Source organism: Anas acuta, chromosome Z, assembly GCF_963932015.1.
Source record: "Anas acuta chromosome Z, bAnaAcu1.1, whole genome shotgun sequence".
Classification (NCBI taxonomy): Eukaryota; Metazoa; Chordata; class Aves; order Anseriformes; family Anatidae; genus Anas; species Anas acuta.
Genome location: NC_089017.1, coordinates 48635525 through 48779703, shown reverse-complemented (window position 1 = coordinate 48779703; position 144179 = coordinate 48635525). Strand labels below are relative to the sequence as shown.

The 144179-nt window shown below is 43.3% G+C and overlaps 2 protein-coding genes across 9 annotated transcripts; one reads left to right on the top strand and one right to left on the bottom strand.

Moving 5' to 3' along the window:
- The first annotated feature begins 21063 nt into the window (after positions 1-21063).
- Positions 21064-26858, top strand: TMEM271 (transmembrane protein 271). The gene has a single exon (XM_068667191.1). The coding sequence runs from the start codon at positions 21318-21320 to the stop codon at positions 22470-22472; it is 1155 nt and encodes a 384-aa protein (XP_068523292.1). The 5' UTR covers positions 21064-21317; the 3' UTR covers positions 22473-26858.
- Positions 26859-66142: 39284 nt separating this feature from the next.
- Positions 66143-140794, bottom strand: PIGG (phosphatidylinositol glycan anchor biosynthesis class G (EMM blood group)). Of its 8 annotated transcripts, XM_068666084.1 has the most exons (14): positions 140541-140794; positions 140255-140460; positions 139510-139719; positions 137910-138098; positions 136119-136260; positions 133405-133617; positions 126513-126730; positions 123528-123809; positions 114180-114637; positions 107001-107192; positions 101661-101970; positions 91868-92031; positions 68585-68701; positions 66143-68326 (listed from the first exon to the last, which is right to left on the bottom strand). In XM_068666084.1, the coding sequence occupies exons 1-14, from the start codon at positions 140698-140700 to the stop codon at positions 68101-68103; spliced, it is 3087 nt and encodes a 1028-aa protein (XP_068522185.1). In that variant the 5' UTR covers positions 140701-140794; the 3' UTR covers positions 66143-68100. The 8 variants fall into 8 exon arrangements, 7 of the variants coding, with proteins under 7 accessions (XP_068522185.1, XP_068522186.1, XP_068522191.1 ...); XM_068666085.1 differs by lacking the exon at positions 68585-68701 and having other exon boundaries at positions 140541-140793; XM_068666086.1 differs by lacking the exons at positions 66143-68326; positions 68585-68701 and adding an exon at positions 86332-89456.
- Positions 140795-144179: the final 3385 nt, after the last annotated feature.

Sequence of the window (144179 nt, the reverse complement as noted above, 5' to 3'; positions counted from 1 at the left end):
GCATGCCTTTCTCTCAAACCCTCGGCCCTTTCTGTTTGAGAACTGTGTGTTTTCCCCTGCACTTTCGTGATTCTGTTGTCCGTAAGGAAACAAAAAGCAACCCAACTGATCCTAGAGTGGCACAAACACAGATGTGGGTGTGACTTGCTAAATGGGATGTACTTCATGCGAAGGCTATGAACAATTCTCTTCTGCCCAAATTGAAAAGAAAAGTGGCAGGATGGCCTCTCATTCATGTCCCAAAGTTTCATGTCCCCCTGCATTTCCTGCAAGAGTCACTCACAATGAAGGTTGTGAAGAGCCAACCTGACTAATTCACAGATTTAACAGCAAAGGTGATGAAAAAATGACTGTAGAACATGGACACAAAAATACACACAGCAGAAACAACACAGTAAACCAAGGTGGCAGTAAATAGCATCACGAATAGCAACACTGGGAGGGCTGCCAGTGAAATACATCCTGATTTCTTTCAGTGGCTCTGACAGTTGTGCTTCATAAAACCACATGAAACCAAATCCTGCAGTCCCTGTTTAGCTTTTGTGGAAGCAAACTTCCCATTGACGTCAAAGACCACGTTACCTCGTAAAGGACTGCAGGGCTGCTTGCAGAGACATCACTCATTACTCTCTGTGACTGCGTGCATGCTGTAGGACTAACGCGTCTTCATTCTCCTCTCATGCTCTGCTGAGGAAATTAAGAGCAGCCTCCACTGATGTAAGACCAACTGCAAAATCAGTGCAGAGGTCAGGCTGCTGCAGTGCACTGCTATGCTAGATTATACAGATACATACAAATAAACACTACTTACCCTGTGAGGTAGGGAGAAATATCTTTAATTTCCAGTTATGGTGCAGGTCTCTCCTCAGATGCATTCAGGCTTCCTGCAGATTCAATAAATGGTTCTGAAGTGTGCAGCAAGCTCTGCCCACATTCCCAGTGCAGCAGCTGCAGGTTGCAGGTTTCTGTCCCCTTTCCTCTGCAAGCTGACAAGGGTGGCTGAATGGGGTGAGTACATATTGCCCAGCTGCCACGGCTTACAGCTAAGATTAAAACAGAAGGACCCACAGGGTGTCTGCAGGAGGCATGCCCTCCTTCCAGCACCCCTACACCAGGGTGAAAACTGCAGCCAGAGAGCAAAAGTAGAAAGCAAGGGGTGAAATACTCTCAGACCAGATGAAAACATGAAGCCTAGTGCTAAATAAAATAACTTGTCAGATTCAATGAATTAGTTGTCAGCAAAATACTGGAAGAGGTCAAGCAGGCAAGAAATTTCAAGCACTGGATCAAGTACTTAAACAAATTAACAAAGACCATATTAAAATGGTCTTAGGTATTCAGTTTGACATGTCAGCAGGGCTAACGCAGTATTTGAGAATAAATTACAATGCAGGCCAAAAACAGAGGCATGGCCAGGGTTAGGTTTAAGCAAAACCTGACTATTATCTTTCCATAATATTTGGCAAGACCGTAACACCCTCATCTGTTTCTTAGCAAGCAAATAGATTTGCATAAACCAAAAAAATAAAATAAAAAATAAAATAAAATAAAATAAAATAAAATAAAATAAAATAAAATAAAATAAAATAAAATAAAATAAAATAAAATAAATAAAATAAAATAAAATAAAATAAAATAAAATAAAATAAAATAAAATAAAATAAAATAAAATGTTATTATTGAATATAAGCAAGATTGACAGAATCTGGCTTGAAACTGGATTCATCAGAGGTAAACCCATTTTACATGATAGTCTGGGATTGATATTGCAGCATTTTTTCTCAGGCCATTCAGAAGATGTTACTAAAATAAACAGGTGAGGATGAATTGATTCTTTTACTTAGATTTACTACTTGCAGCTTGCTCTTACACCATTGACTTCCTCTGATTGACTGCAATTAGCATTCAGAAGTCAGCTGAGTATATCCAGAGGTGTTACATCTTTGGTAATTCAGGCCAGTTTGCCTTCACCGGTCTTGCACCATTATTTCACCATGTTCACCAGACTGTGAGGGCAAGGAAGGAAGCTCAGGCACAGCACCAAACCCTGGAGTCTTGTGCTGCAATCCAAGACCTTAACCCCCAGCTATTCCCTATGAGCTTTGGCTGCTAGCTTTGGCATTTCTGGCAAAAGAATAAGCCAGTGGAATGTGTTGTCAGATGACTCCTGCTCCAAGCTTCATATTATTTGCCTCATCCACATTATGCCATGGGGTATAATATATACATCATAATATACATAGTGCAAATCCATGCAGAGTGATAATTTATAGCTGCTGCATTTGTAACACTGGGTGTATTGTCACTTTCTCTATGAATTATCTTCTGACTCCATTCACAAAATTAAAAACAGAACTGGCTTCTCCTCCCCCATTTTAAAAGAGCCTTTCTGGAGCTGCAGCAGCTGCAGCTTCCCCTGGAAAGGCAGGGTCTGAGGGCTTGGGGTCTGCCAGGGTCTGCATGAGGAAAGCATCCCTTCACACAGCAGCATGGCACAGCTCTTCCCTGCAGGCACTCTGATCTGCAAGGCTGGTCCATGGGCTGTGCTGCAGCCGGTCCTGGTGCTGGCAGTACTCTTGGTTGTGCTGCTGATCCCTCACTGACTGAAATCCCTTCCTTCTGCTTCGGGAGAACTAAAATCCTGCCAGTGACAAGTTTCACCGCAGTATTCAAGCGATGTTCCTTGCTGGCCCTCAAAATGCATTATTCTTTGAATAGCCCTTGCCAATGCCTGATAATAATTGGTCTAACTCTTTTATCTTTGCAGCAGCCTTTCATGTATGGGTAAACATCACCTCCTTGTCTTTCTCCCCTGACTGAGCACATCTGACTGCCCCAGCCCTTCTCTGCAAGGCACGGCTTGTTTGACAACCTCTCTCATTGCCGCAGCTGAAAGACCTCCAGCTTGCTCCCCTCCAAAACCAGGGCCTGAAACCTGTGCTAGGGATCTGCCCAATGGCAGATTTTCTCATGTTACCCTGTGGCACCCCCAGCACAGTTATCTCACAGTGTTCCCCCACTTCTCTTCTGCTCCCACCAGGGAAGATCCCCATGCAGCCTGCATTTCCAACCAGCTCTCCAGATATTTGTATCCTATTTCCTGGGCCTAATCTGGAGAATATCACTACCTGTTTTTCCCTCTTGAAAAAAAAAACAAACAAACAAACAAACAAAAAAAAAACAGTCTGCCTGTCTCCTGCCACAGGATATGGCACATAGTGAAAGGATCACCAAAGACAGTGATGGGGGCCTCGGGAGGGGGGAAGATTACAGGCATTTCCATTTTTTCTAATAGTCTCCAAACCGAAGACCTAACAGTACCTCCATGCCTTCCCCCTCCTCATTTTCTTCACAGTACAGTCTTTCTCCACTTCTCATCACATCCCTGCAGACTTCTTACTTCAGTTCCTAAGACTGCTTGTGGTAGGAGGGTGGGGAGACAAAGTCTGAGACCCAAAATGTCACAGCACATCACTCACGCAGATAGCTCTAAGCAGTTGTGGACACTCTCAGCCTGTCACACAAGCAGCAGCACTGCAGTCCAGGCAAAAAAAAAAAAAAAAAAAAAGAGGACTGATAGGATCAATGAAAAAAAATCTTTTTATTATTTCTCCATATTTGCGCCAGCCTCCAAATGGACAGCATTCCCTCTGCAAGCTGAGCACACTCATCAATCAGAGGGTTTAACTCAGTGACCGCTATCACAGTGCCTGCATGAATGAGCAAAATGAATGAAAAAAAAAAAAAAAAAAAAAAAAGAAGTGAGCTGCACAGAGCTGCTAGTATATCCTCTTTCTGAAAGGGAAACAAAACTGAAAAATGTTCTCGGGGAATGCCTGCTCTGCTCCACCGAGTTGCTTGCCAGCCCCAGCTTTTGAGGAGAGGCAGTTCTGGAGATGAGATATCACCGCTCTGCTCATCGCTGCTACTGCGGCAAGAAGGCTCTTGCAAGCAGAGAGAGCAAGTGTGAGGTTCTGACATTTGTGTGGCTGCGGGATTTCATCTAAGGGAAAATAACGGCACATCTGTAGTGCCTGACAACGCTAAATACTTACAAATGGACACAGTGTGAATCAAACAACGGGGGAAAAGATGTTATCTCATTTATAAATTCCATCTCCATTGTTGGAGCTCGCTGGAGAGGAAACAACATGTAGAACACCAGCTATTGAGTTAAGTACCACAGAGATCTCCCCACCAGAGACTACAGCAAGGGAAGACACACATGCACAGATATTATCCCCATTTATGCCCAGATATTATCCCCTACTCATGGGTAGGCATGATCCGATGACATGATCTCCTACCATTGATTTCCCTGCTTTCTCCCTCAAAATTGCTCCCTCCAACCCAGAAGGCCAGTGGGCACCTGCCAGGTGCAGGACACCAGTGGGGCATGCTGCTCACAGCTCTGCAATCACGCAGACCTTCAGTCCCGCTGAAGCTGTCATCCATGAGCACATCATCATCAGGAAACTGAGACTCAGCATGGTTCATGGCACCAAGCCCTGCTCAGCACGGCTGGGTGGTGAAGAGCAAAGACCACTGCAAGTAAATCTTTCTTCCAGCCCCAGGAAGGGACTCTGTTATATCCCTTTCACTTCTGCCTATGCATGCAACATGAGAGGACATTCATACCTCATGCTCCAATACCAAATGCCATCAAAGGAAATTAAAACAATAAATATGGGATGATGAAATGGCTAATTTCAAGACTTCAATTAGAGTGCATGATGTTCATCTTGAGTCCTCTTTTCTGAAGCCCTTTTTCCTCTCCCCTACTTCAAGTGCACGGTGTCCCTGACAGAGCCACAGGAGAAATTATTTGACTTCTGCAGGCTGCATTGCTAATGAGAAAATTGTTTGTTTTTATTGCAACTTGATGTATATAAATATTCACAGTAGGATAAAACTCTTGAAAAAAAAGTCTCATTTTCAGTGTGTCCTGGGACACAGCAGGGAGCGACAAACAAATTAATTCATAAAAATCTTGACATTTGGAAAACATTTTTACAAGAAATACAAGAAGGCATCTCCAGTAACAATTCCAGCTGGGGAAAAAAATAAAATAAAATTCTAGTCTACACAAGCATTCACGCTTCTCTTCTGAGGGAGTTACGGCACAGAAAAAAATAAAAAAATAAAATAAATAAATAAAAAGAGGAGGTGCAAAGCTCCTTCCCAACATAAAGGGTGGTTCTTGTTCTCAGAATTTTGCACTTTAAGAGGAAAGGTTGGGGAAAGGAAAGAATAGAGAGGAAATGCTTCAATCATCCACCGGTCCTCCTGATATAAGCACGTTCAGAGGTCTGGCAGATGATTTCAGGGAAACTGAATCATGCTTAGGAGTTTCCACTGAAAAAGACACCAAGATGACTGAGGAACTGACAAATCTTATCCAGGAACCAAAGCAGAGTGAAAGGGACAATGGCATAAAGTGGGATAGAAAATAAGCATGTAAATGACAGAGATACGCACTGCTTTAGTTCTGCATAATAGCAAAGACAAGACTGAATACGCTCACACCACAAGGTTTTTAAGGACAGCACTCTGTAACAATCCACCCTGGTATATTTCAATGCACTTCAGATCCAAGCAGTATTTCCTGAGTTAGACTTAGTCCATATTTTCAGTATTTTTCAGAAAGCGGTAATTATGCCATGCACAAGTTAGCAGTTTCCCCCCTGAGGTCTGGATGCACAACCAACATGGTTCTGTTCACAGAGCACTCTGCACCAGTGCAGAGTCCCTAAAAGCCTCAGAGGGATTCTGATGCTCTCTCCCCAGACACAGAAAAGTGGTGGATTTGGCAAACGGAGTGTGCATGAAGTTCAGTTACTCTAAAAATGCACGGCAGCGCACTCAAACAAAAATAGTTCAAACATTTATGTAAGCTGATGGACTGCAAGTGAACTTTTATGTTCTGTCAAGGGAAAGCCCTCTGAGTCACCGCACAAAGTTTAACGCAGTCAGATGCCCAGAAGCAGGTAAGTAAAGCAGCCACGCTGTGCATATGTGCTATAAAACATGCCACCACCAAAATGATCCTATCTGCAGACATCAGCTGTGCTCGGATGCGGTCCCTATAATGTTCCTGCCACCACAGACCAATGTGGAGCTTTCCCAGGAGATGATGGAGCAGCGGTTAGGGGCTGCTTGTCCCAGCTTAGCTTTTCAGCTCTTCAAGTGGGCAGACAGTGCACTGACAACTGCAACAAGCTTCAGACCACAACACCTCCTTCAAAAGTGGAGCCAGGAGTGGTGAAGGAAGGAAGCATCTTTCTTCCCTCCTTATGGAAGCCTACATGTGGTGGGAAGGCAGCAAGGCAGTGGGAATGTAGAGCACCTTGTGGCATCCGGTCCTGCTCTGACATCTCTCAGTCCAGTGTGCAGGTCCTGTGCAGGCCGTGGTGCACGACAGGTCCAAGAGACACGTTCCAGAAATGCTATCCCAGTTGTGCAGTTGTGCCTTCAGCATGCAGCTTGGCAGCCTACCTATGAGATTTGTTGTCTCCGTCCCGCTTGACACCTGAGACACTTTCAACACCGCCTCTGTCTGTGTTCTGTTTCTAAACAAACAAGGTTTGCTGCCCTACAGGAATAACTCAGTAAGTCCCCACAATTTGCAGGGCACAAACATCCCTCCAGTCTTTCTCCCTTGCCTGCTCCCATCTTGCTGAGTGGTGAATCTAACGAAGAAGCAGCCTGCACAATCCCCATTACCTCCAATTTAAATCTAGCAGCAATTTCAGGAGCTTCATTTTTCTGCCCTGAAGCTGTTGGTGATATTTGAAGCCACACAGACCAAGGTAATTAGAGGGCTTTTAACCTTCACTTTCCAATGCTGCACTGAAGGCAAGGTCTTGTGCCCTCCCTCTCAGTCTCCACAGGGTGCTGCATTAAGTACCAAGTGAAGGTTCCTAGGTAACAGTCAAATCCCACAGGCTGAGGGTGTCCGTGGTCAGGATAATTCCCCTTCCATCCCCACTAGGCTCACTGCAGAGAGGAGACTTCTCATTCCTTGAAATTAACAAGCAGAAGTTATATTCAAAGTACAGCAGAGCACCAGCCTCTCAAAAAATCTTGCTAAAGAGACACCCAGCAGGACCAGCTCTGTCTGAACCACCCATAACATCTTTCACCTACTTCATTAGACACTTCCAGTAACATCACTTCCATATCTTCTCAAGCTATCTGTCTATTCTCTGGTTGAGTCTACTGATCACTAGAGAGTTTTACCTACTTCCTATGTAGAGTGATCTTGCTATGACTTAAACCTTTGACTACTAATCTTCCCAGTAGATGTGACAACAGACAGCTCTTCAGTATGGTAGCCTCTGTGACCTAAAATACAAACCCCAGTGCCTCTGAGACATTTCTCTAAGACAGGAGATTCGGCCCATTTCCAAAGGAATTAATATCAGCACATCCTAGGCTACTCAGCATGTCTTTCCAACAGCAGGCTCTGCCACGGGCTGGATCAACATGGACACCAAAGTCCCTCTCCACTGTTGCACAGATTCTTTCAAGTCAGGCATAGGCAAGGTGTGTGCTGGGGCAAGAGCACTTCATTCCCCAAAAATTCAGTGGGCTGTTCATCAGCAGATCTAAATTATCTTCCTTTAAAAACCATGGAAACAATCCTGCCATGCCCCACACAGAAACATGTCCACATGCATAAAGACTCTAATTCTGTCTATTTGTTGATTTTTGAAAAAGTTGCACGAGATAACAACTCTGCTGCTAGCATCACCAAGTGATAGGACTTTCTAACTACCAGCCTTGGCTCTGGCAGAGAAGGTTTCACGTGATCCTGACCAGGAATAATACAGATAGGCCAGCACAAGGTTGTTTGAAAAGCCCACTTTACAAAATCAATATTTAACACATTGGATTTCCTAGTGAGTCTTCAGAGACAAGTGTCTGACATTTGAGTAGTCCTGGGTCAATATTAATTGCACATAGCTTCTCATCTGCATTTATTGCCACGTTTCTGCAATTAAATTATAAAAACTAAATGAAATCTCTAAGCTTCATAGCTAAATCTGCATGCTAAGTTAATTAACACTGTAATGGAAACCATATAAAAACTAAGGCCTGTCTGATCCAAGGCCTATTAAAATCAGTGACAGCTTGATTACAACCTGAAGCAAATTAATACCCATGCAGCCTCAGAAAACTGGAGAGCGATGAACTGTTTCATAGATGTCAGGAAACTGTTTGGTTCAGAGGCCAGCCGAGACACCCCTTTGTGCCTCTGCCAGCACTCCTGGCATCCATCGTGACTGCACTTTCTCTTTTCCACGAGCAGAACACAGGGTAGACCTTGCAATACACACCAGCAGTCTTGTAGTTTCCAGCTGTTATTTAGGGGATTATATGCGAAGAAATATGTACACCAGACCCTAGAGGACCAAGAAAAACCTTCAAACACCAGGCTGAGCTGCAAAGGAGGACAGCAGTTTTCCTTCATCAGAGATACGGGGTGCTGGACACCAGGGGCCCTGCAGTATGCTATGGTATGCCCCTCACAAATAAAGAGCTTTAGTGTCTTTCTCCTATTGCCAAACTGCATTTGTCTTTCAATCAATCTTTTGTTTTATATAACTTCTTAGCGTGCGACACTTTGGAGCACCTTTGAACAGGAACAACAAAAGCAACAACAAAATTAAGGCTAAAAGGAAAACATAGCAGGAAGCAGATTCTTAAAATAATAATAATAAAAAAAAAAAAAAAAAAAAAAAAAAGGCTATGCCTTTAAATTAGCAAAGTGAAGTGTCACTCGCTATGCGTAGTACTCAGAACTTTGTTAAACACAGCACATCATCCCCTAACTAGCTTTCGCAAGGTAAGGAGTAGGTAAGCTGGGCACTGTAACAGTATTGTGATCAGCAGCCTCCCGGTTTTGTTATGCAAAGAGCACTGAAGGTGAACTGTAAGGATCCTGCATTCAGAAGGGAGGAATCCTCCAGGCTGCGAGTTAATTATGCAGACAACTGAACGACAAACGATTGGATTCAAAGGCACAGTACAGAAATGAAAAAGGGGACACCTGGAATACGAATGAGTTTGTAGAACCTGAACCTGCAAATGTGGGCTTGTTAGTTACAAAACCTATTAAAGCCAGCTTCAAAATATGGCAGGAGGAGTGTTGCAAAACTTAATACTGTTAATTGAAGTTAATTATACCTAATTATGGATGTGCCATATTGCAGAGAGTTATCTCGAAACAAGTATGTTTAATAGCTACAAACAGCGTGTATAATATGGAGCAGTATGACGAAGATTTAAAGAAAAAACACATTAAATATGCATGAAAGTGAAAACGGACAGCGTCCCTTTGCTGAAAAGCCACAGCTGCTCCTATCAGTCCTCCAAAAACTCCTGCCTGGGTCTGCACTGAACTCCATTCTGCCCCTACACTCATTCGATGAAGGCATCTGCCACCTTCCTCCTCCCTGCCCTGTGGACGGCACCCTTCACCAGCAGCTGCCCCGGAACCTGTAGTCCCTACAAGCCAACAGAAAATGTCACTGCCAGGGTGATTAAGTGGACAAAGAGGAATAAGGAACGCTACCTGTCTGTCAGCACGTTGGTCCTGGTCTAGGGCACTGAGAGGGATGTGACCGGTGACCTGATGGTCAGGTCCAGATGCTCCACAAAGCCACCAGATAATGAGCTGCATAAGGAAAATGAAGTGTCTGGGCAGAGCTACCTGGGGATGGCAGGGGCCATGAGGAGTGGTGTAACAGAAAAGAAAAAGGGAAAATCAAAACCATGACCCAAAGACACAGTTCCTCAAAATGGTAATGGTGGGATTCTGGTTTAGGGAGTGACTATGTCTAAGAGATAAAGATCACTGAGCCTTCCCAGACATCTGAGAAAGGGTGGAGGCTATTTCAGAGCCCCTTACAGCAGTCTGTATCCATGTAATACCAACATCTTCTATGTTTAAGTGCTTAAAAAACAGTGGGTTTCACGTACTTTGGACCATTCTTTTTCCTCCAAGGCACAGTCACTCTACTCCGTGGACTCCTTACTGTCCATTTTCTCTATCTTTCAGCTTAAGACTGAGTTTTCTCAGCTCCAAGCTGGGTTATCTCCTGCACAAGAAAGCAGAATTATCTGGATGGCATTCCTCAAAGACTAGCTCTGAAACCCATGACTTTGTGTGGGGCTATTCCCACCAGAAAAGACCACTGCCTGCCAAAGGAGTCAGCAAGGATGTCCATCCTGTCAGTTCCCTTACAACACAGCCCTGTGTTGAAAGGCAGCAGGAACAGATTTAGGGAACAAACAGCAATTCAGTCATTCTGGGATATTGTCTAACCAGTTTCTGCTGATCGATATGGGCTTCTCTCCCCATTCTAGTTCAAAGTTTAATATCACCGCCTCAACAAGAATAGACATAAACAACTTGAGTGTCCTTCAAACAATAGGAAATAGCAAATCCATACCTTCTTTATAAGGCTGACAGCATATAGCTACAAAGCTGTTGCTGTAAATGTTGATGTCATGAGCTCTGGCACAAGTGAGACAGTAATAATAACCCTGTATTATTACCTGAAAAGAAGCAAGTCTTTCACTTGTTTTTTAAACTTTTTTGTTTCCCTAAAATAAGCCACAAAAGAAGTTCTGGGACATGGGATACCACTATGAGCAACTGAAGCAAATATATATGTATATATTAGCTTGACAATGGAGCAAGGAATTTAAACAGTCAATAGATAGCTATGAAGGGATCCAGCAAAGAGAAAATAATAAGTTGTATATGTAGTGGGAGGTTCCTCCATGCTTTTGAAGACGAAGGAAAGAAAGAAAAGTCTGAAATGATGACAGTAATGGGAAGACCTGAAAAAAAAAATGTAGACATCAACAGCAGATGAGAAGGATGAGGCATTCTGAGCATCATTTGCAGCTTTCTTGTGAAAATAAATGAATAAATAAATAAATGGAAATAATAAAATCCCTGAGAAAGACATCTCAAATTGAAACAAGAATACGCAGCCATAGCAGAATAAAAATAAGGAAAGGAAAAGAGGCATGTAGCTATACAGAACAGCATAGGTCCTTAGCTTTGGTCAATGCACAAGGCAACAAATATGCATTGAAAGAAGACTCGCGTTAGATGAACAAAACTAGAGCTGAGGTACCATTTGCATGGAGATGAGACGAATGGAAGGAATTTTAAAATGGAGAGGGTTATAACATGGCCAGAAAGAAAGGGGCAGCAAGACTGACAAGCAAAAGAAGGAGAAAGAGGGGCTATATAAATGGTAATGACAAATAAATGGGACTGATGAATGATAAGGGAGAGCCACCTCTAAACCAGGAAAGGGCAGATAAAAACAACAGGGAACTTTCTCCAGCAAACACCACAAAATAACAACAATAAGGAGAAGGAGAAGGAGAGGGAGAAGAAGGAGAAGGAGAAGGAGAAGGAGAAGGAGAAGGAGAAGGAGAAGGAGAAGGAGAAGGAGAAGGAGAAGGAGAAGGAGAAGGAGAAGGAGAAGGAGAAGGAGAAGGAGAAGGAGAAGGAGAAGGAGAAGGAGAAGGAGAAGGAGAAGGAGAAGGAGAAGGAGAAGGAGAAGGAGAAGGAGAAGGAGAAGGAGAAGGAGAAGGAGAAGGAGAAGGAGAAGGAGAAGGAGAAGGAGAAGGAGAAGAGAAGGAGATCCTTAAGACAAGAATGCTGGCAGTCAGCCAGGAGCAAGCCATGATGCAGAGATGAAGATGAAATGAAACACATGGAAGCAGAAGAGCAAGAATGGCAGAAAGCCTCACTCACAGATTTGGTCAAGAATTGGAAAGGAAAATGAGAATTAGCAAGTTGAGCAGAGCTACACTGCACAAAAGGACTCAACAAGAAGTGCTTACTAGTCATGTAATTAAGAAGATAATGAAATAAAACCTTGAGCTGCTGGGAAGTAAGTGAAATATGAGAGTATCCTGCACAGAGACCTAGCCAAGCTTTCAATAAAGAAGGCACTGACTCTGAAGAAAAAGCAGGACCTGCCATAGAAATGAAGACACTGAAGACAAGGAAACTGACACAAAGTGTAACCCAAACTCACAAATCGTCACATACTAAAATTGAGATGTATGGACAGCTCCAACCTAGTGTTACAGGAGGACCAGTGGAAGCAGGCCTACAGGATGGAGACAATCACTGCAAAACAAAAATTTTGAATGTGTTTGAGAAAAAAATAAAAAATAAAATATAATAATAATAATAATAATAATAATAATAATAATAATAATAATAATAATAATAATAATAATAATAATAATAATAATAATAATAATGCTTCTTCCTTCTGAAATACCATAAAAAGGCTGGGGATGTTTTTAAGACCCTTACCAGGCACCAAACAAATTTTTTTGGTTTGGTTGGTTTGGTTTGGTTTGGTTTTTTGTTTGTTTTCTTGTTTGTTTTGGGTTGGGTTGTTTTTTGTTTTGTTTTGTTTTTGGAGGGGGTGATAGAAAGTAATAAGAGAAACATTTTAAAATCAGCAGAGGTAAAACACAGTATAGGGTTGGTGGAGTTTGAACATTTTGGTCTCCTTTGGTGGTATCACTATCCTCCAGGCTGTCTCTCTCCCCAGGCTTCAGTAAAGTACATGAAATTGCATTATGCTGTAAGCTGACTGTTAAGGTGTCAGAAACAGGTACTAGAGTTTAAACTTAAGGAGCTTCCTAAGAGAGAGACAACAGCAGCCTGTACTGAGAAAGCAGCTACCAAACTGAGTGAAGGTAACAGGAGTGCCATGAGCACCAGAGGGCACAAGGACATTGCCAACACAGTTGAGGTTCACAATACCAGAAAGGCAAATGTTGAATTACCTTGAGGACTGGAATAATTTGGGGGGAAAATATCAATACTATGAAGGAAAAAGTCTTCAGTGAAAGGTGTCTCTCAACCAGGAACCCAACAGCTGGAAACAATAGTAGGGGTCAAAGAACAAGGTGTGCTAGGTATGAATATAGCCTCCCATGGGAAGAACCTGGGCAAAAAGTAATCACAAAGTCAAAGATAATTGTGCAAGGGCTCTCCGTTATCAGTGAGGAGGCTCTAATACCATCATCCAAGGCCTTGGTAAGACCATGAAAGATGCACTGTGTTGTCCTAATGCATGCACAACGATGAATTCAAACTGCAGACTACAGAGAGCTTTTACTGTTAAAAAAAAAAAAAAAAAAAGGCTTCTCCAGCCTAGCAGAATGAAAGCTCAGAGGGGGTATGTTTGCTGATGTTTGCTGTCTACAGATACATCTGGAGAGCAATCATCAGAGAAGGAGAAGAGCCATTTAAGTGAAAGACCAATGTTGGCACAGAACAAATGAGAGCAAGCTGGCCATAAAATACATTTAGTGCTGAAACAGTAGGGAGGTTTCCAGCCATCAGAGTAGACAGGCTCAGTGCAGCTTTCCAAAAGGCAGTCAGAGAAGAAAGTGGATGATGTTCATGAGAGATATGATAGGAACATGATGCATGCAGGACAACAGTCTGCATGGGCTAACTTACAAAGTCCTTTTTGTTCCCTTATGCTGTCCACTGTACTAATGATTTCCGACCTTCTTTAACTTTAAAACATTTGCAGTGGTGCTGCAGAACCTTGTACAGTAGATTCAAGCCACCTGGCAAAAGTTTATCTATCATCAGCCCCTTACAAGCAGTCTACAAATATCCCAGGGACTTGAGAAAATTGGTTGCCTTGTCATCATCCTGAAGTATTCCTAACACACAGGCCATGCAAGTTGGGATGCAAAACACAAGATGCCAGGCTGCAACGATGGCTCCTCAAGGGAATGAGGAACACAACTCTAGCAGCAGCTGCAGTAGAGACTACCCCTGGAAGAGCCCTGTGACGCACAGGTGGAGGAGCCAGGATGCTGCACACACGCTGGCGGGGCAGGTGGCTTACACCTGGTCCTGGGTGGCTGAGTGGGAGGCAAAAAGCCAAGAAATGCCAAGGGCAGAGCAACGAACCTGGCCCTCCCTGGGATTTGTGCAGTCAGTTCCCCCCAGCAGCTGCTTCCATGGGTGAAAAGGACAGCGCGCTCCCTGTCGTACCAACTGTGGCTCCTTCATCTCTTCTGGCTTCACTGCCCACAGCTCACCAACCCATGCCTCTAAGTGATTTTGACTGACATGGAGAAGGATGCACTTTGATCAGGATCACTTACAATAACAGCCTAAGGAAAGATCAGAGAAGCAGCACTGCTAGGGACAGAGACCTCTCTGAGGGACAAGGTGTGACAGGAAACTAGGACAGCAGCTTTGTTACCAGGCCAGAGCAGGAGCTACAGCCCACCACAACAAGACCTCCAGGCAGCAGGGGGGTAATTCCCAGGCTGCAGATCTGGGTAGCAGAAATCTCATGCCCTGAAGACAGGTTCAGTGTGGCCTCTGCTTTCAAGGACTAAGCAAGATTACTCCTTGTCCCAACATGCAGCCAAAGGAAGAAGCCCTGGGGCAAGTGAGTTACGTATTCCCACCACAACCTTTCTTTGATACACCTGGCAGGAAAATGAATCCTGTATTTTTGGGATTGGAGGAGATCCCAAAATACACCTTCCCAGTATTACAACTCTGGCCTAAGCAGGGGCCTGCCCTCTCCCCTTCTTTTCCTGTTCTGCAGTTTTGTTCTGCACAAAATTCAAGGTTGCTAAAAAAGCAGCACCAAAAACACAACAAGAGTTGAGCGTGGCACTCACTGAAGGTGACTTTCAGCCCCTGCTTCAAGAGTAGTTTGACCTTGACAAGAAACAGTCATTGAATGAAATATGATTTAGGTGCACAGAAAGCTTTGCAATTCAAAACTAAGGCAACTTCTAAAGATAAATTCTTCCAGGACAAAGTAGCACTGATGTAGGGAGTTTTTAAGATCTCCATGTAAAACGCAGCACCTAAATTTGGATCAGGGAGCGTGAGACTGACCAGACCCCTCATTCAACAGCTGAACAGGGCAAGATGACATCTGACCCATCTTGTCTCACCCAGGGTCCATCTTTCCCCCAGCTGAAAGCAGAGTGGCTCTGTGCCCAGCTTGCTGCAGCGTACACTGCCAAACCATGGGGCACACTGCTGAGCAGCCCTCTTACCAGGGGAGGACACAGCTCCCATTCACCTGAACCTGCAGCAGGGACTGCTGGCCTCTCAGAGCTCTTGGAGGCATTCAGCAACACCTACAACCTTCAGTAGGTGCAAAGGCAGAGGAGCGTGACTGATGCTCAGGTCCTGTGCTCCAGGCCTCACCAGAAACCTAAGAGATGTACCAGCCTTAAGTCTTTGCACAGGGATGATTTCAAGGCTAGGTTACTACCTCAAATAACCAAAAAAAAAACATGCTTTGAAGTAATCAAAGAGCCCACAGAGAAGGATTTTGAGAGTCCTGTTGGCTAAGTAGGTTTTCAGCAATCTTTTTTCATTAACCTAGCAGTTTCCCAGAACACACACAACCAAATGCCATCCAAGCCCCACCATTAGGACAGCAGTTAGGAAAACATCAGGTACATTTTCTGCTATTTGGTTATAATTGAACAACTCCGTGAAACTGGCAATGGAAAGAGGTCCTTAAGTAATTTGACAAATAATGCCAAATAACTGATTTTACAAATGTCACAGCAAACATTAGACTCTCTCCAGAATACCCTGTGCCCCATTTTATAGCCCTGTAAACACAGAATGTTCCTCACGTAATTACCACCTGACTGAAAAGACAAAATCCTTCTGTACAGAAGAACCACCCTTTTTCATTCCAATCCTGGAGCATTCGAACTAAAATGTTAATAAAGGCCATCCACAGGCCTCTGAGCAGGTCTTCTCAGATGCCTCAGCATGGCTTCAGGCACACATTTAAGCCAAGATAGGGGAGCAAAGACAAGAAACAAGCAAGTTCTGAGAAGCCAGTTGAAGTACTCAGATTAGCCAAACGCTGTCAAACACTGCTGATACAGGCTGCATGAACCTTTTTAACATTTTGTCTTCCCTTTGAGAGAAGGCTGGGCAAAAACAGTTGTATGGCAGACACGGTGCAAATACCAATCTTGAATGGAACAACGGGTTGATGACCACTTATCAATTAGCCAGAAGAGTTTGTAACTCAACCTGCAGCCAAATACATGGGGAGTACCCATTGGAAGCAGAGCACAGCCCAGGAAAGGGCAGGGGTGATCCCTTCTGTTCAGCACCAACCAGGCTTTATCCAGGCTCCGTGTCCCACCTGGAGTCCTGGCCACAGAAGAGGTCAACAAACCAGAGGGGCTTGGAGGAGGTCAATGAGGTGGTGGGGCTGGAGCACTGCTCTGCAAAGAAGGGTGGCAGGGCCACAGCTGGAACAACTTGGAGTTGACATGGCTTTAGGGCTCCTAACAGCACCCTGTGGTCTATGGGACATCGAGGAGATGGGGCAGATGTTCACAGAGGTGTGTGTTGGAACATAATGAGTAATCCAGTCTGACCCCAGAGACGACCCTGCTTTGAGCAGGTCAGACTAGACAACTCAAGACCCTTCCAACCTAAACTATATCCCATGGTCCTATTGTGCAAACGACCTTGTCATGTCCATATCCCCAGTTTCTTAAAACCTTGATCCAAAACTGCTACTGTTAGCAGTTGACCAAGCAACCATACATCTCCAGCTTCAAGCATAGGATCTTCTTTCTCTGTTTTAACACCTTACATTCTCTTTCTGATCTCTCTGCTCCCTATTTTAAATGTCACCCATTTCAGTAGCATCTCTAGACCTTGTTGTTTCACCAATGTCCAGACAACAGTCAGCTCTAAGATTTAGAGACCAAGCCTGATTTAGGGTCTTTCCCAAAATGTGTTCCTTAGAGTGTTTTCCATAAATTCTCTTTACAGATGAGTAAGATGATGTAAAAGTATTTTGACAGTGGGAGAACAGCAGGCTCAAGCACTTGGAAGCATGCAGGTGTATCTTGAAAATGGAAAGAAACAAGGACCAGAATGAAACACAACAGGTTCTGGTTTCAGAGTTTCAAATTTTTAATTTATAGTGCATTCCTAATAATTGGGCATAAAGCAATTTTTGTACAAAGATTTCACAGTTCACAATGTCTTCTACAGAACAAAAAAAAAAAAAAAAAAAGAAAAAAAAAAGTGGTAGGCAACAGAATAAGTTACGGGAGGTTACACAGCCATCATGACTGAATAGTCAAAGCTATGACACCCATTTATCAAACTGGCGTTGAAGTAACAACACATACATCTTACCATAAATGCAGTGTGGGAGGAGAAGTAGACAATAAAATAATGCAACGCTTTGCACTTTGGTGGCATGAGCTGAAGATCTCCTTCTATTTTAAAGATATACAGTTTAGCTTCCCAGCCTGGAGAACAAATAATTAATAGCTCTGTCGTCCTTTGTGCCATTGAGTCACCACTAAAAGGTAAGAGGCTGATCTGCACCCAAGAGCAAATATCCAGCTCTGCTCACACTGTGCAAAGCAAGACTGCTTCACCGGTCGTGACAGTGCCCACCTCCCTCACCTCCCCTGGCAGCTAAACAAAATCTGGGCCCAAACTTTCCCACTCCTCTGTGGGGGCAGGATCTGACCACAAATTACCTCTTCTGTAAGACACGGAAAGCTCCATCTGTGGTTGTGAAGTGTCTTTGGCACGTGTGTCCCGGGCTGGTGTCCCACTGCAGTTTACACACATGTTCTGAAATCTACTAAAATAATGATTGAAAACAACTGTGATAATTTTTCATTTGGGCAATTAAGGAGAAGAATGTGACTAACAAAGCCTGAAGACAAAACTGATCCCCAGAGACTCATGTGGTGCCTATGATACGTTATACTCGGCAGCTCTAGCACAGCTCCACCAGATCCTACCTTTGCTGTTCACTGAGGATGACAGCCCGACTCACCAGCAGTGATTGATTTCGGTGGCAGACTAACGTAGCCAAGTGGCTCACTTACCTATCTCTTTGTCTTGTATGACACATCCATACACAAATACTCTTTTTTCCAGCAGTCAGCTGGAAAACCAATCTGGCATACATAAACCAATTATGAGCACAAAGAGTGACATCCTAACCTTGATCTGAAGGGGCAATGGGCTGGGACTGTTCTCAGATGTACCCCCTGGGACCCAGAGAGCTCTGTGGTGACGTAGGCTGGAGGGACAGTCACTTTTTACAGTCATTCCAACAAATTATTCAGTGTAAGATATAGATATGATACAGCATTTTGCAGAATCTCATGTTTATTATTATTAATGTAACAACTATATTACTGTGTTATCAAATATTTTTTTCCAAAGAGTTGGACTTGGACATGCAGGATATGCTAATGACCTTGTTCCGTATGTGTGTGTGTGTGCATGTGTTTAAAAAGTCTCCTCTTACCGAGTATGTGCCACGTTGCAAAGTGCTAAACAACCATATGAAAAATTGTGCTAACTCAGAGTGACACTGAAACCCGGGAGGTTTATGAATAATAAATAACACGTGGGGGAGCATGTTGGTAGTGGAAGTTCTAGCCTTGCATATTGAGCATAGTGCTTGGGAGCCAGAAAGTCCTTCTGGGGAGGAACAGGCAAGGAAAGATTTGAAAAAAGGTCAACAGTAGCAAGTTGCCCCAGAGGAGAAATACAAAGAAGTAGCTGAATTACTAATTACCTTATTAAACTTCTTTGTCGGCCTGGCCTCTCACAACCCACAGCTTTTAGGGATGCTCGCCAAGATCAGTCTGGTAGCAAACACTGGACAGAAAAGTGCCTCTTCCTTAGGAGATGGCTTTCAAGACACGGAAGGCCAAAAAGCTGGAGCACGTGAATGACCATGCTGGAGAAGCCCAGCTGCCCACCTCTGACAGCTGCCGAGACAGGAGGCGGGAGAGAGCCATCAGGTGAGTCTTTGTCGGACGAGGGAACAATCTGACCCCGGTGGAAGGCTTGCTTTCCCTTCCCTACCCATCGCCAACTGAGGGCTGACTAATAAGTTGACGCATAAGGCTGAGATCCGTTCTTAATTTTTGGCCTATTTAGTGTTAAGCGAATGTTCCCACTATTCATAATAGCTAATCCTTTTTTGAACCCCATTAAGCTCTTGACAGTAACAATGAAATGATACAAATCACATATTTCCTTCACATGTAAGTACGTTTATATTGTGTGTCAGGGAGTCAGACACTTTGCCCATTCTACATATAATTAGTTCATTAAGTGTTTACTTCCCACTAGCGAGAGCTCCTTTCCCTCCACACCCACACACACAGTGCGTCTCCCGGGGCCCTCTGAATTGGCAGCTGGATTGAGAGTTTGTGTGCTTTCCAAGGCACTGTTTAGAGTTCAACAGAGACCTCAGGAGACAGGTGCTGTACTTTGTAAGAAGCTGTGTGCCCTCTCCGCATTTACTTTTTCGGAGTCATAGTGACACGGGGCAAGTGCTCTTAAATACGTCTGAAGCCCTGACCTTCCCCTGCAGCCCGGGTGCTCAGCGTGAGCAGCGCCAAATTTCCAGAAACTACAGCAAAATCTTCACATGGTCAAGGGATCATCAGACCCATGTGCTCAGGAGCCAGAGATGGTCTGGGAAGGGGAAAAGCTGAAAATGGTGGCAGGTGCCTGCCGTGGCAAGACAAGGTCGGTCCTTGTCCCACGGGGCAGGACCAGGTAAAGGCACCGCCACGCAGCCAGCCAGCCCCACAGGGAGTGAGAAACCATCCTGTGGGTCCTGAACAGCAGGGAGGAATCAAAATCACCTCGTCCCTGTGTTCCCCAAGGGATGACTCGTCCCATGGACGCACCTGCTGCTTTGGGGCAGTGCCGCTGGGGGGGACGGTGGGGACCGTGCTTCAGAGCATCACCCAGGGCCCCAGCAGGCAGGAGCGTCCCACGGGGAGGAGCAGCAGCTCTCGGCAGCCCGGGGCCGCGGAGGGGAGCGGGCGCTGCCAGCCCCGACGGGCCGGGGGGAGCCCGCAGGTGCCCGGGCTGGGGTCGGCGAGCGCCAGGCCGGGACCCCCGCCCAGCCCCCGCCGCAAACAGGTGCACTGCCCCTGTTGGAAAGGGATGAGAAAACGGCTCAGAGATGGTTTTCTCTCCCTCGCTTGCTCCCCTGAATGCTAATCAGCGGCGCCGGCTAAAAATACCCTGCAAGGCTGGCGTGCGCACGGCAGAAGGGGAAAAAGGGGGGAGCGGGAGGCTGCAGCTTCCCGGAAGGAGCAGAAGGGACAGGCGTGGAAGAGCCCCCCCGAGCCCCCTCCCAGCCCGGCGCAGCTCCGTGCCCGCTCCCGGTCCCCCCGCTGCCCTGCAGAGGCCCCCTCGTCCCCTTCGGGGGGCGATGCCGGGTGCTCCCGGGGGGCTGCTGGCACTCTCCGTGCCCGGGTGGGATCGGGGCCCCCCCGCACACGCACACACACACCCCACACACCCCACACACCATCACCGCCACCGCCACCGGGCGCTTTTCCCAGACGGGGCGCCCCGGGGGTGCCGTGTCGGGGAGCATCCCCCCCCCGGGGGCTGGCGGAGCACAAAGACAAGGGGGCGATGGAGGGGGGGACGAGGGGGACCAGGGGGTTGTCGCCGGGCAGCGCAGCAGCGGAGCCGCCGCCAAGCTGCAGCGCAGTCACACGGAGGCACCGCGGGTCCCCTGCGGGAGCAAGCGACAGAAATAAATAATGAATGGCCGTAACACGAATGTAAACGGGGTTTTTTAAAGGGAAGAGAGGGCGCGAGCACGCAGAGAACAGGAATATTCCCCCCCTCCTCCGTGTAGGGGCGAAAAGCCCCCTCCCGCAGCCCCGTGCCCCAAGCCGTGCGCCCCGGCTGGGATCCGGCCGGAGGCCGCCCCCCGCACGCCCCCTCCCCGTCTCCCCAGCCTCCGGCCGGGGGTCGCAGAGCCCACCGCCCCCCTCCGGCAGCCGCGTCTCCCATCCCTCCCTCCCCTCCCTCCCTCCATCCCTCCCTCCCTCCTTCCCTCCCTCCCTCCCTCCATCCATAATTAATCGCCTCCCCGCAGCCGCCGCGATAAGAGAGGGCGGGCGGGGACGAGGAGGCGGCGGCGGCCGGGAGGCGGAGGGGTTTGGGGGGGGTGGGGGGGGAGCCGTGGGGGGGGGAGCCGTGTGCGCTCGCCGCGCCCGGCTCACTGCGGCCGGCGGCTGCCTGCCGAGCGGAGCGGAGCCGAGCCGAGCCGAGCCGAGCCGCCCCGTCCCGTCCCGTCGGGGGAGCGCCGCCGCCCGCATGGCCGCGCCGCGCCGCGCCGCCGCCGCCGCCGCGGGGCCGGGGGGGGCCGCGGGAGGAGGATGAGGCGGGCGGCGGGGCGGCGGCGGCGGCGGCGGCGCGGAGGATGAAGTGGAGCGTGCGGGGAGCCTGCGCCGCGCTCTCCAGCTGCCTCCTGCTCGCCTGCGCCCTCAGCGCCGCCGCCGTGGGCCTCAAGTGCTTCTCGCTGGGCTCGGAGCTGAAGGGCGAGCCGTTCCGCCTGGGCACCGCCGCCGGTGCTTTCTACTCGGGGCTGCTGCTGGCCGCCGGCCTCTCGCTGCTCGCCGCCGCGCTGCTCTGCTGCCGCCCGCCCGACGAGGCGCCCGCGGCGGCGGCACCGGCCGGCGCCGGACCCCCCGGCGGAGCCCCCGGCGGAGCCCCCGGCGGAGGGGAGGCGGCGTCGGCGGCATCGGCGGCATCGGCGGCGGCATCGGCGGCGGCATCGGCTGCGGCATCGGCACCGGCGTCGGCACCGGCATCGGCACCGGCGGCGGCCGCGCCGTCGGGGCCGGGGGAGAAGGCGTCGCCCGGGGGGCGGCAGAACTTCCTGCTGCTGGGGGTGCTGGTGTTCATGCTGGGCGTGCTGAGCGCCTTCGCCGGCGCCGTCATCGACGGCGACACCGTGTCGCTGGTGGAGAGGAAGTACTCGCACTACTGCCTGCTGCAGCCCGGCGGCGCGGCCCGCCCGCGGAGCGGCCCCGCGGCCCCCGACGGCTCGGCGGCAGCGCTCCGCTGCCAGAAGCTGCGGGACTACCAGCGCGGCTTGGTGCTCTCCACCGTCTTCAACGCGCTGGAGTGCCTGCTGGGCCTGCTCAACCTGCTCCTCGTCAAGAACTACAAGGCCTCGCAGCAGCGCGGGCGGCGGCGGCGGCGGCGGAGAGCGGCCCCGGCGGCGGCGGCGGCGGCGGGCGGGCGGCGGAGGCGAAGACGGGGCGGCGGCGGAGGGCGGCGGGCGCCGCGCCACAGCCAGGGCTCCCTGTTCTCCGGCGGCGAGCCCGAGATCACCCCCGGGGACTGCCCCTTCCAGGCCGTCTCCTACATCAACGTGGGCGTCTTCCACGTCTTCGACGAGGCCGGCGTGGAGGTGCACTGCGGCGGGCACCCGTCCGTCGAGCTGCCCGGCTACTCGCCCATGGATCCCGAGCTGAACGCCTCCTACCCGTACTGCTACCCGCTGCCCAGCGAGCAGCCCCCCGCCTACGAGGAGATCTACCCCGGGGAGCCCTGCGCCCACGGCACCTAGCGCCCAGCCCGGCTCCAAGCCCGGCCGCTCCTCGCTCCGACGGCGGCACGGCACCGGCACCGGCACCGGCACCGGCACCGGCACCGGCAGCGCCGCGGGGCTCAGGGACAGCCGCGGCCCCCCGACGGCACGGCCCCCGACGGCACGGCCCCGCCGCCTCGGGAGCAGCGGGTGCCGCCGTGCCTCTGGCTCTGCGGAAGCTTCTCCTCCTGCCCTCTGCCCTCCCTCCTGCCCCTGCCCTCCGCAGATTTCCCCCCGTGCCCCTCACCCCCTCCCCGCCCTCCCGCACACCGACCCTCCGTCCGACCCTCCGTCCGTCCGTCCGTCCGTCCCCCTCCGACCGCCGGCGGCTGAGTTTTCCAAAGGCTGCGCGAGAAACGCCTAAGGGTTGGTTCCTCCTGCCGCCTCTCCTCCGTAGCCAAGTTTAGTTCCCTTCAAGTGATTCATCAGTCTCCAGCTTTAGCAGTCCAGAGTTACCCATTTATGATAACCAGCCAGTGTAAGGAAAAGGTGTCATGAAGCTTCTTTACCTCTCAAAAGAGCTAAATTTCTAAACAACGCAGAGACATTTGTGTCACGTTTACTAGAGGTGTATTGGGGATCTTTAACGTTTACACTACTCCTCGGGAGAATTGAGTTCTGTTTTAAGATTTAGTGAGTTAAAACATTTGTTGGTCTTGTAAGATGCACATTGAGAAAAACCTGCACTTTGAAAAAGAAACAGGAAAAAAATCAACAACGTTTTTGTACACTAACGTGCCTGCTTTTGTTGATAACTTCTTACTGTAAAAGCTTTCAGAAGTCTATAGTGAAAATGTTTGGTAAATTCACTGCAGTTTAAAATCGATGATTAGTTCCTTTACTAAAACAGCTGAGATGTTGCTAGGATATGGCAGTTAAAAGGAAGTCCAAATGTCATACACATTCCTTTTTGTAAACAGGTTCTGTGTTTTTAATGCAAGGCAGGATTTCTTTTTGTTTTACACAGGTGAAGGTTTAATTCTATTTTGTACAACTACATGGTTTACCTTGTAAAGAATTCCATTTTACCTGTTACAATTCATCAATCTGGTAAGCTTGAATATTAAAGTTTTATTTGAAATATATATATATTGTAAAACAGCCTTAACCGGTGCAGTGGTCACAGTTTTAAAGGGAAAAAGAAGAAAAGAAAAAAAAAAAACATCTTGGAAGTCATCTTCCAAATGTGTTTTCAAAACAGTATTTATACTCCTATTACAAAGTAAGATTTCTTTTTTTTTTTTTTCTTTTTCTTTTTTTCTTTCTTTTTTTTTTTAAGAGGCCACTTTAATTCCTGAAGAGGGGAAAAATTAACGGGATTGTATGCTGTTAACTCTTTCTGAACTTGGAGGTATTAAAAAGGCTTTCTGCAAAGAGAAAAACTGCTAGATCCTCCTTTTGGATTCTGCCGTGGAACGCCAGTATCAGATAGTATAAGAAAGTGCCAATTAAGGGAAGCAGGTATGACATATTTTTTACATCTTTTAAGAAGAGGTGAAAGCTTAATTTCATGTTGCACAAAGAGCCAAAAAGCAACTCTTCAGATTGCATTTGGTTCAGTCGTCCCTCCCCCAGCTACCCTATACTGAAATGAAATATCGCAAAATAACCTTTCAGTTAATCCTGCGTTTCGAGCCTGCTGCATAATGCCAGTGTCTCAGATACCCGGAGAGAGGGAGAGTTAAGGGAATGCAAAGTTTCAATGTATTTCTGTGGTCGATGCAAAATTATTTTAAAATTTTTAGCTGCAGAGAGACTGACGTAATTTACAGCCTTAGAATTGGAGAGGGAAGACTTTAGACTAAAAATAACCAAGTCTCTCTGCACCGTTTTGTTTTCTAAAGTGTTTTGACTTGCACACTTTGTATAATCTAAAATGCAGAATGCCTTAGAAGTCTTAAAATTGCAAACTGTTGTCTGTGAAGCTCACAATTAAAGCTCTCATCTAGGGAAGACAGCTAGAAGCAGCAGTTGCCAAGTTGCCGCGTAGTTCTACATTGCAGAAATTTAAAGCGCAGCTCTTTTTGGCCAGCAGATTTCCTTGTGCATAAGGCCAGCCTGAAACACTTGCCCTAGCTAAGTCTGGTTTTAGTACCGAAGACTGGCTCTGTGCTGGCTCTCTGCAGATGCACCTCTTTAACCCCTTGCAGGGAAGTTACTGGGAAGTCCTGCAGTCTTCACCTACAGTACTGATTTAGGCACAAACCCAAATCCACAGCCTACCGTACTGCTTATGTACCCAAAATATTTTTGCAAAAATGAGTAATTAAAGTGATGAGGCTTGATCCTTAGACCTGTAGGTCTCCACATAGATGAGTTGTGAGACAGCGTAGTACCCTGTTATGGAATCAAATAGGAACTGCCAGAGCGATTGTGAAAGACAGACCAGCTAGGTGCCTAAATACAGAGTCAGAAGTGTAACGATAGTTGTTGGCTTTAAAACAAACAAACAAACAAACAAACAATTTGGCTGCATACATTGTAGTTCATGGAAGTTGTATCTTAGTTTTACTTAAGGAATTGATTTTTGACTTAAAAAGACAGTATTTTACTTAACTATTTTAGGAATTACGAACTAGACAATTCTGAAACTCCAGATGTTCCAAAGATCAGTGCTCAGGGAAATAAATGGAAAGTCAAGAAAGCTACCTATTATACTCAATTGTTTAAATGTAAACAATTTTAAACTATGAATTTTTAAGATTGTTAAATTCATAACTTTTTTTTTTGTGTGCGTGCGTGCGCATGTGTGCGTGTGTATGTGTGTTTTGTGTTTTATTTAAATCTGTTCAGAATGCCATTGAATTAGGATATTTATTTGTGGCTCAGTTTCAGTTCCTGAATTTCTACTTTTCTTCATTTGGGCTTTTATCCCCTGTAATATTTTAGTTTAGTGACGGACAGATTGCCAGAACAATGTCCAAGTTGGACTCCCACAGAAGCCAGTAGGCATCATTTCATTGACTTCAGTGGGTCTGGGCACAAACAATATGTAACACCTACTCTAAATAATCTCTAAAGTAATATTGATCTTCTGGCATGACAGGATGCAGCAGAGGCGCATTATTTCTCAGTTATTTATTATTTGTATGGACAGCGGTATTAAGGGAGGTCACCTATGGTATTATACATATTTAAAAGAAAAAAAAAAAAAAAGAAAAAAATTGGCAGGCAAATTGACCAAACAAGCCATGTTTTCTTAAAAGATGGTATACAAGTGTTTCAGGTATCTGGTGACTAACTTTTCTGATAAAACACTACACGTATTTATTTCTCAGTGAGAAGAAACTTATAAATACAGGATTCAAGATGAAGCTTCACAAGCATGATTGCAGTATTGTGAAGCCATTTTTAGTAAACCTGAATCATCACTCTCTCTTCTGAGCAATAATGTTAGAGTGTATAAACTGTACTGTGCCGAAATTGAAAATAGGCTGGTGTGGGAAGCATTGGAGCGTAGGTTAATTACCTGAGAGGACTCATACCATCCCTCTGTTTTCCATTCCCTGTCACATGATTGTCAAGGCAAATGCAAACCTGATCGATTCATGTCACTGGAGGATGCTAATTACAAGGCTTTTGCCTTAAATAGCAAAACCAGGGAGAACGGAAGAGAGACATCGTGTATGTGCTATCAAATCTCCATTTTGCTTAGCTGAAGTAATGACAAGACTGCTTTTTGCCCCACGGCTTGTAGTTTTAATTTGCTCACAGCTTTACTCACATCTGTTCAAAGGGAGGGAAGAATAGACGCAATACTGCTCTTTTGGTGACAGTGGAGCACTGATTTGGTAGCAGACTGCTCCCAGCTTTCCAGTCCCTTTTACAGGTAATAGCAGCTAGTCAAGGGATGAAACAGTGGAAAATCAAGTCTGCTGTCTTTGATGCGATACGATTTGCCTTCATGTGGAAAAAATGTATTCCCACTAGCCTATTAGCAATTCACATGAATTATTTTCACACTCCAACATCCTTGCTTAAATCTGTTACTTATACTTTGCATTGTAATTGACAGAATATATGTGAATCTAAAAACAGGAAAAAAAAATGATGCTAGAAGGAAATCGTATTCAAATAGTACAGATTTTAGTCAAAAGTTTGATTTCACTGTAGGTCTTCTTTGGTTCACCAAAAAGCGCTATGGTGGCTGGTATAACTTAGATATATTTCAGACATAATGTTTAATCATCAGAAAAGGTTTCTGAATGTTCACATGAGGAGGGCAATCTGTTTCTGCTTTTGGACATAGTACATATGAAAACCTTTTCTTCATTTTGCCATTTAATCCAAGATTGATCCTCAACAAAATGTCAATAATTGATCTTGTAATTTTAGGATCAATAAAATACGTTTTAAAGCACAGCATATCCTATAAGAAAAGCCTAATGCTCTTCATTTAATAATCTCCATTGTCTTAGATTGATGCCTAATAGCACAACTGAAATTAGGGGTTTAATTACCATATTCATTGCAGAACGTGTTTTCCAGGGACTTACGACTTGTATGAGTGGAACCCTGGCTTAAAGTCCCAGGTTTTGCCACAAAGTTGAGTCTGTTTCAGTAAGTTAAATATTTCCTGGTTACAGGATGTTCTAATATTCTAGATAAATTCCCTTGGTAAAAAGATCTAGATCTGCTAATTGTATATGATAGCAGTCTTTAGTGTGCTAAAGTTACCTCTCCTTAATACAGGCTTATATTTTCCATTAAAGTGTGTAAGAGCAAGATTGAATTCCTCATGGTCACTGTCCACTTCTTGAATTTCTTAGTTATATCTTAACGACATGTGACTAGTGCTCAGTATATATTCCAGAGTCAGTAACAGCTGATTTAAGAACAGTTTACCAGATAAAAGGTGGTCTCCAGGAAGCCAACAGGCTGATGCATTGCTGTGGGAAAATCTTCAAATACACGCTGCAACAACTCGGTGTGTGGCGTGTTCTGCCCAAAGGGAGGCACTACCCACAGAAAGTAACTACAGGAGATCTGAGTGCTTAAGTTACAGGCAGGCCTTTATGTTCTCCCTATTACAATACCAGTACCGAAGCTCCTCCCCTACATAGCTTTCTAAGAGTGAAATCCAGGGCAGTCCAGATATCCCACAAAAAAAAAAAATAAATAAATTAATTAATTAATTAATTAATAAATAAAAGCTGCACGCAAATCGCTGTTCCCCAAATTTGGTTCAAATAACAGCCACTCTCTCTGCTGGGCAGCTGTGCTATGTCTTTCCATCCAATGTCTGGGCACCTGGTGAAGTTTTCCTTAAATTTACCAATATGTCACCCTGATGTCATCCTAGAAAACCTGAGAGTGAAGATCAAGTCATTTAAGAAGTCATAAGACTCTCTTAATAAGAGCATATTGTCCTGTACAGAGGAAAACAGAAACAAAAACTGATGTCCTTTTTCATTCTTCCTTCAGACGCAGCTGCCTTTGACTTCAGTGAGTTTATCCTGAGGTAAGGAGTGGAGATGACATTGCAGACTGCTGCTACTCCTTCACTCACTGAATTGTAGAAATCTGGAAGACCTCCACATGCTTTATGGAATGAAAATGCTTTTAGTAACAAATGCATACAAAATGGCTCTGGCTCATCAACAGACCACAGAAAATGCAATATCCTGAGTGAAACTATCCAGTAGATCTATCCTGGTCTATACAATCTAGCTCAAGTTCCTACGGTTTCACTTCTGGATTTCTGGACCTGGCTTGGTTCCATCTAACAGGGACATTAGGAAGTTTGTTTCATGATCTTGGCAAGTGAATCATTTGTTTCAGTACAGTACACAGGGATTAAACACCTCCTAAATACCACAAGCATCCTCACCAGTTGTTCTCCTCTGTGGCCATTGTTAGCAGAGGATAAAGTGAAGTGTGGGAGGAGAGAAAGCTTATTGTGATCCTCTTAATGGGTTCGGAGGACTAAACGTTCCAAAGCATTCATTTGTTTTATATTAAGACACTGGATTAGGGGATGGAAGAATACCTATAATATCTAAAAGGATTATCGCCAGGAATATATTTTTGGAAATCTAATACTTGGGTTTAGAGAAGGTTCTTTCAGAATTTTCTTTTTTCTCCCAGGTTCTACATTCTAAATGAAAGCTGATCTCGCTGAAATACTCAGTGAAATCTCCAGGATTTAAATTATTAAATTTAGGGAAATTGAGTAGAGCTCTCTCCTACAAATTACCAAGTGCCACTAATTCCTATAGAGGTCAGACAAGGCATCTGGCACATGTGTAAACATCCACATTTTGGCTTTCCCTCACAAATGAAAGGGGAAACAGCACAAAGTTGTGCTATGGAAAGAAAAGCTCCAAATGACCATATCCAGTCCCAGGCAACTAGGCAGTCATGGATATCGCACAAGCTATGTACAGTCTTAAAGTATATAAATTACCATGCACTCATGGCTAAAATGAATCCCCTCACAAAAACTTCCAAAGGGTATTGTCAGTGGCAGATCTAAGTAGAGGCCTATTCTTTCCATATCTAGACCAAAAATATCCTAGAAACATGGAAAAGTTCTGCCAGAAGGAGCTCGTGCTTGAAGCAGAAAGCAGAAAGCCACCAAGAAATTTTTCTGCTTTGCTGTGATTTGGAATAGCTGTTTCTTCTTTCTGAATGACCCAGAAGCTACCATCCTATGTGTCACAGTTTAACACTGATAGGCAGCCAAGTACCACACAGGTCATCCAAACTACATTCCCAGGAAAACACAGGAAGCTGAAAAGCGAGGGCTGAAAACTGCTAAATCTGTCCAAAATTTTACAACGTGTAATCGAGACCTGTGTTCATTACAGGAGAAGTACTTCCTGACCTTTTTACAAATACACTGAGATGCTGTGGAGGGTGAAAGCCCTTTTTATGCAACACTGAGCAGTCAAAATCATTAGTAACCAAAAAAAAAAAAAAGACTACTACCAAAATAAGACTGGGAGAACATCATATACCGCGTTCTGATTCTTCTCTTGCTCTAAATCAAAAGGAAAGAAACTCAGATACAGCTCTTTGTGTACCAGTTCCAAAAAAAGGACCCAATCCAGAAAAGGGAAGGATTCACACTGTCAAGGCTATTCTAAAAAGCATCTACTGGAAATGCAACTTGAAGCTGTTGCTAAGAAATATTGTTTGTCACGCTGAACAGAACAGAAGGGTGCTTCTTTCAGCATTTTGGGAGCGGATTGCTGCTCAGTACAGCATTTGGCTGGCAGAGAGCCTTCCTTTTCAGTAAAGTCTTTGGAGAGCTACCGGAAAATACTGAAGGACACCATCATTACCCAACCTTGGGTGGACCATTGCTTAGTGCATTGAGCTTCATGTTCCTCTATACCATGGACTACATACCATCTTGTCTTGCCAGTGGGCGTAAGCAGTTGTCTCTCATGACACCACAGTGAGCACCTTCTGGAGAGGTGCACTGAGCTCCTGAAGCCCCAGAAGTGTACGCACTGTGGCACTGTTGAGAGGAGGTAAGCCAGGACTTGCTGCAGCCCGTAGGAAACACTGTCCCACACTACAGGGTGGGGGAGGCTTGTTGCTGTCGTGATGCCAAGGCTCCCGACCTGCTGCAGTATTGCTCGGTGCACAGAGGTCAGTCTGGGCTGCGTGTGAACTCTGGTCACTTTTGCAAAAGCGAAGTGGCCAAGCCAAGAGGAATGGGGGCTGTCTTCATTTCCCCCTGAACAAATCAAAAGCGGTCAAGTTACAGACCTTCAAGGAAGAGGTGTTAAGTGCTCTCTGGGGTTCACTTTTCAGCCTTCGCTCCCTGCAGTAACGTCTACAAGGGAAGAGCGTGCACACAGATTTAAGATGGCAAAATGCATGCTCACTGTTGCCTCTCTGCTTGGGGGGAGCAACAACTAATGGTGGGCCAGATTATTCCATCAGTTGATGAGGCAATAAATAGAAATGAGTGACAAAATACGAAAAACTTTTGCCCATGCCCTGTGTTTGTCACATTACAAGAGCTACATGACACCCTGGGTTGTTCACTGAAGGCTGTGGCGGTAGCTAGCTGCCCAAGGTCTGCAGGATCTAGAGCTCTAAGAACAAACATTCCTGTTGGAGGATTTCCTCCACAAATTTATCTCAAAAGTCAAAAAGCAACGCTGGCCCTGTTTCAGTAAATGCGTCTCTGCATCCAAGCGTGAAGAGAAAAAACATCAACAGGGCAGAACTGTTCATTCATTCATAGTTCATTACTTTTTCATCAAGGACAGCAAAAAGACAAACATTAGTGTTAGCATCTTGGATGCGGAGAATTGTTTCATTGTAAGAGGTTTTGAAGCTGGCTGATAAAGAAACAGCAGAAGGTATTTACACCACAGGAAAATGGATATCTCACAATTCTGCTGTCAGCAAAGACTAACAATAACAGGAATTTCAACTTGTCTTACATATGCAGCTGGAAATGCTTCAAATCTCCAGATGACTATTCAAAAACTATTTCATATGTGACTAGACTTGCAGTCCAGTACCAACTGTGTGCACAGCTGCATGTTGGTACTTTTTAGTCTTGCGTGTGCACAGCCAGAATAAGTATGCTGGCTGTGGACAGATGGCCACTTCCATTAGCCAAGTCACCGCCACTGGTGAGGCAAGCTAGCTGTTCTGTTTGGCAGGGCAGCAGGGCAGGAGACAGCCCTCACTCAGCCACCACATTTCCACATCTCAGTGTCCACGCAGGTGCTCCCAGCACCATGGAGCCACATGTGGGGGAGTAGAGGGGAGCAGAGTGAGAATCGTGCATTCAGCCAGTTAACCTGAGCGCTGGTGGACCAGCTGAGGGGCAATTTATGGAGATAAAACACATGGAGGGAGCCGGGAACCACATCCCTATCCTGACCAGTGCACAAACCTAGAGAACCTTGGGGGGTGAAGGGGTGGGGGGGAGAGAGGTGACTCTTAACAGTGGAAAAGTGGAAATGTTCACATATTTCCACAAAAATGTCCTGATGGACAGCAGGTTAACCATGAGCCAGCAATGTGCCCTTGAAGGACAATGGGATCCTGGGGTGCATTAGGGAGAGCGTTGCCAGCAGGCCGAGGGAGATGATCCTGCCCCTCTGCTCAGCCCCATTGAGGCCACACCTGGAGTATTGTGTCCAGTTCTGGGCTCCCCAGTACGAGAGGGACATGGAGCTACTGGAGTGAGTCCAGAGGAGGGCTATGAAGATGATAAGAGGCCTGGAGTACCTGTCAGATGAGGACGGGCTGAAAGAGCTGGGCCTGGTTAGCCTGGAAAAGAGAAGACTGAGGGGAGACCTTGTCCATATGTACAAATATCTGAGGGGACAGTGTCAAGAGGATGGGGCTGGTCTCTTTTCAGGAGTTCCCAGCATCAGGCAGAGCGTGACAGTGCACTGAGGCAGGCTGCCCAGAGAGGCTGTGGAGTCTCCTTCTCTGGAGATATTCAAAACCTGCCTGGATGCCATCCTGTGCAATGTGCTCTAGGTGATCCTGCTCGGCAGGGGGGTTGGACTAGATGATTTCCAGGGGTCTTTTCTAACCTCACCCGTTCTGTGATTCTGTGAAAAATGTTTATCTTATCACACAGCACAATGGAAACCCACATGAAATTCCCAGGGAAATGGAGTTCAAGTGGAGAAATCCAACACAAATAGGGTAGAAACTGATCTCTGAAAATTTCGCACCTCTTCTTTCCTTTGGAACAGGCATGTCAATTTGTTCTTTACATTTTCAGCTCCAGCTCTCAGGCAAGAGAGAAGCTGGTAGGAGGCAGACACTGATAAAGGCTCTACTGGCAATGTGTCAGGTAAAGGGAAACCATTTTTACATTTCTGCTCTGACAAGAGAGGACAATATATTCTAGCCTGGAAGCTTAGATGGCAGAAGCAGCAGTGATTAATTGCTCTAATTAGGGCTCCAAATAGGAAAGAGCGAGTTTCCTGAGCTATTGCGTGCTAAATTTCCTCACTTCTATGAATAACTGTATTGCTCAGAGGGGAAAGGAACAAACATTTACCCACTTTAACTTAGAAATACAACCAGAACCTCAACACAAATAACTAATACAAGGAGACAACAGGCTATTTCAGCACCTGGGAGGCAGCACACTAGCCTGGTTCAACTGCTTCCTGAAGGAGCATGATAAATCCTTGCATGAGCAACTGTGCTGAAATTGCGTGTGTGAGTTGCTGGTCTGTCACTACCACGTCTTTGTTTCAGAGAAACACCAATTTCTTCTGGCAGCATCAACACCAACGGGACGCAAACTAAGACATCTCTACAACAGGGCTGTTACCTTGATCCCTTTGCTTACTGCACTGAGGCTTGTTTTTCTCTTCTGCCCACACCTACCATTCATCCAGCACTGAACTTTGTGACACCACTGGGCAAATACCAGGTCCTGGTTTTGAACTCTATGATGAGTACAAATGGAAATAAATCACTGTAGTCAATGTCATTACAGCAAAATCTGTCTCTTTTCACCAGAAAAAGATCAGAGCATGTAAAATGCTGACTATCAGCTTTGCCAAATGCCTTATGGGAAATTCTGAATTCATTTCTTTAAAAAAAAAAAAAAAAAAAAAAAAAAAAGCTTAGCAAAAAAGAAGGGAAAAAAAAAAAAAAGAAAAAACTTTAGTTGGAATATATCCTACGCAGTCCGGGAGTCAGCCAACTTTAGCAACACTCTTCTGTCATATGCAGAAAATGCTTTTGCTTCAGCTGAGTCAAGCTGCCTCTTATTGACAATCAGATGTACTGGCACCGAGCATCTAATCTGGATTGTGGCCATCTACAAGTAGCTAGAAGCACACAAATAATAAGGATTCATCACTGCACACTGATTTATATGAGAAGGGCAGTGAAATGCATATGTCCCATTTTTGGGGTGTTTCTTTGAACTGCTCAGTTGGCTCAGCAAGTTTGAGTTTTAGTAGCAATCAGCAACAGAGGCCATCAGGAGAGGAGGCACTGAGCATAGGTGCACGCCAGCAGTACCTCGTGTGCAGCAAGCACACAACTCCTGCCGCTGCTTGTGCATGTCACAGGAGTCTACAGCACTACATCCCCAGAGAGCAGGTCCTCAGGGCTGCACAGGACCGCAGGCTGGTCCTAGCCATGTTCCTGCTGGTGAGGCAAAGTAGAGCAGAAATGCGCAAAACAAGCTCCACTGCTGATTGTACCCTCTCATTTGTATGCTCAGCACCCTTCCAGTAATGAATCATCAGCCCAAGTTCTGCTCAGCTCATCATGGCTGCAAACACTGCAATAGCACTACAGGGATGGGGGGAGGGGAGGGTGCAGATTCATCCCCAAATCACCGAGTACGGGGGACACTGCATGCTCATGGAGCTGGCAAAATTCCCTAGCTTTTCAGCCTGCTGATGTGCAAAGTGGCATAGCATCCAGACACCCATAGCACAGCTCAGTAAAGGAGAGAAACACCATGGCTAGTTCTCTGCAGTGCAATGTGCATCAGTGGTACAGCAATTTTATTCCTCTTTAGTCAGGGTGATTAAGAGAACAGCAAAATTACCCAGCTATGGATATGTCTCCTTTCATCAGGAAATCTGTTCACTGGAAGACAGAGGAAGTCAATGCTTCCCTTGGGGGAAGGGTTCTCTCCCTTCCAATCACTAGGACAGTCTAGGTGAAAACCACTGAGCTTTGGACAAAATGCTACCAGTTTCATGGGCACCTGGGACCAGACATGAACTCTTTCCCAGTGATCCCATCTCTGGAAGAAGACACACCTGTGCCTGCCAAGAGCAGAGGATACATGTGGAGATAACAGTGCAACACGGTGTTTTTTCAAGACTTTATGTGGAAGGAGTGAGATTTTTTGTTAACAGCTCAGTTTTGGTTACAGATGTTTATGTGTCAGTCCAGCCAAGTGAAACAAAGCACAGTGCTTGAAGAACTGGAGGGAAGCTACCAAATGTCACAGCTGGAGTTGGTGATCTTAGAGGTCTTTTCCAACCTGAATGATTTTATGATTCTATAAATCTCAGGTGCTACCTTTAGCTGAAGATGAACATTTGCAAAGCACACCTCATCATGATGCCTTTTGGAGGAACTGCATCAGGTGAACGTATCCCAGATGCAGAGGGATCTAAAGATGCACTGGTGACTTAGATGATATGGGGAGAAATACCTAAAGACAATTAAAAAGCTGAAATCAAATCTATAAGGTGATTTTTGCACATGGGACCATTTGTGTTCATGGTCAGTGGTTTGCATGTTGTCTTTGAAAGCTGTACCTTCAATTAAATTTGGGATATTTTATAAAGCCAGTCCTGAGACAACTGAGGGCATTTTCCCATCTTCTCATAGTGACCCACTTACAGCAAAGCAGTAAGAGAGACAATGACAAGATGAGATATGATATCTTCAGAAACAGGAAAACTCTAAATTTGGATGAAGGGTCAATTAAAGGAGATGGAAAATGAGGTAAGGAGCTGGAAGAAGTGGAATTCTGTGAGGGCAGAGGAAATGGAGAGGTCACCCAGCTATGCTGTATGTGGCATGCAGGTGGGATGTGTCCTAGTTAATGACTGGAGAATAATTTCCTCATGGAGAAACCCAATGGTCCCTTAGACCACAACTGCTCACATTCCTCTTTCTCAGTAACAGGAATTGCAGCCTTTGACGTTTTTGCTGTCTAGCACTGCCACGGAAGGAGGTAGCACCTCTCGATTCCACCACAACTGAGCCAGATAGCACCCATGGGCCCATATCCCTGCACAAACACACTCATTCCAGGATTTAAAACACTTCCTTTTCCTACTGCATGGTTGCTAGGGAGCTCCTGAGGTTCCCCTGGATACTGTGCAAGGGATAATAAAACGCTCATCTGCCTGAGCTGAACAGTAGCTGCTATCAGCAATTCATCTTGCCTCTTTTCCTTTTGGCTTTGTTTGATTTACACCATAATATCCTCCAAAAAAACTAGGGTATTGACTGGGGTTGGCACAGGCAAGAAAGAGGTCATTAAGCCCATGCACATCAAACCTGGTTGAATCTCTTATGCATGTCAGCATGTTAATCTTGGTCTGCTGGGAGAGACAGGGAGGTGTTGGAGGCTGTGATCAAACATTTATGTCAAGCTCAGTCCTCCACAGCTACATACCAGATGAGCAGCATTTCCAAGGTGCATCCATGGCACATCTTTGCCTCTTAGGCACCCTTCTTCGTTGCCTGAGGTATCTGGCGCCATTCTCCTCAAAGTGTGGGTGGTGAATTAGTTTTTGAGATGGAGCCAAAGAGCTACATATCTTCTTATGAACCACCACAAGCCATGTGCTCCCTGGGAGGATTCAAACTGGAGAACAGCAGAAGAAGGCTATTGGAAACATCTTGGCTGAAGTTACAAAGTAATACCAGAAAAGGGAAAATATTACAGATACATCTGTAATTCCTCTCCCTGCAAAGTTTGGAAAAGATGGTTTCATCTGTAGTATTTCCAAATGACCCAAAATTCAGACACAGTATCACTGAGGTCCCGCTCATGCATCCTTCGGCTTACCTGGAAATCTCAATGTTTTTCTGTACCCATAATAACTAATGTTCAAATCACACCACAGATCTTATCTGCACAAACCACACAATGGAAAAATCTGCAGGACCAGAACAGCAGGTACAGACCGCCACCGTATCAGATCTAGCTGAGATCAGGTACCAATGGTGATTCATTAACTTATCTAGTCTTAAGCAATAATAAAAAGCTGTCTGTCCAAGGCTCTCAGTGCTCTAACACATCACAGATATCCTAAAATCCCAGCAATATTAAAATAATTGTACCAGCCAGCTCCAGAAACTCTTCAGTACTCTTCCTTTTTTCCAGGGGCCACCCACAGCCCTTTTGTCAAGGCAGCCAAGCGCATCTCCAGCCACTCAGCAGGAGGCACTCTGCTTACCCTCAAAGCCTGGGACACTCTGTGAAAATTAGTTTTGTGGCTCCCTGTCAGGAGACATGAACTTTCTCGTGGTCCCCAAGATGGGGAGAGGTGGGTGGTGGCCAAGGCGGTGTGACCCCCTCCTTCAAAGTGTGCTTCTAGGCCAGGACAGAGATGCTGAGTGACTGCTGCTTGACTCTCCATAATCCTGCAGTGAAAACCTGTGACAGGAGCTTTCTGCTTACTTATTCAGTGTGGGATGTGACACCCACAGAGGTCCTGCTGGCACTCCAGATGGAGCAGGCTGGCTTTCCAGAGACGGGGTTGTGAGGTCTCAGCTCCTGGTGGGTCCTGAACCACCAGGCACCACCTGAAGCCCAGTGGTGTCTTGCAGCAGTAAGAAACAGCCACTCATGTTTCCAAAACCATGTTTCCAGCAAGCTTAGCAGGGAGAGTAGGGCAGGAGCCGTGGGCCCACTGCTGCCAGGTCCATTTCAGGCTCTGGCAATGGATTAACCAGCTGATAGACCCAGAGCAGCTACTGGGCTGAATTGCCCAAATCCAGCCAGCCCAACAGAGTCCTTCAAAAACCCAAGCCTGACTGAAACAGCATTTCACACAGCCCTTGTAAAGACTGTGCACATGCATGTCAAAGTAACTTCTTTGCTTCCAAGCTTCCCTCTATTCCTAACAACTTTTTCATCCAGATCTGTAGCCAGGGTGGTCACGTAAAGCAGCATAGGACTCCCAGCCCCATGGGCAAAGACAAAACATACCAAGAAATGCCCAGACAGCATCCCAGAAGGTGCCCAGGTGCAGGTCTCTGGGGAGCACCTCCTGGTCCTCATACATGCTCTGCACTAGGATGAGGAGATGGGGAGCTGCAGGGTGAGACCACTCGTGGGGCATAGTACATGGGGCTGGTGACAAAGCTCATCGGCCACTCCAGGCCAGGGTTATTAAAGGTGGAAAAGCACCATGTTACCAATATCTCGCTTCTACAAAACATCTGGGGCAGGAAAGGATTCACCAGGCCTACGCCAGCACAGCACAGCAACATCACTGAATCACAGGAAGGTTTCTAGAAATCGCTGCGTCCTGCAGGACCCAAGGTAGATAAATGTCAGGCAGAAATTAGCACTGAGTGCTCCCATTGTCCCCAGTTCCTCAACACACTAATCTGAGATGCTTCGGCAAACTAATGACCCACAGGCACTGTCACACAGTGACTTAAAATGTCTCGACCGATTTCAGAACAGACACAGCCTTAACACTCAGCTTGCCAGAGCTTTGCACTTCCACGAAGAAGAGGAAGGGAAGGTGGGTGCCTGCAGCACAGCTGCTGCTCCCTGTAGCTCACTGCCAGCTCATCCTTCTTCCCTGCAGCCAGCTTCTTCCCAGAGATCCTGTTCTCCTTGCCATAAGCGGTGCATACCCACAGGCATAAGCATAAACTGAGCAAGGATGGCAGATATAGCAGGACAAGGCAATCATGATTGTGATGCTCATGGGACCCCCTTTTTAATAGGTTCTGTTCTTCTGGGTTATGGCCACCATACGTGTGCCACTCTTAAACTATGGGGGACAAATCAGTCCTGCCTCTTGCTGGGGCCCCTCCAGCAGCAATACAGCAAGACATGCTGTCGGATGCATTCAGCAAACCTCACAGCCCCAGCAAAGCCCAGCTGTTCACTAGCAGTGAGCAGAGCTGCAAGGGGTTATCTCAGTGGACAAGCACAAGAAACCCATCCACTGCGGCCCTTTTGCAGCCAGAAGTTATGGATAATAACTCAAAACTGTAATACATGAACTAAACCTGGTGGCCACTTCCTGCATGAAAGATATAAACCTGTGAGTGGTGAAGTACTTGGTGCATTTTGTCTCCTCTTCTCTTTGCCAACCTTATCAGGACAAAAAGGTGATGTCAGTTCATTTCTCTGCCAAACACCATTTTCAGGCTTGCAATGTTAGAAAAATGTCGCAGTAACAAAATAAATAAAATCTCCACAATGAACAGCTTTCTGATACTTCCTGTAGACCAGCACTCAAGAAAATGGCATGTAAAATACTTCACCAAGATTTCCCTGTGAAGAAGGAAATCAAGGCAGGTCTTTGCAAGTGTGACATTCAAGTCACATTCAAGTAACATTCAAGTCAGCATGGCCCTGATCCTCGGATCTCCTTTGTCACCCTCAGCCTTACACATCTTCTGCACTCCCATCCACACCCCTCCTGGACCTCATGGATGCATGGCTCCTGTTTCCAGGGAGGAGACCCGTAGCACATATATCCAACATCACCTAAATCAAGCGTGTGAGCTGGAAGCATGTGCTGGAGAAAGGTCACTAGAGAAAGGGTGTTGGAAAGCACAAAGCAAGGCAGGAGCCTGACTTAAGCTGCACTGAATCACCCTCTGGAGAAGCACTGCGGTGCTTGCTGATAGGATAGGAAGACAATCTCCCTGTACAGTTAAGGGTTTGCCAAAGAGACCTGAAATTACATGATGTGAAAGCTCACGGGCATGGGGAATGCCACAAGCGCTGGAAGCAGGATCCAGCCCAGCTCCACCACGGCTGCCCCCCACATGCTGCAGGAGCAGCACACGCACGCCTGTCCCTGGCCTCAGACCATTTTCCAGCTTTCTGAGCGCCAGCTCAGAGGAGGTCTGCATTGCCACAGGCTCCGAAATCAGCTGTGCCTGCAGGCAAAACGCAGCCCTGCCCTGCGGCTGCTCTGCTCGGAGGGTGGCTTCCATTACCGCCAACCCCCGGGGGCAGGGGACAGGAGCATTTCAGCTGCCTGGCTAAAAATAGGAGATGCCTCATTTTTTGCCTTTGGCCTGCTCAATGAAAGCACTGCGTGCTGGCTTAAGACACACGAACAGCACTCTGCTGACTTCCCTTCCCAGCCTTTCCCAGCTGCCCCTTCCTCCTCCGACCTGCAATTCTCTGCCCCCAATTTCATGCCCAGCCTCTCCATCTCCTCCCTGCCATGCCCCCTCAGCCTCTTGCTACGTTTCCTTGCTTCCCCAGCTGCCTCCTATCCTTACAAGTTCCTCTTCTTCCCTACCAGGACTGTGAAACAGTCATTTGCAGTAGGGCTGCATTGCTGCCGTGCCTTTCAGTGGTGATGGCTGGCAGGAAGATACGTGTAGGTGTAGTGTAAACATCTGGGCTAGAGGCCCATGTTCCCTGCAAAGCCAAAGAGCAAACAGAGCACCCAGAGGCAGCAGACTGCATGCTGCAACTGTCCTGTGGCCAGCATCACCGTGGGGCAGCACACTGCCTGAGCCTTGAAGGGGAGGCAAAGGAAGGGTGAACCGAGGCGTGTGGCAGCTTGGAGCAAGGTCAGGCTCAGTTTACAGTGGCCGGAGATGGACTAATTTTGCCTGAATTCTTGGATTTAGACCATATTAAAATGAATCCAAAGGACATCAGGATCTGGCCTTATTTTCAGGTGCTAGTATCAGGCTTTACTTGCACTTGTAAACATAGAATCTGTGACAGTAGGCAATTACAGTGGCCTATCCAGCTAAAATTCTTTGCCCAGGATCAGCTGCTCCATGGAAAGGCATGAAAGTCTTGGGCACTGCTTTATTACCAACCGATCTGCTTGTAGGAGGCTCCTTTCCAGCCTCCACTGCAGCTAGAGGTTGGTCTATGCCTCAAAGCAACTACACAGCACTGAGTGTGCTGACTGCTTCCATAAAGCTCCTCCTTTTTGTAATCCAAGGTGAGTACCCATTTTGGTGCTGCTTATAAAACTTGTGGGCTTGAGCCTGCAAATGAGCACTTGGGAATGCAGGCATCAGCTCGGAAAGGGCCATGCTCGCCAGCTCTCCGAGTGCCACACAGGAGTCGTCGTGGTGTTCCACATGAAAATTCATCGGTAGAGACATACCTTCAGGAGGCATTTGTATTCTGCTCCCAATGCTGCCACATCATGCTTATATAAGAAGTGGAGTGCTGACCATTTTTACAGAAATTAATTCACTCCTCTAATGTTTTTGAAAACTCAATCCTGTCATAACTGTGCTATACAAAAAAAAAATAATGACAAGTTTATTATAGTAACATTGGCATAAATCAGGAATTATTCTACTGAAAATATGAATCACTGCATATTTATTCTAGACAAACATAGCAGAATCTGTCCCATCCTCTGCAAAAAAAAAAAAAAAAAAAAAAGTGCAGCGAAAAGCAGAATTTACACTAGCTGAAGCAAAGCATCCCTGGTGTAGGAGATACATAATTACTTTGAAAATATATCTCCCAAAGGGAAAAAAAATATCCTACAACTTCTCATTAGGTAATTGCAGATACTGCCATGAGACACGTGTTATCTACCCAGTGACTAAATGGCTCTCATCCCTCCCCAAGGTGTGAGGGCAGAGGCACAGTTTAGAGGAGCTTAATAGATTCCCACCTCTCGGAGGAGCACGAAACGCCAGCCCTGAGTGGGACGTTCAGGGCCAGCTCATTAAGGCAGCTTTCTGCAGTGACCCATGAAAGCCCTCCCTCATTACACAGCCTAATGGCCACACGGTGGACTCAGGCTAAGCACGCAAACATGCGACCTGTTTCTGCTGCTTTTGAAAGAAGGAGTGGTGCTTGCTTCCTTCTGAGGGCAGGAGGAGCTACTGGTTGGTTAGCTGTTCGTTTCTTGTGTGAGTTAAGGTAAATGAGAGTAGGAACTAAGCATTTGGTAACAAGACGCTTCACATTGCTGCAGAAAACAGACATGCTGACAGCTGCAGACACAAGCGTGGCACTCTCACAAAGCAAGCAGGAGACTGACAGTCCCCAGGCCCCATTTCATCCTCCACTCTCTGATGGCACCTCCCTATTTCCATCAGCTGGGACAGCAAGGGCAGTGCGGATCCTTCCTACAGGAACAGAGAGAGCACCAACAGGAGGCTATCACCCTCTTATCAACCAACACTATCACACTTTTACCACCAAGACTGGAAAAAAGTCATGTTCTTTTATAGCTGGAAAATCAGTGAAATCCAACCAAGGCTTCTGTTGAGCAAAAAAATATTGTTGAGCAAAATAAATAAATAAATTATATATATATTATATATATATATATATATTTACATATATATATATTTAATGAACGGTATGTAATTAACCCAGGGCTTTTTTAATTCCTTAGTCTAAGCAGAACAAAATATTTTTGGAATTTCCAATATCATACCCGCCTTCAAAAAAGAAGCATTTTTACTGTCAACCCCATAAATCTTTGGATCTTGTCAAAAGAAGGATTGTTTCCCTTGGTAGTCTGAAATTCTAGAATCACACAGGTACAGCTTTTAAGTTTCTAAACCACATTCTGCTACACAAAAATTTGAGAAGCTTCATAAATACCCTTCTCTGACCCTTGTCTTCCTTGACCCCACCAAGAAAAAAAGAATAAAAAGGAGCCCACTATGAACTTCACATCTCTTTCACAATATTTAGGAGGTTATTTTAACAATGCTTGTCAGTAGGAAATTTATAAAACTTTGTTGCTACCGCTAAATTTACATTCCCTGATAATAATCTAAGCTATTAAAAGAGACTTTTCCTTACATAAAAGAGACTGGAGCATTTAAATTAGTCTTAAAGGATTAGATTGAGATAATTTTCTCTAATTAACCATTCCAATTTCTTCCTAAATTACTTCCCCCAGTAAGTCAAAGATACTTCCCTTCTTAATTCTGCTACTACCGCGTCCAAAATAGGCCTACACTCAGCCTTATATTGTATTTTCTGCTATGGTGAACCTAACAAATCACCCAATTTACAGAGCGCATGGTGTCCATTGGCTTCAGAGGGTAATTTAAGTTTTCTCTCTCACCTGCATGTCTCGGAGTATCAGGGGCATTTTGCAAGTTCACTTCCCAAAAGTCAGCAAGGAAACTGACAACTGGAGGTAGCAAAAGGGCTTGATGTGCCATGCAGAGTTTCAGAGCTAGGACAGAGAGTGGAACATGGCCATGCTTGCACAAGCAACCTGCCGCCTTGTGCTGCTGTGCTGGGCAGAGGGCCACGTCCTCAGGAGGGGGAAAGTGAGGACTTGCATAGGGCAATGGTGGGGAAACCGCTGATCCATGCCACCGAACAAGAGCCATCCCTAAACACTGCAGGAGCCTGCCCCCAAAACAGGCAAAAACACTTTTCTCATCATTTTTCAAGACCAGAATGATAGGTGAGTTGCCACAGTGTCACCAAATATAGCTCCCATTTTATGCTTGTTTAGCAGAGCATATGTCACTGGTCCTAGTCTGAGACTGGGCACTGGATCCAGACGGTCTGTGGTCCCGTGTCCAGCGCACGTCCCATCATGGACAAGCCTGTACAACAATCCCTTGGCATCCTGCTCACACATTCCTCCACGCAGCATGTACAACAAGTTCAGCACATTCATTTCAGCGTGGAGCAAATCAGTCACCTGCACAGAGCACACCAGTTCGTCTGCAGCGCCTGGGCTCCGAGTTTCTGCTCAACAGCTCTAACCAGGCCACCGAACATCTGGAATTGCTGGCAGGCGCCCAAAGACTGTGAATTTCAGCCAAACATCATTTCCAGCAAAGATGGCATATCTGGAAAAGCTGGAAGCATAACAGCTTTACAAACCCTCAGCCAGCCCATCCTGTCAGAACTGAAGTCTCCTACTCACTCATTAGGAAATCAGTTTCCCTTACAACAGAAAACAAGTCCTTTTTGGCTTTTATTAAGCAATTTCATACAGAGGAGAAGAGTGATCCAGTCATTCTTTCCTCCCCCCTCTCCTGCTTGGGTACGAGCTCTCTGCTTCTCCTAGTCTTCCCCACTGACCCCACTAAAGCTTTTTCAGCCCACTCAAGCCCTGAGCACACATGCAGTCCCTGTAGAGTTCCTCAGGGCAGGATTTGCCTTTATCTGGTCCAAAGCCATTAAACTGCAAACTCCAGGGAGGCCTCTGAGTCAACTAAAGGAAGCTCCCTGTGTCCCCTAAGGCTCAGTTTGTTCCTGCACCTGCAGCCTGGTGTGGGCATCAGCCGGCCCATAGGGAAAGCCAGCTGCCACCAAGGAAAACGCCAGGGGTAAAGAAAAAGGAGAGAAATCACAAGAGCTGCAGACAAGCCCCCCAGGGCCCATGCCCCAAGAGGAACCTGGAAAACAGGGACCACGTTTCTGCTGGTGGCTGTAGGCTCCAGAACGACTGTGGGATCGCTGGTGGTGCACATCATGCGGGTCTGCCGCTCCTAGTCTGAACTGTGTGCACCGCAGGCAGAGGCAGCATTAGACCTCTGGTGGGAGGAGCACTGCAGCTTTGGGCAATAAATAGTCCCCTCATGTTGTATAGCAGAAATATGTTCAAAAAGGGAAGAAAATTGGGTGTAAAAGCAACCCACATCATGCATGCAGTATTCCTCTCAGCTCCCTCCAAGGGAGGAAAGTTTGAATCCAACTGATTTTTGATGCTCTTTCCTTGCAAGCAGAAAATGTCTTCTTTACAGGACTTCAGTGTCACAGCACACATTTCACTAAGAAGAGCAGAACATCCTCTCCTAAGGAGCGGGAGTTTGCCATGAACAAATAGCATGCTTTACTGAGTAGTGGAGCGGAGCAGCTCACAGAAGAATTCGGCGCTTTCCCTTTTTGTTCAGGAAGTCACACAGTGCTTCAGAGGCAGGATCAGCTACTCCCATAGCTAGGAAAGAAAACTGTGCAGGCATCTGAGCACTAGAGTTAATCTTTGAGATAGCAATGAAAATTTGGCCACTTGTCTAGAAAGGAAAACCCTGCTGAGCTTTTGTGCAAGGTCTTATAAAACAGCCAGGCGCGGCAATAGCTGTGAAGCAGTGCCTCTATGCAGCCACAGACAAAGCCATGCCAAAAGCCTAAGCCTAGGTGCTCAGCTTGTTTCACTCCCAGACTCTGATCCCAGGCTGGCAGCAGTGATTTCTTGCCATCTGACTCCCTCTCAGAGGAAACTCGCACACAGCTATCAGGGCAATTTTTTTCCATTATCCTCTCCAGACAGAGAGGCACTCTCGGGAGCCTTGTGCCCAGGGTTGCTCACCATGATCATCCTGCATATTACCAACCCAAAAAGTTTTCTTGTTTCAGGGGCATGAGGACAGTGCATGGGATCCAGAGGACACCTGCCATGAAGCATGGGTGTGCTAGTCCCAGCAGGGCAGACATGGGCCATCCACACCCATGTGCTAGTGCTCTGGTTTGGTGACACATCACCTGCACATCACCTGCAGCACCTCAGGGTCCCAGAGACTAAGGCAAACCCCTCTGGCCTTCCCCCACATGCATGCAAAGCAGGGGGTGCTCCCCCACTGACTGCCCCTCCCTGCTGGCAGGAGCACATGTTGAGCAGAGGTTGTTCAAGAGCAACCTCTGGAGCCAGGCTGAGACCCCACCACAGTCCTCAATTAACCCCGCTGGTAACAGCTGCTCTTCACTTCTGCTTTGAATTTGTTTTCTTTTAACCTGTGGCTGCTGGGTCTTGCTACCTGCCTGTCTGCTTGACCGACGAGCCCTCAGTCATCACATCCCTGCTCCCAACAGCTACTGACAGACTGGGATGAAGCCAGCACCTGGCCTCCTGGGTGAGAAGTCAAACAAATTGAACTCCCAGCCCTTTCACTGCAAAGGCAAGTTTTCTGGTCTCCTAATTGTTCTCATTGCTCTTCTCAGAGCCTCCTCCAAATTACCAGTGTGGTTGTGAGCTGCAGGCTCCAGGGCTGGACACAGCACTTCTGCTGCAGCCCCTGCAGCATCAAGCCTGGAGGTAACACCCCAGTGTTAGTACTTTAATTTTCTCTGTGGGTGTCCCAAGCAAGCCAAGTGTTACCTCAAAAGCTACCCTCCAAAAAACACGGGGTGACCACTGCCATTGAGAGCCACAAGAGCAACCACATTCCTTCTCAGAAACACTGTCAGGGTGTCCATCCTCGCCCAACAAAAATCCCTGACCGTGGGCAGCAGGCTTTCCCCTTTTCCTTTTTCCCAGCAAGGGTAAATCTATCCAGCAGTGAGCAATGGGTTGTTACTCATCCCAGGCCATCTCAGCAGCTCGGTCCGTCTGCTGCGGGGGATTTCTGGTACCATGCTCACTTTTCTTCCTCGTTATGCTTTTTCTCCAGGGTGCCCATCTGAGCAGCTATAGCAGATTTAAAGATTGTGCTGGGCACAAGTGTGAGCCCAAAATGCTCTGAGGCACTGGGGCAGGGAGAGCGCTGGGAAACACTTTCTAGACAAACACTTGTTCAGTGTCTTTTTGTTTAAAGACCTTTTGATGGAAAGTTCCACTGGGGTCTATTTAAAACAACTTCTCATGGTCCATTTAGCATGGTCCAGCTAAGGCATGAGCACAATGCTTTTCAATTTTATTTATTTTTGCAGCATTTGCAGTAGGTGCCGATAACCAGTGCTTTTGTTTGTTAACAAATTTCTGCTGTATGAACCTGTCAAACTAGAATAGTATTTTAATACCTTCCAGAAGCTGTCTGTCTCCACTGTTACTCAAAATAATAATAATAATAACAATAACAATAATAATAATAATAAATAATTTTCCAAACACAGAGAATCTGTTACAGGGCAGTACACAAAACACAAAGAAGTTTGAAGGATGAGGCAATTTGGGATAAGAAGAAAACCCCAAGTGCAGACCTTACCCATTGTTTCTAAAAGCATAGCTGTTGGCTTAGTGTGTAAGGAAAACAAATCATTAAATTTGACGTGCTCAGGGTCATTTTTTTATAGTAAATCCAGTTTGGGCATATTTTATTCTGTGGGTTGTGGGGTTTTTGTTGCCGTTGTTGTTGTTTGTTTGTTTATGATGAAGAACCACAAAGAGCCACCAGGTCTGCGTGTGTCTGTGCATGTGTGTGTGATGTGTGTGTTTGTGTTTGCATTACATTCCCTGGATATGTAGTGGCAACTTCAGTAACAAGGTGGACTTAGGAAGAGCTGCAGCTGGCACAAATCCAGCCACTTCAGTCCTTCAGGACTGCACAGTTACAGAGATATGCATGAACCGCTGGATCCAACCAGCAGGAGAAGAAAAAATAAAGAGCATGAGATTTTTACCATGCTGTGACTTCAGCCAACCTCTTTGTCATTCTCCATTTAATGTGTTTTGGGGAATTACTGCCTTTATGAACACAATCTGACAAAGTGCCAGAAACGGGGATGTGCTCACACAAATAAAGGGAGGTCCATCCTACGCAGTGAAAGCAGAGCTGCAGGAATGTCCACCCAGGGATTTAGCAGGGAAATGGACACTGGTTTTACCATCCCTACAGGCTGTCCATACTCTGTAGTACTTCTTTATTTTTAGACTACCCCCATAAAATTGCCAAAATGTGCTTGGAACATGCTGCTGCTACTCACCACACCATCTGAGGTGTGGGTCTCTCCTCCCCTGCACCAAAGCCAGCCCAGGAGATAGCAGGCAGGAGGTCACCAGCTTCAGCTGCTTCCCCATAGCATCAATGTCCTTTTCATGAAGGACACAGGACAAAATGCTTTTGCTGCTGTACTGGGTCTGTCTGGGATGGAGTTTGCTTTCCCCACAGCAGCCCATACAGTGCTGTGCTCTGCACCTGTAGCTAGAACAGCAGTGTTACCACACCAGTGTTGTGTCTATCACTGAGCAGTGCTGGCTCAGCACCAGGACTCCCCCCAACCACCCAGAGCCAGCAGGCTGGGGGTGGGCAAGAGGTGGGGAGGGGACATCACCAGGGCAGCTGACCTAAACCAACCAAAGGGATATTCCATACAGTGTGGTGTCACACTCAGCAATAAAAGGTGGGGAAGGGAAAGAAGGAGAAGGGAGGACTGTGCTCATGAAGATGTCTGCGCTCCCAAACAACCACTATGTGTGTTGAGGCCCTGCTTCCTGGGATGTGGCCAAATACCACTCATTGATGGGAAGTGGAGATCATAGAGCATAAATGTTTTTTCTTCCCTCTGTGCTTCCTCACTACCTTTCCTTGTTTGTTGTTTGTTTGTTGTTGTTAGTTTTGTTGTTGTTGCTTATTTTGTTTTGGTTTTTTCCTCTTTCTTTTTTCTTTAAATTACCCTTATCTCAGGATAGGGATAAGTTTTAAAAATTATCCTTAATTATTTAAAAAATAAAATAAAAAAGCCTGCAAGCTTTTTTTTCTTTACAGCATATTTTCTTCACTCTCCCTTTGAGGAGAGGGAGTGAGAGAGTGGTTGTGGCAGAGTTCAGCTGCCCAGCAGGGTGAAACCACCACAGCCACCTCCTCATGATTGCAAGCTGGAGAAATCAGGTCACAGCCCAAAGATGTAAATACAGGTGCCAGTGGGGTTCCTGTTCTAGGCTGGCTGGATCCTAAAACTCCATGGGGCTTCCAGAGAGAAGTAAATATGAAAAAATCTCCAAAATCATATGGCTCCCAAGGGACTACAATGAAGCCAAAGCTGTGCCTGGCAGAAGCTCACTTCTGCATCATGTGGAGTTGGCACATGCCTCTCCAACCAACGTGAAGACCCAAGCACATGGCTGTTCTCTCCACTGTGGCAGTGGTCATTATATTCCCAGTGAAAATAAAAAATCTTGCTACATGCAATAAAAGGAAGTAACAAAACCTGCTATACAATAACAAATTACAACATTATTTGCTTTAAATTAGCTGAGATTAGTAGCTCTGTACGAAGTTCTCAGATCACAGAAACTGATTCTTAGAGTGAGTAGCTTTTAAACCAATTATATGTGGATGGATATTAATAATACCACTGCAATGGGCTGAGAGAGTGCACACATAAACACTTAATACTAATTCAGGGCACATACACACTGCCAGCTCGCTGCATTTCCTACTCCATGTCTTTCAACTGCTGAAGTCACATTATGATCATTTCCAATTCTAGGTATCTTAATTTGGAAATAATCACTTCAAACTATGTTAAAGCTTTAAGCATCCCACACAGAACTGATTGCTCTGAGATCTCCATTATTCTTTTTAGCATAGTGAATGCACACTTAATATTTCCTAATAGGTACTAAGAAGCTCAAGGCAGAAGAGACTTCTAAAATAACTCATGCTATTTTAAGATAATCCAATTTAAACAAGTGCCAGCTAAAATATTTCTAGATTGAAAAGTTTTCTGTAGTAACTTGTAAATGCAAAATCAGTCACCAGACCAATTCTATCTGCCATCTCTTCTTATCACAGAGTTACACTTCAGTCCAGTTAAAAAATCCCCATTTGAAAATAGGAAGGTGTGGGTTGAGCACCGGATTTTTATCTAAATATTTCAAAAACATACTAATGTGTTTAAACCACAGCTTGCAGGGAAGTTGAAGAATACCGGAGTTAGCTCAGGAGCCAGCCCACCCCTGCTCCAGCAGCCACCAGAGGAGGCAGAGCCATGGTCTCCAACACAGGCTCCCTGTTCAGGCTCCTGTTGATGTCTCACCTGGATGTTCACAGCTCCCAGGGCCAAACACAGCCATCTGTGGTTAGACCACATCAGGTTGTAACATCCCAGACAAGGGCATTAGCACAAGCAAAACCAGAAGGCCCAACATATCTACTTGATTTTTCATCCTGGCTCATCATCTGAATCCCCACTGCAAAGCAAGAAAAAGTTTCTCTGTAATTAAACAGAGAGACAAAAAATAATAAAATAAAATAAAAATAAAAATAAAAATAAAAATAAAAATAAAAATACAAATACAAATACAAATACAAATAAAAATAAAAATAAAAATAAAAATAAAAATAAAAATAAAAATAAAAATAAAAATAAAAATAAAAATAAAAATTAGACTTGGACATAAAAGGAGGTGAAAACTTAATGTAGGCACACAGGCGACACATCTGATAGGTAGGTTTGTTGTTTTGTTGCTGCTAAAGCCTGTGTGAGATGCCGTGTTCCCTGCCTGTTTGAAAGCCAGGCTGCACATCATGTGTTTTTAAGTGCCTGCCTTCCGGTGGGTGGTTCCCAGGCTCTGCCCTGCAGCCTGCCATGACCCAATCCCTTCCAAAACCACCACATATTGACCATGCCCTGACAGACACAGATTGAGACCAAGCACCCAAGAATGAAGTTGAGGGATTTCTAAAAAATGGGCTGTCAAAAGCTTGGGTCTCTGAGGGTGCTGCTTTGGGTTTCTCCCAGTTTGTCCTCGAAGGACGTCTCCCACCAGCTGTGGCAGCCTGTGTCAAGAAGCCAGCAGGAAATAACAGGCACTTGAGCCCTCAAAGAAGGAGCTGCCAGGCAGCTACACTCCCTCCCTGGCTGTATCCAGGTTCTACGTGACCTGCCAGAGAGCAGGTCCCAGAGGAAGGGAACATCTGAAGGCTTGCGGCCTGACACTGGAAACCCCTTGAGATCAATCCCACCAGGGACAGAAGAGCCAAAGTAGAGCTGCAGAGCAGTGAACTGTTTGTGCCCACATGGCCTGATTCTGCTCAGCACGTTGGTGTGAGACAGCTATGTAGGACATGGCAAAGACCTGCTGAAATCAGCCTGCCAGGAAACCTCACCAGTCCAGGCCATGTTCCCAGGCCCATCACTGTGGCTGCCCACCCTTGGACAGTCATGGTGCGGCTGTCTGGGAACAAGCACAGCAGCCTCAGCCTGGCTGCCCACATCTGCAGAGGCTGGCCTTATCACCAAGGACCTTCAGAAGTTCCCATGTCCTTCCTGCCAGGTTCAAGCCAGCATTACACATCCTGCACAGCGCCATGTGAGGCCCCCAGTGCAGATCACTGGGAGACAAGGCAGCAGCACTGGTGCCCAGCATCACAGATACAGGGCTTCTGTCTGCCCTCAGCATCCACCTGTGCCAAAGCTTCACACTGGGGAAAATAACACCTTCCAAGACAGCACTTACATGCCAGGAGAAGCAGCAGTGACTTTCTGTACTGCAGGAGCCAGCCGCACAAATTAAGAGCTCTCCACCTGCTATTTCCGTCACCAAGTCTCATCCTTTGGCACTCTGGGGACCTCCAAGCAAGGTCCCTGGTGTACTGCACTCGCCCCTGTCAGCATCTCATCAGCCAACTTCCTGCTTTCATGGGCTGTGCCCTGGGGAGCAGCATGCCTGGCAGCACCCTCACCACCGGGTTAGACACAGAGGTCTGCACATACCTTCAGATAACTCTGAGAAGAGGGAGAAAAAAAAAAAAAAAGCCTTTCTTTGCAAATCTTGTATGAGATCATGAAAACACTTGGTCTTGATAATATAAGGAAAGTCTTCAGCTGTTGAAAGGAGCCATCACAGTGCCACCTGTAACACACCAGAGCAGCAGAAACACCAGAGAGCTTACTTACATGAGCATGGACATTCACAAGTCAGGGTTGAATGATAAGCCCTGCTTCAAGTGCCACCAGCCTAAATCTCACCCCCAGGCTGTGGGGACCACAGAGGCCTTCCCTACCTCATGCCAAATGACAGGGACTGCTCCCTAGGGTGATGTTTCCTGGCTTTGTCCAGCCCACCTGCATGTCCTTGCAGAAGGCCACACATCAGGAGACATAATTAGCCAGGGTTTCCGTGAGGCTGCAGGTGTTTTCCTTTGGATCTGCCCCCTACCCCTTTAACCACTGCTATACCCCTCAGATGCATAGTCTTTGTGCACACATGCATACCAGAAAAGCTTGCCTGGTTTTTACGTTGCCTAATAAAATATGTTCTTTCTCCCTGCAAGCCTTGATTCATTCATCTCAGCTGCATTACCATGAGTTGTGCCCTTTCCTGCCAATGCTGTCCTTCTGCACATGGGCATCTCAACCGAATCCCTGCAGCTCACACTGCAAGCTGTGCTGGTGGCAGCTCCCCTTGACTTCCCACAAAGCTTTCAGCTTGCAGAAGTCAGTGCAGTAGCCCTAACTGGTGGAGAGGGACCTCTGTTCCAGTGGCCTAACTCTTGTCTTACTGCCCTCATCTCTCCTCATGCAGGGCCACAGCCTGGACACTGCAATGCTGTGCTTGCCAGGCACGAATATTCCCCCTGCCTCATCAGTTACCAGCCTCAGATATTCAAGTTTTCAAAAGTCTTGTCTCACATGAAAACCAGCAGTAATGAGGAAGCATGCAGAAGAGGCTGGTCTCTGTTGTTTACTTTGCTGAAACAGGATCCCAGCACCCCATGTGTGTACATACCCACAAGGCAGTAATTACAAAGCGGAGGAAGAAGCACAAAACTGCTATCTAAAAAAGCTTTTCCACTCCTTGAAACCAACCTGGGTGTCTTTCAACATAGGTATGTGAAATACAAACACACACACACAGAAAGACATGGACAAGGCTGTGAGATGGACCTTGAAAGAGGTATGGGCAGTGGTGTTCCCACAAACTGGCTTGTGTGCAGCTGAATAGTGCAGGACCTGCAGCAAGATACAGCAAGAAAGAGTAGAAGACACATGAGAGATACAGGAGTTTTCAAAGAAATAGAAAATGCAAGCTAATACGCATGCTGTCTTCCATTTGCAGTCATCCTGTATGCTCCTGTAAGAGGGCAGAAAATACGAGATTTCCCAGATATAATACTTCTTTGTAGATACCTGTTGTTTGCTCACCAGAAAAACTCTCTCTTTCTGTAAAATGAAGAAATTCCCAGCTACTTTCAAGACTTTGGGCTTAGGCCTTCTTAAAACAAGCCCCCCTCCTTTATTCACAATCTGTGAGCGGGCCTTTCTTCAGATGCTACCTTCAGGGAGCAAGAAACAAATAAGAGCCATCAAATTGCTGTTCTGTAAAACGTTCATGCATGAAAAATGAAATTGTTCTGTACTATTAGCTCTAGCAATACTCAGGATGTAATTTCTATGGATATTTGTACATTATATTTACAGCTTTCCCAGCCCCTCCTTGTTTTTCTGCTTCCACTGCACCAAGACCCAGTGCTCTGAACACATTGGGAGGGTGACCACGACAGGATCCCATGCAGCACTGGCTGGTCAGCAAACCAAAATGAAGATTAATAGGCAACCCAAAACACTATGGATTATCAGATTTCACCACACTAAGGTTGTAATACGAGAGAATGCTCATGAGAAATCATGCAGTATAGAAATAAATGTTTCTCAAAATGGAGAGGGAGAGTAGGGTGTGCAATAAAAGTAGGCAGTCTGAACTGGCAACTCTTATAAACGTCACTGGTCTTCAGGCTGGTCTCAACTTTCCAGATCTTCTTATTGTTCTTAGGCTATCTTATCAACCCCCTTTCTTTTCTTGATATTTCAATTCAGCAAGACATCCCAGTGAAGGTAATCACAGCAAACCCTCCACAAACATATTGAAAAATGATTGGAACCCAATGTTTTCATGTTACCACCAGAAAGCTGAAGACCACTGTCCACTCTGACCCTAGATTTACATATTCCCCAGTCTTCCTATCTATTTTCTCTGCATTTTCTTCCTGGCGTTTTCTGTACCCCATCTGGCTATTTCCATTTGATTCCAAACACTCCATCCCCACTGCTCTTCTCCTTCCTGCACTTGTCCTCACAAGTCCTTCTCCCTCCCTTCTGCACAGCCTCTCCCTACAACAACCAGTGCTGCTCAGGGAGGACATGCTGCGTGCTTCTGCTAGATTCAGTCTGCTAAATATGGACCACAGCCTTGAACACAAGAGTATCTGGATGCCTGCATCATCCCTTGAGAGGGCTTTCTCCACATGCTTAAGCATTTGCAGGATTTGGATCTTTGATTCTCAGACCCTTGAGTCAGAGAATGCATCATTCTCTTTGCATGATCAACAGCACTTAAGGCAATTACACTCAGAAAATAATACTCAATATGCATATGCCTACATAAAAGCAGCATGACACTGACATTTCAAATGCAGAATTAAACTGATTTGGCCTTTATTTTCTAAGAGTACTTAAGACATTTTAAACAATACAGCATCAGGCAAGCAAAAGATTTCAGTGATGGGAACTGGAAATGATTTGCATGTTAGGGCTCTCTTGGCAGCATGAGCAAAGCTCCCCTGATTTCAGCAGCAATGGAGCAAGGCCATTAAGCAATAACATTAAAAACGCCATTCCAGACAAATGGTATCTCTAGAGGGCTTCAGGGGGATGACACATGTATAAAGAAAATAAGACAACCTAATTGATCTGAAGAAGAGGATCCAACAATTTGTGTTCAGCATCCAACAATAGGTAAACACTACCGGTGAAGTTACGCTTGCTCTGTATTCAGTGAAGGCATTTTCAAGCCATCACATACAGAAATGCGAACTAATTATAATCTTTGCATCAAAGAGGAAAACTGCCCAATCTCTGTGCTTTTGTTTCAGCTAATCTACGTTCACAGCACTCTTCATGCAAATGAGTACATTTGTTGCAAATGGAGTAAAATTACTTTGCTAATCATCTAGTATTTTATCATCAGAGTTTCAGGCTTTAAATAGCTTGTTTGTGCTATACCTGTCTGCTAGCCATGCTCCCTTTTGGTGTCTCGCATTGGCTCTGCCAAATTCACCCTGGGGCAAGCAAGTAGGCTGTACAATGAGTTTTCCAGGGGAAGCAGAAGGATAGACTGGCCTTTCTTCAACCATGTCTGTGCTAATCCACAAGGTATGAGAGCACTGTGTGTTCCTGCTGGTAGCAGACAGCCCTCAGGCATGTCCTCACAACACTTTGTAAAGGGAAAGAGGCTTTCCCTGCAACTCACAGTCCCAGTCCCTGGCTAGAAGTGTGTCTCTACAGGCTCCCTTTTTGAGGTCAGTCTAGTGCAAACGGTTTCTCATATAATGATAGATGCAGGGATGCAGAGAAAGATGGGAATGGTGTCTGAGCTCTTATCTTTCACCTGTACTCTGAAACCAAAACAGGTAACAGCTATCCAAAATCCACCACAAGCATGCTAGGACAGAGCTGTAGGCATTGACTGTGCTCTGAGCTAAGAAGCCTACATCAAAAGCCCAATAAAGCTCTGTTACAGAGGCACATTTGCCAGAGGACTCCTGCTGCTAGCCTGGGTCTGGAGTGAATGTAGAAGAGCTTTCAGGACTTTTGTCAGTATGCATTTAAAGCAAGCTGTTCCAGGGCCAGGGGAACCAGCAAAGCTTGGTTGCAACATCCACCCTTTGCTCAAAACATAGTTGCATGGACCTGTCTGGACCAACAGATGCCTTTGCGTTGCCCAGGCGCTAGCTAAATTATGATTGCCTAGTCCTTAGCAGGGCCCTGCCCTGAGGTCCTTCAGAGGTACAGGAACTCAGAGTGATCCTACAACACCTGCTTTTCTCCAGGTTTGGCTGAAATGGGTCAGCAGTTTGATTTAGATTGCATGTTTTGTTTCCTCCTGTCCCCTTCCCTGCCCACACACCAGTAAAACTTTTTCTGAGTAAGATGTTGCGACAAAGGCATGCTGGAAGGCAGCTATTGTGAGCTTTAGGTATAAATGAATTACTGCTCCCAGTGAAAGAACTGTCATGATTTTGTGTGTCTTTTGTTTGTTTCCCCTGGGATTTTCATAAAATGGCTTAATTTGGCTCGCTAGAGACGCTGCATGTGTTACAAGTGCAGGTGGGATTTACTGCACTCCCCAGTGTCCTTGTCCACCCTGCAGAAACTGCCACATAACAAGCAGCTTCCTCCCTGTTTCCTCCAGTCCCTTTCCCCACACCTTCCTCACCACATCTGTACCTTCCCTGAAGTGCTCTTCCCATCCCATTCAGGGATCATCTCAGCCCTCTACTGAAAGGCCCACAGGGAGCTCCAGTGCCCTCACAGGACTTCCCCATAATCCCTTCCCCTCCATGCACCCAGAGCTGAAGGGTGTGAGGCTCCTGAACATCCCGCAGGGACACCTCTTAAAAACTGCTTCTAGGAGTCCAAATATGTGAGAGGAGAATTACGTATTTCTCCACGTATTAGTCTTCAACATGCTTCACGCATCAGCTTGTGCTTTGTAAACCAAATCCATGTCCCATGCTGCTGTTCACTGAAGGGTTGTACCCAGCACAGGCCCACAGAGATTACAGCCAAGCCAGAACTTTCACTTCAGGCTTGATACACAAGGTGAACATGCTGGGAAATCATCTGTATCATAACAGAAGCAATGAGAAAATGGGACCCTTTATCACTGAATCTGAGAACCCTCAAGCTACAGAGGCACTGTAGGTGGCACAGATAAGGGCAGATGGCATAAAACTTCTATTTCTACTGTGACTCTTACTTCTTGGGTCTAATGTATAAATATATGGCTAGATAAAATAAAAAATAAAATCAAGCACAAATCACCAGCTTTAAGCTGCAATGTATATTTTATTTCCTGTTGGTTATATATATATTTTTTTATTTTTGTCACGACATCAATGACAAATCTTTGACTTCAGGAAACAGCCTGTAAAACAGTCCATAAAAATGTCAGAGCTAACATTAAACATAAGAAAACACCAGAATCCTTGGAAATGCTGGCTGGAAGAGCCTCTGCAGCAGACCCAGCACAACCTCCTGCCTGCAGCAGGGCCAGCTCAGTGAAGCAGCTCCAGGGTAGAAAGGTCTCTGAGTGTGGAGGTGTGGGCCCCAGCCCGGGCAGTAGGCATTCCCCTATGAAAACGTGTTCTTTTGGCCTCCTGGCAGTGCCCGCTGCCACTTGTGCCTGTTGCTTTGGGGCCCGTCCCCTCTGAGAAGAGTCTGCCTCCATCACCTCTGCTCCCTCTCTCCTGGGAGCTGATGGTGGCCGAAGGAGCTCCCTGCTGCTTCCTCCCCCCTTCCCAAAGAAAGGCACTGATTAATATGTGCTGATGTGATTAAAGTCTGTGCATGGTTAACATAAGGGATAGAGAGGCTCCGGCAAACAAGGACACGGCGAAGATCTCTAGTAACCTCATTGCTTAACCATTAATTTCATTAGACTAATTACTAAGCAGTCATTCACTAAGGAATTAGACACTTGCACCTGATGTGAAACCCACCAGGCTGAATCAACCAAGGAAACGCCTCTCCTCCAATACCTGGCATGCTGAAGGAGGTTACTGCCTGAAGGACTGCATGACAGGAGGCAGGGGGAAGAATATCTAGGGACTGTGTAAATTTATTATGGGGTCTGTAAGGGGATTGAGAGAATAGGCAAGAGTTACTACGAAACGCTTAGGGAAAGGACCCGAAAGATGAAAAGAGAATGAACAGGATTGCTCAGCAAGGAACAAACACAGGAAAACAAAAGAAAAAGTGGATAAAACGTATGGCTGAGTGTAAGCAGGCTGGTGGCATATTTTGCAATAGAGCCCATCATTTGATCGCTGCAGTGTACCTGCATTGGGTTTATGTGGCAAGGCTTTGGTGGCAGGAAGGCTACAGAGGTGGCGTCTGCGAGCAGAGCCCAGCAGCTGCCCCATGTCAGAGCAGAGCCAGCTCCAGATGGCTCCAAAAAGGACCTGCTGCTGGCCAGAGCCGAGGCAGGGAGTGCTGCTGGGTGGGCTTCGGGGGAGCAGATTTAAGGAAGGGGGGAAAATACTGCTGTGCAACAGCAGCCGAGAGAGAGAGGATTGCGAAAGCGTGAGAGAAGCAGCCCTGCAGCTCCCAAGAGAAGGGCCGCAGGAGGGCAGGAGGTGCTGCAGGCAGGCAGGCAGCAGCAGTTCCCCTGCGGGCTGTGCAGGGAGAGGCCCCTGGTGGAGCAGGCTGTCCCCCTGCAGCCCATGGGTCCCCCATGGAGCAGATCTCCACGCTGCAGCCCCCCCATGGGTGGAGGAGCCCCCGCTGGAGCAGGTGGATGTGGCCTGGAGGAGGCTGCGGCCCATGGAGAGCCCCCGCAGGAGCAGGCCCCGGGCCGGAGCTGCAGCCCGTGGAGAGGAGCCCACGTGGAGCAGGGGCAGAGAGGGACCGAGAAGGAGTGGTGGAGATGAAGTGCTACAGACTGACCACAACCCCCAGTCCAGTCCCCCTGTTCCCCTGCGCTGCACGGGGGGAGGAGCTGGAAGAGCTCAGATGGGGGGAAGGAAGGTGGTTTTGGTTTCTTTCCTTTGGTTCTCACTTGTCTAGCCTGGGAGTAGTAGTAGTTAGGCCGGAAATCTTCCTGTCTCCCTATGCTGAGTCTGCTTTGCCCATCACGATCCTTGTTGAGCGATCTCCCTGTCCTTGTCTCAACCCCTGAGCCCTTTGCATCGTATTTTCTCTCCCTTTCTCTTTGAGGAGGGGGAGGGAGAGAGTGGCCGTGATGGAGCTCGGCTGCCCACCCACCGAAAAGCACTGCAGCTGCAAAGGACTGGAAAAGTTTTCAGAAGCAACAAGGTGTTTAACAAGGAAATGTATAGTTTCCTTTTTCAGGCTTCCTAAATAATTGGGCTTATTTCCTATTCCCAACTCGGAGGAGGAGAATTGTTGATTTCACCTTCTTTTTTCTTCCTTGGAAATCAAAGGTGAACAGCTCTAAAAGGAAGGGGAACGTATCAGAAGCAAGCTTTTTTTGGCTTGTAATCCTTTCTTAAGGAAAAGATTTCTCACACACCTTCCCCAGATGTAGGGGGGCAGAGAATAATTTTGGAACTACTCCAATTCAAGTCAGCTTGGGGAGAGTGGTACTTCTCTACTTGTTTCTGAGACATTCGCATTAGCAACAGAGAGTGTTGTGTTGCCGCTGCCAGGGGCCTACGGTGATGACTTCAGAAACAGAATTGAATGATGTCACTGTGACACCTTGGGAACAGCTGCCTCTGAGCAAGTGGAGCGAGGAGGGACAGAGAAGTGTGCTGGATGAAACCACGTGAGGACTTGTGGATCCCACGTTGAGGTGCATCGAGAGGGCCCACCCTTCTGTAAGTGTTTGGATGCTTCATTTTAGATTTCTGTAGTTTGTGTCAAGTCCTTTCACAAGCATGAAGTTTGGTACTTTGGCTCAGTGATGTAGCTGCACAGAGTGACAGGTGCAACATGTGGCTGAGGGCCTCTGCACGTTCTCTCTTTCGCACACACGATCAAGAAAGAAGGGTAGACAAATAAGAGTGTGCTGTGGTCCTGCCATAGACCTCAAGTACGACAGCATAAACAAGAGACTTAAAAGTAGCCCATCACATGAAACTTCAGGACAGCAATGCACTTCATCAGCTGGGCTGGCCTGTTGAGTGGAGTGTCTCAGGATGGAGTGTATGAAGATGCACTCCATCTGCTTTCAGATTAGCACTTGCAGTGAGCAAGCTGCCTGGCCTTAACATTTTTCATTTCATTTTTCACCCGACTTTTGCTGGTTCTTCTTGGTCTAGAAAAAAAAAAAAAAAAAAAAAAAAAGTGAACTCAGATCAAAATAGAAGGATTTCCTTTTCATTAATTCCATGCTCTTAACTTGACAGATTTGGTTATTGACGTAGAAGGGACATATCTGGCCTGACTGCAACACCCATGCTCGCAGTGTGGGACAGTTCTCATAAAGGTGATTCAGGGTAGTTTCTGGAAACGAAGACATCAGATGGCAAAGGTAATCTCCAAAATTTTTTTTATTTTTTTTGTGTGCTAATGCAGGAAAGGCAAGTAAGAGTAAAAGTAAGAGTCCAGATAGTGTAAGAAGCAGCAGCTGTGAAGGAAACTTCCTTCTGGCTGATATGGCTCCATATCTAGTTGTGGAGGTCCTAGTGCAGGTGGAAGCATGTTCTCGTCCAAATACTTAGCTCTCTGTTTTCACAACAGGTCGAGCAGCAGAATGTCTTTGAAACAACTGTGCCTATGACCAAGTTCATGCATCGTGGTAGACAAGGTAAAAGCTCTGGACAAGCAAAGGGGAGGGATGGATGGGCATGCAATACGATCACTTCAATCTTATCTCTCTAAGAAACCTTACTGAGAAAACAAAACAGAACAGAACAAAACAGAACAGAACAAATGAAACAAACAGCTAGCTTGCTGGAGACATTGTCTGGGAAACAGTGAAAACACTTGCAGACAAAAACATATCCAAGGACTAACACTTTGAGCTTGATTCTAAACCAACATCCTCAACTCAAACTCTTCTTTATGTTCATTACAGACTGGTCGAATAACACGTCACATTTGATGACTTTGCAGCATAGATGTCAGGAATGCAGCTTGGGATCACCTGCTTCTACTTAGAGTTCAGTCTGAAGGGATGAGCAAGTAATTGTTCCTGGGCTGATGGAAATCTCTTCTAAAGTCTGTTTTCTAACACTCTTCTAGGTGCTTCTCTGTCCATCGCTCTGACCTGCCAACTCTGGTGCAAGTGTGCAGTTGTGGCAAGAGGGATTTCCTAGTCCTGATTTGACCTGGTGGACACCAACTTTCCTAGTCAATTGCCGATGTTGCTGAGGAGGCAGCAGTATCAAAGCCCTTGTTGATGAAGATAGAACAAGTCTGGGGAGGCTTTGGCATTTCTGCACAATGCTGCTTCCTGATTGTGACCCAAGACGCAGATTCGGAACTAGGCAAAGTAAGCTAGAGTAAGCTAGACTGCATGTCCTGGTCATTTTCTTTTCTTTCTTTATTTTTCATTCGTCGCTTGTAAGAAAATCTAAATCTTTCAACCATTTGTTTGAAAGCACAGTTTTATGGAAATGATTGTGGGTGTGCTCCTTAACCTTGTTTGGAACCTGTTTAACCTCGCTTCAGTTAGAGGAGACCTGTGCTCAAATTTATGCTTACCATGATCAAGTGGCATCCTTTTTCCTTTTGGTATTCTTGACTTTGGCGCTTGCAAGTGAGGTTGAAAAGAGTTCTCAGGATGATTCTTCTTTTCCTTTGCAGTATCCCAAACTCCAGATTACATCTGATCTTCATCTCTGATCCGAAAAGCTTCGCAGGCCAAAAGAGAATTGAGATGAGGAGTGAAATACAGAATGCTGGTGAATCTTTCCAGTTCCCACCCGTAAGTTTTGTGAGAGAAGCAGGTGCGTTGCTGTAGTGGTAGGAAGTCAGTAAGATAACGATCATGCCCTTGAAGGCGAGTAATGGTAGAAAGATGAAGAATGCAAGGCCCTGGTTAAAGACAGTCTTTAGGCTGCTTCTGGATCAGCAGTTTGTTTGGTTCTTGCACAGTCTCATCTCCACTTGCTTAGAAGCTGTGAAGATGGGAAGAACACTTGGTGTTTTTCATCCACTCTCAACCTCATCTCCATTTCCTCCGAAGCTGTGAATATTGGAAGTACACTTGGTTCTTCCAATGATGTGAAGAGCCAAGTGTCTTGGGTCTTCCATCAACTGAGAGATATCAAGAGAATAAGGTATTTGCTTGATGGGACAGTACTTAATGTAGGTATTTATGAAGTGAAGAAGAACACTGAAACCAGCCAAAGCCGTATCAGACATGGTAAGGCCATGCTTCTGTTAGGAAGTAATTCAGAGTGCTTCCATGGTGTACTTTGGACAGATGAACTCTGGTCCTCTGGACTAAGCACCCCCAAGGGACAATTCTCTGAAAAATCTCTCGGAATGATCTGTCCTTATCTCTTACACTGTAGTCTCCATTAGGAAAGGATAAATATTCCTTGCCCATGTGGAAAGGAGCTCCTCATGTAGTTGTTTCTAACCCAAATCTCCTTCTTGTGTTCTGTTGACAGAAACCACTTGGCGAGCCAAGCCATATCACCGAAAATGGAAGTAGTGGAACTACTTCCAAACCGTGCTGCTGCTTCTAAACCAAACTGCAGTGTAGGTGGGGACAGAGCAAGGGGACACAACCCAGCCAGGGCGAAATTGAAAGTCACCTGTCTGAGCCGCGGAAGGAAGTCAGCGCTTCCCAGTTTGAGACTGTTCCCTGACTGGTCCCACAGCAGCTGGAAGGCTTCCGATTGCTGCTGATGGATTCCCATGGATCAGCCAGTGACACAAGCTGCCAGAGCGACTGAAGCGATCTGGAGTTACGCTTCTCCCCCTTCTGCGTTCAGATCCGTGAAAGGAAGCAGAAGAGGGGAGAAGAAGAGGGGAGAAGAGAAGAGAGGGGGAAAGAAAAGGACAAGAAGGGAGGGAAGGGGAGGGAAGGGGAGGGAAAGGGAGGGGAGGGAATGGGAGGGGAGGGCAGGGCAGGGCAGGGGCATGTAGGGCATTGTAGGGGAGAGTAGGCTAGTGTAGGATAGTGTTGGGATAGTGTAGGATAGTGAGGGGAGTGTAGGGGAGTGCAGGGGAGGGGAGTGCAGGGGAGATGAGCATAGAGGAGGGGAGTGCAGGGGAGTGTAGTGTAGGGGGGTTTGGGGGAGTGTAGTGTAGGGGAATGTAGGGGAGGGGAGTTTAGGGGAGTGTAGGGGAGGGGAGTGTAGCGGAGGATAGTGTAGGGAGGGGAGTGTAGAGGAGGGAAGTGTAGAGGAGCATAGGGGAGTGGAGTGGAGTGTAGGGGAGTTTAGAGGAGTGGAGGGGAGGGGAGTTTAGGGGAGGGGAGTTTAGGGGAGTTTAGGGGAGTGGAGGGGAGATTAGGGGAGTTTAGGGGAGCATAGGGGAGTTTAGGGGAGCATAGGGGAGGGGAGTGTAGGGAGGGGAGTGTAGAGGAGGGAAGTGTAGAGGAGCATAGGGGAGTGGAGTGGAGTGTAGGGGAGTTTAGAGGAGTAGAGGGGAGAGGAGTTTAGGGGAGGGGAGTTTAGGGGAGGGGAGGAGAGTATAGGGGAGGGGAGGGGAGTTTAGGGGAGGGGAGGGGAGTTTAAAGGAGCATAGGGGAGTTTAGGGGAGCATAGGGGAGTGGAGTGAAGGGGAGTTTAGGGGAGGGGAGGGGAGTTTAGGGGAGTTTAGGGGAGTTTAGGGGAGTTTAGGGGAGGGGAGTTTAGGGGAGGGGAGTTTAGGGGAGTTTAGGGGAGTTTAGGGGAGTTTAGTGGAGGGAAGTTTAGGGGAGTTTAGGGGAGTTTAGGGGAGGGGAGTTTAGGGGAGTTTAGGGGAGTTTAGGGGAGGGGTGTTTAGGGGAGGGGAATTTAGGGGAGGGGAGGGGAGGGGAGGGAGGGGGTGGGTATTGGTGGGAAGTAAGGAATGGGCCTGGGAGGGAATGGGAGGGGAGGGGAGTGCTACCCTAAATAAAATGGCCAAATAAATGTCATTTTGGATCTGGAGCCAAATATGTATGTTGCCATTCATTCCACAACGCGATTCATCACTGCAATCTGCGTTTTGCACAGTGCCATTAAGGGTTTGGCATGCACAGAGGTGACTGAGTATTTTCAGAACTAACTTTCCTTCCTAACTGATTTGAGACTTTTGCTGGTGTTAGAAATGGCTCAGTCTTCCAAATAGGGCAAGAATCAAAGTTTACCATGTATGAAAGGAACGCATTTCCCTTCAAGCTCTCTATTGACACGAATTGCTAAAACCTTCCTCACACTGGAATGCAAAAGATCAGGTGATTGGTTAACGTAGGGTTGGCAGCTGAGCAGGGGAAACATCTTCAAAACTTCCAAATATTTCCCCTATGCAGAACTCCAACTCCTTCTTCTCTGCTCTCTGCTTGTGAAAGCTTCTGTCACCTGCTCAGGAAGCAGAAGCAGTCAAATGGGATTTCGAGGGATCCAGCTACAGCATCAGTGCCAGTTAGAGGAAGCAATCAATTCCCAGGTAGTCCAGGCTTTGAAGAGAGTTTAAGCAGCTTTCCAAGGAACATGTCCAAGTGCAAAGCAACCAATTGATCTGACTCTCCAGTGAAAGAAAAGCAAGTGCAGAGCAGCAAATGCTTGAGAGAGGGAAACCTTTTTGAAGCACAGCCATTTTGGGCCGAGACCTGTTAATGTGCTAGGCAGTCCCAGGAAGCGTCAAAGTGTGAGCCGTGCTCTCCATCCAGCACTGGCGTCCTGCACTTTCTGGAGGTTCTTGATTCTGTAATCAGAATTCCAACAATCTCCTCAACAGCATACAGATCCAAAACCCACAGACCCAGATCAAACAGCCTCCCATCTGGTTGTATCATTGTCAGGCATGCATTCTTTTCTAGTAACTGGTCCTTTCTTCCTTAGTTCAGATCAAACACAAATAACAAAATTCAGATGACTCCTAAACTCTCCAGACAGCTCTGGTGTTGCTGTAGGATGGAATACAATTGTTTTCCTTACAACCCCCCAGTTATTTCCATGTCTGTTCTGGACCTTGGGATCTCTTTTGGGAGCTACATTACGCAGAGAACTACAACAAGGCTGAGATCACCGCTGCCTCAATGTAATGCAAAGGTGAAGGCCTTTATGACAGCCAGTTTGGAAACGAATGCAGCCCCATCTTGTCAGCATCAGAGCAGAGCCAGCTCCAGATGGCTCCAAAAAGGAGCTGCTGCTGGCCAGAGCCGAGGCAGGGAGTGCTGCTGGGTGGGCTTCGGGGGAGCAGATTTAAGGAAGGGGGGAAAATACTGCTGTGCAACAGCAGCCGGGAGAGAGAGGATTGTGAAAGCGTGAGAGAAGCAGCCCTGCAGCTCCCAAGAGAAGGGCCGCAGGAGGGCAGGAGGTGCTGCAGGCAGGCAGGCAGCAGCAGTTCCCCTGCGGGCTGTGCAGGGAGAGGCCCCTGGTGGAGCAGGCTGTCCCCCTGCAGCCCATGGGTCCCCCATGGAGCAGATCTCCACGCTGCAGCCCCCCCATGGGTGGAGGAGCCCCCGCTGGAGCAGGTGGATGTGGCCTGGAGGAGGCTGCGGCCCATGGAGAGCCCCCGCAGGAGCAGGCCCCGGGCCGGAGCTGCAGCCCGTGGAGAGGAGCCCACGTGGAGCAGGGGCAGAGAGGGACCGAGAAGGAGTGGTGGAGATGAAGTGTCAGGGACTGACCACAACCCCCAGTCCCCATGCCCCTATGCTGCTTGAGGGCAGGAGGTAGAAGAAGGTAGATGGAAGGCAAGGGTAGCTTTAGTTTCATTGGTGTTTTTACTTTTAGTTCTCACTGCTCTAGTCTGCTAGTGATGTGTAATAAATAATATTAGTCTACCTATGCTGAATCTGTTTTGCCTGTGATGATAATTTTTAAGTGATCTCTGGGTCCTCATCTCAACCCTTGAGCCCTTTCCATAGTATTTTCTCCTCCTTTTCCTTTGGGGAGGGGCAGTATGAAAGCAGTTGTGGAGTTCAGCTGCTCAGCAGGGTAAAACCACCACAGTACTACATCCTTTAATTAAACCCTACTTCTAATTACACATGTATTCCGTGAGTGCAGACTATTCTTAGAGGCTATGTGTGAATTCAGCAGGCATGACCAGTGAACTTCCAGCTGGGCTCACCAGAGAGATGAGAGCTGTGTATAGCAGCAAGCAGAGCATGGCTGCAAACCTCTGCCGTTCCTCTGTTCAGGTGCCAGCAGCAGGGGAGGACACTGGGATTTAAGCCAGATGATGGATATAGACTGAGTGTCATTGCAAATGTACATATGCTGTCCAGAACCCAAACTGGAGGTGGTCCTCAGCCCATGGGCCCCATCCTGCACCACTACCACCAGGGGCTGGACCAGCATTTGCCCAGGCTGTGCTGCAGAAGGATCCCAGCAGCCCATTCCTCCTGCCCACAGAAGCCCTTCCAAAGGGTGTCCCTTCCCTCCAGTGTATCTACTGCTCCCCCAATTCAGCACCACCTGCAGACTTGCCCAAGTGCCCTCTATTCCCTCATCCAGCTTGTTAAAGACTGAGGCCCCCAGCCACAGGACCTCCATCCACTGCAGACAACAATCAGATCCCAGACGTTCACCCCACCTTGCAGCCAGTGCCCCACAGCTCACTGCCTGGGCACTACGTAGGCCACACGAAAAGCCTGTTTAAAGCCAAGTTGTCCAACATTAAGTGCTCTCCCCTTCTCCACAGCCTTCAATGAGCCAGGCACAAGCTGCTTTGCAAACTTGCATCTGTTGCATCCTGTGAGTTTGTGCCTCTGTGGCTGTGGAGGCAAACCTCATTCAATTTGCACATTTTACATAAGGCATTCCAAAAAGCTGTGCTCTGAACTTTATAGGCAGGACCACACAGGAGCAGTGGCTTAGCACCTGCCCATCGCCTGCACCAAAGGCTGGGACACACCGTGTGGATGTTCTGCTGGCTTACGTGGAGCATAGAAAAGCTTGGTTTTGTCTAAAGGGGAGAAATACAGATATATAGTACCCAAATAGGAGTAGATGGAATTTTATTTATTTTTGTTTGTTTTTGAAACCTGAATGCATTCACAAGAGTCTCTTCTTAGCTCAAGCTTCATCATGCTCTGGATCTTTAGGACCATACAATAAATATGTTAGAAACTGAGCAGTGAGCTGCACTGACCAGGGTGATCCAGTGAGACTGAGGAAGTTACAGGCCACCGCTAACTGGCTGAACCTAGCTCCGACCAGCAGCGAAGATGCTGAGTGGGAAAAGCTACCACGAGCCAAAACTTCATCCCAGCAGAGAAGTACACAACATCCCTGCTTCAGAACAGATTTGAGGAGGAGGCTATCTATCGCCCTGCACATGTACTCCTGTCTTCAGTCCTCTTTCAGTTTCAAAGGAGAAAGGGGACACTGTAATTATTTAACTAAGTAATCCACAAAAACTCAACCTTAAAACATACACACCGGATTAGATTCCACTGTTACATAGGCTGTTCCACTATTAGACAGGCTAGAAACAGCAAACAAAATTATTAGTAAGGAATAAGATACCATAGAGCTAGCAAGAAATCCTACCTTGTTTTAGGATTCTGCACCCCAGAAGCAACTTTTCCCCAACCCCTTCCATCTCTTCATTAGCACCCTGTCTGTTTGAGGCAGATCTCTTAGAAACATGTTCTGTATCAACACCAGGGAGGATTGCTCAGGAATTAACTAAGTCAGCAAACAGAGATGTCAATAATCCCCATACTGTTGCTAGGCAACAGGTAACCAGAAAAATATTGAGAATGATGAAAATGGTAAAAGTGTAGGACACGCACAAACTATTTTAAATATTCCTTAAGTGAATTGAAAAATAACAATTTATTAGAAGTACTTAATTCTCAAGCTTCTAATGAGTCACAGTGAATGGCATTCAATATCCAGTAGTCTTTTCTCCAGGTGAACAGCAAAACACAGCCAGGACACTCAGATTTTTGTTGTTACACAGTTCAAAAAATGTCACTATTAGTAGCCAAGATGGCTTACTGTTAACATTGGTACCATGTAAAAAAAAAAAAACCACAGGCCTACTGTTGAGATTTGCTGAAACAGGACATGGAAAGCATATAAGTGATACTGACAAATGTGCTGTCACCTACATATGGCTTAAAAGCATTTTATTTTTAGGTTTTTAAACAAATGTCAAAGTTCCCTATGTGCTCCTCTTCTGATACACCCGTAATAAATACACATTACATCCTAATGATTGCCAGTGTGGACATAAGCAAAACTGATGCTCAGGATGGTCATCCTTGTATAATCTCCTCAGCTCTAGCAAGGAAAATGTCATTGTTAGGAGCGTGATGTAGTGCCCTGTCTAGCCACCAAACCTTCCCTTAAACACACCTTTAATTCTGCTGGGATCTTAGCTCACTGAACTACTGCTCTGCTCATGGCTCAGAGCTCTCTACCTTAGTGTGGGAAAATTGATCCAATGTTCAGTGCAGCAGCAACCAACCTGATTTAACATTTAAAAATTAATAAAAAGAAACACAAGATCTTAGCAGAGGGAAATCCATCAGCAAATGATTACACTCAGGAAAGAAATACTGCCTTTAATAGAAATGCTGCTTATTAATAGAAAACAAAAAAACCCACCTCTTACCTGGGACATTTGTACAATTATATTATTTAATGATACATTCAACACACACACAAGAAACAAAGGAAAAAATCGAGATTAATGAATATAAGATCTTGTGAACAGCAAAAATAAATGCTGCATATTGTAGGATAATGTAAAAAAAAAAAAAAAAAAAAAACAAAAAAAACACACACAAACACAAACAACACAAAAGTTTTTTCAGTGCCCACAAGAAACTGATCTGTACTTACATTGAGATCTGTACTTTTAAATTCAAATTGCATTTATATATATGTAATTATTTTAATCAAACCAAAACCATTGAAGTATGGGCTTTTTTCAAGTTTCGATAAGTAAACTAACACTAGGCTTGGTTTTGCCTAAGCTTACTGCCTTTACTAGTGTCTTCTTTCTTACAGTGGTTTGTTACATGGATGCATCAAACAAAAGCTTTCCCAGCACAATAAACTGACTAAAATGGGCTGTTTCTTGTGTTTTCTCATTATCTCTGTGCTAAAAAAATACAATAAATCACATTTGCAAACATATACAGATAAGTTGATATAACTTTACATAAGGTTACAAGTTACTACAAGATTCTAAACTGTTTTGGGGGCGACTGCATTCAATGAACTTTTATTTCTTCATCTTCTAAGTGAAAAAAAAAAAAGTCAGACATAAAAATGGATGTGAAAAAGCCAGCAGCTCAAGAATGCCTGAAGACGAGACAAAGTGTTCAACTCTTTTCCAAAGTATTTTTCTTTGAAACTCAAGAATGTTAATTTCAATCAAGCCTCCAAATTCATTTAAAAATTGGAAAAACAAATGCAAAAAACAGTGTTTGATATCTAAGTTACATAATAAAAATACAACTTTATATTTGGCATACAGTGAAGTTCACTGTCATGTAACATTGTGACTCAGTTATTCAGGGACTGTCATAATGACAGCTATAGAATAAAAGCTACCTATGAAAAAAGTTTATTTCAATTCAACAGTTTTAAGTAAATTCAGTTTAACACAGGACAAGCCCTTCAGACCCTATGCAATACTGGGTAAAATACTCAAGGTTACTCTTCCAATTCTACCCAACAGTATCAAGCCACTCTTTTCTTCCTTCCATTCCAGTGACACACAGCGTATCTCTGTGCAGAACTGTGTACTGCACGTGTATTTTCAGTCTTGCACTTTCTGAGAGTGGTTCTGGTCCATGGCTGTGAAGAACAAGCAGATCGCGGCTGTGATGAACACATGCACTCCCTCGTAGAGCAGCTTTGGCGAGAAGACGCTCCATATGAAGAGGTGGTAGCGCAGGCCTGTTACCAGAAGGATGTAGATGGCAACTGGAATTGAACGCATGAGAGCGTAGCAGAAACAGCCATGGCCCACTGCTGCTGCATTCCTGTAACAAAAACAGAGGAGTTCCTTCTCAGGCAAACATAGCAAACATCCCGGTTTATCCACTCTTTAGTATTAGTTCACATCAGGAAAAGTATTTAGATGAGGTCTGCTTGGTGTTAGAAGATTGGTTATTGATGCGGTGATGCAGCTAAGAACACGCTTTTCCTTATCACCTCCTCTATCCTACCGAGTGTGTAAGTATGTTAAGTATTCGCACAGCCACTGCAACCTCAGTAAAGGCAGACACCCAGTAGTTCACCTCAGATGGAGAAGTTTCTGTGTTTTAATACATTTTTCTCTAATTGCTACAGCCTCCATTAAGCAGTTCCCAGACAGCTTCGTCTCCTGTGGGCCTTCCAGTGCCCTGGCACAGAATCTGGATGGTGACAGGCAGAGAAGAAAGACTTCAGGACCCCTTCACAAAGAGCCTAGCCTGTACAACAGATAATCAGACAGAGCCTGCTCCCCTTGTAAAAGGCACAGAACTTGTCAGAGTACACTACTGCCCAACGCTAGTAATGTATAAAAAGCAACATAAAAATTGAGCTATTATAAAACTTTGCAAAGCTAGCTTAGCACTCTCCAGAGAACACCATGTTCTTAGGCTTACATGAGCAAAACATCGTGTTCCTGTCACAGGAGCTTAGCTTAGCCGAGCCCACTGTATTACAAGAGATGTCCACCCCATACACAACCTACATGGTCCAAATCTGCCACTCGGAAGTATTTTTGTGGCTGACAGGAGTCAGGTGAAAATGGAAGTGAAAGGGTTTTCTGCACTATGACTGTTCTCCCTTCTCTAAAGTGTCAGCAAAGATGCTGGGCTGATATATGTTCCCTTTCCCCAAACCACATCTGCAGAGACTAATTCACACCAAATTCAGGTTGCTTACCTGTTTGGACAAAAGGAAGGAACAAAGCTATTTCACTGTAATAATGTGCAGAACCTTTTCCTCTCCTCATCAAAATGTTTTACTTCATCAGTTCCCAAAAGAGCACACTGGCAAAATGATTTACACTGAAATTCTCTTATGAGAATCTGTTCTGCTCCTCCTGGTTTTTAATTATGATCGTGTTCCAAATAATAAAAATTTAAGATGACTAGCACTTCTGTGAGATGTAAATTAGTCACTTATGACTAAGTAAGCTACAGAATGCAGTGTTTTACATGAACCATTAAACTTCTTATTCTTTAAATCAAAATAATTAGGATACAGTCCTGTTTTCCAGTGAAAGCAAGAAAAAATTCCCAAGGCTTTCTGTGGAAGGAAACACAGGTCACGAAAGCAGAGCTGAAAAATGAACTAACAGCAGGTGCAAATGACTGAAAAACACACATTCGATTCACAGATAACTATTTCCCTAGCTGCTTAGCCAGAGACTGTGACCTGGGAGTGAACTAGGCTCCTCCCTTCTTCTGTACCACTTAGCCTTCAGTGAGTTTGTGCAAATAACTAGCTTCATGTTTAAGCAGCGATTTTGTTGACAAAGATTAAACAAGATGCAGTTCACTCAGTCTTAGCTGTTTTCATGCTGCTATGAGTAAAAACAGTATTTGTAGTAGTTAGATGATAGAACAGAATAAACACAGGAAAGGTTTGTTTTTGTTTTTTTTAGTGCGACAGGCAAACAGGCAATTTTCAAGCCATTTTTTAGGACTGATCATCTGGATGAAGATTATTGGTACCCTCAACACCAATAATAGGATTTTATAGCTCCATAAAAGGATTTTCAATTGAATCATAAAGGAGAGGAGTGTCCATGAAGTTATAAATCTAGGTCTTGCAAGAACCTTGCTTTCAAAATTTAATTTTCAGTTCATCTCTTTTTCCCCAGTTCATGCTCATATAACAACACAGTTAGAGAAAGCTCTTAGCTGTAAATCAATTATATATATATATATATATTTTAAATGGCTAATTCTAAAATTAATAAGAAACTGCTTGTAAGACTATTTTGAATGGAATCCCTGTGTGTTTACTTCTTTGGCTCAAAAATTGGGCAGACTAATATTTCAGATATATTTTACACTGGAATAAGAGCACACAATAATCTTCATCATTAACATTTAAATTCTCTATTTTTGCATTATGGTTTCTAGCAAACAATCCCCACATCAGAAAGTAAATGCTACCATTCTTTCTCTAACCTGATATAGTAAAAATAATGAACTGTTTTCTGTTTGTATAATACATTTACTCGCAAAAGATTTCAGCACTCACTTCATCTCTGAACAAAATATAGTCACCTACCTGCAGAGGGAAATCTCAGGACAGTTTCACAGTACAATGCAGCGGTGCAATTTAGAGCAGGCAACAGAAGCACCCTGTTTCCAAGTTAAATTGTTAGTGGGGCTCAACAGCCGCATAGTTAGGTATGTTTTGGAGCTGGTATAGCAGTTCGCACACCTGTTGTTGCAGAAGCCGCGCTGGAATGACTGAGCACAAGCAGTTAGAGCTACCCCGCTACCCTGATGCTAAGGCAGCACCTTGGTTCTTCTGGCACAGCACCTTTCCCTGTGCTTCTGCTGGGAACCCAGCTTGCTGAACATCTAGGCATGATGACTTTGTACGCTTCTTCTCCTTGCTCTACACACACAGAAGTGACCACGGTGTGCACAGCTTAGCAAGGACACAAGGAAAGCAGTTGCCAGGGCTCAGGCTGCTGCTGTTAACGTGACCAACTTTGACCACCCATTTGGTTCAGCTGGTTCCTCAGTTACTCCAAAAGAGCCACTAGGAGAGCAGGCCATGCTCCTACCCTTACCATTTATCAGCTGCATCAGCCAAAAATTAATAATCATGTAATCCTTCAGCACTCCTTCAGTGAAAACAAAGGAAGATGACAGGGCACATCTAAAGCATCGACCTGTAACTACTCCATGCTGAAGTATCTCTGCAGCAGCTAATTCCTTTTCATATTTAAAGGGGAAAAGCAGAAATAGAGGGAGGTAAACTATATATATTACTTCAATGTTCTAACTGAACCAGCCCAACACTCAGACATCTGCATAATAGAGCTTAAAAGAAGCATATATATACATTATGTATGTATATATGCTCCTTTTAAATACATATATAAAGAAAAGTAGCCAACCTCTAATACTGAGCTCATTTAGCAAGCTGACTTCTGGAGACTCCACCGAGAAATCCAGATGGAGTAAAGATGATAACGTGTATACAAACGTTATGCGAGATTTATGTTGAAGATTGCTAGATCCAGAAAAACAAATGCTTCCAGAGACTTCTAGAGTACATACTGTCTGTCAACAAAAACCCTCTCTTTAGTTCAACATTTAATACATGGAGAAAAAAAAAAAAAAAAAAAAAAAAAGGCCAAGGACTCGTGCTTCTAATGGCTTTTCTGTTTCTCTGAATCCCCTAAAAATCACTTGCCAATGTGCTGCCAAGAAAGCTTTCACATCTCAGTCCCCGTTTAATATCATACTCGTGGTATTAAAATGGGTTACACATCACAATACAAGGTTTGTAAAATAAAAAAATTACAGTGCCAAAAACATGAAAGAAAAAACACTCTTTTCTTGTAAAAGCATGTCTTCCATTTATACAGAATACTTGGCAGATGGCAGCACAAATTTTGTAGTTTTAAATCAAGCTAAAAAGCTCCACAGACAGCCCTACAAATGCTTCCACAAGGAATTCAGAAATGCACCACTTCACACAGTTCTCATCTTTGATCACAAAATTAAATAGATGCCTTAGAAAAATGCACACATACAAGTAAGGAACACCACAGGGCTGTCATTTTGCTGGGACTGGGGGATATGTGTCTGGAGGTTTTCAGTATGAAATCTACTAAGTACTTTGAACAGAAGTTATCCATCCTCTAGCATTTCTGTCCTTCCTGCTCCTGGTTTTCTAGCTGTGTTTCACTGCCTAGACTACATCTTACTGGGGATACTGAATTTACATACTTGAAGAAAATTTTTACTGCTTTTCTTTTTCCTTTTTTTTTTTTTTTTCTTTTGGTATTAGTGACACTTTTCTTTCTAGGCTTTCTGCAATTGCCTTTTAAATACCTCCCTGTTTAGTGCTCTCTGAAAAATAGCTGGCGCTTTGTTAATCTGTTTCCACATACTAATAAAAGGTTGCAGTCAGAAATAAACCCTCTAGCACTCCAAGTGTGTATCTGTAACATCTGAAGAGTATCTGTAATCCAAAAGAAAATCCTCAGCTCTAAGTAAATATCAATTAGTTTTGCAAGCAAGAACAAATTTGCTATCTCTCTCCCACCTGCCCTGTTCTCACCTAGCATGATTCTTAAAGTGCTATTTTGGATTACAGAATACAATCCTGCATTGTAATGGAAAAAAAAATATATTGTATTTTTTTTGTATATCCAAAGGAACCAAGAGCCCTTTGGAAATTTACTAAATGAAGCCTAGTACAGACTATTCATCTGAAAGGGCTTTTTCAATTATTTCAGTGTTAATTCTACAGAGTCACAACTTTTGACACCAAACCTTGTCAAATTAACAGGTATCAAAAAGAGGAGTTGCCAACACTCCTGTTAACTCTTGTTAAGCGGGGATATGAAGTCTATTCTGCAACCACGAAGTGAAGGAACTTGGGAACTTGGAGATGACCATTGATTTTCTTGTCCATCCCAACACCAAGTAAGAAAGGTAGGGAAGCTACAACAACCCAAGCAAGGTCTAGAATCTGTAGTAGTAACTTCAGTGATTGCGGTATGTGGTATTTAGTACGGCATGGGTGAACTGCAGAATAGGGTTCACCAGGTTCTCATAAGGGCTTAGCTGTGAAGGGCTATTAATCCCTGAAACTTCAATGATCTTCATTTCAGCACCAAGAGCAGGAAAGCTCTCTTTCACTGCTGGCATAATCAGTTGTTCTGGGAGCTTCCCGTCAGAGAGGGACGTCTCAGTCACCCAGGCAGAGGTAACTCCTCTTACCAGCATCCCTAACCTGCTTAGAAAAAAGCACTGTCTAAAAAAGGAGTTTATTTATTTCAATTAAGATGTAGGTTACTTTTTCCCTTCTTCAGTCAGGCTTGGCCCCAGAATGCAGCTACAGAGGAACTCCCTAAATAGGATACCCAACAAAGACTTACATGAGATCCAGTTAGGATCCAGTAGGAACCCAGTTATCCTGGCATTGCACCACGTCTGCACAGCAACTCTGAACAGCTACTGTCGTAATTTAACTGTTAGGGCAAGAGACAAACTGTGCCTTTAACAGAGGCTACAAAATTCCTTCTAAGACTTAGCAACCTAGCTGGAGAGACGCCCATGAGACCCAATTCATCCCCTGCATGGGCTCATTTTCCCAAATACTGATCCTGTGGCAATCAATTTGCAAAGGACTGGACTGCTTTTCAACTTCTCTGGATCAGTCCCCACCTCCCCTTAGAGACAAGAGAAAGCACTTTACTATCTCAATTACCCGTATCTATTTCAGGATTGCAGGCAAAGAGATGGCTAAACTGCACTCTAGGCAACACTGCAATATAATCTCTAGATTTCTTCACCACAAAGTAGCCACTCCTTTCCAGTAGGTACTTTTGACTCTCTGATCCACCTCTCTCCATCTCAGCTACAACAGCTAATGATGAGTTCCATCCCTCCTTTAAAGACAGGATTCCCATGACACCCTGAGTGCTCTGCTCGATATGTTTTTCCTCACGCACTACGTCTGTGCAAGAGCACTGTGGTATATACGTAGAGACTGCACTGCCTGCTGTCAGTGCCTCAAGCCTTCCTGTCAGACTCCGCTAAGGCTAATCCTCAGCAAGCGTTACCCTGTTCAGCTCCAAGAAAACCAACAAAGTTTAATCAGTCTGCTCTTGTTGACATTGGTCCAGACTTGAAAGCAGCAAGGTATAACCAAATCATTAAAATTCCTAACAAGCAAAACACAAATCATAATTATTTCAAAGCCCAGCATTAGTCAATTTTCTGCAAGTGTTCTCCCCAAATCCACTTAGCATTTCTGAAGACTTCCAGTAGAAAAAGGCCTGAAGCCTTTTACATCAGCATCATACATGCAAGCTATAACAAGGAAACTTCTAGCTTGGTTTTCTGCTAAGGTGCACCTACAGGCTGTCCTGCCCCCCTTGTAAACACGCTGCTCTTCATCGTCCCAGCTAAAGGTGTAACCAAGCGTTCCAGATAGGCAGGCTATGCAGAGACCAAAAAAAAAGGTTGTTACCATGTTATTTACTTAAAATCAAACTGACCAGTTCAGAATACACCAGTCTAACAGAGCAAATGAACAGTGTCACAAGGCATTTCTAGAAGGGGGAGGCACTAATTATTTAAGAAATACTTGCTCTTCAGCACCGAGGGCAGAGTCAGTTCTTTCTTGTATTTTTCCATTACAGTAGCTATTTTTAATCTTGTGACTTAACTAATATAACAGCTCTCTCCTCAAATTACTCTCGCAATCCCAATAACAACATACACATTTGAGAAGAACTTGTGCACTTTAAGAAACGATGTGAGGAAAAGCAGATAGAAAAATCCTGAATAAAAGCAGAAGGACAGCATCCCACGTACAGTCCTACCCGCAGCTGCCTGAACCAAGAAGTCTGTTTATGTTGACCACAGCACAGAAAAGGAATAAAAACTAATGGCAAAAAAAAAAAAAAAAAAAAAAGGAAAATAAGCAAGTCAGAACTGAAATAATTCTGCTCAAACACAGACAAAAAACTTCCTTCTTTTTATAGTTCACATTACCTGCTGCCCAAAAGCAACCTAGCTGACCAAACCAGAAGAAAATATCACTTTAATCAGCTCTACAAGACCAGAGATTGTGAAAGCAAACAGTGCTCAGCTGGTGTTGTGCAGATGGGCACACCAGTACCTCTTTACAGGTTGTCACTGCTCTCTGGAATTCGTGTTTTCAGCCCAGACCTCTAACCATCAGCCACCACCACAAAAAAAAACAACCTTCAGCAATGTGGAATAGTGCAGACCTCTGAGGATGTGGCTGTATCCACAAATGTGACCCATGAGCAGGAGATGCAATTAGCCAACTTAGCTTACCACTGTCAATATCCATCGTCAGATGCTGAAGCTGCCCATTTCCAACTACATTCCGATGCCTACTGCGTGATATTGATTAGACGAGTCTGAAAGCCTCCAAAACATTAATTATGTAGAGTGCTAAGTGTCAAACTGTCTGCAGATAGCCAAATGGGCAATAATAGGCACAAGGATTTTCTAAGTTCCAAATCAAACCATTTTCATTTACCATATTGTTTCAAGTATCGCTTACAGCATGTGTGACTAACTCATTATACATGATCTGGATAAGTAACCAGAACACTGGAGACAAAGCAGCATAAGCATTTCCAATATATTTCATTTTAACTCTACTCACAAATGAGCAGTACACATGCTTGTTCTCCCATGACTACAAAGAAGGTTTATCTGCTTTTGGTTTCATCTTGGGTATGCCATATTTAATTTTAATATTTCAATATAAGATCTGAAATCCATTTTCAACTTAGATTTCAAGGTTCTTTCTGAACATGAACTAAAAGAGAGATGTGTGAAACATTCTCTCTCGGTCTGCTTTTTGCTTTGTTATAAACATTTTTTCATTTGTCCAATACATCTGAGAATTAAGAACAAAATCTTAAAACCTGCTCTATTAGGAAAACAAATAATTCTTCAGAACAATCATCAGACCCAGTAACAACATGAGATCATATTATGGCAGAAACTCATCTCAAGAAAAATGATAGAAATACAGTAAGATGCTACATGCAGTCCACTTAGAAATTCTTGGATCTGACTAGACTAACCATGCCAGAAAACGTTAAGCCTTGTAAAGACTGTAATTTTAACAGCTGCTGAACTCAAATCCCAAAGTCTCAAAAAGTACCGTGACATTGTATAGTGGTTTTGCTGCTCATAACCTATGCACTGGACAAGCAAAGACAAGGAAAATGGATTACAGCAGGATATGTAAACCCACATCATGCTATCTCTGCAAAGGATGAGACAACTCGAATATCACGGAGCACAAAAGGAATAGCAAACAGAAATTCACCTAGGCAAGAAATCAGGTGGCAGAACACTTTGATTTTCTTTTTTTTTTTCTTTTTGGATCATATCAGCTACAAAGACAACAGAACAGAAGCAAACAGTGCCAACTATATTGACATGTCATGTGTACATGACAGCAAAACTGGTAAGAAAAGGAGACAAGAACTCAAAGTCTTTCTGCCTTTTGGTTTCATGTAAATAGGAAGCATAAATAGATCATATTTTTTTAAAGAACCTCACCAGACTACTTGAGTACATGCGAAAAACTTGATAGTGTTTTCCATTAGGATAATTTCACCTTTCACAATAGCTAACAAGCATAATCTGACAGATACACAGTTTAAGACCTCCACGTGATTGTAAGCATAGGCTGAATTCTTGCGATGTGGTTTGAAATTTCAGCAAAATTCCTAGAAATACACTTAAGGATTCAGGAAATCAGCAAGACACGGACATGTAAAAGTACAGGTTACACATAGAAACATTTCTGCAATAAAAATGTAAGCAAAAGAGTACAATTATGGTCCTTTATTTCCAGAACCATCTTTCTGAATAAACCTGTTCCTGCCTCAGCACTAATATAAAGCACTGAGAATCCATCGTTATCACGCAGCCCTTGCTAATTGTACAGGAGAAATAAAGTTGGTACGATGTTTCAACCAGAATATTCTATTTCAGAATTAAGAGGACGGCATTTCCAAAGTACTGAAGAGAAAGGGGAGATGATTCTTTGAGTGCAATGTGCATACTGAATGCTGCTACCAACTTTCTTCACAGTTTTGTCTTTGGTACAATGCGCAGTGGATTCCTCCTCAGAGGCTCACTATTCCATGTGGAGCAATGAGAGAAACTTGTGGGATTGTGCAGGGATACCGTTACTAAGTCCAAGTATCACATACTTTTTCCTTTGGCAAGTTTACAGGAGTGTTGGAGTTACAACTAACTCGCATGAAGCTGAATAATTAAAAACAATACCAAACATTAGCATAAAGGGTGTGGAGCTCCACACACTTTCTCTTGCAAGTAAAATGGATTACAGCAGGACCTGCAAATCCATGCCCCACTATCTCTGCAAAGGATGAGGCAACTCTAATACTGTGGAGCACAAGAGGAATAGTAAACAGAAATGGATTCACCTAGGCAAGAAATCAGGTGGCAGAGCACTTTGATTTTTGAGGAAGATGCCTTGTGTAGTGCCTACACTAGTTACAGACCCTCCTACTCAATGGACTCAAGCTGAGGAGAATGCAGGAAAAAACAGCACAGGATTTCTCATGCCATAGCTTTGGTGACACTGCAAAGCTCACCTTGGAGTCCAACACAGAAAATGTGAAGTAAACAGGAGAGAGATGCTACTTTGAAGTCTGAGTGTGTTCCGTGGCGAAGGAACCTGAAGAAACAGCTCTGAGGAAAATAAGAACATCATCCGATGGATGGAGAGGGGTGATGGGGGAGAGGGTTGTAAGAGATGACAGAGAAGGGAGAACAGGGACAGGGGGAGAGGAAAGGCCAGAGAGAGGGGAGGAGACAGAGAAAGGCCCAGCAGTGGGAAGGGGCCAGCAGAGAGGGAGGGAGCAGCAGGGGAGGGCGAGGGACAGGCAGAAGAGCAATGACTGGCATGAGGGAGAAGGACAATGTGCAGAGAGGGGGTGAGAGGGAAGGGAGGTGAGAGGGCAGAGTCGAGGTGGTGGTGGTGGGGAGATGGGGGGCAGAGAGAGAAAGGGGAAGAAGGAAAAAGAGCATACCATGGGAAGGGTGACACGGGAAGAGACAAAGAGGAGAGAGTGGGGAGGAGTGACAGGTGAGGGGAGTGAGTGGGAAGGGAGAGAGAAAGTGGCAGGGGGAGAGGAAGACATAATGCTGGGAGCAGCAGGAGAGGCAGGGGAGAAATACAGGCAGGAAGGAAAGGAAGGGGGAAGGCTGAGGAGGAAGTCCAAGAAAGGAAAAAGAAGGCAAACAAGAGGAAGAGAGCACAGGGACGTGTAAGCAAATGACAAAAAGGCAGAAAGAATGAGTGAGCAAGACAAAAAAAACAGGGAAGGGCAAGTAAGAGGGAGAGGGACTTGGAAAGAAGTACAGACAGACAACTGAGAGGAACAGGAATAGAAGCAGAGGCAAAGAAAGCAGAGTGTGATGGGGGAAAGAGATCCTCAGCTCTGGCGAGCCTAAACCTTCTCAGGAATGGTCTTTACGCACCAGTGCACAGCTTCCAGCAGCTCCTGTGGGGGATGCAGGCCGGCATGTCCCCGGGCACAGAGGTTGCTCAGGGCCTCTCCCTGAGGTAAAGGGAACGAGAAAGAGAGAAAGAGCAAAAGAAAGGAAATAGGAAAAGCACTGACTGGAGGGATGGCATGCAAGAGAGCAAAAACATGCCCCAGAAAAACTTGAGAAAGGGTGACAAGAGAGAAAGAGCACACAGTAAGGGAAACTGCACAGGAGAGAGAGGGGAAGCTCTAGAGAGCATGCAAGAGACGAAACGCACAGGAGGGGGGGGGAAGGCCCACATGCAAGACAGAGAGGGGATATGCACAACAGAGGGGAAGCATAAGGAGAGCAAGGAAAAGTGCCTGGGAGGGAATGGGACACTATGTGAGACAGGGATAGAGAGGAAAGTACCTGGGATGATGCGGGGGGAGCACGCAAGAGTGGGAAACTGCACACAGTCTAGAAGGGAAGAAGACAGGAGGGAGAGAGGTGAGGACAGCATGTGTGCAGGGGAAAGCATGCAAGAAAGAAGGTATATACAAGAGGGTAAGAATGAGATGCTGACAAAGCCTGAGACAGAGAAAGTGTAAGATAGGGGTGAAAAGTGAGAACACACACTAAGGAAAGGGCAAGGCAGACAAAGCAGGAGAAAGGGAGAGAGAAAAATGCCTGTGAGATGTAGGGGAAGTGTAGACAGAGAGCAAGAAAACAGGGAAGGGAGACATTGAATGCACAAAGAGACAGAAAAAGCACTTGTCAAGAAACACGTGACAGAGAGTAAAGCTGCCAGCAAGAGAGAGAGAAAGGGAGAGAGAGAGGGGAAGAATGAGAGAAAGACACCTGGAAATTGTGAGAGAGGGGAGGGTTGCCTGAGAGGGGACAGAGGCATAGGCAATACAGGGAAAGAGAGTGCATGACACAGAAGTAAAGCAGAAGGGAAGGTATTTGAGAGGGAGAGACCATGGGCTTGTGTTAAGTTGGAGTGCTGAGGAGAGCATGAGAGAGTGAAAAACATTGACAGTTGAGGCAGGGGAAGCTAGAGAGAATGAGAAAGGCAGCCTGCATGCACTGTAAAGTGAACGGGCACATGCACCAGGAAAGAGCTAAGGGAAAGATGCAGAGAAAGGAAAGCCATGCAAAAAAGAGGAAAGACATCATGAAAAGATGAAAGCTATGAGGCAATGTATGAGAGAAGGATGGAAAAGTGTGCAATGTATGAAAGGGGATGGAAAAGATGGAAAAGTGTGCAAAGAGAGAAAGCATACAAGACAGGGCAAGCAAGAGACAAAAAGTGTGTAAGGGGCAGCAAAGAGTAAGCATGTGAGAGGGAGGGAAAGCATGAGCAAAAGAGTCCACAAGAGAGTGAGAGGAAAGGTGTGCACCAGAGAAGAACGGTATGAGGGAATGAAAGAGGAAATGCACCAGACCATGGAGAGGGAAGCTGTGCTAGAGAGGGAAAGCCTGTGGCTGAAGGAATGCATGCCAAGGTAGGGGGTACACACGCAAGAAGAAACAGAAAGGCTTGGGCATGAAAAAGCACCTGAGAGAGAAAGCACAGATGTGAGAAAGGAAGAACACATAAAGGGGAAGCATGTGAGAAAAGGAAACCAAGCAAAACAAAGGGGGAATGTGTGTGGGAAAAATGGAGTGTAAGACAGGAAGCAGAAGCAAGAGTAAGCGCATGAAAATTGTAAGAGAGAGGAGATGTGAGAGAGTAAAAGCAAATATGAGAGGGGGCATCATGCAAGATTGTGGGCAAGGGGAAGGAGGGAAAGCATGGGGGAATGCATGCAAGAAAGAGGGACCACATGGAGGGCAGCAAAAGCAAGGAAAGAAAAGGGCTACACAGGAGAGAGAACATGAGCAATGGAAAGGAGGTAAAAGAGTGAGAGAGTGGAAGCACACAGTAAAGAGAGGAAAGCATGTGTGTGAGAGAAGGAAAGAAATGAGTGAGATAGAAAAACAGGAGGTCACATCCATGAACATGAGAAATGTATGCAGGAATGATCAAGGAATGCTGTCTGACAGACAGAGGGGAAAGCTCATGTGAAATAAAAGCATGTACAAGAGAGGAAGCATGCTAGAATTGGGTGCATGCAAGAAAAGGAAAGCACGAGTAGAAGAGAGAGAAGGAGGGAAAGTGTGTGAGAAGGAGAGGAAGCATGCGTGGGGGGGGAAGAGCAAGTGAATAAAGAGGAATGAAGAGAATGCATGGAGGTGGAAGAGTACAAGCAGGAGAGAGGTTGTGAGAAAATAATTTGTGAGAGGGAGCGTGCAAGAAAAGGGCAAGACAGAGTGGGAAAGGGCACGTTAGGGAGGGAAGGGGTGCAATGGAGATAATGGTGAGCACATGCAGAAGACTGAAAAAGCAAGTGAGGAGGAAAGCATGCTAGAAAGGGAAGTCACGAGGAAAGCATGGGAGAGTGTGTGAGAGAGGGAAAAGGTGTGTGAGAGAGAGACAAGGGAAAGCACAGACAAGAGAGGGGAAGCACAAACATGGGGAGCGTGCCAGGAAGAGCACAGAAGGAAGGGACGTGAGCCCACAGTGTGCACAAGAGGCAGAGAGAGGAAGGGAGGTACAGAGGGAAAAGCACATGCACAGGAGAGAAGTAATTCATGCATGGAGAATGCAGGGAGAAGTAGAGCATCACAGAAGGACTTCACAACAGAACATACGAGTCAGCAGGTAGCAAAGCACATGCAGCTGAGGTAAAGTGCAAGTAGAGTCAAGGAATGGTTTGGGTTGGAAGGGACCTGAAGGATCACCCAGTTCCAACCCCCTGCCATGGGCAGGGACACCTCCCACCAGCCCAGGCTGCCCAAAGCCCCATCCAGCCTGGCCTTGAGCACCTCCAGGGACAGGGCATCCACAGCTTCTCTGGGCAGCCTGTGCCAGGGCCTCACCACCCTCTGAAGGAAGAATTTCTTCCTTATGTCTAATCTAAATCTACCCCTTTTTAGTTTAAAACCATTACCCCTTGTCCAAGCACTACACTCCCTGAGAAGCACATGTAAGAGAGGGAAAGTGCATGCATGCAAGAGAAAAGGAAAACACAGATACAAGGGGAAGAAAGCACACCTATGAGAGGCAAAGCACAAGAAAAAGAAAGCACTGGAGAGATGGCACAAGACAGGGAAATGACATGAGAAGGGCTGCACAAATGAGCGGGATAGTGGATAACAGGGAAAGTCCACGAGCTACAGCAAATGCTATAGTGAGGTTGCAGAAGTGAGAAGAAAAGGATTACGGAGGGCAAGACAGCCCAAAATCTGTCACTGCTATTAAGAACTGAGGAAAAACAGATTAAATGCACCTGCTTTTTCCTCATCCTTGCTTGCTAGGTAACCATCTGCATCAAGTGAGAGAGGGGAAACAGGCATGAGAGACAGTAAGGCATGCAGGAGTGGGAAAGACTGCAAAGGCAGGGAAAAGCAATGGAGAAAGAGAGAGAAGAGCAAGAGAAAGCTGTACAAGAGTGAAAGTGCACGACAAAGTGGGGAATGTGTGTGATTGAAAGTATGAGAGGAAGAATGCATGCAAGGAATGAAAAACGTGTCAGGTCTGGAAAAGCAAGTGAGAGATGGGGAAAGCAAGAGAGCACCAGAGCAGGGTGGGATGAAGCAGATGAGGGAGGGATGCGGAAGAGAGAAAGCAGCACGAGAGAGAGGCAGTGCACATGGTTTTGAGAAGCGGAACATGTGAGGGAGAGGCAAAAGATGCAAGAGGGAAACAGCAGGCACACTGGGTCAGGGAGAGAGGAAAACACATCAGACTGTCTCTCTCGTGCTTCACAAAGAAATCCCTAAGAGTCAAACCCACAAGGGACAAAAAGAAAGCAGGAGAGAGGGGCAGTGCGTGTGTGAGAAGCTAAGTGTATGTGAGAGGAGGGGGAAAGAGGGACAGAATCAGGCAGGGAAGTGCAAGGGCTGGGGAAATCAGGTGTGAGAGCCTGGCCGTCTGTGTAAGGGGGGTGAGAAGAGTGCCCATGAGAGAAGGGATGCTGGGGTGGGGGTGCATGGAGAGAGGGGAAACGTGCTTTGGGAGGCAGACCGTGTGAGAGGCAAAATGTGCTGCAGGGAAACATGCCTGCAAGGAGAAGGTCTGCAAGAGAGAAGCAAAGCAAGGGAGACAGAGGCGAGAGAAAGTGCAAGAGGCAATCACAAGAGGGAAGAAATACAGAAGAGAGCAAAAGTGCACGAGTACTTTTTTGTACAAAGGAAATGATGAGAAATAGGCAGAACACTTCACCTGGTGGGAAGTAGCTCAACGAGTTACATTGCATGAGAGAACAACAGTGCATGAGACCGAGGGGAAGGAAAAAGATGTACCAGAGGCAAAGCACATGATAGAGACCAGGAAAACACACGCGCGAGAGAGGGAAAGTGAAAGGAAGAAATTACATCCAAGTGGGAAGGGAAATGGGGGTTTGGGGTGGGGATGGAGCAGAGAGAGAGAAAGACAGAGGAGAGGATCAGGGGGCAGCAGAGAAGAGGGGCTGGAAAGGCACCAGCAGGATGCCAAAGTGTTGGGTGGGAAGCAAAAGCAAAAGACCATGCAAGAGAGGGAGCGAGCAAGCAGCACCAGTAAAAAGTGGCAAAGGGGAAAGCACAACGTTGTAAGAGAAAGAAGAAACATGAGAGAGAACAAGAATGTAAGTGAGGTGAGAGAGGACAAGCATGAGAGAGGTAGGATGGAAAGGTGTGTGAGAGGGAGGGAAGGCGAGGAAGCAGGGAGGGGTGTGTGAGGCAGGGAGGGAGAGGGGGAGGGAAGAGAGGGAAGGAGGGGGCAAGAATGAGGTCTAGAGGGGGTAGGAAAGAGAGAAAAGCAGGGACAGAAAGTAATAGAGGAGTCCCAAATAACAGAGGGAGAGCACAAGCAAGGGACTGAAAGCATGACTAAGGGGAAAAGGGCATGCAAGGATGTGTTAGAGCTGGCAGAGCATGCAAGGGAGGTGAAGGCAGGAGCGAAGGAGGAAGCGTGCAAAGCAAGGGAGGATGAAAAAGGAGCACACAAAAGGGAAAAGAGCCCATGAGAAGCGAAGCGTGTGAGAAAGGCTGGGGTGCACAACTGAGAAAGGGAAGGCACTGAGCGAGAGGGAGTGGTGCAGAGACTGAGATGAAGGGAGGCAGGGGCAGCAAAGGAGAGACAACAGAGAAAGCCAGTGGGCAGGGCAGGGAAAAGAGAGAGGAAAAGGTGGGAAGCTTGTGACAGAGGGGGAATGGTTTTAGAGAGCACAGGAGTAACTGAGAAGGGGGTGACAAGCCCTGGGAGGATGCATGGCAAGACAGAGAGAGGGGCAGTGAGCTGGACAGGGAAGGGCAGTGAGTGAGAAACTGGAAGCCTGAACGAGACAAAGTGCAACTATGAGAGAAAACCCATGTCAGAGGGAAATGCATGCTATGGGGGAAATTATGTTAGACAGGAGAGCAAGAGAGAATACGAGTGAAGTGTGAAAAAAAAAAAAAGCCAACACGGCAGCAGCAAAGCATGTGGGACAAAGCAGCACAGTGCAGAGGAGAGGAAAAGTGCAAGGCAGGGAAAGAGGCCAAGCATGGGTGGGAAAGGCGATGTGCACGCGTGCCTGAGAGCATCCGTGAAGCCAAGAGGCAGAGCAAGCGACAGAGAGGAGACACGTGAAGGAGAGCAAGGCGTAAGGGAGGGAAGCAGGCAAGGCCAATGTGGGAAAAATGCACCACATGCAAGGGGGGAGGTGGTGTCAGAGTGGGAAAGTGCAAGGGGGGAAAACTGGATCCTGAGAGAGCAGCAAGCATGAGCGTCACACACCAGAGAGACAGGGGAATGGGGGAAGCCCACACAGAAGAAAGATGGGGACAACCCACAGGAGAGATGAGGAAAGCATGCAGTGACAGGGAGCATTTGCAAGGGTGGGAAAGCAAGAGAGGGGAGGAATAGCTGTGGGGGGAGGCATAGGTACAGAAGGCAGAGAGCAAGGCAGGGCAAAAGCAAGGGAGAAAAGGGAAAGCGTGAGCAAAAGCATGAACAAAGGGGAAAGCATGCCTGAGAGGGAAAATCAGGGGAGGCAAGAAAGCAAGAGAAGGGGGGAGGCAAGGGAGGGGTAGGGGTGAGAAGAAACTCAAGGGCACAAGAGGAACATAAGCGCACAATGCCATGAACACAATGAATTTGAGAGGAAAGCAAGGGCACACAAGGAAAGTGAGCATGATAGTGCATGAGAAGACAGCAGGGCAGTGAGGGGGAAACGAGCAACAGTAGGGTAGGAAGGGATAAAGAGGGACAGCAAAGAGAGGTGGAGGGAAAGCACAAGCCAGTGACAAAGTGCGAGCAACAGGGAAAGTGCAAGTGAGGGGAATATTGCGTCAGAGAGCACAGGAAAACCATACAAAAGAGAAAGAGAGGAAAAAGCAAAAGCACATGAAAGGCAAAATGCACAAGGGGTAAGATAAGCACAAAAGAGAGAGAGGAAACACGACAGAGAGGAAAAGCATATGTGGGAGGGAATGCATTGCAGGGAGAGAGGGATTCCTCGAGGAGGGAAGAGAGAGAGAAAGCTCACGGCAGGGGAAAGGAGCCAAGAGAGGGAAGCCTCGAGAGACATCGGGAAAGTTCAGGAGATCCAGGGGATGCTGAGAGGGAGGGGAATAGAGAATGAGAGAAACAGAAAGCATGAGAATGAGAGGAGGGAGCACAGGAGAGCAAATGCACAAGAGAAAAGGCACATGTGACAGTCAGAGAGACAAAGCACATGCCAGTGAGAGAAATGACACACCAGAGGGGCATAAAACAGGCCTGGGAGAGAAGGAAAGACAGAAACAGCAAGAGAAAGAGGGGCAGGGTTGCCAAGGAAGGTAGAGGGAAGAATCCCATGCGAGTGAGAGGGAGTCCTCTAATAGATCCAGGTGTGGATCAGTGCAGGTGTGCATTAAATTTAATGAACTGTTTTGCATAAGGAGCATTTTTAAACCTGGCTATACAGGATGTCAGAAAAGCATTGTCTCATGATGGAGAGGCTCCAAGCATGAACAAATGTCGAATACTGCACCTTCTTGTACAGCAACGTGACTCTGCACACACCTGCACCCCAGGTGGAGTACGAAGCAGTGAGCCAGCTGAGCTATGTGCTTTCGAACACACTTCTGTAAGTCAGATGGACACCCTGAGATCAAAAGGAGGAAGGCAGTCTAACTCTAAAACCACCACATTAGAGCAGAAACAAAAAACATCATCGCAGAACCCTTTCCTTTCAGTCCAAGATCACCCACCAAAAAAAAAGGTGGTAGGCCATGTAGAAATTAGCAAGCAGGTCTGATATGCTTACTTAAAGTAGCCTCTGCCTGAAGCCAGCAGCTCTGTCGATGAGCACAATCTCACAGTACGACAGTACACAGCCTTGGTAAGGCTATTTAAAAGCTGTGTGACCACCTCTGCAATGCACCTGTGCAGCACGCAGTACACTGGAGCTTGAGGTCTCAGTTAAGGTCAGCAGTCATTATCAGGAAACAGACCTCATGCTTAATATGCCAATTCTACCAAATATTAAATCACTCTTCTATTTTTTTTTTAAAGTTCCAAATCTGTTAGATGCTTCCTTCTATCTGCATAAAGCAAAAATAACTCAGCCCACCCCAAATCTGTGTGCTTTAAATTCTGTGCTCACTACTTCCTTTAACATTTACATAGAAAGTGTTTCAGCTCCTAAAACACAGCTGCATAGCTGGTCCGTAGAGGAAGAGGATGACATTTATTTTGCAAATGGCTTTGAAGCAACTGTCATTTGTTTGCAACAGAGGCAACTGACAAAGAGGTCTCCATCGCAGAACATTAATGATGTGTACGACAGATCTCCAGCTCGTCACTGCAATGACAGCACGTCGGGAGATACCAAAGTGAGTAGAATATTCTTCCACCCTGTGGCAATAAAGCCACACTCCCAGTTTTAAATCACTTCCAGATTTCCATACACATGAAGGAACCAGTAGGTACCTTCTTCTACATTTTTTATTTCAGTCGGAGAGCTGGGTTGCTGGCAAACACAGTATAGAGCAGGTATTACCATTCTAGAGAACATAGCTGCTGTATATTCTTAGCTGTAAATATTTCTTCATCTTTAATTAACCTAAGGGACAGAGAATGAAGTGAAACCAGAGGAATTAAAATCTACATATGTAAATACTGAAAGGTTCAGAAAAAAAAAAAAAAGCTCTGCAGCGTTCTTTTGTCTTTATCAGGGACTGCAATTTCTACCCAGGACTCAAAACAGAAAATATATTGAAACACTCACTGCATGTCCAGCTTACATTAGAAAGAGAAATGATCAATGTAATAACATGAATTATGAATGGAGGAATCCATAAATGAAATGCATTAGGTTGAAGATGGCAAAAGCTGGTGTTAAATGCTCAAATTCCTGTAACAAGCATGCTTTCCTTCTTCTTTTTATATCAGTATTAAAAGAGAATTCACAGCAAAAATGTAAATTTGCCGTGCAAGCATTCTACATTAACGACGTCCCAGCACAACATTAAAGGTTTTGCAACCAATACCCTCTCATTGGGCGTAACTTATGTCTTCAATACCTGAAAGCTATTTGCTAACAGGAAAGCATTATTAAAACTTTTGATAACTAGGAAAGAGAAGTCAACAGACATGCAGCTTTTTTTCTAATGCTAGGAGACATCCAGCATTCATCTTGGAACCTGACTCATTACACCAATTAAAACACAGATTTCAATGTGCAAGGAAGCCGAAAACTACCATGCTGCCTACCGAAAGAGTGGTAATTACACAACACTGTGACTGTCACCCACGAGACAATTTTTTGGGGTAGGAACTTAAAAATTGAATCTATCTGGAGTATACTGTACAGTGAGGTCATGTAACACAGGTCTGGTTATCCAGTAGCACTGCCCTTTTTTCGGATCACAAGGATCCCCAAATGTGAAGTTCTAATTCAGATCAGAGCGATGCAGTGAACACTCTAAAAACCATCCTTTACATGACTCATATGCTCTCTGGAATTTATGCCAGTCACACACAGAATACTTGGTTAAGTTTAGGCATCTGTTTAATCATTGTTCCCTGTCTCAAAAGTATTTTCAAGAGTTATTGCAGTTTCCATGGAGACTCAAGCAGAAGAGTTCTTACTATTTCTGTCTGTGAAAATCCCATCACATTCCAGCTGCCAAGTTTCTTATGAGAGCATGAAGGACTAAAAGTGGCAGTAATATCCATGTTACTGTCTATCACATGCCATTAGTTATTTTAGAAATATATTTACCTTTGCATATGAGGAGAAGATTTTATAGTTCCATGTGCCTGGTTAGATGGATGCAAATGGTTTAACCACTTACAATCCCAATTCCAGAGCAAATACATTATTTCAAGCAGTCCTTATTTTCTATTCTTTTTTAGCATAGTGGTCTGAAAATACATAGACTACAGGTATCTAATGCACTTTTCCTTCACAAGGAGGCTTTTAACGCTGTCTCCTGTAACACCCTCACAGGCGAACTGATGCAGTAGGGTTGAGATAAGTGGACAGAGAGGTGAACTGAAAACTGACTCAGCTGCCCAGCTCATGGGCTTCTCATCAGCACCACAAAGCCTACCTGGAGGCCACTCACTAGATACTGAACCCAGAGCTTCACAGCGGGGACAATGCTCTTGAGCATTTTCGTTAATGACCTGCATGACAGGGCAGAGAGCACCCTCAGCAAGTCGCCACACAATGCAAAATGGGAAGAGCTGCTGGTACACCACAAGATGGGTGGGAGACTATCGAGTGTCCATCCTTGGAGATAATTAACACCTGACTGGACATGTCCCTGAGGAGCCTGCTCTGGTTGACCCTCCTTTGGACAGCAGAATTGACACCGATGATCTCCAGAGACACCTTCCAGGCTCAAGTATTCCATGATTTCATGAATGCAAAGTGCAGAGAGAGCAAAGGTTATGCTTACATATTTGCCCCTTGGAACTGAGGGCCCCAGTGGAGTTCTGCTTCTAAGAACTCCAGCATGAAGTTCTGGTAAACCAAGTCAGCTGATGCAGCTATAAATTAGATGGAGCTCTGCTAAGTGGCTGCAATAAAACTGGCTGCAAAACATCTATCACGGAGGTCAGACTTCTCTGCTCAAGTCACCTTCCTCAGATGCAAGCAGCTCTGAAACAGGCTGCAGGATGCTAGAAACTGCACTAAGAATGGCATTGCTGTGCTCTTCTGAACACATCCGTTCAGCTGTGAGCTGATTAGGATGGGTCAGCAATCCTGATGGCATTCTGTGCCAATCTAATGGGACCTACTCAGCATACTCAACAAAACCATGGCAGCTGGGTTCTTCTAGACCTTCCTGCCTAGTGGAAGCAGGTAAAGGATCTTCATCTTTCATTCAGAACCACACAAGAAAGGAGAGGGTTTGAATTGCACTGACCAAGGCATATTTGCATACAAAAAACTGAGAAGATTTTATAAAGAACAATCTAAAGCATCCAGCACTTAAAAAAAAAAGAAAAACTTTGTCTTCCATACATTTAAGAAATCACATGGAACAGCCGACCTGTGTCTTCCACAGTTTGACCGAGGAATAATAACAAGGAAATGTGGCAACCATTTGGCCAGCAACAAAACACAGAAGTAAAATAAAATGTGCATAGACCACAGTTTTGAGCGCTGTAACATACCAATTTAAATTATCTCCAGGGGCTAGAGAGATTCCAGTCCAGGGTTATTCGCTGCTTAGTAGAGGAAACAGCCTTACCAGTTGACAGAAATGAACCTTAAAACTTCTACAGGCACAAGTTGTTTGATGGGATCTACTTACATAAGTGATGTGGGTATTACAGGTCACAGCTGCCCACCTGAGAGCAGTTTAAAACAGCACTGTACCTGGCAACACTACTAGTTGAGCTTTTAATCTGCAAAAATTCAATCAAGAAAACATCAGAACAACCAACACTACTATAGACACACATTATTTGAAACAATACTAAACATCTATAGATCTTCAAAGGTTTTGTTTCAGAGAGTTTTTTCATTATTTTGTTACATGATCTTTAAAGAAACATGCTATATGGTATCATATTCTGATCACTGTATGTTAGTGCTGATCACAGGCTGCTGTCTAGGGTTTAAACAAAATTAAAACTTCGTCTTTTTAAATACATTACATAACTTCTGTTTTTTTCCTTTCCCTCTCCACACAATGGCACTGAGTCTGTTTACATCTCTGTGCTCAGAATCCTCTAAGTACAACTGAAAATTTCCAGTTCCAAAGCACCTACAATGTAATTAAGATCAGAAAGTAGTACTAAAAAAAAAAAAAAAAAAAAAAACAGGAACATGGATATGACCAGTGGAATTGTCTAGCGCTAATTTAAACACAGCATGGTAGATGTAAACAGAAACATAAAGGAATTGTGAAAAATGGTAGATTAATAGAATGTAAGTAATAGCCAGGGTTCATGGGTCACATATTTACTAGAAGACATGAGGCAGGGAGTTTTATACGTACACGGTAACTCTTTTTAAAGAGAGTAGAAAGAATGGAAGTCAAGAGCTTGAAGAGCTTAGATATTGGGAAGATGAAGCACAGCAGTAAATAAAGCTAAATGGAGGAGTTTTAGAAGCAGAGTTAAAGTTGAGTTTGTGTCAAGACTTCAAGTAGTAGGGAAAACTCAGGAAAGGTGTTACCGTGGTTATACAAATACAGACATCAGTAATTACTGTATTATACATCTTCTCCTCCCAAAGCAAAAAAATATCAGAATGAACAAAAAAAAGATGTATTAAACATAAAGACCAGTATTTAGACAGTATCAACCTACATAAGACCAAGTATGATTTCAGGGTAACCAGCCTTAAACTAAGAGGAAACGTTCTACAGTAAGTCTCAATCTACTAAGTAGTACATTACTGGTGCAGTACAATCACTCAGCACTAGGATACATAATTTCACTAAAACAAAGCACAGAGTCAGGTATCCTTAAAAACCAGCATGGTAGATAGGCAGGTCAGCGAATAAGGTGCTATCTCTGTCTGTTAAAGGTGCTTGTTAATACACAGCAATGGACACAATGACTGTGCAGGAGTTCAGCCTGTTAGAACTGCTCCTTCCAGGAACAAAAACCTCCACTACTCTATGCAGGTAGGTGAGTTGGGGATACCCTCTTCTTATTCCTTTGACAAACACACACGTGCCAACACAAGTTTGCTGTGTACATATAGCCCAAGACAAGCAAGCAAAAGGAGAAGAGAGAGGCCAGATAACACAAAGCACAGACAGGATGAGACTAGATGACACTTTGTAGATAAAGGAAGTCAGATGTGTTTACAGAGGATAACTATGCATAAGGGAAAGAGTTGTAATTAACCAAATAATGTCTAAAATCCCAATCCCACATGCCAGTCCTGCTGCAATGTTGTTTCCCATTTAAAAAAAAAAAAGAGTAAATTTAAATTCCAAAGATAATAAAGAAAAGACATGTAGTAGACTAAGAAAAGATCTGGGAGGCTCTGGGATGGTAAGAATTTTGTCACTGTCAAATGTTATTTCAGTGAAAATACATGTCAAGTTTCTGTGTTTGTGGATCAATAGGATACTGAATTTACAGCTCCTTCCTACTAGTATATTGCATCTCTCAGTTTGAGTGCCCTGCACAATGACTTAAATGCAGTAGCAAAGAGTCCAATTATATTTTACATGAACTCTAAGTTACATAAACATTTTCCAACTACCTCTTCTTGAAATTCCACATTCATTAATTTATTTTACATTCCTTAATTCCTCTGCTACACAAGATATACAAATGCACAAACATTTTAGCTAAAAGTAACAGTAATAAACATGAACAGACAATAAAATTAGCTTATTTTATTTATCTGAGGTTGAATGCCACTTTGCCAAGCAAGGACAGCTTGTCAAAGAACAGCATATTGGTTAAGTTTGAATTCTACGTCATTATTCTGAAAAGGCCTTCTCAGGCCTCCTACTTAATAGATTCCAAGAAGATTGTTTTTAGGTAGGACACCCTGTTAAAACAAAATATAATAAGATTTTAGATAATTTAGCACAGCAAAATGAGATCTCATTAAGAAACAAAATTAGTAAAACACAGACATATCTTCCCAATACAAAATTTCTGCACATAAAATGAAACTGGAAGAGTGAGGTGATACAAACTCATACCAGAAACGTATGTATTTTCTTAATGGAAAACTAACTTTTAAGGAAAATAATGATGTAAATAAAACTGTTTGTACATTATATAGATGGCATTTATATCTGCAATACGTAAGGGAGCATTACTTTAGTTTTAAACTTGATTACCTGCTAACTTCAGAACTCAAGTAGCACAGCAGATGAATGGCCCAAAGCAAAGGTCCTGCATACGTTGCAAATGCTGTAAGGAAGATTGCTGGTATCTCCACATAGACTTCTAGTCCCACAAACCCTGCTGAAACATCCACAGTAGCAATGCCATTCGAGTTTCCCTGAAAACAGGAATAAAAACCAAAACATTCAAATGTGCCCAAAGAAACATTTATAATACATCAGAATATAATTAATTATTGTACCAGTTAAAGGCTTACTCTTTGAGCCACTTTACAGTATAGACATATTCTTTACATTCTTTACACTGGAATTTCAATACAGCGGCTAACCAAACGGGAGCTTCTGTTTAGGATTTACAGTCTGCTTAGGACATGAACAGCATCTTTTGCTTGTCTTATTTTGTCAGCAAATACATATGCCAGTTTAATAAATTACATCATTAAAACAGGCAACTACACCTGCTGATTTCAGTCTAGTGATGAAAAAAATACATTTTTCACCACACAAGGTTCAAAACCAAGACTTTAAGGCTGTGGTTGAAATTATACTGAGAAATAAATATTTCTTGCCATTAGAGACAATGGGGCTCCAATTTAGAGCTGTAGTGGAACATGTACCAGCCCCCTCCCTGCCCACGACACAAGCTACTGCATGTAACTGGATTAAGACTTGCAAATTCAGAGAGGTTCCTGCTTCCCAAGTCTCTGCACTGCAACAGATTGCACTGAAATGGACAAAAAGCCTAGAGAGCTTGAATCATCAATAAAAGGCATTTCAAGAAAAACTAGAAAGCAAAGTATCAAGAGTTAAGACTTGCACGCTTTATCTAGTTTTCTTTTGCAGTGACTAAGACCACTAAATAACAAGGAATAACATAACACTGAAGGAAATGTCTTCTTCTGAAGATGCCCTGTTATTTAGCTTTACTGAAATACATTAAGCAGCAAACATGCCCTGTGAATTACAGCAGAATATTTCTTAGTATAGTAGGCCACGGTTAGGTTTCCTCAGACTCAGCAGGTCAGTTTCCACATCACTGGCATTCCAGCAGCCATCAAATTCTCCTTTCCTCTCTGCAGGATCCCAGAACAACCCAACTATAAGGGCCGTCAACACTGACAGCCCCAGACACAGTCCTAGTGGAGTAAATACTGAACACATGGTAAGAGCAAAAAGGTCAGGTGCAGCACTTTGAAAGTTGTGCAGGGTGCTGTCCCTTTGAGTATTTATATAGACTGATGAGATCCCCTCTGAGCCAAGGCTGAACAGTCTCAGCTCTCAGCCCTTCCTCACGTGAGAGATGCTCCAGTCCCTTGGGTACCTGAGGGGCCCTGTGTTGGACTCTCTCCAGCGTGCCCAAGCCTCTCTTGTACTGGGGAGCCCAGAACTAGACACAGCAGTCCACCTGTGGTCTCACAAGTGCTGAGGAGATGGAAAGGATCACCTTCCTTGATCTGCTGGCAGCACTTTTGCCCAATGCAGCCCAGGACACCGTTAGCTTTCTTTGTATAAAGGCTGGCTTATGTTCAACTCGGTGTCCACCAAGACCCCCAGGTCCTTTTCCACAAAGTTGCCTTCCAGCAGGCTGACCCCAGCACATACTGCTGCTGGGCTTTGCACTTTACCTTATTAAACTTCAGGAGTTCAGGAAGCTCATGCATACAGCTCCTACCACACTGCATGTTAAGTGTTCAACCACTCCGTTCTCACCAGGAGCCCCCTGAGTCTCGTGAATGGCTCCTCAGGTACTGCTGGCAGAGCCCCAATGAAGCATTTGTTCTTCACGGCAGGTATCTTTCACCAAGACAAGTTCATACGTTCCACACAATGTATAAATAGCTGACAATTCAGAGTATCTGCTCTTAGTTTAAAGTACCACCAAAATATTTCTAACAGCGCCATAGCTTGTTGCTGTAATGGCAGAAGGTGACAGGATGCAATTCAATTTCACATAAAGGTATTCCATAGTAATCCATCACGACCTGAATCAAGGAAGCACAGAGGTAAAAACACTGGGTAGAGACGCTAACAGAGAAGGAGGCCTCCATGGACATGAATGAAAACAATCACAAACTCTCCTCAAAGTCTCAATGGTTTTTCTGGAAAATTTTCAGATACTGCATCGCTCATCACATACAAGCCATGAGCTACAGCACCTCCATGACTCTCACTGAACTGAGAAGAGGTGAAATTCAGAAGTGTTTCACAGAGGTGGAACACAGAATTGACATGCTTCTGGCTGCAGTACCGATTTGACACAGCACACTGTTACTGTACTTCCACTGAGCCCTTCCCACAGCTTTCTAGTAAATATTAACAAACATGGAATGAGAGGAATTCAATTACTTGAGCCAAATAATTTGAGGTGGAAAAAATAAGTAATTGGAGCAGGTTGCCCAGAAAGGATCTGCAACCTCCATTCTTGGATGTTTCAGGACCTGATCAGACAAAGCCCTGGCCAACCTAGTCTGACCTCACAGCTGACTGTGCTCTGAGAATGGGATTCAACCACAGACCTCCTGACGGCCTCTCCAGTGTAAGATAGCCTATAATGCTTGGAAAACCACACAAGACAAGCTATAAACCACTTTAAAATGTCTCCCAGTCCATCTTTCTACCAAAAGGCAAGACCAAATAGATAAAAAAGATTCTGAAAAGATACAAGTCTATGCTGTTCTCCTTCTGTGATAAAAAATAACTAGATTATAAACAAGTCTCAAAGGTTTTAAAGACTGTATTTCCTTTCCCTTCTACTGAAGATACACTGTTCTAAGGATGGAAATAAAACAAAAAACACAAGACCAATAATGAAAAATATTTAATTTTTCTTCATTTATGAGCTCTTATCCAAGGCAACTAAAATACCTCAAGAAATATTTACAGCAACATATATTTTTTGGAAGCTGCTACAGTTAGAGGCAACCAAGATTTATTTCTATTGTTACTGCATGCTGAAGAGCAAGGAGCAATGATGAAGATACAGGATGTTTCCAGGAAGTACGTGACAAGTTAAAAGATGTGAGCAAGTCAGGGCTTAAAAGTAAACAATCAGTCATTCAAGCTTGTTGACAAAATCAACAAACTTGCAATAATATCCAATATAACGTAAGCAGGGGCCATACATTTTGTATGCTTGTCAGAACTGGAGTATTCTTAACTTTGCTTCTCTTCATGAACTTGCACAATACAATAAATAGGGCAACGATCCTAACTTTTAAACAAGGCAGCTTTACTCAAGTTCACATAAATAACTTGATGAAATAACTAAATGATCATGAGAACATAAGATAATTCAGGCTGGAAGGGAACTCAAAAGTCATCTAGTACTACCTCCTGCTGAAAAGAAGTTCAGATACAAAAGAAAAGACCTGGTTGCTCTGGACTTTATCCAGTCAGGATCTGGACATGCCCAAGAACGAAGACTGCAAAACTTACCTAAGCAATTTTTTCCCATGCTTACTACTCACAATCTTGGTAATGGGCCAGGAAAAAACATGTGTCGTGTAAGCGAGTCCCATATAAATTGCAAGTTTAATAAATTAGCCTTTTATGTTCACATTGTCGGAGACATGGAAGGGCCAGCTGCTCTGCAAAGGAACGTAAGCTAGGAAAACAAGCCAGGTGAGCACAGTGAATTCACCAGGAAAGAGTCAGGGTGGCAAGCAGTAAGTCTGGGTCAGGACTGGATCTGGAAATAGTGAACAGGGTCAGATGCAGTCCATTGATCAGCCAGCAAATCCATAGCAACACGACAGGTACAAGAGCAGGCCAGGAAGCTCAAACAAGAGGTTCATGTCCAGGTCAGGACTGAGATGGAACACAGACATATCTGCTTACACAGCTGACATAGCACTGGTGAGAGTCAACAGTAAAGCATCACATTAAAAGCAGCTCCGAAAGGAAAGAAGGACAGGCCCTTGCTTCCAGCTTTTCTCACAACAGTTGCCCTCACTGTAGGAGATGACTTTGTACTTCACTAAACTGATCTCCTAGACAGGAGATGCACTCAGGGTCCTGACACAGTTAAGGTGCAGAATGAAAAAAATAAGTATAAGCTCAAAGCGTATGTTTTCAAATACTTTTTTTTCTATTGCTATTCAGGATCAAAATATTAGCTTTCACACTCAGAAATGTCATCTTTTTCACCCCCTTTCTTGAAGTATACTGACTGATTAATGAAAAAAATCTATTCCTCTGAACCCTGCTTATACTGTACACTTAGGATTTTCATTGCAATTGCTCCATAAAGTCTTTAAAGACCCTATAATATTTTTCAAAAGAATTCTGCCTCATTCATTAAATATGCTATCTTGAACAAAGCTATTTTTACCCACTATCCTATTCAAAAGGCCATCACTTACATTCCATACTTGGTGAGACAGAGTTCCTGCTTTTCTCATTACATATCATCTTGTCTACCAAGATTTAATAAAGACTCAGAAACATGGACAAGAAATCTCATTCTCCTTATAATCACACCAGAACATGTGCAAAAAGTAGTTCTCCAAATTTCTCTCCTATTTCCAGATGGAAGGGTTTTATATTTAGTTTATATTTCCCTTTTCCTGCCTCATTTAGCTAGCACAGTTTAAATTTAGTATCCAATCTGATCAACACCAACAGCAACTTTCAGTGTTTTTCAATTCCTGTATTTCAACCATAAATGTACTAACATTTTCACATGCTACATTAGATCTTTATGTCTGCCTGGAAATTAAAAATCTAGCACCACACTGAAGCCAGACAGTTTAATAGTGGTAGTTCTTGTAATCATGAAATTTGGGGAAAGAAAGTGAGAGAAGACACTTAAATCTGTGCCAGCGGTGGACATCATACCTACATAACACAGTTCTGCTTCCTTCCCATCTCTTCCCCGGCATTCAAGCATAGATATTGATCAGTACAGAGGTGGCAAATGAGTGATTAGCTTGTACCAAGGCAGGCTGATCACAGATCAATACTGAAGCTGAGAACTTGAGAGACTTCTCCTGCAGGAACAGCCTGTTGTACTTCCTTAATGGTTATTTTTGAGAATTATTCTATGTCTGAAAAATTGTTCTCTCTCTGAAATTCAACCCTTCCCTAAGTCAGTCAAAATCTAAGACCTTAGTGTTAATGGTATAGCCAAGACAGGCAGTTGCTAAAACAGGGACACCTTCAGTTTGCTTAGCATGAACAGACTATCTTCCCTGGAAGGGAACTAACTGAAAGCTGTCACCAAACATAGCTCTTTCTTTTTCCCTAAAAAGAAAAAGATTAAGTGTTTACAGGAAAAAAATAAAATCTGTTACTAAAACAGAGAGCTACATCAAGAAAAGAATAGGCACTTTCAGAGTTACTCCTTTCATCATTCAGGTAAGAAAGAGCTGAGAAGTGTATGTAACAACCCATCATCCACAGCTTCTCTTGATGTCTCTCATCCAAGGTGCTCTTTAGATATACCTCAACAACTAAAGATGAGCTGTGAGTAAACAGGGGAACCTGTATGTCAGTGAAGAGAGGGTCTTTGTAATGCATACCTGAAAGGATCACTATAACTTTAAGTGTTGTGGGATAGATGTTGCCGAGAGGCACGTTAGATCCTTTTCAGATTAGGTGTACAAAATCGCATAGAAGTCCATGTGTGTTCACCTGTTGTTCATCTGGTTGGGCCCTGATTCTGCAGTTTAGTGCTAGCCAATTAATTAAGTGCTGTTAACAGATGACTGACAGATAATTATTTGTCACTAATATAACAACAAAAAACTTAAATCCTGATTTTAAGTTAAACCAAGCAATTTTTCCTTGCAACAGGTAGCTTCTGCTCTGGACTCTGAACTCAAAGAAAAGGGAAGGAGAAATTTAAAGAAAAAATAGTCAATGAAGAAGTGGGTTTTCTCGATTGTCAGGTTTTTAATTTTTCCTGGTAGTGTAGATCAGAATACTACATAACAAGCAAACTTCCCCTAGCCAAACTGTTGGAAGAAGTTTCTTCCATCCCTAGGGCTACAGCCCAAGACAAGAAAGCTGAAAGCAGAACCAAGTGGGAGCTACTTACCAACTAAAGAAAAAGCTTTGACTACATTTTGAGGGATGTTTGTAGCCTCTGTAATTTTATGAGCTACCATCACTTCTGTTCTGCTTTTCTACGGTAATAGTTTGCACATCAAATAACTGCCTTCAACTGTGAAGGTGCAAAAAAAAAAAAAAAAAAAAAAAAAACTTTTAGCCTTGTATGATTCAGTTTGTTCCTTCCCATAGCTGCAGAATGGTTCCTTCACCAGAGAATAAATGAACCAAGCTAACATCCGAAGAGGATTATTTTGGTCAAACACTTCATCTCCATCGTATAAAGGTAATCTAATGTAAATGCAAGTACAGCATTTTTTAAAGATAACTGAAAACTTGCTCTGTAAGAGTGAGGGAAAAGAATTCCACCTACCTTGAATTTTAAAACACTTTTTTCCTTAGCAGAACTGATCTCTCTATTTTCAAAATATCTTTAGGATTATGAAGGCCATAATCAAAACTGTTCTTTCTAAAAAGATCTTCTGTTCTATTCCAATTCACTTGTCATTTCATTACGTCTTGGACATGCTGAAAAGGTAAGTACACACTTTGGTTTTCTGAGTAGACCACAAAAAAGTCTGCAAGACACTGCTGGCAAGGTCTTCTGACATGGATATATTTTTAAAGGGAATAGGAATTATATGGGGAATATATTTTTAAAGAGGATAGGAATTAATAAAAAAAAATGCTAAGCAGTTGCTAAGCTCAGAAGAATCTCTTCAGAGCTAGAGTTTACAGACAAGTGATTGGACATGAGGTATCTCCTTATCTGTATTTGCTCTTTTCATATATTGAACTTAATAATAAACCAGTCTGGGAAAGAAAACAGGGTTGGGGGTGAGGGCAGAAAGCTTTGCTCTGTCTCTACAAGAAGCTTTGAGAATTAACTATCACCTTTCGTTCTCCAGATCCTGAGTGACAAGGGATACACAAGAACAGTCAAGCAACAGGGATCACAACAAAGCAAGAGAGAACTACACCCTTCTCAGCTCTGGATGCTGTGATTCAGCAGCATCACATGTGCACAGAGGCTCCTTCATCAAAGCTAATTTTTAAAATATCCTTAAGTTTGTTGAAATCTGTATCACACCAGATGTTATTACTCCCAACGAAAAAACATCCAGTAAAAATGTCAAAGTTGCCAAAAGGTTGGTAGGCTGTGGGGGGAAGCCTTGCAAGTTCAAGATATCCAACAATACAACATGCAGCTAATTAAAGTGGAAGTCACTTCTTCCCGTCTTCCAAAAACTAATAAGCTCTCTAACTGCAAGGGTCATAGAAAGTGAAAAGAAAAGAAAAACAGACATTAGGGTAAGAAGAAAAATCTTAAAAGATATTTACATCTTCTCAATGACACCAGTATAAAAGCACTAAAAAAAAAAAAAAAAAAAGCCATGTAACACCCCATAACACACTCACAAGCAAACTGAAACTGATGCAGTAGCGTTAAGTAGACAGAGAGGTGAACTGAAAACTGGCTCAGCTGTCCAACTCACAGGTTTCTCGTCAGCACCACAAAGCCCACCTGGAGGCCACTCACTAGATACTGAACCCAGAGCTTCACAGTGGGTACGATGCTCTTGAGCATTTTCGTTAATGACCTGTGTGACATGGCAGAGAGCACCCTCAGCAAGTCTGCACACAATGCAAAATGGGAAGAGCTGCTGGTACACCACAAGATGGGTGTGCTGTCATTCAGGGGGCCTCAACACGCTGCAGAAATGGCCTGACAACAAACCCGTGAAGTTCAGCAAAGGCAAATGCCAAATTCTGCGCCTCAGAAGAAATAAACCCAGCCACTAGGGTGGGCTGGGGGCTCACCACTGGGCAACCAGCTTGTCAGACAAGGACATACATAGGTTGTCCTGATGGACACCACATTGCCTACCAGCCAGCCACTTGTGCTTCTGGCACAGAAAACCAACAGCACCTGGGGCTGCGCTGAGGAGAGCATCACTAAGCTGGTTGAAGATGATGCTCCATTCCCTCTTCAGCAGTGATGAGATCATGGTCAGGGTCCTGAGTCTAGTTCTGGGCTCCACAGTGCAAGAAAGTGCATGGATGTACTGGAGCAAGAGCACTGAAGGACCACAGACACGATGTTGTGAACAAAGCATCTGTCACACAAACATTATCTGAAAGAGCTGGGTCTGTTTACTTTTGCAAAGAGAAAGCTAAGCAAGGATTGTAACAGTGTCTATAAATACCTGATGAGGGGGAGTAAAGAAGATGTAGCCAGACTTCTCTCAGTACAGCCTGCTGAAAGGATGAAAGGCGATGGGCACAAACTGAAATGTAAGTTGTTCCATTTAAATATCAGAAAAACCTTTTTTACCGGTTAAGGCACTCATACACTGGGAGACAGTGCCCAGAGAGGTTGTAGAGCCTCCAACCTTGCAAGGATTTAAAATCAGACTGGACACTGCCCTGCACAACCTAATCTGGATAGATTCAATCACTAGAGGTGCCTTCCAGCCTCAACTATTCCGTGACTTGGTGGTTCTGTGAAATCCTCAGCCAACTCCACCAAAAATAGATGCTTTGTGAAAACATTCAGATCATTCTTTATTAGTCTCTTTTCTGCAAGTAAGATTTTCTTGTCAGCCTACCCGCTATTACATTTCTGGGAGCCAGTTTTGCTCACTGCCTTAGTGTGCAGAGGGTTCTGCCTTCAGCCTTCTTCCAACCCCACTAAGGGCAGCTCTTGAAAGGCAGTAATCAGTTGGCTTTCTGAACCGTAACATGCAAGGCATACAAAAGCTATTCAACCAAAAAACGTTACCTCCTCAGAGGAGGGGGCATAAAGAAAACTGGGGAGGAAAGGGTGAATCATGATGATCATATGCCCATCAGCAATTCTCTGTCCTGAGATGCACTCTCAGCAAAGTGAAGCCAATCCTCAAAGAGTACTAATAGGATCAGAAACCATTTAAGGTACCCTCAGCTTGACCGCAGTTTAACATCCATGCCTCAAAATTAAAGCCAGTACAGGCTGTACCTTGACATTTTGCAGAAAATCAGAAAGCCTCTCCTCATAATCCAGACCCTAACAACCTGATTCCCAGCAAATGCTTTTCTGAGATAGTTTGCTACGCTAAGTTTCCAACACTATTAGAAGTGGAAAGAACCTCTCCAGCTTTGATGAAAAGAAAGGATTTTATTGAATTGCAACCTTATATGCAGTGTGAGGAACAATGTTACTGAAATTAGTAAGACTCCTCAGGAAAGACGGTACCATTCCTTAAAATGCGAACGGCAGTTAGTTTAAATTCTCATAAAGATGCATTATTTTGTCATAGAGCTTCACTTCAGTCTTGAACCGTATACAGACCCGTTGTTACGTTACCAGAAGGTTTGGAAGCCTCAAGGATCAAGTACAAAAATGCAAGTGCCTGTTACTGGTATTAAACAACTCAGCTGATATTTTTCCATTTACTATCACCGTAGTGGTGGTTAGGTAGTCCACAAACAGACCAAACTCCCAGAGGATAGGTCTCTGATACTCTTGACAGTTGTGGACGTCTGCACTGAGGCTATCAAGTTACCAAGGTATGCATCTTTCCCTGATTCTGAGATAGAAATGTTAATAATATACTTAGAAACAAAACACTTCCGAGAACTCAGTGAACTCTCCCATTACAAGATTTAGTTGATACTTCACTTACCACGAAAAATATTTCATGCAAAAACTGTTCCCCCTCCCATACCAGCCCCATAGTAGGGAGAATATTCAGCTTACCTGAAAATAGAAGAAAGCTTGGCCAAACCAGTAATGCATGATAGTAATCTGTGCCGCATCACATTTCAAAGGCCTCCAGATATATTTTGTCATCATTGTCTGAATCAGCAGACAAAACACCAACACTGGCAAATTGTGAGGTCTAAACAGAAGGGCTGCTAGTAGAACCAATCCACTGTACACTTCCCATAATCCTGTACTCTTCACGCTGGAGTCTGCAGAAATAACCTGCGACTTTAGTAAATCTTTAGTGCCAGTGAAGACTATGCCAAGAACAAAGACATAAACAAAACGAGCTTCAGTAATCCCCCTAAAGAGGAAATAAAATAAAATATATACATGTATACGTGAATAAGCAAATAAAACAGAAAGATAAGCTACTAGTATCTATTTCACAGGTCAAAAAAAAGGCTTTTTCAAAAGAGGTGCAAAGCCTCTCTTCAGTCCTGCCAAACAGGACAAATTCTAAGTTTTAGTACTGGACATTTTTATGAGAGGGCTTTCTCAATTATGAAAACTCTAAAACTAGTTCACATTTAAATAATTACACCTCCAGAGCAACTTTAAGCAAAACAGATTGTGCTAAAAAACTAAACAAACCTAAAATATAAAAATAAATGTCAGTTAATGCAATCAAAATAAATTCGCATTATTACTACTATTCAAAGTCTAGATCCATAAATACATTCATGTAATTATTCCATTTATATAACATAATGAACTTCCCCCAAAATACTCTTTAGGCTAATATGGAATGTTTATGTCAAGAAACAAATTGATTGAAAAATGATTATTCTTTTAAGTTCTTCAGTGATTTTTCAGAACTCATTAGCATAAAGAGGTATTTCATTTTACCCAATCAAAACAGACTAAAAACCAGCCAGGGATAGCATTTGAAGACCCTTACTTCAGTCTGCATATCCCAGATACTTTCTCACCTTACACAGTTGCACACGTATAATACAAACCAGCACATTTTTTCCCTGAAGTCACATATATTTTTCAAATCCCAAAAAAAAATGAATGCTCTGGAGTGTCATTAGTATCTACTGCTGTTCATTGCAACTATAAATTGATCTGCCTCTCCATTTCCTGTGAAAGTCAGCTTTTGGAGAAAGCACAGCATCTCACCCAAAAAGCTGACAAAGACAAGGGCCAGTAGGCTTTAAAATTATATTCTAAAAGAACATATTATTTTTCCCGCTATTCTAAAAGAGCAAAGCCCAAGGCACAAAGAAAAGTAAGTGAATATATAGCCATAGAATTTTTAACGTATATATATCTTAATCTTGAAAAAGACAAAAAAATACACATTATCCACACATCTTATCCACAATTTATAATACATTATCTCCTCAGGGAATTTTAGTCCCTTTATACATCAATGGTGAATGGACATGTTCTCCTACAAAAGTAATACAATTCATTCAGAAGTGATGATTCCTGACTCTCTTGGACTTAAAAAAAAAAATATATATGGTGAATTAGACCATAGCACTAAAAACAGTAAGAGTATAGTTACACTTGGTGTAACTGGCATAACTATCTGGCCACAGAAATCATTGTTAGGTAAAATTTCTAAAACTAATTTTCTCCTTTTAAGTTTATATAAGCTTTCAACCTTTAGAAGGTCAACTTCCTTCTTTAACAATTACCAGTAAGAGAACTTAAATTCAATTTTTCTCTTCCATATTGGTGAAAGAAAACAAAAAAGCAAGAGGGAAAATAATAGTATTTTGTTCCCTGAAGTAGGAAGACTTTTAAATTCTTTTGTAAAGCACAGAGACTTGTTTCTTCACGCAAACAGTAAAGATTACAGAGTTCCTGTGTTTCTGGCTCATGCGGAAATTACGTGCCCTATTTGAACATCTCTAGTAATTCAGATGTAATTATTACCAATAAGTATTCAAATACATTCATGCAATGTCGGAGAGAGACTATCAGGAAATACAGCAATAGGACAAGGGGTAACAGTTGCAGATTCAGATTAAACATAAGGAAGAAATTCTTTATTGTGAGGGCGGTGAGGCCCTGGCACAGGCTGCCCAGAGAAGCTGTGGATGCCCCATCCCTGGAGGTGCTCAAGGCCAGGCTGGATGGGGCTTTGGGCAGCCTGGGCTGGTGGGAGGTGTCCTTGCCCTTGCGGGGGTGGTCGAATTAGATGGCCCGTAAGGTCCCTTCCAACCCAAACTATTCTATGGTTCTGTGAACTTAGAAGTAAAATTTTAGGAAACCGCTTTGGATACTCATCATTATTAAAACAGTTAAGTGATAACTGAGATTAATGGGTTCATAGAAATTCAAACTAAAAAAGTTTCTCGGCAAAAGCACTTACTTTGTTTGTGTCAGCACGGTATATCCTCATCTTGTTAACAGCACAAACTATCATTACATAAAAGAGCTCAGAAAAACTGAAGGCCAAATTACTTCCTTGCATTTTTTAATTTAGAGGTTATTTTAGTGAGAGCCACAGAGGAAGGGACACTCTTCAATTTTGTCTTCTCATCCACCTCCCAACAGCTGTCACATTCAGAGATAACACTTGTTTTCAGCAAAGGGGAGAGGGAGAGTTTCAGAGCAGATTCTCTGTCTTAAATAAATAAGCATCGCTCATGTGGTAGCTATGTACAGCATTTTTTTTTTTGTCTTAGACAAAGGCACCTGTACTTTGCACCTGGATCTAGCTCCACTTTACATCATGAAAATGCTAAAGATACCTCCAGCCACATATAAAGGACAGTCCTGGTTTCATTCATGATGGCATTTTAAGTAGACTTTACCCTTTATCACTTCAGCCATCTAATCATGGTGAGCTAGAACCACTATACTGACACATCAACTAACATCTGAAATCTGCTGACTTATCTACCCTCCTTTTTGGCATGCTGTACTGAGATCCTTGCTGAAGACACTGTGTTTGAAGAGTTAGTCATTTTGGACAAACCCTGCCTACTCTATTAGGCCTTTTACTTTGGGTTTAAGAAGCCCCTATGTTAGCAGGAGTTGCTGCTGTAAGGGACTGGGATCCCTGTGCTGTGTGCTGCTGGGTGTTAGAAGTGACAACACTCCAGCCTGTCAGGAGGTGACACAGGTTTTGTTATTTTATGCAAGATAAACGGCACCACGGAATGGGAGGAGATGGGACCTGCATGGCGTACCATGTGAAAATTCTGCTGCTCCATGAAAGAAGCGTTCCCAACACCTGAAGAGACCTCAGGCTTGCTATCTACATTCCACTTTTTAGTCTGACTAATTAAAACAGCTACTTAATTAATCCATTTGATGTTGGATCTTTCTTGTTGAAGAACAGGAAAAGCCCAACACGCAATTCTTACGCCGGGCACAGAACACATGCCATCCGCAGAGGCAAAAACCTGATTTTGCTAGCCCTGTCAGCTTTTATTCAACAGTTTATGCTGTGGGTCTAAAGAGTATAACTCACTGGGTAGGGCACATCAAGTATTAATAAAAGCACACACGGAGGATTTTTCAGGCTGCTTAAAAGTGCACAAAATGCACCAGTTAGTATACAAAAATACAAAAATGTGAAGTGTCTTTAGTAATGCCAAGGTTGCACAGTGAGTGCCACAACACTTGGCCAATTTTTCATACAATCATGTGGCACTTAGCCTCTTGGAATATCCAGTTCTACTTCTTAAGCCATATGTGACAAGTGTCTGGAGTCTTGGAGGGTATCTGTACTCACGCACATAAGCACAAAGATATTTCAATTAAAAAAATGTATTTTAATTGCTCCCAGATAAACAGCCACTTAATTTCAAGCTGAGCTTTAAGTATAAGACCACTGTACTTGACAATAAAGCTTGTTTCATAACACTTTGTTTCAAGAATTTTGAGAGTAACTTTCAAATAACTGTATAATCATAGATATATAAACGTCTGACATAATTTAAGCAAATAATCATATTCACCATTTATTAAGGTGAAATAATAAAAAAGCCCTTTATCTTTCTTCCTGTAATTAAAATCAATACACTGACTACAGAATGAATAAGTTTTCAATAAAGGCTTTTGTCTTAAATACTCCACTTATTTCTCTAATTGCATTTCATTTGTAGCTCAATTGCTATACTTAATGTTCTGTCCCACGCTCTAGGTTTTTTTTCTTTTATTACAAGGATATTATTCTTCCCCAAAGACTTTACTAAAACACAAACAAAACCAGAGGTTGCACCCAGAAATCAGACATGCTTCCAGAAACATTTTCAAACACAGAGCCAAATCTTGCAGAGAAGATTTCTAAGAAGAGATTACCATTACTTTTGCATCCAGCAGAAACAACACACAATGCTAACACTGGGATAGAACTAGAATTATTTTCAATATTTGGAAAGATGGGACATATGTAAATACATCTGGCTGTATACACACATAAATATAGTTTATAAAAGTATCTTGTCAGGAAATCTGATCTTCTGTATGTCCTAAGATCTTTTCCTGCAAGTCTTTTTCATATCTTGTGAAACTCTGGTCCCCAGTTAAGAAGCTCCAAAAGAAACCACCTATCAAACTCAAAATGAGTGTGAGAGAAACTTTAATTCCATCCATAAGAGAACTGTTCTATGACTTCTATTATTCCTTCTCCTCCTCACTGAATGTTCTACCTAATTCTGGAAGTTTCCCACAGCTTTGACATATCAGAAAATTTGAAGCTTGCAGAGCCAGGTACAATGCAATGAGAAGAAGTATCATGAGAAAACTAAAGCCACTTAGCTATGTTCCAAAAGTAGTCACTGCTAAAAATGCTAATAGATTCCTCACAGCTACAGCAACTACTTCTGTAAGAAATCTACCATCCACATAAAAATCCTCAGTATACATTGTGCAGCACAGCCTGGGTCTTATGAAGGATTTTGTTACATCTTGAAAAGCCGTACACTACACAACACTCAACTAACTCCAAAAGGAAGATACAGAAAACTAACTCTCCCAATTACTGTATAAGTATTTTTCAAAGCTACGAAATAGCTAAATGAGTTTTGCATACTCTCTGCTAAATGTGGCAAATCCACCTAAAACAAGAGGAGACGGTGTTTTTGGAGTTTCTTTATAGTAAAAATACTAACAATGACTACTGGATTTTCTTCAGATTAGTCCTTATCTGACAGATTTCTAATCTGACAGTTGCATGACACTTCATGAGATTCAAAATTATGCACAATCCATAAAAACTGAGTGCCTACCATCTACAAAATAGAGTTTTATTCATAAGAATCTGATCCCAGCCTAGACATAACATCCTTTTTCACCCTATTCCCTGATATTGAAAGTGTTAACACCTTTCTAGAAATAGATTTACATATCTGTTGATTAACTTACTTTGAAATATCTTTGCTGTCATGTTGCCATGGAAATACAACATTTCCAATGGCTGCCCGGTAACTGTAGACTCCCAGGAGCCCAAGTGCCATAGCAATTTTTGAAACCAGGGAGCATCTTCTTTGAACCAGTAAGAAGATCATAACTAGGGAAACTGCAGCCAAGAAGGAGAGTTCAGACTTATGTTCAGAACTAGAAAGGAAAAAAAAAAACAGACAAACAAAAAAACTTTAAACTACTGCAATTACTGATAAACACATTTGACAAAGCCTTAGCTAAAGCACTGTATTTCCAAATTAATCATTGCACTGACACCTTTTATAACCTTTCCAAGAGATAGGGCAAAATATTTTAGTAGTTTCAAAAAATTTTTGTTATTGAGGTTCTATTTATGTGTTCTACCATATGATAGCTATTCTCTTAATTATATAAAAACTGAGCTGCTTATTGCATAAAGGACAAAGGTCTAAGGCTTTTAAACTAGGATTTTGTTACTTACGCATTTTGAAAAACCATATTTTGCTTATAGCATATGATTTCATTTTCTAGGAAAAGGCATAGAAGATTTTTGCATTATGAACATTTTGAATTAGAACTACTTTCCCTTTTTAAGTAACTGCATATGTATTTGATTTATTTAATTTTTGACGTGCAAAATACTGCCTAGGCATAATGACCAGAAATGTACTTATATAGCTTAAAACATATACACAGATAAATACATTAGCATTATATTATTATTATTTTTATATACAATATCACCTTGTAGTGAACCAATACGTTCAAGGGATAGAAACTGAGAATTTGCATCATGGCCAAGAGTACAGATACAGTTTGTTTGCTCCTCCTCATTCTATGTATATAACACTCATTACAGAACCAAGAGCATTTCATTAAGCATGTTGCCAAAAGCTGTATATTTAAATCTACAGTGGTATCGCTTAGTACTGCAAAATTTAAGGGGGTCAGGTAAAGATCTGCACTTAATCCCTACTATAGTTAGCTAAGTAATTTCAGAAAACCCCTTATAATCCAAAAGTTGCTAAAATTTGCCTACTGCGAATATTCCCAGTATCCAAATGACCCAGAAACACTAATTTTATTAATTTACCTTCTGCTAAGAACATCATTTAGAGCATTAGAACTAAGTGCTCCATCTCTGTCTTCCACACTTCAAAATGCCATGATAAAAGATGATCAACTTCAGCAGACCAATACTGAGCCTGTGCTATTATCTGCATTAACTCTGATCACATTTATGAAATTCCAGTTTTATCTTTGATTTAATCAAAATTACAGTACTTGAAACAGGTTTACTTTCCTGTGTGCTGGTACATGCTTTATGGGGTGTGTTTTGACCAATAGCTTTATCAGCTGTTGCATGAAAAAGTCACAGAGGAAAGAATAAGGGGCAGAAAAATTGCCCTGTTAGTCCTCCATGCAGGACTCAGTCAAACATCTCATATGACTTAGAAGGACTCCCAGGGGATGTACTGCTCTCTGCAGGACAGTAGAGAAAAGGGAGAAACAGAACACTACAGAACATATACTGTGCTCTTAATGTTGCTCCTTGGTAGTATCCTTCTTCTATAGGAAGAAATAACAGAAGGAATGAATGGACTGCTGCAGAAACCTGTGATCATCGTGAATGCGTAATTTCTTATGATCTATACATAAAGAACTGATTTAGTAGCCACTGCATCTTTCAAATGAACACTTGTGGTAAATTTTAAAAGCTTTCAGGATATGTTCTCCTTAGTTATTCATTGTGTGAGAGTGAGATAAATCAGATATAAACAACAGCACATCACCATCAACTTAGTCTTCATCTCTTTATCAATGCACTTCTGTTAAGAGACCCTTGAAGGTAAATCTAACATAGTAACACACACGCACAAAAAAAAAAAGCACTCTTACCTGAAAGAATTAATAACCGGTGCTATATCAAGCAAGACATTCAATAACACCTGCAATTTCCTACAGTGAACACTTGAAATCATACTCTATCCCTCAAAAAAAAACAAAGAAAAATCCTCGTAGAAGGCCCAATGGAAGGCTAGGGTATGTTCAAAGATACGCGCACACCAGTCACAAATGGCATATTCTTGACTGCTAGCATCGGGGTTTATATCCAGCCTTTGTCCATGTTTTCTGATAATCTTCTCTTACTTTAGGTTAGGAATTTTTTGAACCAAGTAAATTTGTTGCAAAAAAATAACAACAACAAAAATATTACTCCAGTGTTTCAAAGAGCTTGCTGAAGGAACAAATAAAAAGGATTTATAGCAAGCAAAGTCAGGTCAGCATAAACCACCTACAGATTCCAGGTCTTCCAACCACAGTACTTACAGTAAAGCAGCAAGTGTATATTAAATTAGCATGCAGATAGAAACAGGACTGTTGTTGTTCAACACAGCGTTCACCCATTTAGCAAACTTCTACATGATTTTGATATCCCACACAGAAAATCAACCAGGAACATGCTACTGTTATCCTAGATGAAATGTAGTGGTGTTTGCCTAAGCCACACAATGGACATTGAAGTACCAAGAGTTCCATGAGAAACGACCTGAGAACATGGGTTGGGGTGGGCAGGGAAAGAAAAGGGAAAGAAAGAAAAAACTTTGTATTTTATGCTCTTACTGTAACAGCTGGTGGTCTACACTTTCATATTTCTGGTATCAGAATAAAGATTGAAGACATTTCCTTCCACTGGTTCAACCTCACCTCACTCCTGCTAATGCTAGTGGAGTGAAAGGAGTTATAAATGTGTGCAGAATCACATTTTAGGTGGATAAAGCCTTTTTATTATTTTTTTCTTTCTTACTACTAGCATACAACAGAATATACAGGATACACACTGCATGCTAGTTTTTAGGGGGTGGCACTAGTTGGGGGAGTTAAGTACATTACTGAAAGAAAACAATCCTTTTCCCCTGCTGTTGTGCTTCTGGAAACTTCTCTGTAAGCTGGTGCTCCAGCTAACACCTTCACCCTTTCTACAGGGAGGCATGCAGCATCTGACAACTTCCAAGTATGAGCTCTTACCAGGATTGAACACCTGAACAAAACTATCTGAATACCAAGTAATTAAAAAGAAAACCTTACTTCTGGCAAGGGAATTGTTAGGGATTGAATGTTCTCTTCTGCTTCATCTACTGCCTTTTTTCCTATTGTGCATTTTCTCATTGAAGCATGTCTTTTCTTTGCAGCAGCTTTTGCAGAGTCTCTCTGCAAATAACAGAACAATTCCCTAATTTCAGCACTGTTGAATGGATCCCTAATAAAATAATAAATAAATAATAATGGTAATAACTCAACATGCTATAAGTAAACTGAATTTCTGTGTTTTGCTTCTCACATTTCTCCATGCACAAACCTGTGCAATAATCCCTTTCCCTCACATGAATGCTCAGCCACTTAAGCACTGTCCAGGTATGCAAAATGTTGGTCTGAGCATCACTACAGGTATGTAAAGAGTCAATAAAAGGAAAAAAAAGGAAGACTGTTCATCAGCTTATCTTAAAAACACAAAATAATAGAATCCTGGCTAGAAAAAGCCTGAGCAGCTTTAACTCAAACTAACAAGATACACATGATCTGAGTAAGGTTCTAATTTCTTATTACTAGAAAATGTGCTATTAAGACATAACTATGCAAATTGAACGCATACTAAAAATAGAATGACAATCAACCTTCCAGGCTCGCAGTGCATTTTGGGAGGAGGAATAAGTGCTTTATGCAACTCAGCTTATCACCAACTTTTAATTTATGCTATAAGGAAAACACATCATCTGAATCCTGATCAAAACATTAGGGAAACAGACACCTCTACCATACTGTTCTCTTGTGAAGGAGAAGCAACAAAGAAGTTAAAACCTCCAAACAAGAAAAAACGTAAGCATGCTCACCCAATAGGAGTTTGGACCCCCACAAACATCCAGAGGATGCACGAAGATTTATTTGATTCATTGACTAATCTTTCCAAAGCTCATCCTATGGACCACTTTCAGACCCAAGAAAGGATTTACCCCACCTACATCCTATCACTCAAGTCCAAAAACTGTGCACTTAAAATGCTGCTATTAATGTAAACTTTTAACCATATAAAGCAACTGAAATACATGTCACCATGGTGACATATCCTGTATTTTCCTGTTAGGCTAAAAGCTGCTCCTGTGATTTAAGTCAGGATTTGGGTTCACAGCATCCTGAGCCAACCTATGCCAGGGTTCTGCTCTTTTTTGAGCTTTCTGAACGCTGCAGAAGTGGCTTTCTGAAAAGAAAAAGGCAGAGCTGTGACAGCCCCAATTACACATCATCTTAGCCTGCCATGGTATTGCACTCTGGACTTTTCCAAAACTTTTTTTTTTAAATCCCAAAAAAGTAGAATTTTGAAAAATCATTAATTCTTTCCCATCCACATTTGACAGGCAAGTAGGTCTTTTTAAACAGTTTTTGACAATGACAGAAAGAAAAAAAAAGGTGCTTATGCCTGCATCAGTTCAGAAGATGCACATACTTATTTTGCTTCGACGTGAATTTCAACAGCAGCAGCGCTGGCTTGCACACTCGCCCATTCTTGCAATCCTGTTACTAAGCCAGCCTATGTACTGTGCCAGAACACGTGCCTGTTAAGCTGCATGGTAAATCAGAGTGGGACGTGATCCATCTGAAAGACAAGAGCTTCCTACACCAGATTTGGTTATTTTTCCAGCCATATCAGTTCACCACACTGACAAAGTAACTGTGCTGGTAAAATAAAGGGTCTGTGATGGGAACAGCATGGCAGTAGGTACCTTGCACGGTAAGGAAAGGGCTCTTTAATATACCACTACTGCCAAACAAGCAATCGTAGCCTAGGACTATAGCTGCAGGACCTTTCCTCTTCTATTTGCTTTAAGATCCAAGCAAATACACCCGATTTGAATATACATGTATGATTAGGAGGGAAACACAGAGAGCAGTTCACCAGTGACATTCTGAAGTTTCAGATTTGATATCTAGCTGCCAGTACTTCAGCTTTTCTGATGGGGGAGGCAAACAGCTTTAATAAAAGGATTGTTCTGGCTTTATGAAAGGCAAGTTAATACTTAATCAACCTGAGAGAATTCTGTGAGGAGATGACGAGCTCGGTGGAAGAGTGGAGCACAGGCAGTGGTGTTTATCTCAGCTTTATCGAGGCTTTTAAGTCTCCTGCAACACCCTCACAGGAAACTGATGCAGTAGGGTTGAGATAAGTGGACAGAGAGGTGGACTGAAAACTGGCTCAGCTGCCCAGCTCACAGGCTTCTTCTGATCAGTACCACAAAGTCATTAGTGAGCTGCATGACAGGACAGACCAGCAAGTCTGCACACAATGCAAAACGGGAGGAGCTGCTGGGATACCACAAGATGGGTGTGCTGTCACTCAGGGCGGACTCAACACGCTGCAGAAATGGCCTGACAACAAATCCATGGAGTTCAGCAAAGGCAAATGCCAAATCCTGTGCTTCAGATGGAAGAAGTGCACAGAGCAGGATGGGCTGGGGGCTGACCAGGCATACAGCATATTTTCAGAGATGGCTCTGAGCACTGTGGTGGACACCAAGTTGAGGCCTTGCAACAAAGACTGTATTCAGCATTTGGGGCTGAATTAGGAAAACTATTACCAGCAGGTCGAGCAAGGCATTTCTTCCTCTCCGTTCAGTCCTGCATCCAGTTCTGGGCTTCCCAGTACAAAGAAAGACATATGCAGTAAAGGACAATAAAAATGAAAGCTGAAAACACTGAGACTGTTAAGCATCAAGAAGAGAAGGCTCAGCATAGACCTCACCAAACCCAACAGGGGTTAAAGGGTGCTAGAAGATGACTCCAGGCATGTCTTAGTGGTGCCCAGCAAAAGCACAAGAGAACAGATCAATACATTCAAGGAAGACAAATGCAGCTTTTCAGCTGCAAGAATATCAAGTTCTTCTTCCATAGCACTGTGGTATGCGTACAGTCCAAGAAAAGGGCTGCCAGTCTGAAGATGTCTGGCCCAGGAAGTTATTGGGCAAATAAATCTTTGGAAAATGTTGATTCATCTTTTAAAAAATCCTCCCAGTCACAACAAATCACAGCTAATGCTGTATTTACAATAGGACTGACTGGTCACACACTGGCTTAGCTCATTATGGAGTTCTCTGTGCTGTGGACTCAGGACTGGGAATATGACATTCCATCCTCAATCCCTCACCTCATCACACGAGGGTAGCATGGTGAAAGCCCTGGCATAGGGCAACTACTGTAATGCAGTAAGCTTCCTCATAAGTCATGTCTCTCAGCACTCATGCCTGTCACAGCAATTAGCATTTTATCTGTGAGGCTGCCAATATGTAACTAGTCTCATATTAGTTCATTTACTCATGTCGCTATTAATGAATGATGAATGACATTTCATCAACATGTTGTAAGATCCTGGCAAGAAGGATCTTTATCTTACACAGCAAAGCCTCCCCATCTGCTGTCTGTAAAACACTGACTAGTCAGTTGCAAGGTGTTGCTTCTCCATCCACCAGCTGACATACAGAAAACAGTTCAAATATTAAGTACTTTTTATCACTGAACAATGTCTCTAGTTTTTCACAATACTAAAAGGCAGTAAGAGTAAAAGCCTTTCTTGGTGTACTTCAAGTTGTAAGAAATTCCCTTTCTCTGTTTATCATACTACATTTGAAAAATTCCTTCAGTTTTCCACCCACACATGAAATGATTGTGACAGACAAGGAAGAACTTTATGTGCAGCACCTTCTCCAACAACTTCATAAAGTCTGGAATTGAGCAGAACCTTCTGTTTTAGGATTAATGGTTTAATTCTGTTAAGTGATTTTTATTTTCCCAAACCAGCCACTGTTGACTTACACAAGGAAAATATTTACTTTTTGCCTGTGATAAACCTAACGTGTATAATTGACATTAATTAGATAAGTCATGGTGCAGGGCTAAGATTATAATCTATTGATAGTACACAAGGAATTACACTCACATGAAGCAGCTCTGAAAAATTCCTTATGTTGTTTCACTGTTTATGCCATTTGCATGCTTACAGCACTTTCTGTATAGAGAGTGTATAGAAATGTACACATATTTCACCAAGCAAAACATACATTAATGTATAAATAATAAGACAGTAAGTATGATAATAAATCAGATACCCACCTTGTCAGCCAGTGCCCAAAGTCTGGCCGATGAGCCCATTGGACTCCTGTCTGATTCAAGGATCGAAGTAATCGACAGCAAATGAGAATGATCCATGGACTCGCTAAGCTTATCCATTTATCTGATCCCTTAATGAATTCAGCTGAAGATGCAACCTTGTCCAGTTTTGAATTACCTGATGCTGGTACATCTATACTCTTGCAATCAGAGGCTTCCCCGATACCATCAAAATTTTGTTTCAAACTGATGCCATGCTGAGGGTCACATTCTTTCAGAAGAAAATGGTTTCTACAAAGTTCCTGACACAGTGCCAAACAGAGAGTATTGATAAGAAAATACCAGGTTTGATGTTCCTCTTCTATAAAACTGCTTGCCCCCAAACTCAAAACATGGCCAATTGTTCCAGCCAGCATCAGCACATCTACTTCTGACCAGCTGGAACTGGACACAACTGGATTCTGCAAACAAGAACACAGAACAGTGGTGAAAGTTGTATAAAAACTTCACTTGTTTAAGCATTCAAAATGTGCTTACGGCAATTTCCTCTCAGGAAACAAAATAAACAGCAAGACAAGTTATTTCCACCTTGACAAATCCTGCGAATTTCTGAAAGGTTCATTTTATGGTAGCCTATTTAGTTAGCGTTGCAGCATAATCATACTGTTTAGAATGACATTCTGTTTAAGGTAAGAAACTTCATGCATAATCTCAGCTGAACAGATTCAAATCCCCTACCACCCTGTGACAAAAGGTCTGAAACAAGCTCTCTCCTTGCTGCATATTTGTAGAAGTAAAAAAAAAAAAAAAAAAAAAAAGAAAGAAATCTTTCAGAAATCAAAATTGCAATACAAATAATAGGTACTTTTCTAATAGGTTAAATCTGTACTGTCCGCAACTCAGTACAGTGACAGCCTTCATTACTCAAATTAACAGAAGTTACTTGCAGACATTCTGCTGTGCCTCCTGTCCTTGCTTAGCTTGAACTGTGTCTGTCAGCACAAAATCCTTTATGAATCTTATCCACCTATTATTTACTCCACATGCTGAGTCTATCTAAAGCCACAAAATTCGTTGTCTGATGCCTCCATTAGTTCGATTTCTTGCTCACAGCAGCTACTCAAAGTGCTCCATCGTCATGGCACGGCTAAAAAGAGAGTGTGAGGGTATGGGGAAGGTGGGACCGTCTGGTTCATTGGTTATCGGGTCAAGGAGCTTTTCTCCTCATGGGGAAGGGGAAGTAACAGGGAAAGCCATAAAGAAAACACACAGAGATAGGCCCCTGATTAGTAAGCACTAAAGGAGACAGTGAAGAGGACCAAAACTTCTCAGCCGTTAATTGGTGGGCCATTAAGAAACCACAGGCATACATCTGAAGAGCATCGGCCTGGACTTTGTAACAGATAAGGGAAAATGGCAGCATCGGTATTACCAGTGTGAGGGGGTCTGTGGAGCTATGCAGACTGATTAAGGAACACTTCAGGGAAATGACAGAGCTGGGGGAGAGGGGCTGCAGAGGAGCAGGCTGGCAGGATGGGGAAGGTGAGAGGAGGAAAGATAAAGGGGGCCGGCCACACACCGGCAGGGCAGGCGCCAGCCACCACACTGATCCCACTGACAGCCCTGCACCTCAGCGCTGTGGCCCACCCTCGCTTGTCAGAGCCCCTGCTCCCTGTTTTTCTGTGCCACTTCACTCCCTGTCCCACATCTGGGGGCTGCAAGGTCTCACGGCAAGCAAGGCCTGCGGCCATAAGGCTGGAGGGCCTCATGTCAGGGGCAAGAGGGTCTGGAGAGCATACAGCTGCAGGAGAGGGAGGTCAGAGGGACAGTGACTGGAGGGACCTCCGTGCGTGTATCTTTGCTGAATTTAATTCACTGTGTCATGAGTGTCTACGTTTAATTTGCCAGAAAATTCCAAGCCCAACTAGGCATGAGTAAGAGGAAAACCATAGGAAAATTCAAAGTCTCAGCTGGGAAAGTACTCACCTTCCTGCACTGTTTCAATAGCTTATATTAGAAGAATACAGAAACTCACTAATCTGGGAGCAAGTAACACAACAGTGGATATAAACATACTGATAACCCTGAACATCCAGACGCAATTCTGAAGCCTCACTTGCTCTTAAGACTGACTGAGGGCAGCACATGTATTTGTGTTCAATATTCACGTACATACAACATGAAGGGGACAATAGCTACACCTGACCCAGAGTGTTTGTTAACACTACCGTGATTTTGCTTTGAGGAAAACAACTTTTGCAGAATTGAGACTGAATTAAGACATATGAGGTTGAATGCAGAAGGTATAATTAAAGTTATCACCTATTCATATCACCTTCATTTATTGTGCTGTTGAAGAAATACACTAAAGTCACTGCACTTAAGAAACAAAACTAAACAGACAAACAACAAAAAGAGGCTACAATCACTATAATGAAGAGAAAAAAAAACACTACAAATTTATCACAGGAATAGTCATTATCTCAAAAACAGCACAAGCTCACAATCTAAACTGATTAACATTTGAAATTTCTTTGGTGCCCTATAAGATTACTCCTTTTTGTTTAGTCCTCTGCTTTGCAAATCAGAAACCATAAACCACATTTTGGAACAAAAAGACCAGGTAGAACTGTAGTCAGTGCAGAGATTAAAGACCATGAAATTCACAAAGACTAAGACATGAAGAGTAAGTAAATCACTGAACTATGGAAAGCTTAAACTCCAATGCTGACCTTAAAGGTTTTCGCTGACACTAAATGGTGACAGAGCGCATAAGCATCATCTGCTTGCAGAGTATAAAGGAATGTGAGATTCTCAACAAATGAGAATACAATACAATTTCTTGTATGTCTTCAAATGTCTTCAATACAATCCATTTGTCTCCTTTATGAGACATAAAATCTACATAAGCATTGCTCTCTTGTATGAGTTGGCTGTCAGCACCGACAGGAAAATAACTTCATTGGGCTGAACAGTAGGTTCATTAACAGAAAAAATGATGTGTAATCAACAGGGAACATGCAACAACCTCCTAAAAATGGTGGCATTAGTGTGAAACATCCCCGTGTTTGAAGTTCATATTTCATGCCTGCTTGTCTGACTAACAATTCCGATGAAGATAACAAAATTTACTCCTCCATTCACTTCACAGGGTTAAGTCCAATGGCATTTATCGATAAGCCACATTTCAGACCAGAGTTATTCACTCGAGCAAATCTATGCAAGATGAAAAATTATGCAGCAAATTATAATCTCCTGAGCCTTCATGGTCTAAGAAATACTGAAAATAGCTTCATCAAGGTTTTCTAAATTTACTGGTAATCCCTCATATGAGCTGTGCCATATTAGGAATGTTATCATTACAGTTTTTTATGCAGCCTGACCTTAGATTACTTGGATTGTTCTTAGTTTTTAGACCTGTTTTACAGGCACAAAACTGTTGATCCTACTCTATTCACTGCTCTGACTTCCTAGCTGCTGAACACCCTCCAGTCCTCAAGAACCCAGTACGCACTCCAGGTACTAGAAACTTGGTAGGACTTGCACCTCTGTCTTGACACACAAATTTAGCACAGTATCTTTGGTTTATGAAATTTTTATATGCCAGACTTTAAATTTAAACCTCTAATTTGCCATGCCAGGGTAGCTTTAGTATTTGATATACAAGCAGTAGTAATTACATAATACAGAAACAGATCTGCTTGCCAGATCTCTGACATCTTTTACTTGTTTGCACAGCTACGAATAAACAAACAATAGAATCTATGTACATTTTCTTCACTTTGAGATAAAACATCCTGCACCTTATCTTCCAAGCCCAATTCCAGTTATGGGCCTTCTGTCCAGTTGAGAGTGAAGCTCTTTTTCACCAAAATTAATCATCCATATTTAGTGCCAAAGGAATTATACAATCAACCTGGTCTAGTGTGAGGTGTCCCTGCCCATGGCAGAAGGGTTGGAATTAGATGGTCTTTAGGGTCTTTTCCAACCCAAACCATTCTTTGATTCTATGATTTTAACTACAATTTACACTACAATTGTGCACAATGAAGCTTCTCAAAAACTGTATTTGAAAATATTTGGCTTACAGCTTCTATTATCAAAAAAACTATTGATTCTGATTTCTATCAGAAAAAAAAAAATGCAACTAGTTGTAGTAGTAAATACTGTACTTAAGAACTGGTATGCAATTAGAGCAAAGCTATGAACCAGAAGTTAACATTTTTGAGTATCTTCTGGAAATCATAAAGGGCTGCAGAACTATTTAAAACCTGAAGAGCCATTAAAAGAAGGGACTGGTGCTGCTAGAAACATAGTAATCAGAACCTATAAATAACAGTCAGGAAGCAGATGCTAACACTGCCTGCACTGGTCTTCAGAAAATTCATGAACTTGGTAATCAGCTTCTATATACAGTCACAGTAGAAGGAAAAAAAAAAAAAAAAAACAGCATTACAAATGAGAAGCACTTGAAAGAAATCTTTAGATGTGAACGGAAACAATTTAAAGAAAAAAAAAAAAAGCTCTGAAGTCATTAAAAGGAGAGCTTATCTTAATTACTTTTAAAATACCTGCATTTTATCATATAGCCTAAGCTTAGAGAAGGCTTTTAGATTTTTTTTACTGGCAAAACCCTGATTCAGGATTCTTCGGAAAAGCAGGATTTCGGAGCTCTTTCAGATGTGGAGCACATATGCAGACTATGGAGAAGCACTGGTCATGGGCACTTGGATTTAGACATATTTTAGTGTAATAACTCTCCTAATTTTAACAGCAGGCACTTTAAGATCAACAGAGTATATACAATCAGCTTCTCCCCCGAAGTCTAAATGTTCTGCTGGAAAAGGGGATAGAGTCGAGGACACAACGGTGTGCATATTTTACTGCTTGTGCTTCAATTACCAGTAAATAATCTTTCACACCTACAATGCAGGCAACACCAAACCATTCTCTGCTCCCTTTCACATTTCCCAGCCTCTATCTTCACATAAGCAGATACCTGCAAGAAGCCACAACATCCTTCTGCAACAGCCCTTAGACTGGTAAAAATGTAAATCCAGTCCAGGTCACTGCTTTTACACACGTCAGGAATGGAGGCACTAACTAAACGTGCAGCATATTTCAGGCTTGCTCTGGAACTTGAACAGGAACAGCAAAGCTTATTTGACTACAGGATGAGATATGGATCCGCCAACCCAGTCATTTATGGAGTAGGATGAAGATGGTTTGGTGAAAATGGATTCCTACAGGTCTGGATACAAAGTCATGTCTGCTTTGTAAGACACACTTCAGCTTTCCACATCTTCAAATCTGCCTCAGGTACAGGAATAGAGACACAGCACTAGAATCAAGAATCCAGTACTTTTCACTTGTACCAACCCCAACTTTTGGAGGGGGTGGTGAGTGAAGGTCTTGGAAACATTGCTGAAATCGTCCTTGTTCATGTATTACCAACTTGAAGCAGCTGATCTGATCATCTGCTGGTATGCCCTGACCTCCCAGCTGGCTAAAGCTCCAGAACATATTTCTGATTCATGATGCACCAATTTCATACATTCTCCCTTCTTTCCAGTCCAAGCGGGAAATACTTGAATTGATAACTGTCCCATTACAGCCAAATGGAGATATTTTCCAAGGTGACATGAAAATAAGCATTGTCGTGTCCAAGAGACACGATCTGTTCACTTCCATAAAATGACAGAGGTGTTACTGCCTGTGTAAATAATTATTTTTTTTTTCCCCACTTCTTTCATTCCAGATGGGTCTCAATTGCTGGTACCAAAGAGGAAAAAACAACACGTTGCTGCTGAAACATCTTTCTTTAAGCAACATGGAACTGGGCTTATAGTGCTACATCAAATGGGGAGAAAGCTCTAACTGCTGTGGTCTCTTGTAAGCAGAACGTGGGATGCTGCAGACAAATATACAAATATATAAAACTGGGTACGATCATAGAATTATTAGGGTTGGAAAAGCCCTCCAAGATGTCCCAACCATCCCCCTACCACCAGTGTCACCCACTAAACCATGTCCCTAAGCACCATGTCCAACCTGTCCTTGAACACCCCTGGAGACAGTGATGCCACCACCTCCCTGGGCAACCCGTCCCCGTGCCTGACTGCTCTTTCTGAGCAGAAATGTCTCCTCATTTCCAGCCTGAACCTCCCCTGGCACAACTTGGGGCCATTCCCTCTAGTTCTATATAGGATGTCATTTCTAATCAGTCTATTTTTGCTCAATTTGTTCTCAAAGGCAAATGTGCAGGAAAAGCGGGGGGAGGGAAGGAAAAAAAATGAGATAGAAGAGAGAGAGAAAGGCTTCTCACAGGTCCTCTCAACTGCATTTCCTAGGCATAGCTGACCAGGTGGAATCATCAGAAACAGCCAACAGTTCATGGTTGTGGAAGTGCCTCAGAATGACTGATTCTAAAAGTGGAACAGCATAGATTATGTGTGTGCTGCTTTTAATGTCTTCCTTGATCGAATTATCTGTGTCCATCAGGGAGGCAGCAATTAATTCATATCGTAAGGAAAGCCATTTCACCCAACTCAAGTTTTGAACACTAGGAGACATTTTGCAATTGCTGCTGTGATCACTGTTAGAGTAGATGTATTAGCAATACATAAGCCACCTGCAGGAAGTTGTTTACACCAGCAGCTGCCTCTCACCAGCAAGGATGTAAATGTGCCAAGAACAGGTGGGAATGAAACCCTTAGACTCAGGCCAAACAAAAAAGGCAGACCCATACCTGTAAAATAATATATGGTAACAGCCTGTTCTTAATTTAACAAACAAACAAACAAAAACAAACAACAATTAATGCTGGGAGAGCAAAAAAGGCTGAAGCTCTAACTTTTGCTCCTGATTTACTGAAGCACAACCACAACTTGGGGAGACCCAAAGAATCTGGACCAAAGCCCACTCAAAGGAGGACTCAGTGAGCTCCCTGAAGCTTCCTGGGCAAGAGCAGGTACCAAAAGACCAACAGAGGTGAAAGATCTGCACTATATTCACATACTCTTTCTTTGATCAGCTCAGTGTGTTGCTAGTTCTGGCACCCAAATTTGGGAGCATGAAGCTGGAGGGCTCTCTCTGGTGTCAGGTCTGCAGGTCATGAGTGCTTGACCCTTAAGGTCAGCTTCATCTCACAAGCAATGAATAAATAAATAAAAAATGAACCAAAATGACAGAATGACAAAGGGACAGGAGCTGCCCTGCTATTAAAGAGTTAAAAAGCTTTCCCTGAGGAAATACTGAACAAAAACTTTGAAACGCATCTTAAGCAGTGGCTGGTTTATAACAACTTTGCATGGTACTTCCAGCCCACACGCTGTAATGTTGAGTATGAAGGAAGGGTACACTGAGTGTGAAGGAAGGAATATGCACAAAAATCAGAAAAGACAGAAGGTCTCCAGGCATCTGTGCTGAAGGCACAGGCAGAGAGCAAGCCTCCACGTAGCTTATCACTTTAAAGTCAGGAACATGATGCTTTGCATCACCTCCTGTTCTACAGAGGCTTCAAGCTCTGATCTTAGACATGCAAGGAAAGTATCTACTCATTTTCTCGACTGACCTCATGGATAGGTGTAATAGTCAGAAGTGCAGTACTTATGTTTGAAGGCTAGTCTTTTATCTTTAATGAGACTAAAGATAAGTGCCCATTAATGCCCATTACTCCTACAGTGGTGGGTGTCACAAAGCATTAACTCATCTCTTGGCATGTAAGGAAGATTTCAGGTCAAAAACAAACCGAGTTGCTCTGAGACTATCATTCCAGAGGGCAAAGCTAAAAGCCACTGTCATCATTCGCAACCCAAGTGAAGTAGAATTGTCTGTAAATCTGATGTAGGTCTAGATCATCATCACTTACTGTTGTTAAAATTAGAAAAAAGTATTAAGATGAAAAATGAGCTTGTTTCCCATAGTTACTTGTTTTTTTGTTCTTTACTGTTTTTTGTTGTTTGTTTGTTTTTTTTACTATTGCTTATTTACTATTTGCTTTAATATTTTTTGTACTATATTCCTTTGTTTACTGTATTCCTTTGTTGCTATTTACTTGCATAGCAAGTAAATCTTAAGATTCTACTCAAAACACTGCATCATTAATTATGATTTCAAGGCCATATTCTTTTACTTTCTACAAAGAGGAATTTCTACCTTGTTTACACTGAAACAAATAAAGGCTGTAAGTAGTACAACTCAGAAAAGGCTGAAGTGAACTGAGTCCACTTAGAGACCAACGCATCCCTAAGTACTAACTAGCTTTAACAAACTGTACAATTCAGCAGATCTGTCCTTTCACATTGATTAATTTTTCTTTCTTCTTTCATTTGCCCTTAAAAATAATCCACAATAGCACCATTAGGTTTTGTAACAAAACATTACGCCTAGTTTGACACAAAAATTTTCAGTACCAAAAGCAAACTGTGATCTACACTTAGAAAGCCTATTCTGCTAGCAGTTATGGTTGAGATGAAACTTCTTTCCCTGACATCATTAAGCAGAAGTGATAGCTGACTTTTTACTCTGCTTTAGCCTAAGTGATCAACATACACATGTAAATCTTATGTTACCAATAAATGTAAGTATGAAACAACAAGATCTATTCAAACTCCTTTTTGAATCATTTTTAATACACTAGAATGAATTGCACCAAGGAAAATTGAAATGGGGGGGAACAGCCTTTGGGAGAAAATGGTATTACTTTTAGCACAAGGCTTCTCTCAGAAAAACAGTATTTCCAGGAAGGAATGACACAAATTGAGAAAACTACAGAAACAAAATGATAAAGTATAACTGGTATAGCTTTAATAATAAACATCAGCAGCCTTACTCAAAATAATTTAAATATAGTTAAGCTCAGGAATTCCAGTATATAGTTCCACTGACTGCAATGTTAACCTCTGCTCAGTAGTGACTTTTCTCAATTCTGTTGAGCAGAGCAGTTACTACGTAGCTCTGCAAGGCAAAAAGTCTGCTTTTTAGCTTGAAAAAGTGTTATTGCAAAATATCATACATCTTGCATTAATTGCAGCTGTGAAACATCACTGTGTAACAGCATAAAATTAGTACACGGAACTGTTTCTGACCTCATAAATTCAACTGTAAAATAACGTACACTAATTAGAACATTTCTTAAAGTAATTTGAAAATAAGCACTCCTATGATTTTCTTTACAGGAATCTGTTATTGTGCCACAATGAACACACCACATTTCAACACTAAATTATACTAATTACATTACAAATTACAGTTCCTTTAAGGACACACACAAAACCTCCATAAAACTTTATTAGAAAGCATGCCATGAAGAGCAAAACATTTTGAACCATAACTAATGCACGGTCTCACCTTCACTGGAAGTCTGGAATTCTCAAGGATCTTTCCAATGGCAGATAAAATACCACACATGAGTGCAGAAATCAGCATCATCACTCCAAGTGCTGTTAACCAGGACATGCTGCAGAAATAGCATAAACTTTCTGCTGATGTGCACACAATGACATGAACCGCACACAGCACCAGACACATCAAGTAAAAGAGCAGAGAGAAGAGCGAAGGGGAGAGGGGCACTTCAAATTCTGCCCGGCTGCTCAGAGCTTTTGGAACGCTGAGCAAAAGCAGAACCAGAACCTAGGGAAAAAAATAAAACAGAGAATTAACATGTAAAGAATCAGCATTAGCTAAAGCATGCAGTGAGAATTCACACAAAAATCATGCTGGTGCCATCCATGTCACTCTGTTATGATCTAGTATGATCACTTGATCTAAAAAGCACCGTGCAACAATATACTGGATGGTTTGACTTGCCTAAGTTATCACCATATAAAGGGGAGAAACAAAGATTGTATTTTCATTTATTGATTTAAGGGCTCAGATGCATGATTTATCAGGGTTTAATATATTACCACGTGCCTCCTGACCTGCTTTGACTGACCACCTGCCTGATCTTGATTCACTGTAAGAGTTTTAATAACTCTCTACAAAATTGTTTTAACTCTCAATACTGAAATAGCTCCTAAACAAACAAATTTGACTCATTTATAAGTTGTAAATAAAAAGTTAAATGCGCGTTCTACCAAAGGCCATTTACCTTACGAGTTACAGATTTCTTGCTGAGTTAAATAGTTTCCTAAGCCAGGGAGAGTTCTCATGCTACCACGGAAGTATATGCTGCTTTTCAAGCTTACAAATTCTGGTATTTATTTTTGTCCCTCTCCTTGTCCTACTTGATTTACCAGCTTCACTTCTGCTTTGCTATAATCTGCACGCAGTTGAGGCAGAATGTCAGATTTCCTCTCAGGTAACTGTAGCAGTGGAATTAATTTGAGTAATTTCTGCTACCCATGGACAAGTAAAGAAAAATTCAGCCACACGCTAAGACATTTTACAACAGACACAAATGGACTACAGAGAGCTCAGTATGCTTGTTGTAGGGCATGATTAAAACAAATTTTAAGAAAGCAGTTATATCAGAGCACTGCCAACCTATAATCTTTAACTTGTGAAGACCGGTATCTAAAACTTACCCATCCATGCAGTAAGATATAGTAAAATAGATCAAACTAATTGCAATGCATTGCAGCAGTCCATTCTTATTCATATTGTACTTTCCACAACTCACTTGGTTATGAAAGCATGAGGTTTCACATTACCATACTGGCTCATTTTTACTGTTTAACTCAGGACTTAGAACAAAGCATTCATGATACTAAAATGCTCAAATCATAGTTACCTATAAATCTAAATTTAACGCACTGAACAAATACAGTTATTAGTTCATGTTCCAGAGGTATTCTCACAGAATGAACAGCGTTTATAGAATCACGTAGCTTGTAGTCACCTGTGAGATTCCCTGCCTTTCTTTCTATGCTTGCAGGTGGAAAATACATATAAAACTAAACAATTTTAGAAAGCAAGGCAGTTTCTTGAGTGTTACACTTGGAAAAAAAAATGCAGACATTTTGTACTGTCTTCTAGTGACACTAGTGCAAGCTCTTACCACACTCATAGCTAATTAGTAGCTGCATGTTTCTATCGATAAAGGCCCATTGATTAAAACACCTGAGGTCTGTTTTGTTGAAAAAGTAAGTACCAGGAACTGCATTCCCAAAAAAAAAAAAAAAAAGAATTCCAGTGCTTTGGGTACAAACTGTCAGGAGTTTGAATCCTTAGGTTCCGAAAGAAAAGGAACAAGAAAAGACTATAAGCACTTCAGTTTTATTGTGGGCACTGTCCATCTCCAGATTTGCTATCTGTAGATTGGTAGCAGAACCTACCATCTCGCCTCGTACAGGGACTGCGGAACTGACTCCCGAGAAGTGGTCAGCAGAATGATAAAGCACACCAAGCAGTCCATCAGAAAGCCATTTCCAGTGTGTTCCGTACACAGAGCACAAGGCATACAAGATGAGGCCTTGCATGCAGCCCACAAGGCTTGAGGAGACTCAAATACAGAAGAGCTGCCCATCTGATCCATTCCAGACACTGAACAGAACCACAGGTACAGCTATTACATAGCCTTGTAGGTAGACAGCACTGCTCACAGGCTAGGACTAAATCAAGACAGTAGTGGGCATTTCCATCCTAGGGAACAATGCTTATTCTCACAAAAGTTGACAGTGATGTTACCTAAAAGGTAGGTGCACATTTCTGTATATAAAGTTCAGTGTGTAGGCATGGTATCCCCTCAGCATTCTTCCCAAAGCATTACCACTAAGGTATCTGATATTTCCAACACTTGAGATTTCCCCAAAATATCAATTGCAAATAACCACTTAAAATTCCAGACGTGGGATATCTTATCTTTATTCCTACATGTGATACGGAATGGTGACCCAGCACCTTTCAGCAAGTACCTATTCTGGGGCTCTACGCCTATCAGTACAAAGAATAATTCTTGGAACGGTTAAAAAAAAAAACAAAAAAAAAAAACCAGCCACACAGGGTCTTGCTTATTCTAAATAGCTGTAATTGTCAGATAAAGAGGAAAAAACGGAAATTTACTTGCAGATGCCTTCTGGTTTTGCTTTAATGCAGGAAGTCTCCTTAAAAAGTAGGAAGATAACTGATACGGGAGTAATTTAGGTTGTTGTAGCACATCTACATATTTACTGCACCTATTTACACCAAAACATAACCACCTTATATCAAAAGCTCTGTTGAATAATTTTAAATGCTAAGTTATTCTTTAAAAAGAATATTATGCTCATTCTTCTAATACAATCAGCAAACCGCAGAAGAGTTAACTCTGAAGAGTATACACTAAGTAGTCAAAAAATAGAAACCTTCATGTCTTGCACTTAGCTTCTTTCCCCGGAAGATGTATTTTCATACCTCCATAACAATAACAGTCCCCACCATCATCGAATACATGTCATATTGTGCCACTTGTTTGCTTAGGGAAGCACTCAAAGTCTTCAGGGCCTCCAAATATTGCTTCAGGACCTTTTTGCCAAGATTCATGAGTATTTCTGAATTATTCCCCTCTAAGTACAGTTTGATCCAGTTACCATGGGACTTCTCTGCTATCTTAAATTGCTCATATCCAGGATCTAATGGGAAAAAAAGAAAAAAAAGAAACACAGGTAAGAGGATCCATGAATAAAGGAGGATAATAGGAAACCTAATCATACTTTTGTATATTCTTGTATGATCTGAAGAAAACTTGCTACAGGAGTTTAAACTTCTTTCATACACAGAAAGTTACATTATCTTCCTGCAGCAAGGCCATAATGAGACAGTTACTCAGAATAAAACCAATTAATCCCTAATCAGATGGAATGTCAAGGCCTCTAAATGTGACAAATGTATTAAAATAGCCATTTACTTTTACAAAAGGTTTCCAGAACAAACATATCCAAATGCTTTAGATCCTGAAAAAGGCATGTTTCCCACTGGAGCCACTCATTATCCAGACTGTATTGCACAACCCAAGTGGGAAATCACCAAACTGCTGACCTCTGGAGAAAATATCAAAGGACATACACACAACATATTAGGAACCCTGATTTTGCTACAAAGATAATGAGAATCAGGTGGTAACAGCAACAGAAACACAAAATAAGCCAAATTTTGAAACAGTAATAGAAAAGTTAACAGCTGAAGTGCGCAGTTTGTCTTCAGGCATTTGGATTACAGAGCTGGTGCAAAGCAATGCTCTCCAGTGAAATTCAGTATTTTGGCTACATGGGAAGGGTTGACTGCAGTCAAACCTGGTTAAAAAAAAAAAAAAAAAAAAAAAAAACAGAAAACCTGATGTCCACCAACCTACAGAAGCAAGAGGCTTGCAGTTAGGTGATTTCATAATGTCCTATCCACATCTAAAGGAATTCTGACCACAAGAAAAACCTAGTGGGAGGGTTAGGTGGAGGGGAGTGGCGACACAACTCTTACTTTACAGTAAACGTTCTGGTTGATATATGACAAAGGTTGGGTTTGGAGGGACAACGATACAAGACAATACAAAGGATACAGAAGAGGACTCTACAATTTTTCTCTTCTAATGTTGATTTTGTCAACTTTCCCTTTAGCTAAACATTAACACAAAAAGCTGTAGCATACAAAAGAATGAGCCTTAGCATTTTCACTTCCCAAAAAGATTGACTCAGCTATGACAATAACCAGATTGTGCAGGCATACACAGAAGAGACATCAATTTGTGGAAAAAAAAATAATAGAATAATTTATCTTTATAAGCATAAAGGTTAAAAAAATAAATAAATTCTGCCAAAATCATTATTTTGGGTTGTACATCCACTTGATGAGTATTCTATTCACTTCATACAAGTTTAATTTCAAGAGCATGTATTAGCAACACAGCAAATTACATCAGTTGCTGTGTTTTATTGTAAATGTTGACAGCAGTATTGTTTCTAAAAGCACTTAAAAGCATGCTTTCCTTTTTCATTTTATAGGTGCATCATCCCATACTCCAATATGCCATGTGGTATTTAAAAATCAGTCACTGAGTAGAGTATGCAATCACAACATAAACTCCATCAACAACAAAGGGAACTTCTGTTTTACTGGACATTATGCTGTGTGAGCATTCACATGCGTCTGCATTTTTTGCTAGAAGTAAATGTTTAGTTTCCCTTTACATCAATAACTGTAATAAAATATCCCAAGTTGGAAGGGATCCGAGGATCAAGGACAAGGATCACTAAGTCCAAATTACAGCTCCACACAGGATACTTATTATTTCCATGCCATTTCACTCTACAGTTAATAACTTAAGGGTAAAATGGCCAACTTGGAAATTGTTATATAAAAACATCACCCTCTTATCTCAAAATTCTTAACTTCTTAGCTAAAAGTAGGGCAAAAGATTTGCTGTGTAGTATCAGAAGCCAAGAGTGAAAGCAATGACTGAAATGAGTTTGGTGTCACAAAAACTTAAATTACAGCTAGTTTTTACTCCTGATAGATCAACAATGGATCAGATTTGGTAGAAACCATTATGCTGTTTGCGAGACCTTTTCAGCAAAGCAAGATGTACATTATTAAATTCAGACACATTTTTCATTTTACTTCAAGTAAGTGAAGGTGAATGCAGCATTTCTGCTCACAATTCTTGTTATGAAGGAATTGTGTTTAAGGTTTGTAAGTCTCTTATCACTACAAAACAGTGATCTGCTACAGGCTGAATCAACATGAGAATTTCACAAAGTAATGTTTAACTCAGAATGTCATCTTCTCTTCCACAACTTCTAATATATTGACACACGTTTTAGTGTGGCTTTTGGTAGTATCCTTCTGGACGGACTGCTCTATGGTGAGATGAACAGGTGCACATTATGCTGGTTGATAAACTGGCTGTGTCAGGAGAGGTTCAGACCAGGCATTAGGAAGAAATTCTGTACCGTGAGGGTGAGCAGACACTGGAACAGGCTTCCTAGCGAGGTGGTTGGAGCCCCATGCCTGTTGGTCAGGCAGCTGGGCCTGATGATCTCTGATCCTATTATGCAGGAGGCTTACAGGTATTGGTGGTGAGTACAATTCAACCACCAGCAAGCACTTGTGCATCGACACAGCTGCCAGTGTGCAACTGAGACTTTCCTACCATTCACTGCTCTTGAACAGTGGATTCCCTAGGAAGTTCCTCATCCAGTATAAGAAATTCAAATAATTCTTATTTCAAATAAAAAAGTTAAATATTCATACCTCTGAGGAAATCCAGAAAGGATCATCTAAAATGAGCTTTAATTAAACTGAGATTTGACGTGACGCTATTTTATTACACAGAACATTGAAACTTGTTCAAGTTGTATTTTGAAATCTAAATAAATTCTTCCTACCTCTTGTTCCTGCTTCAATCCCTTTTCATGATTTTTGCCCCATCTCCCTCTTTCTTCCTGTTAGCATTTTTCCCCCATCTCATTTACCTCTCTCCATGCTACTGCCCACCAAACACATTCTATCCATGTTGGCAAAAGGTAAGTGTTTTAGTCAAACTGTGTTTACATTTTTGAAATATATTAAGGGAATGATACCAAAAACTTGTAGAAAGAAGTGAAGGACTGGGAACTTTTCTCTGAGAACTCCAAAGTCTTCAATGGCACATCTGTATGCAGTAAGTATAAAACCAGGCAGGACATGGACTCTGCACTGTTGAATAAATGTTTTGGTAACCAGTGGATAACATTTGCAGGTCAGCCTTGCATGGCATGCACAGAATAAACTTGAGGCCAAATCCAAAGCAAGTTTGCCCTGCTACAGGTTTCCCAAAGCAACAGGAATGGATTGCTTGCACAGAATTATACCAGCATTTTCTGCCTCAGCCTTCTTCCAACGCTATCGCAGCAAATGGCTCTGCTTCCCAAGCATGTGGTTCATAACAGTTTCATTTAGTTACAATCACCAGCATCAATCATCTAAAAAAAAAACACTGATAAATATACAAAAAGAATGTATCATGTAGAAGTGAGTTCTCCAGTTTCAGTATATAAATCTCTCAGAAATACCGAATTATTTCACTCAATACATACTCCTAGTGCAAGTTCAGTATTACTTCCAAACTAATAAGTGGACGTTCATTTTAGTAACATCCAGCTTGTACTCAAAAAGTGTCAAAAAAGTGTCTTTTACAGAAACAAGTCTAGTTCATCATTCAGATGAATGTTCTGAAGTTCAGAATAGGAAGGAAGCAGTACTAGCTAACTACAGATGACTGCCTTACAGTGAGGTATGAACACATTAAGAAACCCAAAGTGCTTTTCTAGGTGCAGTGAGAACAATGAATCACTGGAACAACCTCACCGAAGATGTGGTAGAATCCCAGCCACTGGAGGTTTTCAAGACGTGATTGGACATGTAAGCTCCTTTTTCCCACGAGAGGTTGGGCCTGGTAATATTTTGAGGACACTTCCAACCTTCAGCCAGTCAGCACACAACCTGTGCTGCTGCATGGGGTTACTGGTCTCTAACTTTCCTCTTTGCTGAACCTCATGCGGTTCCTCTCAGTCCATTTCTCCAGTCTGTTTTAATGGCATCAAGCCCACCTGGTGTATTATTCTCCTAGTTCTGTACCATCTTCAAACTGGCTGAGGGGCACGCTCTTGCATGCTCCAGGTCATTAATGAAGATGTTAAACAGCACTGGCCCCCTGGGGCCCACCACCAGGGACTTGCACCAGCTGGGCTTTGTCACTGATCACAACCCCCGTGCCTGGCAGTTTGGCCACATCTCAGTCCATTGCATTTACCAGTCATTTATCTAATCTACACTGTATCAGTTTGTCTTTGAGTGTGTTTTGGGAGACAAACACATTAGCGAGGCTTTTGACAAGCTGAAGAACATGCGATTCTCTCCACTCTTCCACTAAGCCAGCCAACTTGTTGTAGAAAGAAGGCTGTCAGGTAGACGAAGTATGATTTCCACTTCATAAATCCATGCTGACCACTCCCAATCACCTTCTTATCCTCCATAAATCTGGAAATGCTTTCCAGGAATATTTGCTCCAGCATTTTCCCTAGGATCAAGGTAAAGCCAACTAGCTTGTAGTTCCCTGAATTCTCCTGCTAGTCCTTCCTGAACACAGGAGTGACATTTGCTTTATTCCAGTCTCCAGGAACCTCCCCTTATCACCAAAGCCTGTCAAAGATTTTCAAGAATGTTCTGCAGTGACATTGCCTGGTTCCTTCAGCACTTGTGGCTGTATCTCATCAGGCCCCACAGACTTTTATATATTCAGTTTGTTTAAATGTTTCCTACCTTGATTCTCTTCCCCTAAGGGTAAGTTTGCCTTGCTCCATGTTTTTTCATAGGTCTCAGAAGCTTAGCAATCCTGAAGCCTGGTCTTACTAGTAAAGGCTGAGGCAAAAAAGGCATTGACTACCTCAGCCTTTTCCACATCCTTTATCATCAGGTCCACTACCCACCAAGCACCAGGCCCACATTTTCCCAGGTCTTTATTTTGCTACTAATGTACCCGTGGAAGCACTTATTGTTTCCCTCTTCAATAGACCCCAAATTTGACATTCCTAATCTCATCCCTGCATAATCAGACAATGTGTATGATGCTACCCAACCCTCCTGCTTCTTGTATGTTTCTTTTTCATATCCAAGTTTTACACCCATCCACACGTGCCTCCTGCCACCTCTGTTTGATTTGCTCCATGTGGATATTTCCTCCAGATGGTAGTGACATTGCTTTTCAGCTTGGAGGAGGTGATCCTTGAAGGAAAAAAAAATTATTAACAAGAGCTTCTGAAGCCTTCTTCTCTGTCTGTGGTACACATGAGGTTTCCTCAAGTTTCTGAAGATCTCTTCTACTTCTTCCCAATGAGACTGTCCATAATAACATAGCCCATGTCCATCTGTCCATTAATCCTGTTCCATAGGTTCTCAACGGGCTAATCATCTATTCCTAGGCAGAACTCCATTTGCTGCAGTTTATCCATGCTTATGAACTACAGCCAACATTAGTCACTGACTTTGTGACTTTCCCTTTAATATTTTTAGGTCCTGAAGTATCCACAACAACAAAACTTAACACTAAACGAACAGCAAGGCATCTCTTTTCCCTGCCAGTCTTAATGGTCCTAAGCAAAGCTTCCTATGGTATATATTAAGCTACAGACTTACACATCCAGGACCCTGTAAGAACAACAGCCCCTAAGAAGTGTACAGCACACAAAGAATTCACCCTAAGACCACATAAAAAGGACTTGGATCTAATTCCATGTTACTGACACTCTGTTACTGGAAGGAGAGGACGCCATCATGGGCGCTTTTCAGTACAGTATTAATTGTTGCTTCACAGTCACAAGCAAGTAGCATTATATTCTTCGCATTTTCATCTTAAGGTATTTTATCTTCATTTCTCAAATGAAAGCTATAAGTTGAAAAAAACCTGTTGCTGGACAAAAATATAGATGATAAAAAACAGAAGCTCCAGTCTCCTTCACCAGCTCTTGCAGAAATAGATGGAGCTCTGTGTCAGAATTTTTGATTCTGAACCCCACCAACACGGTGAGTTTCCCCATTTGAGCCATTCACAGAGGCAAAAGTATGGGAACAGAGGGAGCATGTATCCTGATATTAACACTTCACTACCATTGGCAGTACTTGTTTTGTTAGACACCCAGTTGGGGCTTAACTATGATTAGAAGCCGTAATGTAGATCAAGAATGAATTACCTTTCAACAATGGTCATCTTGCTGAACTTAATATTGTTTTCTACTTTAAGTACTCATAGCTGTAACAACACAGCTTTACATTCCTTATATTAGCAGTTTTGCAGTTAACTAGGTTCTGACTCCAAGCAAATTTACACAGAAGAAAGAACTGGAAAGAAACTCGTACTAAATTATATCCCAGCATTACTTCAGGCATATTTTCTAAACCTGAAAATTCTTTCCATTGTGTTTTTCTTTCAAACAGTGCTCAGGATCAGTGCCTTATGTTGGATACCTCACAAATAGCACATATGAAAACAATGAGATTTAACTATACTGGCAGTTTTACTTTAATCTTACTCCATCACTATTTCTGCTCTTTCATCTACTACTAAGAGTACTGGCCATTAAAAAACTTTATTCAAAAGCAGTGTGCCAGAGTAGATACTAAAGAGTGAAGTCAGCACAATTCCTCTGAATACTGCTCTCAATTAAATAGCTAATTTGAATATTATACTCTTGAACTCAAAAGCTCAAACTATGTTATAAATAATATCATATTATAAGGTAAACATACTCTTGTAAATTGTTTTTTTAAGATGATTTACCTTTTTCATAGGCAGGTGTGTTTTCTTCCAGCAGCCTGCTAAGCTGGAATCCATTCAAGTGCAAGAAACGTAGTTGTTCCCTCATTGTCTTGCCTCCTACAACTGGCAATATAAGGGTCCCAACGCTGTTTCTTGAAATGGGTAGACCAAGACCTACTGCCAGTGTACTTGCCAAATCAGTTTGTTGTACAAGTTCAGGTTGTGTTAGAGGACCTACAACCAACAGGATAATAAAAAAGAAAGGAAAAAGCATTTCAATTACAGGCCCTTACTATTTCTATAGCAAGAGAGACTTTTTTTAATTTAAAAATATGTTCACTGCCATTAGATCAACCAGTTCAAGTGATCTACAGAGTGTTCTTTGTTGTAAAACCAAAACTTACTCAATTCTCAGCAAGTACCACTCTTCAATGTAAGCAATTACTGTTAACACAATATGAACGTTATACAAGTACAAATATTGGAAGAGATCGTCCAGGTGACCACCTTAATAATATCAAGTCGTAGTTTATAACCTGAGAGGGTTTGATAGCTTTTATATTAGAATGAATAGAAAATACTACAGTAGGCTGTTTTTTTTCCATGAATGAAGTATGAGAATCTAAAATGAATGCTGCAAGCATTCAAGAAGCTTTTTGATATAACTAAATCTCCACCAGGCTGCTAGGCAAACAGAATCAGAGGTCAGGTAAAGGAATGTTGAGGCCCAAATCCTGGAGATCCAGGCAGGCAAACTGTGTGATTTTAAAATGTTCTGTGCAGGATCCCGTTACAGAATCACAGAGTCATCTAGGTTACCTGACTGCTGTTTTCAGGATTAGCCTTCAGTTTCACAGACTTCTACCTATCCATGTGAGATATTTCACTAATGTATGCAAACATTTAAGATTTCAATGACAATTGTTGATTCCTGTGCCTTACTAGTTACATAACAGGTTTTCTACTCTGTGTTTATGTAGTTCTCTTTGCAAATTTAGGCATTAAGTGTTTTGATTTAAGTACATGGAAAAAAAATGATATACAGCATTTATTACTCTCAAGGCCCCCTTTAAGAGCATTAGAACTTCATCTCTCATTTCTCATCTAGTTGTAATTAATCCCATCCTTGTTTAGAATGCCATCTATAATCCCTGAATACTCTTTGCATGAGTGCCTGTACATCTGCAATTTTCAGATTTCATCTTTAAGGGCAAGTTTTTAACTGGTCAAAAAAGCACAACTAACAACCACATTTAGATGTCACCATGGGTGACATCTCTGTAGAAAGCCATGCAAGTAATAGTCTGACCACATATTAAACACGAAAACCCATGGGATTACCGTTTTGAGGTCTACCATATTAATGACAATACATTTTATTTACAGTAGGATCATAAGAAGCAATCACTAGAATTTTGACTGCTACAGCAATAAGAAGCAACCTGCTGAGTACTTACGTGGTTATCATTACAAATCACAGACTTGATCTCAAAAAAAACAGTTGACTAGGTATTTTTCATTATATTATAAAAAAATGCATGTTCAGATTAACCACCACAGAACCCAATACAATTGACTAAGAGTTTCCATGCATAGAATCAACACTCTCCTGGCCTGGTTGTCAACACATACCTATGACATTTATAAAGCAAAAACTTATCTGAGAGCTCCGGTAAGCTCTTGACTTTGTTTTGTTTTTGTATCTGAGGAGTTCAAGGACTCCTCAAGCAATCCTTTCTATTCCAGATGGATACAGTTTCACAAATGATAGAAAGATAAGTGTACTTTCACTGTGCTGCTGGAACATCCGGCAAAATAAGCAAGGCAAGGTTCAGCAAGCAGGAAAACAGATGGAAAAGGGCAAGAGGCAGAAAGGCAGGGGAAGTATTACTTTCAAGAAAACGTTCACTCCTATAACTACATTTCCCTGATTCATTCAGTCAAGGAGTTTATTTAGGCCAGATGCTGTAAGCTAGGCTACAGGTTGTGCTAGACACACCAATCCCTTCTTTCCTCTTACCTTAAGCTATATTATACAAGTAGAAAATGAGCTTCAGAAGAAGACAACCTCACATTAATGATTTAAAATGAACTTTCTGGCCAATACAGGAAATATACTTGTGCTCCATGTTCTTTCCTTAGATGCTTATTAATCAATGGTCCTGTTTTCTCTGCTTCATCTCTCTTCCTTTCACAAGAGCAATCCTTCCTTTTTCCTGTTATTTTCAGCATAAGAAATTGGCATTTATTCTTCACTCCTGGACATCTGAGAGGGAAGAATGGAGGCCAGGGAAATATTCTGACCAATACAGGCAAAGCTTAAAACTCACTTCAAACAACATTTCAGTTCTAGTCTAATCCATTTACCAGAATACAGATCATTACATGATCCTGACAAGAAGAGATCTCATTAGCTCTGAACACTCAAGTAAGACAGTTCTGCAAAGGTTGTAATCTGAAAAATACCTAGTTCTGTCTGTGGTTACACAGTCAAAGCTGCAGTTTCAGCATGACACAGATGCAAACTCCAGTTAAACACAGTGGTCTCACAGAACATGTGGTATCTTGCCAGATACAAGTACAATGAACCATGAGCTAAATTCTAGCACCGCCAGGGTGATAGCACAAGACAACCACAGTACTTTTCAGGAAAAAAAAAAATCTAGAGCTAATATAAATTAAACATGAAAATGTGTTCTAAAAAGTTCAGTTAACCAAGGTTTTTTGATCCTTACCACTTCTCTTTTCGAAAGCAGAGCTGATAAACAGCAGTGGTGTGTGCACTTCACCCTCTGAAGAACCACCATGACTACCTGTTTCAGACATCCCATGATCCCCACAAACAACCAGCAAACTCGGCAGAGAAGCCTCTCCTTCCTGTAAATCACAGAAATTTAAGTTACTGTAAGAAGAGTATGCATATAGATAATGCCCTGTTATCTTTATCCATTTCATGCATAAATATTTGTTGAAATGAATTCAGTTTTCAAGATTGGATCACAACACACAGAGCAGAGATGCCCACAGCTAAACGTTATGCAGCAATACTTGCTTTTAAAACTTAAGGCATACATATGTGTCATTATATAACAAACAGTACAAAGAAGCTTTCTAAAATAAGAAAAACAGAAACACAACCCATTTACAGAGTCAGAAGAATTTGTCTGATAGAGTAAACAAAGGTTCTCATACTCTGTGAGAAAAACAGGAGCACAGGAGCAGTAGCACTGCCAGAGAAATTTGTTTTCCCCAGCTGAAGAGTGTCTTCAGCTTCATTGAGATTTTAATAAAATATAAAAATATTGATTTGATAAACCTATTTTATAAATCTTACAATAAGCAATGGGTTAAAGAATATTTGAGCATGGTCAAAGAAAATAAGCTACATTTGTAAAACAAAAAGAAAACTAATTATATGTTTCCATTTTAGACTGTGAGTTTTAAACTCAAACATGGTCTAGAGAAAAGAAAGAATAAAGTTAAATTTGCATTTCTTCCCCAATCTTTCAAGTGGCTTTGGAGTAGAAAACTGATGTGACTTATGTCAAATCATGTCTGTATTTCTGAAGACAAACAGAAGCATAAATGAGGCCTGTTCAACAGCTCTGAGGTAACAAATCAAAGACCACAGGAAATAAATATTGTCATTCCATAACAAAGTCATTAGTGATTACCAGTACCTGTTACACACAAATGAAAAGTGCCTTCATTCTTTCCATATTGTAGACCTAATATAAAGCCTTGCACATGTTGGCAAAAGAGTAACACACAGGCAAACAGTGCCAAAACCACCACACTACACATGAGATTTTAACTTCCGCAATCAGGAATTTAACCTTCCCTTTAATTTGACACTATTCTCTTGTCTGAAGAGACAAGTAAAGTTTTAAGCGTAGCTATTCTGAATTGCAGTTGCCTAAAACAAACGAGCAAACAAAACTTCAGACCGCTTGGAATAAGGTTATGGTATTTCAACATCCAGGGTATTTAGGTAAGAGACATCCTGTATCTCCAACTCTAAAAAGAGATTCGGATTTGGTAATGTAATGTGCTATGTTTAGTATACAAAGAAATGCTGTCTACTACCTCCAGTTCTACTTGATACTTTTCAGCATCTGAGAATTAATCATACCTTCAAATCATAAAAATGAGTGACATAGCTACATATACCTATTATTCCTTCTGGTGAATTTCATTACTGGAAAATCATACCAACTATCAGAATTATTCATGATCAATAAGAGAATTTTGGCTTGTATTCCTTCCCTCTTCCTGCACATCAAGGGGCAGTTATTTGGGGCAGCTATTTAGAAGGGACAGTTAACAGATGTTACCAAGGTCAGCTAGTAAATCCTTAAATGCTACACTGTATTGTTAACTGGAGAGCGGGCAAGGAAGGAAAAAGAACAACACTCACTTTGGTCTAGGAATAAACGCCTACCCCTGAACAAGCGATTGTTTTGAGAATATTAATGCAATGCTATTCTATAAATAACACATTTTGATCTCAGAACGAGATATATTACCTTTGAAAGAAGGGAAATATGAATCTTCTTCAGGATGTTATCCATTTCACGAAGTTTTGGTCCCACTAGTGGGCTGTTTGGCCCAGTCACATGTCCAATATGGTCCAATCCTAGGTAATGTAGTATTAGGAGATCCCAGTCTTCTCTCTTTAACACCCTGTCCAAATGTCTGGTAACATTATCATCAACCTCAGAAATAAAAGAAAAACAATTAGAAAAATACTTTCTATGCTTGTAAAAAGCATAGAAAGATTACATCTCAATAGCCATGGAAGTTCTGTAGAAGCTGATGAGAACTAAAGCCACTCAAATTTAAAGAAAAAAAATAAACAGATTGATTGTTTCAATGCCAGAGTCAAAGATTCTGTCTTACAAAAGATTCTTTACCCCATTTCAATCCCTTCTGCTTGTGAAGGATCATATTATATACAAGGAGAGAAAACAGAATTGACATGCTTCCACAGACACTTTTAAAACAAGACATTTTTAGTCACTTTCATCCTTTACACTCCTGATTCATCAATTCAGAGGAGCAGATATATCAAACAATATCTCTTTGGAGCTTGGAAGCAAAGGAATAAGAAAGCCCTCCTGATCTTTCAATTCATTTTTTAGCTTCTATGTAAACACAAATGGATTTCATTTACTGTGACAAAAAGAACTGACCACATAGGAAGAAAGAAGGAAGATTTGAAAAATGCTGTTTGGGGACTACCTCATAAGTTCTCCTGCTTAGGTTGAGAACTCATTTTTAGTTGCATATATTTCCTCTAAATATTAAAAATACTTAATATTGCATGTGCAAAGCTTACTTTGTTGACTTTGTTGGATATAACTATCTTAAAAAACTTTAAAATGCTATTTCTTTCTGAGTGAGAGACCATTAAAGCACAAAAAACACATGAAGCATTGAGAGCAAAAGTAATCACAGACCCAGCAGCATATTTGCATTTTTTCTCTCCACGTTGAAGCTTCCAGCAGGCTTTCTTACAATAACCAGTTAAAGCATCTTCCATTCATACTGGGCCTAACTTCCTTAAACATGGTAACAAAATACTGATGTCAGTAGCACCAGGATAAAGGCCTGAGGTTTTGCAAATCAAAGGTTCAAAATACAAACCAGAACTGCTAGCCCACTGACTCATTTAGTAATCCCAGAATAAAAATTTTCACAATTTGTTTTATCTCCTGCTTATATTCCCTCTTTTCTAATATACTGAAACATTGCCCATCTTGCACCTGCAAAAGCAATACAATACTATAGAAAGTATGGATCTGGAAGAATAAAATTATCTGTTAGGAAGCCTTTTAAAGATGGCCTTTATTAATAAAAAATGTGATAGGAAGCTGGAACCATGGATAGTGGCATTTTTGAACAAACTGTAACAAACAGAGTTTATTACTGTATCATCCAAACATTTCTCCACTGCCTCTGCCAGAGGAACTTTGCTACACATTATCAATACTGAAAATATACAACCCAATTTCTATTTAATTGCCAGGTTCACGTTTCTGAACAATTATAGTTTCACTCATTTTCAGATGTCACTATGTGTTTGTGCATACATTATTTAACTTGAGATTACAAAAAGCCTCTCACCTCTGTAAAATCTGACACAAAGAAGGATGTTGTTCCATCATATTCTACAAAATGCTTTGGAAACAATTTGACCCAAGTATCATCACCGTAAAAGATTATTCTTTTCCCAGCTGTTTTTGCCTGCCAAATCAGATTGTCGTCCAACAGAGCTGGAGAGTTGAGGTTCACAACAACATCAATGAAGCCAGGAATGCTACCTGTCATCAAGGCCTGCACAAAACAAGAAAAGAAAAGGAGATGTATTAACAGAAACTAAGAACTTTTCAGTATTCAGAATAAAAAATTAGCATAAGGGGAAGTAATGAAGCAGAGAGGAAAAAGATTACACTTTCAATGAAGAAATATAATAAAGTAAAACAGCCATGCCACATTATATCAACTGGGACAACACACTACTAGTTGATATCAGAAATACTACTTGATTAACAGAAAAGTAAATATCTTTTCGTAATTAGTGAGTAGCAAAACCACTTTTTATCCCAGTTGGAATTTGTTTCATTTACCAGTTCAGCAGAACTCCAGCAAGACAGTTTAGATGGCCTAAGCGAAACTAACGTGACATAACACTACAAATGGTAGCACGGTCAAAACAGAAATTAAGAATTGAAGTCTGCAAAAACAACCTGATGATAATATAAAGGTATGTGCAGCTAGGCGTGCTGTCAGAAGCTGCAGGAACGCAATGAGTAGCACCAACTGAAGTGATGTTGGCCGGAAGACAGCCGGGGAATGGGACGGCGCTTACTTTAATGCGAGGCATAGTCACGGTGGGCGGCTTGGCTTCGGCGACGAAGCTGTAGGACGTGCCTTTCTCGATGACCTGCGTGGCGTAGGGCATGAACTGCTTGCCTTTGGGGCCGAAGACGAAGTCCTGCCTCAGGGCGTCGATCAGCACCAGGACCACCCTCCTGAAGAGCGGCGGGGGCACGGCGCTCCAGTTGGACACCGCTCCTAGAGAAACAACGCCAGGCAGAAAATATATATACACCTATCAACAAAATTTCAACGTTTTTAAGCAAAATACGCCTCACCTGAGCCGGGCGGGGCGGGCTCGGCGGGGCCGTCCCCTGGGGGCCCCCCCCGCGGCCGGGCGCGCACGGCTGTGGGGAAGAAGCCGCGCAGGAAGATGGCGACGCCCATGGCCTGCAGCAGCAGGCAGCCCGCCGCCAGCACCCCCGCCCGCAGCCGCATCCCCCGCACCCGCACCCGCACCCGCACCCGGACCCGGACCCCTGCCCTGCTCCGGGCACGGAGCGCGGCTTCCGCTCGCCCCGCCCACGCGTCGCTCGCGGCCAATCGGAGGCTGCCGGAGCCGCCTGCGCTGCGCGGGGATTGGCTGGAGGACAGGCGGGGAGCGCTTTTCTCCGCCCCTCCCTGAGGGGCGCGGCGCGGAGGCGGAAGTAGAGGTGGAGGCAGCGGGGAGGTGGAGGGGGAAAGGGTGGAATGGCCGCCTACGGGGCGGTGGAGGGGTCAGGCGGCGCAGAGCGCGGAGGGGAGGCCGCAGTGACAGGAGATGGGGCAGCCCTCGGGTGCCCGGCCGCGGCCTGATGGCGGCGGGGAGAGGGCATCCTGTGCTGGGGACACAGGGCGTGGCCAAGGGGAGAGCCAAGGTGGCAGGAGCACAGCTTGGCCATGGTTATGTTAGTGACATGATGTGACATGAAACATATCATAACATAATGTACCATAACATAGCATATCATAATATACCATAACATATCATACCATAACATACCATAACAGAATCACAGAATCACAGAATTTCTAGGTTGGAAGAGACCTCAAGATCATCGAGTCCAACCTCTGACCTAACACTAACAGTCCCCACTAAACCACATCCCTAAGCTTTACATCTAAACATCAATATATCATACCATACCATACCATACCATGCCACACCATACCCTCACTCTCCTGTAATTGCCTCCACACCCTTCTCCCTGCGTGGTCTGAACCCTTTCACATCGGCGCAACCTGTGCTACGAGCCAACATTTGCTCCAGAAATTAACGGCACTGTGAGCTCTTTCCTCTACAGTCACAGAATCATTAGGGTTGGAGAAACCCTCCAAGATCACCTGGTCCAACCATCCCCTGCCACCAATGTCACCACCAAACCCTGTCCCCAGGCACCACATCCAGCCTTTCCTTGAACACCTCCAGGGACAGTGACCCCACCACCTCCCTGGGCAACCCGTCCCAGTGCCTGACTGCTCTGTCTGAGCAGAAATGTCTCCTCACTGCCAACCCAAACCTCCCCTGGCACAACCTGAGGCCATTCCTTCCAGTCCTATCACTAGTTATCTACAAGAAGAGGCCAACCCCCGTGACAGGCTAGGAAGGAAATTTTGAAGCCAATTACATGTGTTGGGCAAGCAGAATCTTTCTTCCCTCCCTTCTTGGAAAGGAAACACTGTAGCAGATGGGTCATGACGGATGAAAGAAGATAAACGAGTAGAAAAGAAGGCTTTAAAAAGTTAATTTTCTGGAAATTGTCTTGCTGTGTTCACTGATAAAGGGAGATAGCTGCAAAACTCACAATTTCATTCTCTCAAGTAATGTTACTTCGCATCTCTACCTGAGTAGGCCTCACGTTTTTGCTAGAAGGACATGGCACATTCTTTGCCACATGCAGAACCACTCAACCCTTTCCAGTGAGCTGCAGGTTTTCCCCAGTCTGACAGGAACAGTGCCCAGCCACCCACAGTCTGCCTGTGCCATTGTCCAGGGCTTAGCACGCTGTGGTCTGTGGCAAAGCCGTGTTACGACTTGATGCCACTGTGGCACTTCATGTTTACAGCCTTCATCTCATATATATGTACATGCTGATGCGTTTCTACAAGCACCATGTAACTGAGCACTAGGGCAATTTTCCTCCTGGGCCACTTTCCACAGCAAACAATAATGTCTGCATTGTGGTCTGCATTATGTAAAGACAGGCCAAATGCATTGTACCGTGCTTTTAAAATATTTTCCTACTTAGGTTGGTCATGCTTGTTCTCAGACTGCTTCTAACATTTCAAGATGCTAGGAAGATGCAAAGCCATTATGCTAAAAATAAAATTTAAAAAAAAAAAAAAAAAAAAAAGTGTTTTTGTATTTACAGTTGTCAGCTTATTTCCAGGAGCACAGCCTTCAAAGTCCCATGTGCATTAATACTCTGTAAATAGCAGCTGACAACGGCCAGTGCAATGAAATTCAGAGAGGATCTGTAAGACTTTAAATAAGTAGGAAAAGGTGAAAGGAAACTTCTGGCTAGTCCATTGTATGTGTGCTTCAAGCTCTGTAATGTTTTTATGTATCAGACCTCAAAGTCACATAATCTGTATAACCAGAAGAGCAGTATTTCTTACTTTTAATGGGCATTCTTGCTTTCTTCACTTTCTTACTTTTAATGGGCATTTTCACCTTTCCTCTAAAACTTGAACCAGTGAGTGAGACTGTTCAAACAGAAGATTAGAAAGGTTAATCCAACTAACAAATAGGAGACACATTAATGCAGGCAGTGTTTGTAAGTCTCAAAACAGCAAGTAAGAAATGTCTTTCTTTTTGTTTTCTTAGCAAACATTACATGACTTTCCATTTTAAGAGTAAGGTGGAAATTCCACAAGCACTGCATTATTTCTTCATGGTTCATATCCTCAGATTCCTACTTAGGATTTACTGTTTCTGTGTTCATTCAAAGGGATTTCTTCACAGACATGAATACACCAGCTGGCACGTGTTTCACACTCCTCAGTAGCAATCTCTAAGCACTTACTTAGAAGCATCACCATTGTCTCCCTAGAACCATTTGGCAGGTTTTTTTTTACAGCAACAGGTTTTCAAGTTAATTATTATTGCATTTTACTTCGGGCATCAAATATCTAGAAAAAAAAATAATCTTTGTTCAGCACAGGATGTTAGGTCTTACTGAGTAATTGTCTATTAGTTTACAGGTCTATTATAGCATAATATACTCACATTCATTGCTGTGCATTTCTGTAGGCATTTTACAGAAAAAGAAAGAAAGAAAAATAAAAGAGAAAAAGAAAAAGATTAAAAAAAAAAAAGGAGGAGAGGAGGGAAGGGGAGGGGAGCCCAATCCTAACCCTCTCCTCCCATTTCAAATACAGGCAATACCCTTCCATTTTACTTAGTTTTTCTTTCTCCTTTCCCCTTGTCTAACTTAGTTGTGTTTTGAATGATTCCCATGCAGCCCTGCTCTCTGATCTCTGGTGTTATGTCAGTAACTTCTGGGGATCCACAGTTTACTACCTCTTTGAACTGCCTCGAATTCTCCCTCTGAAGTTGTAATTTAACTGTAATTCACATGTGAATAGGTGTGTGTGTGTGTTCACGTGTGTTTGTGTAAAACCTGTACATTTCTACCATACCTGGCATGGTCAGTCAGATACGTCAACTTCTCATGTTGGCAGTTTCAACCAGCATCCTTTTTCTGTAATCAGAGTGATGCTTCTTGAACTTGTCCCTAGTGCATTCAATTCTGTATTGGGAAAACACAGGAGAAGCAGAAATGGGGACAGTGACCAAGTTCAGCAGGTATAAGTAAAAGCTACCTTTTTTAGATACAAGGGGTGCATAGCATATCAATTAAGTGAAGCTCTAATAAAAATCCAAGACTTTCAAAGCTGAGAGGTGTCTCTGACAGCACTACCATGTAGTTAGAAAT

What these genes read in the sequence shown, in the direction of transcription:
- TMEM271 (XM_068667191.1), top strand. Translation starts at nt 21,318, where the DNA reads ATGAAGTGGAGCGTGCGGGGAGCCTGCGCCGCGCTCTCCAGCTGCCTC.
- PIGG (XM_068666084.1), bottom strand. Translation starts at nt 140,700, where the DNA reads ATGCGGCTGCGGGCGGGGGTGCTGGCGGCGGGCTGCCTGCTGCTGCAG. An exon ending in ATATTTCCCTTCTTTCAAAG is followed by an intron (nt 136,261 to 137,909) that starts GTAATATATCTC and finishes TGTGATTTACAG; the next exon opens with GAAGGAGAGGCTTCTCTGCC. An exon ending in CAGAAACTTCTCCATCTGAG is followed by an intron (nt 68,327 to 68,584) that starts GTGAACTACTGG and finishes TTTTTGTTACAG; the next exon opens with GAATGCAGCAGCAGTGGGCC.